Source organism: Schistocerca americana, chromosome 6 (genome assembly GCF_021461395.2).
Source record: "Schistocerca americana isolate TAMUIC-IGC-003095 chromosome 6, iqSchAmer2.1, whole genome shotgun sequence".
NCBI classification, from domain to species: domain Eukaryota; kingdom Metazoa; phylum Arthropoda; class Insecta; order Orthoptera; family Acrididae; genus Schistocerca; species Schistocerca americana.
Genome location: NC_060124.1, coordinates 226677581 through 226821759, shown reverse-complemented (window position 1 = coordinate 226821759; position 144179 = coordinate 226677581). Strand labels below are relative to the sequence as shown.

Sequence of the window (144179 nt, the reverse complement as noted above, 5' to 3'; positions counted from 1 at the left end):
AACAATAGTAAAATTTAGTATGTACCAAGCTGAGCTGCAAACACAGGTAAGCTAAAATACAGTAACAAAACTCGCACTCTTAATTTGTGCTTGTGTAATCTAAACATCGTAGCCAGCTATGAATACTTTAACTGAACTTTGAAATTAAAGCAGTGAAATGGACAAATATTACTTTAATGGCATTTGAATTTCAACGACACTCGGGTTCATTCCGGAAAAGGAAGGGACCCTGCTTGGTAATGCATTAGGGACAATGAGCAACAAAGGTTCATGCTACGTTGCTGTAATTTTTTGAGAAAAATTGGAGAATTTTAAAATCTGAGGTATGCCATACAGTTCTAAAACTTTATGTGCTTTCAGTTTTCCTTGTTGGTTGACTGAAGGTTTGAAGTCGTCGATCGAGGAGGTGGCGACAATCACTTATTGTCGGCCGTCGCTGTTGCAGAAGCTGGATGTTGGCGCGCCTTCTTCTCGACACTGTCACCAGGCGAAAGGGGCTCTTGATGTGCACCAGCTAATACTTCCCGTCCGCGACACCGTGTCAGAAACTATCATAGCAAGTTGAGCGCAATTACATGCTGCCAAACCCCGAAAGCGCGGCAACTCGCGGGAGCGTCACACAACACACCTGCTCCACCGCCCTACTCCAGCCAGACCCTGCTCTGCCCGCGCTCCATGCGACAGAGTTAACAGAGTTAACACTACCAAAGATCCTAAGCACTTTGGTTCTCCACACGACCTATCGATGTATTCGTTCGACAGCATAGTTTTCCCTAGGCCAGACCCAGCATAAAAATACAAATAATATTTACAAAACAAACCAATTATACATCGACATAAATGCATATATATATATATATATATATATATATATATATATATATATATATATATATATATATATATATATATACAAATAGTAAAACAATTACAATATATAAAGACACAGAAATGTCATATCTTCAGGTAACAAAATAAGGAAAAAAATTATAGTATAATAGATGGAAATAGGAGGATATGCATTTCCGGCGTTACAAAGTACGTGACATCTAAAGGGCTGTATGAAGATAGCATCAGTTATTTCTTTATTTATTTATTTACACGTCAAGTTCCACAGGACAAAATTGAGGAGCAAATCTCCAAGGTCATGGAACGTGTCAGGTGTTGAAATTACAACATAAAAGTAATAACAGATAAAAATATATGTTCATGAACCTGAAAAAAGTCAGTCCTTAAGTTTAAGTAAACGCTATCAGCGATACAATAAGAATCAGCTTAATTTTTCAAGGAACTCCTCGCCAGAATAGAAGGAGTGACCCATGAGGAAACTCTTCAGTTTCAATTTGAAAGTGCGTGGATTACTGCTAAGATTTTTGAATTCGAGTGGTAGCTTGTTGAAAATGGATGCAGCAATATACTGCATAACTTTTTGCACGAGAGTTAAGAAAGTCCGATTCAAACGCAGGTTTGATTTCTGCCGAGTATTAACCGAGTGAAAGCTGCTTATTCTTAGGACTAACCTAAAATTGGTAACAAGAAACGACAATAAGGAATATACATACTGAGAGGCCAATGTCAAAATACCCAGACAGAGGTCGACAAGAGTTTCTTGAACTCACACTACTTATTGCCCGAACCGCCCGTTTCTGAGCCAAAAATATTTTTGTAGAATGGGAAGAATTACCCCAAAATATAATACCATACGACATAAGTGAATGAAAATAAGTAAAGTAGACTAATTTTCGTGTTGAAGTATCACTCACTTTTGATACCGTTCGAATAGTAAAAATGGCAGTATTAAGTCTTTGAACAAGATCCTGAACGTGGGCTTTCCACGACAGCTTACTATCTATCTGAACACCTAGAAATTTGAACTATTCAGTTTCACTGATCATATGCCCGTTTTGTGAAATTAAAACGTCAGGTTTTGTTGAATTGTGTGTTAGAAACTGTAAAAACTGAGTCTTACTGTGACTGAACGTTAGTTTATTTTCTATAAGCCATGAACTGACGTCATATACTCCACTATTTGAAACCGAGTCAATGTTGCACACAACATCCTTTACTACCAAGCTAGTGTCATCTGCAAACAGAAATGTTTTAGAGTTGCTCGTAATACATGTCCGAATAACAGATACCATTTTCATAGAGTTAAGGCTAACCGGCCGTTGACCTCCTTCTTCTGTGCTGGATGCACACGCATTGCCCGAACTCTTACGGGATTCGGTAAGATTGTCTGTCACGAGTAATGAGTGTAGCGTGCAGGGGCACTACGAATGTAGTGTGTGGACATGAAGTTGGGAATGTGCGTCTCACGGGGAGCGTGCATGGGATAAATCCCTGCAGTCGCACTATCCTCTGTGCCCTCGGTGGCTCAGATGGATAGAGCGTCTGCCATGTAAGCAGGAGATCCCGGGTTCGAATCCCGGTCGGGGCACACGTTTTCAACGGTCCCCGTTGATGTATATCAAGACCCGCCGACAGCTTAGGATCTTGGTTTAGTTATCATTTCATTCTAAAGTGCTGTATGTGCCAGAAGATACAGTAAACAGTCATACACATAGGTTGCTCCACATAGTAATGTTAGCCTCTGGCGAGGTGCAGCTTAGTTATGGACAAACGCCATAGAGCAGGGGTAGGAAGAATTCGGCTCACCAGCCATGCGGTGGCTCGTGTCCCATAGCACTCAACCTTGCCGTACACTGCCCCCCCCCCCCCCCCCACGTCACCCCACCGTCGCGCCATGCTGTCTGAGCAAGAAGAGGGGGAAGAGAGAAAAACTGCGAATGCACTATATTTAAACAGCAATACTGTCGCACTTCTTACTAGTTCCTATCATGTATCAAATTTCTCAACAATGTAGTTCACTATTGAAACACTACTTAATTCAATAATTTTTGCCACGCTGATGACACAGTCTTTGTCTGTTACAAACCGTCGGCATAGGGACGGAGACAAAATTTAACATATTTTCGCACTCAGGTTGCCACGTAAACGTTTCATAATCGAAAAAACATCTTTCACAGGCAGCCGGCCGGGGTGGCCGAGCGGTTCTAGGCGCTACAGTCTGGAACCGCACGACCGCTACGGTCGCAGGTACGAATCCTGCCTCGGGAATGGGTGTGTGTGATGTCCTTAGGTTAGTTAGGTTTAAGTAGTTCTAAGTTCTAGGGGACTGATGACCTCAGAAGTTAAGTCCCATAGTGCTCAGAGCCATTTCAACCAGTTTCACAGGCATGTTGTTGTGTGGTCTTCAATCCGAAGAAGACTGGTTTGGTGCAGCTCTCCACGGTACTCTGTCCTTTGTAGGCTCACTCATCTTCGAATTCCTACTGCAACGGTTTTCACCCCCCCCCCCCGCCCCCCCCCCCCTTTACATACACAGACACACTTCCATCCAGCACTAAACTGATGTGTCCCACGTACCGATCCTTTCTTTTGGTCAAATTGTGCCAAACCTTTCTTGTATCCCCAATTGTATTCAGTACTTCCTCATTAATTCCATGATCTACGTATCTAATTTTCAACATTCTTCTGTAGCACCACATTTCAAAAGTTTCTATTCTCTTTTTGTTAAAAGTGTTTGTCGGCCCTGTTTCACTTCCATAAATGGCTACATTCCGCCGACCGTTGTGGCCGTGTAGGCGCTTCAGTCCGGAACCGCACTGCTGCTACGGTCGCAGGCTCGAATCCTGCCTCGGGCATGGATGTGTGATGTTCTTAGGTTAGTTAGGTTTAAGTAGTTCAATGTCTAGGGGACTGATGGTTCAAATGGCTCTGAGCACTATGGGACTTAACTTTTGAGGTCATCAGTACCCTAGAACTTAGAAGTACTTGAGCCTAACTAACCTAAAGTCATCACACACATCCATGCCCGAGGCAGGAGTCAAAGCTGCGACCGTAGCGGTCGCGCGGTTCCAGACTGTAGCGCCTAGAACCGCTCGGCCACCCCGGCCGGCGGGGACTGATGATCTCATATGTTTATGTCCCATAGTCCTCAGAGCCTTTTCAATTTGAGCTAAACCTTCAGAAGAGACTTCCTTACACATATATCTACGTTCGATGTTAATAAATTTCTCTTCTTCGGAAATGCTTTTCTTGCCATTGACAGCCTAGATTTTCTATCCTCTCTACTTTGGCGATCAATAGTTATTTTGCTCCCTAAATAGCAAAACCCCTTTACTACTTTGTCTCGTTTCCTAATCTGATTTTCTTAGCATCACCTGATTTATTTCGATCTCATTCAGTTATCCTTGTTTTGCTTTTGTTGATTTTCATCTTATACCGTCCTTTCAAGACACTGTCCGTTTCGTTCAAGTGCTCTTCCAAATTCTTTGCTGTCTCTGACAGAGTTACAATGTCATCGGAAAACCTCGAAGTTTTTATTTCTTCTCCCAGAAGTTTAATTCCCACTTCAAATTTTCCTTTGGTTTCCTTTACTGCTTGTTCTGCACGCATATTGAATAACATCGGGTACAGGCTACAACCCTGTCTCACTCCCTTCTCAACCACTGCTTCTCTTTAATGCACCTGGACTCGTATAACTGCCGTCTGCTTTCTGTGCAAATTGTAAATACCCCTTCGCTCCCTGCATTTTACTCCTACTACCTTCAGAGTTTCAAGGAGAGTGTTTCAGTCAACATTGCCAAAAGCTTTCTCCCAAGTCTACAAAAGCTGTAAATGTAGCTTTGCTTTTCCTTAGCCTATCTTCTAACATAAGTCATAGGGTCAGCGTTGCCTCGTGTGTTCCTACATTTCTCCGGAATCCAAACCGATTCTTCACGAGATCAGCCTCTACCAGTTTTTCCAGTCTTCTGTAATGAATTCGTGTTAGTATTTTGCAACCATGTCGTATTAAACTGATAGTTCGGTAATTTTCACACCAATCAGCAACAGCTTTTCTTGGAATTAGTATTAGGACATTCTTCCTGAAGTCTGAGGATGTTTCATCTGCCTCATACATCTTGCACACCAGATGGAAGAGTTTTGTCATGACTGGCTCTTCCAAGGCTACCAGTATTGTGACGGAATATCATTTACTCCCGGGACCTTGTTTCGACTTAGATATTTCAGAGCTCTGTGAAATTTTTCTTTCAGTATGATATCTTCTGTCTCACCTTTATCTTCGTCCATTTCTCTTTTATTATAACATTTCTTTCAAGTTCATCTATCTTGTACAAACAGTCTATGTGCTCCTTCCAGCATTCAGCTTTCCCTTCATTGCTTAGGACTGGTTTTCCATCTCAGCTCTTGATTTCGATATAGCTGCTTCTCTTTTCTCCAAAGGCATTTTTAATTTTCCCATAGGCGATATCTATTATTCTCATAGTGAAATATGGTTCTTTGTTCTTACGTTTGTCGTCTAGCCATTCCAGTTTAGCCATTTTGCACTTCCTGTCAACTAATTTTTTAAACTTTTGTGTTTCCTTCCGCCTGCTTCATTTGCTGCATTTTTAAATTTTCTCCTTTCATCAGTTAAAATCTAAACATCTTGTGTCATCCAAGTATTTGTGGTGGGCCTCGCCTTTTTACCTGTTTGATCGTCTGTAGCCTTCACTACTTTGTCTCTTAAAGCTACCCGTTTGTCTTCCACTGTATTCCTTTTCCTGTCCTAGTCAACTGTGGCCTAACGTTCCCTCTGAAATTCCCAACAACGTTTGGTTCTTTCTGGTTCTTCCACAGACATGTGTAGATTGAAATATTGTAGCAGTTTTGTAACCTCAGTGTGGAGACCTCAGTATGGAGACACTGAAACTCTACGTGAGGAAAACAAGGTAGACTTCCTGAACAGCTTTAGCATACAACTACGTGTCTTCAGAATGGCAAATACGGGGGCGTGGCGAAAAGTGATGCCTCCGATTGTTCTATGTAACAACTCTTAAGGCTTTTTAAATGAAACAAGTGTTATTAACATTCTACATCTTCATAATTTATGTCTACAAATTTGTTTGAGATCATAGTCAACCTGGTGATGAGCACACTTCTCCCAACGAGAGACCAACGTGCTGAACCCGTCATTGTTGAATGTCTGACTTTGTTGACGGAGCCACAACCTCACATCTGTTTGCGCCGTGTCGTCACTATCAAAGTGTCGCCCTCCAAACTGTCCTTTAAGTTTTGGAAACAGATGAATATCGGATGTGGCCGAGGATGATGATCGATGACAGTGAACCCAAAGTGTCGGATTGTTGCAGACATCGCCGCAATCGTGTGTGGTTTGTCATTGTCATGCTGAAGGAAAGGGTGCCCCATGTGTGGACGAATTCTTCGAATTCGCACTCCATTACAGCACTCTGTTTCTCAGGCACTGACATAGATGCGTTACATACTGCTATATTACACGCTACAATTCGGAGCCCTCTAGTGACTGGGGGCTGTAAATATAGAGACATAAACAATAAAAATGTAGAATGTCAATAGGGTTTGTTTTATTTAAAAAGAGTTTTCATAAAAAATTCGGAGGCATTACTTTTCAGCACGCCCCGTACATTTCAGATCAGTCAGTTACATCAGGACATGGTCACACGTGCTTTCAAATGAGACAGCAAACGGTCTCGAAAACAACTGGAAAACAAATGTTCTCAAAACGTTTAGAAAACTGCCTTTGTAATTCTTTCAAGGGCACAATGAATTTTTCAAACCTCGAGTTTTCTTTAACACCAGTAAACTTTTGAAATGGGATTTTATTTTTAAATTCACCCTCGTCAGATAAGAAATAAATAGTTTCCCACCTTATTGTGGGCAATGTGTTGTCAAGTCCACTTAAAAGGCGGAGTTTGCAGTCGATTCCGGATATTCTAATTTTCGTTCCTGCACTCCTTTCTCCTTCATAAATTCCACAACAGTAGGTTTTAATTCGAAAAATTGTTCCAGGCGTGTCCCTTGGCTTAAGCAACGTACTTGAAGTCATATACAAGGTGCTCTCAAATTGCTCTTACATACTTCTAGGGTTTGTAGACGGGGCTGAGTAGACAATATTATCAAGATAGTTATCAGAAACGTCCGACACCATCGCATACTCTTTTCGCCACTATTACATAAAGAGTTCGAAAGAAAGGGTAATTTCACTGTAAACGGACTGAGGGGCTCCAAGGAGACGCTGCTCACCCGAGTTGGAAGCGGCTGTACTGCATCACTTTGAAGAGAACCCGTGAAGTAGTAAACGAGCAATTGCGCTTGCAATGTATGTTGCTTCCAGCCTCATCTGGTTTGTTCTGCATGACCAATAACTCCACCCATTTCAGCTCCATGGATAGTCACGCTTTTCAAATGGCTGAATCACAGAAACGGCATGTTTTCCGAACATGGGTTCCAATTCAAATATTATCTATTCAGTCCCATCCACAAGCCCTAATAGTTTTGTAAGGGGAGTTTTAGAGCACCCTGTATTAAGTCTCCATGCTCTTCGCTCAGTACCATCTAAAACCGTTGCAACTCACAATGGAATAATGTATGTATCTTCAAAAATGTTGCTATTCGTACCAGCAAAGTCTTCACGTGCTCCATGCCTGTATGTTTAGCACAAGGTGATTCTTGATGAACAGAACAACAAATCCCGTCTGCCAGTCGTTATAATTTATTTTTCTTTTGTTGACAGCTAGATGTTTAAAGACTTCCTGCATGATATTGTAATGTCATTTCACAGCAAATTTGCACCACCTGTTCATTATGCGACTTCATAATAGGTATTGGGAATTCTGATCGTTCTCTGTCATTCCCATTAACTTTCAAATTCTTGTGACGGTAGATCGCTTGACTGCATATTAATGTGCACACAGCCACTGGACCTGTGAACGTCGTTTATACTATGAACTAATAGTGAAGGGTAAACAGCGCTGACAATAAGATTCTGATCAACTGAAGAGAGTCTGAAGCTTCGTGGCAGATTAAAACTGTGTGCCGGACGGAGACAAGAACTCGGGACCCGAGTTCGAGTCTCGGCCCGGCACACAGTTTTAATCTGCCAGGAAGTTTCATATCAGCGCACACTCCGCTGCAGAGTGAAAATCTCATTCTGGTAGAGAGTCGTGTCGGCCAAAAATTGCCGCACTACAACACTAAATGAAATCTAGCAGCGCTCTGGGTACTTTGTAACGCCGGAAATGCATATCCTCCTATTTCCATCTATTGCACTGCAAATTTTTTTCCTTATTTTGTTATCTGAACATATAACATTTCTGTGTCTTTATATATTGTAATTGTTTTACTATTTGTCTATATATATTTATGCATTTATGTCGATGTATAATTGTTTTTTTTGTAAATATGATTTGTATTTTTACGCTGGGTCTTGCCTAGGGAAAACTATGCTGTCGAACGAATACATCGATAGGTCGTGTGGACAACCAAAGTGTTTAGGATCTTTAGTAGTGTGAACTCGGTCGCGTGGAGCGCGGGCAGAGCGGATTCTGGCTGGAGTAGTGCAGTGGAGCAGGTGTGTTGTGTGACGCTCCCGCGAGTTGCCGCGCTTTCGGGGTTTGGCAGCTTGTAATTGCGCTCGAATTGCTATGATAGTTTCTGACACGGTGTCGCGGACGGGAAGCATTAGCTGGCGCACATCAAGAGCCCGTTTCGCCTGGTGACCGAGTCGAGAAGGAGGCGCGCCAACATCCAGCTTCTGCCGACAATGAGTGACTGTCGCCACCTCCTCGATCGACGGCTTCAATCCTTCAATCAACCAACAAGGAAGACTGGAAGCACGTAAAGTTTTAGAACTGTATGGCAGACCTCAGCTTTTCAAACTGCTCCATTTTCGCAACTATAATTACAGCAACTTAGCATGAACATTGGTTGCTCATTGTCCCAATTGCATTACGAAGCAGGGTCCCTTCCTTTTCCGGAATGAACCCGAGTGTCGTTGAAATTCAAACGCCATTAAAGTAATATTTGTCCATTTCACTGCTTTAATTTCAAAGTTCAGTTAAAGTATTCATAGCTGGCTACGATGTTTAGATTACACAAGCACAAATTAAGAGTGCGAGTTTTTGTTCCCATATTTTAGCTTACCTGTGACTGCAGCTCAGCTTGGTACGTACTAAATTTTACTATTGTTAATTGTTCAGAATCAATTAATTCAAGTTCAAAGTTAAATCTCTTATTTCTAAATTGCGTAGGTTCAAGTAGCTTTTGAAATGATTGTTGAGGTAGCCCAAGACAAGAATTTCGATGTGCTTCAGAAACGAAGCTCACTATTAATTTCAGTCACTAAATTAACTTTCAGTTTTCCGGTTTTATTAATTCTTTTGCTAAATTAAGTCAGAGTGTAGCGAAATTTATTACTTCTGACGAACTTTCAGTTTTCACACTACACGTGTCAACCTTCAGTTGCCACGCTTCTAGTGCTAATTATATGTGTAATAACCTTTCTTTTTCAGTTACTATAGTAATTGTTCATAGGACTGGCGACCTTAATTTCCCCCAAATCTCAAATATCTAATTACCGCTAGTTAATTGTTAACGAAACGGCCGCACATTTACTTTCTTTATTAACTTTAACCCTTTTCAAAATTAATTTTCATCAATTTCTTTTGCATCTTTCCTTTCATTTAGATGTAACCATTTCCTCCCTCTTTACCGTCAGGTTAACTTCGGTGACGATTGCTTTTCCCAAATTTCCATTAGGTACACGCGGTTTAATTTTTCACTATCATTAAGGTCGATAAGTGAGGGGGAGGTTACAACTTCCGAGAAGGACCGAGCAAAGCCTAGACAGGCCGAGGTTCAGACACGTCCTGCACACTGGATGTCAGCTAGGTCGGTGGAGCAGTGCATTACTCTGTGATTTATTCCACGTGACTACCATTATGACTAAGCCGATTGCTGGAATGTGATATAACATGAGTTTCAAACAACACACATCAAAAAAGTTTTGCATCACCGCGGTTCCCAGAACTCCTGAAGATCGACGTTGTCTGTGGATATTGTATCACAGACACAGTCCCTTCAACTGTTCAGAGGCGTCAGTAAACACACCCAAAGATGTAAACAACCATGCATGAGCAGCGTCTATTATACGGTGCCCGACAGCCGATCAATTACAGTCATTCCACCAGGAAGGAGGTACACGACTCGTGTTGTCTGCAGTTCAACCATACCTAGACGGCCAATACCGCTGTTCGATCCCGTCCCCCTTGTTACTTTGTGCCAGGAAGGGCTCTCAACAAGTGAACTGTCCAGGCGTCTCCGAGTGAACCAAAGCAATGTTGTTCGGGCATGGAGGAAATACAGAGAAACAGGAACTGTCGATCACATGCCGCGCTCAGGCCGCCCGAGCACTACTACTTCAGTGGATGACCGCTACCTACGGATTATGGTTCGGACGAACTCTGACAGGAATGCAAACATGCTGAATAATGCTCTTCGTGCAGCCACAGGACGCTGTGTTACTACTCAAACTGTACGCAATAGGCCGCTTTATGCGCAACTTCACTCTCGACGTCCATGGCGATGTCCGTCTTTGCAACCACATCATCATGTAGCGCTATACAGATGGGCCCACCAACATGCCGAATGGACCGCTCAGGATTGACATTATTCTCTTCACCGATGAGTGTCGCATATGCCTTCAACTAGACAATAATCGGAGACGTGTTTGGAGGCAACCCGGTCAGGCTGAACGCCTTAGACGCACTGTCCAGAAAGTGCAGCAAGGCAGAGGTTCTGCGGTTTTTGGGTGGCACTATGTGGGGCTGACGTACGCCGCTGGTGGTCATGGAAGGCGCCGTAACGGCTTTACGATACGTGAATGCCATCCTCCGACCGATAGTGCAACCACATCAGCAACATATAGGCGAGGCATTTGTCCTCATGGACCGCAATTCGCGCCCCCATCGTGCACATCTTGTGAATTACTTCCTTCAGAATAACGACATCGCTCGACTAGAGTGGCCAGCATGTTCTCCAGACACCAACCCTATCGGACATGCCTGGGATGGACTGAAAAGGGCTATTTATGGACGACCTGACCCACCAACCGCTCTGGGAGATCTACTCCGAATCGCCGTTGAGGAATGGGATAATCTGGACCAACAGTGCCTTGCTGAACTTATGGATAGTACGCCACGACGAAGACAGGCATGTATCAACACAAGAGGACGTGCAGCTGGGTATTAAAAGTTCCGGTACAGCAGTTTGGACCACCTCCTTTGAAGGTCTCGCTGTACTGAGGTACAACATGCAATATGTGGTTTTCGTTAGCGACAAAAAGGGCGGAAATGATGTTTATGTTGATGTCTATTCCAATTTTCTGTACAGGTTCCGGAACTCTCCGTACCGAAGTGATGCAAAACTTTTTTATGTGTGTAGATATTATGACCATCTTTTACATATTATTACTGAAATTTACGAAGATAATAATGTACAGATTGAAAGAACCTATTAATGTCATAAAAGGGCTGCGACAAGGTTGCCGTATGTCACCCATCTTGTTCAGTTTGTATGTAAAAGGGGCTCACCGAAGCTGAAAGAACATCTGTGGAAGAGTGGGAATTATTATTAAGATGTGCAGCTGTTTTCGTAAAGTTTTGCTGATAATCAAGCTGTTCTAGCACAAGATGAGTACGATCTTGAGTTCATGTTACGGTGTTGGTATCAGGAATGTGACAAATGGTGACTGAAAATGAATCTGACAAAAACTGGGTGTCTTGTAGTGAATAGTGACACTACATTTTATGGTAGAAAAATTTAAATATCTAGGGGCATATATTGACAAAAATGGACTGGGTACGACAGAAATAAAATTCATAATACAACAAAGCAGAAAAGTAATGAGGTGTATGAATACTTTTTGGTGAAACAAAAACAATTCTAATAACAGTAAGAAAAGAGTGGGTAGGCTAATGGTTGAATCTGTTCTATGCTATGGGTCAGAATTATGGATTTTAAATGCTGACCTGAAAGGAGAATAACAGCTTTGGAAATGGGTTATTTACAACAATTTGCAGGAATACCAAGAATCGAAAAGAAAACTAATGACGAAGTGAGAGCTCGAACGAAGCACTGATAGAACTGAAAGAAAACCTCTAAAATGGTGTGACATCTATTGAGAATGCCAGATCATCGATGGCCAAGAAAAAAAGTTTTGAATGGAAACCACATGGCAGACGTAAAGGTGTGAGAGCACGACATTCTTGGAATGACCACATCAACGGAATAATGGAGCATCGCGGGGTACGCAAGGAGGGATACCAATTCGATTCTACACAGAGTACGCGAAAGAAGTGGCCCCCCTTCTAAAAGCCGTGTACCTCAAGTGTCTAGAGGAACGGAAGGTTCCAAATGATTGGAAACGAGCACAGGTGGTTCCAGTTTCCAAGAAGCGTCGTCGAGCAGATGCGCCAAAATATAGGCATATATCTCTGACGTCGATCTGTTGTAAAATTTTAGAACTTGTTTTTCGCTCGCGTATCATGTCATTTCTGGAAACCCAGAATCTACTCTGTAGAAATCAACATCGATTCCGGAAACAGCGATCGTGTGAGACCCAACTCGCTTTATTTGTTCATGAGCCCCAGAAAATATTAGATACAGGCTCCCAGGTAGATGCTATTTTCCTTGACTTCCGGAAGGCGTGCGATACAGTTCCGCACTGTCGCCTGATAAACAAAGTAAGAACCTACGGAATATCAAACCAGTTGTGTGGCTGGATTGAAGAGTTTTTAGCAAACAGAACGCAGCATGTTGTTCTCAATGGAGAGACGTCTACAGACGTTAAAGTAACCTCTGGCGTGCCACAGGGGAATGTTATGGGACCATTTCTTTTCACAATATATATAAATGACCTAGTAGATAGTGTTCGAAGTTCCATGCGGCTTTTCGCGGATGATGCTGTAGTATACACAGAAGTTGCAGCATTGTAAAATTGCAGCGAAATGCAGGAAGATTTGCAGCGGATAGGCACTTTGTGCAGGGAGTGGCAACTGACCCTTAACATAGACAAATGTAATGTATTGCGAATACATAGAAACAAGGCTCCTTTATTGTATGATTATACGATAGCGGAACAAACACTGGTAGCAGTTACTTCTGTAAAATATCTGGCAGTATGCGTGCGGAACGATTGGAAGTGGAATGATCATATAAAATTAATTGTTGGTAAAGCGGGTGCCAGGCTGAGATTCATTTGGAGAGTCCTTAGAAAATGTAGTCCATTAACAAACGATGTGCGTACAAAACACTCGTTCGACCTGTACTTGAGTATTGCTCATCAGTGTGGAATCCGTACCAGGTCGGGTTGACAGGGAAGATAGAGAAGATCCAAAGAAGAGCGGCGCGTTTCGACACAGGGTTATTTGGTAAGTGTGATAGCGTTACTGAGATGTTTAGCAAACTCAAGTGGCAGACTCTGCAAGAGAGGCGCTCTGCATCGCGCTGTAGCTTGCTGTCCAGGTTTCAGAGGGTGCGTTTCTGGATGACGTATCGATTATGTTGCTTCCCCCTACTTATATCTCCCGAGGAGACCACGAATGTAAAATTAGAGTGATTCGATCGCGCACGGAGGCTTTCTGGCAGTCGTTCTTCCCGCGAACCACACGCGACTGGAACAGGAACGGGAGGTAATGACAGTGGCACGTAAAGTGCCCTCCCCATACACCGTTGGGTGGCTTGCGGAGTATAAATGTAGATGTAGTTGTAGAGGCTGCTCTGAATAGAGAGGCTTGGAGGAAGATAGCACGAATACAACAAAATGTTGTTATTAATTGAGCTGTGTGTGAATTAATCCTGTAATAATAATAATAATAATATTGTTTGTAAACAGAAAAGGAGGAGACAAAAGGAAAAAAAAAACACGAAACACAGTAAGAACAGCTTTTGCTTGATTGCAGCGAGGACAGTAATTTTGTAACTTCTTTTTATAGGACAGATCACATTTACAAAAGGTGTTCGAAAACAGATTAGCGTAGCGGAGCGATGTGCTCCACTGCCGCCTACCGGCGAACCGGCGAGGGTAGGATCGACTAGCCTAATCGATTCACGTACGGCGAGCTGCATTATATGGTGGTAACGTTACTTGTTCAACATTTATCGTTCACTTCTAGTACATTCCCAACATTTACGTCTCCGTGGATCTCATATCAAATTACTAGTTTTAGCATCATCTACGACGCTTCTGGGGGTTTTTCAAGGTTAGTAAGAATCACCCTGTGCTAAATGCTCTTCACGTCACTGGTATGTTTGTTAAGTTTGGTCGCATACACTACGTACGATGGGCTATTGAACAGTTTGCTGCTAGCTGCTCATTGCATATTTTTCTTTTTTTGCGGAGTGTGATTATTTGTTTATTCTAAAGAAAGGTACGTTGTGGTTCTCAAGCATAGCTTATTTTACAGTTGTTTTAGCACACCTGTTATACTTCCGCTTTCAGTTTTTTGTACATTTGTTTTTAACGACATTATTTCATATTTGTAGCTTCTACAAATTTTTCGTAGAACACTATCATTCGACTCTTATTTTGACATTGCCTCCACTGGTATACATCCAACAAGTAATTGAGGACGCTGATAGGAGGTTGCCACAAGAACAAGTACATTTGGCGTGTCGCATCGAAGCAGTTAGACAACTGAAAAAAAGTTCGAATCTTATAACTCCCACCAAGATGGTCTTGCTCTCTCATTATATCAGCTTTCAGTTAGTAAGTCACAGGTGAACTAAATCTGGTTGAAGTTGTTCCAGACATTCCAGAGATGTTCGACGTAGACACATTCATATTAACATACAAACTGTTTAATATAACTTTTCGTCTTCTTTGGTACTTGCAGCATTTCCTTCATGGAAACTTTCTCCTGCTGCTGCTGAGTAGGACGGTGATAGGAAATTACCAAGTGAAGTAACTCCTACATTAATTACCAACTACTTAATCTTACACAAGATTAGAAATTTTATAATAATGTCTAATAAATTGAAGTCTGGACACAAATCCAAATTCTATAATCTCTGGCAATTTCTAGCAATACGGGGTTGCACGCCATCGGTCTAAAATACGTATGTTTTGGACGACACTTATGAAATGCGCAAATTTCCATTTGTGCCTTTATTTGGCAATGAAAGAAGATTGAATAAAGCCGTACTGTTTTTCTGACTTAATATAAACAGGGTTTCAAATACGTCACAAAACTTTTTTTCCAATTAAACCGACGTTCTGCCGTCAGGACGACACATTACAGCAAACAGTTCTTCTCCTATCTCTGCAGGACGCTGTGATCGTCAAATGAACGGGAAAAATTTAGACAAAAGATTAAAGTTCTCGGTTTCGTTTTTTGAGGTTCCTGCCTGCCCTGCAATAGCAGTTTTGTTTACGCGCGGAGAGAGTTCCCAACTGCGAACATTTGCTCGTTAGGATCGGGATTCATTTGCGTCGCGTTATTTTTTCGAGTACGTTGTAGCGAAGCTGCGCAGCATTAAAAGCTAGCGCTAACAGGGTAGCGGCCCACACACACACACACACACACACACACACACACGTCAGAGTACAACACAAAAAAGTGGCATCCATCGGAATGAAAGGTTGCACTTTTCAGGGCTTTTTGGCCGCTGTTCGGTGACTGTGTCAACAGAACAGTACGCTGTAGTACGACCGCCGGCCGGCAGAGGCGCTGTTGCTGGGCCCACCTCGCCTGCAGACGCGCGCAGCGGGACGTCGAATGCTGCACGGTTTAATATCGGCCGGATCACCTCTTCGCGAATTGTCCTCGGCTACAACAGCAGCAGCAGCAGCCTCATAAATCCCTGAACCTGAAAGCCTCTTTGCAACGCGGACTGCAATTAAAATCGGCTTTCGGCTGCTATGGATGCGGTGTTCGGACGCGGAGGAAGGGCAGCCTGGGCTCCGACCTAGCCAATAACTGGAATTTTCATTCAGTAATAGATGCCTGTATTACGGAAGGGCAGGAGTGGGCGGCTGTTTGATACCACAGAAATAATCGCTGTGACGCAACAACCGAATGGTAATGTTATTCTGCCGCTATTGATCACATTAGATGTTCCAGGGTCTTCCTTCCAATACTTCATGCTACGCATGTGACAGGAAATGGAGGATAATGCTCGGGTGAATCATTAACCCTTTACCTAACATCGGGCCTGAGAGCCGTGTCTGTGATTTGTATTATCTTCTCTGTTAGTAACTATACGTTTTATTTTAATGAAATTTTAGGAGGTTTCCTAATTGTCTTGTGAGCCATAATATTCCAAAATTATAAAATGATAAAAATCTATGGATTTGTGTGAAAGTGTTTGTTCACGTATTCTCCCATACGAGACTCCCAAGTCCGTACAGTTAAACACAGTTTTATAATCAACCATAGGTCCGTCTGAGCAGCCTCTGTTACGTGAAGCCGGCCGGTGTGGCCGTGCGGTTAAAGGCGCTTCAGTCTGGAACCGCGTGACCGCTGCTGTCGCAGGTTCGAATCCTGCCTCGGGCATGGATGTATGTGATGTCCTTAGGTTAGTTAGGTTTAATTAGTTCTAAGTTCTAGGCGACTAATGACCTCAGAAGTTAAGTCGCGTAGTGCTCAGAGCCATTTTGTTACGTTATTTGCTATTGTTCAGTCGCTTTGTTATTCTTTAGTGTTCAACTATCCTCCTTGTGATAATCTTATGTTTATTTTGGCCATTATTCCATAACAGTTATCTGTTCTACAAACTTAAAATGTTGCGGAGAAGAGATCTATCAGACGAGGAGATAACTGGATTGTTGGAGCAATCTCCTGATTCTGAAAACCCATCTAGTGATTCCAGAATGAGATTTTCACTCTGCAGCGGAATGTGCGCTGATATGAAACTACCTGGCAGATTAAAACTGTGTGCCCGACCGAGACTCGAACTCGGGACCTTTGCCTTCCGCGGGCAAGTGCTCTACCATCTGAGCTACTGAAGCACGACTTACGGCCGGTTCTTACAGCTAGGCAAAGGTCCCGAGTTCGAGTCTCGGTCGGGCACACAATTTTAATCTGCCAGGTAGTTTCATATCAGCGCACACTCCGCTGCAGAGTGAAAATCTCATTCTGGAGACATCCCCCAGGCTGTGGCTAAGCCATGTCTCCGCAATATCCTTTCTTTCAGGAGTGCTAGTTCTGCAAGGTTCGCAGGAGAGCTTCTGTAAAGTTTGGAAGGTAGGAGACGAGATACTGGCAGAAGTAAAGCTGTGAGGACCGGCCGTGAGTCGTGCTTCGGTAGCTCAGATGGTAGAGCACTTGCCCGCGAAAGGCAAAGGTCCCGAGTTCGAGTCTCGGTCGGGCACACAGTTTTAATCTGCCAGGAAGTTTCACCCATCTAGTGAGTTTGAATTTTCCAGTGATAATGGTAATGAGATGGACAACACTGAAAACTTAGAACAACACTAGTATGACTGTGGTCGTGATGAATCCCTTTACGAAGGAGGACAAAAACAACTTGGCGCAAATACTGTTGAGTGTGACTCACTGTTTTCTCGTAATGGGAATGAAATATGAACTACAACACCTCGGAGAGGGATTTTTGGTAGACGAAGAAAAGAGAATGTACTGAAAGAAAGCCAGAGAACTACAAGGTATTCGATTAGGAACTGTGATAATGAAGGGTCTGGTTTTATGTTGTCTTTTCGTGTACCCCGCATTGAGAAAGTGTGTATGTGGACCAAAAAGCTACGTTGAATGGTATAGATTTGCATGAAATGAAAATGTTTCTTGATGTTCTGATGCTGACTAATGTTTACAAGCCAAGAAATTAAAATATCAGTCAGCTTAGGAGTGATGAGAATGGCCGCCCACGCTAATCTGAGGATGTTGCGCTTTGGTAATGCAGCAGTTAGACGTGAACGTACGTCAAGAGACAAATTGGAACCAATCACAGAATTTTTTGGGATGTGGGAAGTTAGCCTTACGGATGCAAACATTCCAGATGGTTACATTTCAAGATCGCTCTTCATGTCGTCAATACACGCCGTGGTAGATACGGAATAAAGTTGTGGGCAGTTTGCGGCAGTGCCACAAGCTACTGCTGGAAGATGAAAGTATATTTGTGTAAGGAGAGAATGTTGTAAAAACTCTGGTGATCGAACTTGAAAAGTCTGTATGTAATATCACCTGTGATAATTTTTTTTACATCTCTAGATTTAGCTCATTATTTGCTGTCAAAAGACCTGACACTAGTCATTACTATCCAAAAAGAAAATAAAAGTGAACTGCCTGCCGATTTTATCACACATAAAGGGCGTGAAGTACACTCTACGTTACTTGGTTTCCAACCAGATGTGATGATAGCCTCTTATGAACCTAAGAAGAGCAAAGTTGTACCGAACTTTGCTCTCGTCACGACCAACCAACGGTATCAGCATCAGAAGCAAAGAAGCCCTTAATGCCCCAAAAGGTAGAGTTAACACCATGGGCCAGAAGACGCGATGCTACAACGTGAAGAGGAAAACAAGGCGCTGTCCTTTAGTGGTTTTCTTTAACATGATTGCTGCAAGTTTAGTGAATGCATACATAATGTGGTTGATACTGGCAAACAATAAAAGAATTAGATATTAGACTTTCATTATAAATTTGGGAACACAACTATTAGGGGTAAAGAAGCCGATGCACCAAGCCTGGATCCTGGACAAATTTGCGATAAGTGTTTTATAAAAACACTTGGTGTAGAATAAGAATATACTATATGTCCTTAAAAAGCCACCAGTAAAAGTATAAAAATTGTGTTTTTCAAAATGTAATTTTAAATGCTTAAAATTATTTCAAAACTATTTATATCTCAAAGGTAGTTCACGTCATTAGTAGGCAACATAGTGTCAATTTAAAAAACACAGGCCCGAGATGCCCGACTGGTAGGCAATGTTATACAGATTTTCTGGCAAGCTTACAGTTAATCAAGTAATTAACTAATGTGGAGATTGTGAACGATGCAACTACAATACCACAGAGATAAGGCAGAATAAAACCGTTGCAATTGTAAACACTCGAAAGAACCAATGCTTACGAATACTTGGCACCTGTATCAAGACCGCGGGTTAATTATCTGTTTGACTGTGCAACCTTCGCTCAGTCTTAGTGTGTGCAGTATGCATTAACCAAAAAATATTAATCACTGTCTTTCCTACATTCCACACCGCTTCCCAGTTCCACCAACATAGATTTCGCCATATTCGCATCGCGATTGGCAGATGCCTACAGTTTGGAGAGGACCTGTGGCATCGTTAATGGGCCCAAAAGATCTCAGATCTAGCGTCCTCTCTGGAATACCGGTTTAATCCTCCGCAATGCAGCGACGTGCCACGTAGGCGCTGACACCTCTCACGTGCGGTAACTGAGCATCAGGTTGTCTGGAGCTCGTTCAGTTCATGCCGATGGTTTGTCAGCTTCGTTAATCCGGTGAGCGTGGTCTGTCGAGAACAACAAAGATATTTCTTCTGGTAAACCTTCCGGGATGTAAGGTCGTGGTCCATGAAACTCTTCAGCTCCTAACGTTTCGTCCAGAGCTGCGCTGGACATCTTCAGAGCGGTGTTTCTCCTCCGGTGAGTCTTGCCGACTCGAGTCACCGGAGGAGAAACACCCCTCTGAAGATGTACAGCGCAGCTCTGGACGAAACGTTAGGAGCTGAAGCGTTTCATGGACCACGACCTTACATCCCGGAAGGTTTACCAGATGATATATCATCCGGTCGTGAAAGCTTTCATACTATGAACAAAGATATTGATATTTTACAAAGAATGCACTAAAGTGTGTGAGGCTACAAGAGTTATGTCAGATATGGTGATTATAATTAAAGTTAAAATTTCAAAACGCTATAGAAATAAAGCCACTGGTCAGAAGCCCGCATCTCGTGGTCGTGCGGTAGCGTTCTCGCTTCCCACGCCCGGGTTCCCGGGTTCGATTCCCGGCGGGGTCAGGGATTTTCTCTGCCTCGTGATGGCTGGGTGTTGTGTGCTGTCCTTAGGTTAGTTAGGTTAAGTAGTTCTAAGTTCTAGGGGCTGACGACCATAGCTGTTAAGTCCCATAGTGCTCAGAGCCATTTGAACCATTTGAACTGGTCAGAATGAGGTGAAATTGCAAAGGAATATTAGAATATTATCGGAGGAGGGGGAAAACATATGGCAGAAGAAAAAAAATAGTCTGAGAATTGATCAATACATGGCGATGTATGTGTCAGAAACGCAAACACCTGTCATATACACGACTCATTGAAGTTGGTATAAACACGCTGGGTACACGGCTTTTCCTCCTTTCGCGTCTGGGACGTTCGCCATGACTGCCTCAACGCAGGATCGCGCTTTCCTTGTAAAGCTATATTACAAGAATGATGACTGTGCAGGCGTCGCTCTGCAGAAGTTCCGGACACTGAAGGATTCGATGACTGCTGTGGGTCTGGAGAAAATGTTTCGGAAATTCGAAAAGACAGGTTCTTTTGGTTTACAACCTGGTATAGGGAGGAAACGAATTGATTTGACATCAGTGGAAGCTGTGGCACAGGAATGCAGGAGGAAACGAATGGTGGTGTGCAAACGTGAAGTGCAGGGAGAATTGCCCCAACATTGGATATACCCTTGAGCACGGTGCGTAAAATCCAACGAAACATCCTTATTTCGTATCCATTCAAAATTACCCATGTTCACGAGTTGCTTCCTGTTGACCTGACAGCCTGCTTTAAAATTTCTTGCTCGCCTTTAAGTGGAAAATGATTGGCTGTGGAAGATTTTGTGGACAGACGAGTCCCACTTTCATCTGACTGGATATCTCAATACACAGAATTGTCGAATATGGGCAACGGAAAAACCACACATAAATCCTGAAAAGGTCACTGTGTGGTGCGGGTTTCCGGCGTCATTTGTCACAGGGCCATATATCTTCGAAGAGACAGGTGCTTCCGGTCCTGTTACTCGTACCGTCACTGGTAAGCGCTATGAGTGTCTCTTGCACAACCACGTCATTCCAGCTCTCCAACAGCGTGGATGCGCGGATGGGATCATTTTTATGCACGATGGCGCACCTCCGCACATACTAAATCCAGTAAAGCAGCTGCTGAAGCGCCATTTCGGAAATGCTAGAATTATCATCCGCCATTTCCCTACAGCCCGGCCGTCCCGATCACCTGATCTTAATCCGTGAGACTTCTGGCTGTGGGGCTATCTGAAAGATGATGTGTTCAGTGTTCCGATTGCAAACTTAGCTGCATTGAAGGAACGCAGTTTGCAACACATTCTGAACGTGACCCTGGAAACACTTCGATCAGTTGTGGAACATGCTGTTTCTCGATTTCAACTTGCAGAGAACGGTGGACGGAATATTGAATACGTTTTGCGCCAGACACACGGACATCAATAATCTGATTTGGTTTTGATTCATGCTTTTAATGCGGTTTTTGGCCTCAGGACAATTAAAAATCGGTTCTTCCCATTCGATGTGATATGACCTTGCCGTGGTGGACGGGCTTACGTAACTAACAGTATCACACTTCTACACCCATGCACACTGGTTAGTACAGTTTGTTTAACGTCAAACGTACACCTTAGGCAATGTTGTATGATTCATTTGTCGACCACTATTAAATTGTGATACTCACAGAGCCATCTATTACTAAATTTTATTTTTTATGCCATACGCTTTCTCCTTCTCCGATAATATACCATTGCTATGTGACGTCATTATGACCAGTGGTGATACTACTACAGCGGTCTGGAAATTGAAATCTAATTATAATCACCCTGTATGCAAAAAAAAAATCATGAAAACGAAGACCGAGTTGAGTGTCGTGTTGCTTGCGAGTTGCAGCACAGCAGCAGAATTAGGCAGGTGAGGTGTATTGTGTGCTGCTGAACTGCAAGTCCCTGTGCGATAGCAAGCTGAAAATCCCATCTTGTATCCCGTACCACCGCTGCTAGTGAGCAACGAACTAACATGGCCAATATTATACCACACTAATATGTTTGAAATCTCAAATATCCATGAAAAATACTGAAATTACTTCCATTCAAGCTACAAGGAACCGGAGTACGGCACTTTGATTGTAAGAAAGAGATGATTCCAATAAATTTAATGTCACATTTTTGCAACAAGTATTAAGAAAGTTATTAGTATTTACGTATAAAATAGTTTATAACAACATCAACGAAAGTTACAGACATACTAACTCGAACATGACACCGAGCCATACATGCGCTTATATCGATTCTGGCCACACGTCGAACTTTTATGATCTTCATTTCTTAGCGACGACTTCCCTAATGTCTCTCAAGGGGGCAGCTATGCGGATCTTTGGAAGAATTTAATTGCATGCGCAACTCTCGGTGTTGTCTTGTCTTGCTGACTGTTCGGAATGCGAACAGGAGTCGCTCGCCGAAGACCGTGGACGGCCTCCGTGTTGACGATATTTAACGGGAGAGAGTGGCGAAGCCATTTAAAGAATGACTTCGTTCTTCCAGGCTGCATCATCTCAGTTGGCAGACTTCCCAGTTCTGCTGCCTTGGTCGGTGTATGTGGTCCTCTTAACAATCCTTATTCACCAAGGCCCTGGTTGGCAATAAATAATGAGCACCTTGTCTTCGTGTCATGAAGTGTTAAATGCGATTTGCGAAAACTTCCATCCTTTTACTGAATCTTGCCTCTGAAATTTGGTATAGGTTCCTTCCTATATCACCGTGTAGCTTTGGCTAGCGGCCGTTGTTGCTGGTAATCAGAAGATGCCTGAGTTATTCTTTCATTTTGCCTAGTTTTGATTCCATTTCTACCTTATTACACATAGAGATTATCTGAGGCACTGAGAACCATAAGAGCCTAAAGCACAGACAAAAAGTTTTGGGAAACGTAGATGTCTGTTAAAATTAGACTTGAAAAAAAAAAAAAAACCCACCAGTCTTACAGGTCTGACTTGTTTCTTAACAAAGTCTCTAGATCCTATATTTCCTGTGAAAAATAATGTACATACTTTTTTATTAAATATTAATTAATATTTAGTATTATATTTATAAATAACGTGTATAGATTAATGACAATAATGTCTTTTGACATTTGTAAAGTTTATAATTAATGTGAAACTAGAATCAGAATATAAAGAACAAATACTAAATGCACCAAACACACGCACAATTATGACCTATTACAAAACTTCATGGTCCTCGTTACCTTAATTTTCATGAAGTATATTCTGTGACTTGTGGTTCAGAAACATGATCTAGATGCTAAATTACGTTGCCAACATTACTTAGCAGTTGAGCAGTTCAGAGAATTAATATTATGGTTTCTGCTCCGAGCCCATGTGTAAAAGAATATCCGATAAACTGATGGGACAGTGCTTCATGATTGTTCATGTATACAGTGTGGGTCTGTAGATACAGATATAGCTGGCTCACCATAATGTCAACACACGTTAGGAGCTGCCACAGTTTCAAAATTGATAAAGTTGTGCTTTAGGCTCTTATGGTTCTCAGAGCCTCGGTCCTTCAAAATGTTATCTGTATCGCATTTTGAATGTCCAGGTGTTTAAACAGCTATAAAAACATCGGTATTTCCAGTTGTGTACTATCTTTAAAGCATTTGTGCGTTGTTTCTTTAAAAATGTACGTGCATTTTATTCTGAGTACTCAGGTGCTCAAACTGTTGTAAATTATGTATATATCCAACTGTCTAGACTAAAGCACTTGTGGGTACAATGGACAGTTTTTATTGCTCTGAGTTTATTAAGCGAAGGCCAAAGTCTCGAGTGTGATCTCTTATTTACTTCTGTTATATAATTTTAATGTGCATCTTATTTGTGTTTGAGAGTCTGAGCTGAACCAAGCAATTGTGTGATCCATGGGCTGACCTCAACCCGGTAATTCATTACCAGCTCCCTTTTAATTTAGCTCTAAATCTGTTAATCAGACACTTTACTCTTTTAAAACTAATTTAATTCTCTAACATTCATTGTCTTTCTCAACTTAAAAGATTGCCTGAATTAAATATTTTTAGAATTTTAAAAATGTTCTTAAATGTTTAACGTATAACCGAAATGGTGGTTATTCTAACGCTTGTTTTGCAGGTAGGCAAAATAAATGTTAATAGTTTCTGCGTATCTATGGGGGAACTCTTAAATGTTTATTAGATTTAAGAATCTGCCAAAAAATTGAATTGTTATTAAAGATATTTGGTCTATTTAATTCCTGCATTCGTTTATTATTTTTATATTATTTAATGTTTCTGAGGCAAAATAAAGTCGTTAAAAGTTCGTATTTTTGTATACTCAGAATCTTACTTATCCCATATACGTTAGGATACAACATCTGATAGCTACTGAAGTCAGACATAAAATGAGCATACTTAACATACCGAAAAAGAAACCAATTATTTGTTGTAAATGAGTTACTAATTGATTGTTTACTAAGTGCCAAAACAAAGAGTCCTCCACAGTTACACTAAACGGTAGGATCCAGCATTATTACATTGTTTACAATTGTTTACGTTGTTTAATAAGAAAAGCTGTGAATCAATATTTGCAAGACAGTCACTTGAATAACAAAGTCCGAAACAACAAGAGAATAAAGTTTCACACTTAACTGCAGTTGACGTTTCGATTGTGTGATGTATAAAAATATAAGCTGAGATTAATTATTTGCCAATGTTATATATGAAATGATATTCGACTGCAATAGTTCAAACACGTATGATGTATATATTTGGAATATTTAACACGTTTAAGAACTTATGTCTAAGGGAATGATGGTGAGGCTTACAAATGTGCACTTAATCAGAGTAATCGGTCACATAATAGAATTATCTAATAAGCGAGCTGAGCGATAGTCGTATGCTGTCCCTGTTTAGCGTTCGTTTCTAGTTGCGTAAGCTTGGTTGGCTTTGCACGGCTTGCGAGCTATGGGTGCTTAGGTGATAGCGTAATGTGCAACGCTTTAGGTGATTGCAACAGTCTGCAAGTTAGAGAGTGTATTATTGATGAATGCTGGTATAGTTTTGCCTTTGAACTTTGGTTTGGTGTATTAGTCAATACATGTAGACTTGAGTGAACTGATAGAAATATCAGGAATTGGTACAGATTAGTGATTTTGGTGCACTGCACAATGCTTTTGGCACACTTTCGTAGTTGCATGCATACACTCTTCTTTCTCTGTTGTGTCAGTTATTGCATATTATGTGTTCCACTGTATATAAAATTGGCCTGTGCAAGGCCACCAATCAATCTCATTTGTCTTTCAGTTAAATAAGTAACTGAGAGTGAACCTAACACTGTGGTCGGGTGCAACTTTGACCTGAGGCACTGTTCGTACGTCTGTTTTATTTAATAATTCTCATTTATTCTGTGTTGCGTAAAAATGAAATGTCCTGACTGACTGACTGACTGACTGACTCACCATCGGCCAACCCAAACCGCTACGAGTAGAAATTTCAAATTTAGTGACGAAATGAATCTCATACTGAAGGCACATTTTTCGAAATTCCACTTCTAAGGGGATGAAAGGTAGTCACAAAATGTCGCCATTAAGGCAATTTAGAAGGTAGAACTACGAAAATTGGTACTTGGTTTATTCGTCAGAAATAATGAAACGTGTTTGAGCATTTTTGGAAATTTTACGACTATTGGAGTGAAAGCTGGATGGAGTCTTTATTACAAAAATCATTATTAATAATTTTAAAGCTGCATTTATGAAAATCGATATTCGACTTCTCGGTTAAAAATGCAAAACGCGTGTTTCACTGCTTCTGTAGCTTCAATCTCTAAGCAAGTCAAAGTAGGGGATGAATGTTTCTATGAAAATATTTCATTATGAAATCATTTTTGAAACCAAGTCCCTAAAAATATGCAGTTGATTTTTCTCTAGGAAATAAAAAAATACCGGTGTGTTTTGGAAATTCTGCCCTAAGGTGGTTAAATAGGGGTTGAATATTTTTAGGAAAATATTTCGTTGTATTAAATTCGTGTTTGAAGTTATCTGCTTTAGGGGTTGATGTTTCTATGGAAACATCACTCAAAGGGTAGAATCAACTATCAGAGTCGCTTTTCGGTCAGAAGTACATTCGAAAAAGACCATGCTTCTATGGCCTTATTCACCAATTGTTCGTTTTACTGGGCTTATGTTATTTAAAGGATTTCATAAGGGAACTATGCAGCATTAAGCAACTGAACACCTTTTTAGCAGACGAGCCACTAAATTAATTTAAGGGTGTGTACTCGGCCGCTGGTGGAAAGGGAACAACAGACTGATTTCATTTGACGATTAATCTCACAGTAATTATCTGTTAACATAACACATTCGGTTTACTGGGAGAGGGAGTATCAGCCTTTACGACGCGTCAGTGTCTGGCAAACTAACGGCTGTGAGCAGACTCCACAGAGCTGTGGCGGTTAGGTTGGCAGTGAAATGTAGAACCTCTCTGGACAGCTGATTGTATTCTTTGAGTGACGAGATTTCAAATAGCATTCAAAGACAGCGGTCGGTCTCATGTTGCCTGTCTGATCTTCTACAGCCAACATGCATTTATCCCGGTTAGTTTAGTCTCGAGGACCTGTGGGTCTACAGCTCAGGTGCCATGTTGCAGTACTTACAGAAGTTCAGGAAAATGTAAGCTACATGTAATGTCGCTGATATCGATAGCGACGCCAGCGCCGTTAGTGTTGCTTTTGTTTAGGTGCACAAACAGTGACGGCTAGAGCGTGGAGTAAAGACAGAAGAAAATCATTATTAGCATGCGTCGCTGGCTGGCTCGCGCTTTTTTGGAATGGAATGGGACGCATAAAAGGGTTAAATATTGTGTATAAAGGTAATTGTTGACGTGCGTTTTAGCTGATGAGTCACGTAATAGTTTCGACGGTTCGTGGAATGCAAAATCGTTTAACACCGGTTCACAGCTACGAATGTCTGCCGCGCCATATGGTCGATATCAGTAAGATTGTGATTATGCTTAAGAACAGACAATCAGTAGAAAGGAATGAAGTGTAAAATGTAGTGAAAGTTTCAGTAGAACAAATACACATTTTTCGTAGCTTGGCATCCATTATTTCCCTCCGTATTGAACTATCTGTTAAGTGAATATTTCAGCTTAGTTGCAGTGAAGGTGTTACGGGTGAAGCATTCTCGTGCTGAAGCTGGCAGGAGAATACTCGCCCCACACGTATTATTATTATTATTTACCAGCCGGGAGGGTAATTTCCAGGAATGACTGCATATTGAAAACGCGGAGTCCGAAACACATTTTTAAACTACACTCCTGGAAATTGAAATAAGAACACCGTGAATTCATTGTCCCAGGAAGGGGAAACTTTATTGACACATTCCTGGGGTCAGATACATCACATGATCACACTGACAGAACCACAGGCACATAGACACAGGCAACAGACCATGCACAATGTCGGCACTAGTACAGTGTATATCCACCTTTCGCAGCAATGCAGGCTGCTATTCTCCCATGGAGACGATCGTAGAGATGCTGGATGTAGTCCTGTGGAACGGCTTGCAATGCCATTTCCACCTGGCGCCTCAGTTGGACCAGCGTTCGTGCTGGACGTGCAGACCGCGTGAGACGACGCTTCATCCAGTCCCAAACATGCTGAATGGGGGACAGATCCGGAGATCTTGCTGGCCAGGGTAGTTGACTTACACCTTCTAGAGCACGTTGGGTGGCACGGGATACATGCGGACGTGCATTGTCCTGTTGGAACAGCAAGTTCCCTTGCCAGTCTAGGAATGGTAGAACGATGGGTTCGATGACGGTTTGGATGTACCGTGCACTATTCAGTGTCCCCTCGACGATCACCAGTGGTGTACGGCCAGTGTAGGAGATCGCTCCCCACACCATGATGCCGGGTGTTGGCCCTGTGTGCCTCGGTCGTATGCAGTCCTGATTGTGGCGCTCACCTGCACGGCGCCAAACACGCATACGACCATCATTGGCACCAAGGCAGAAGCGACTCTCATCACTGAAGACGACACGTTTCCATTCGTCCCTCCATTCACGCCTGTCGCGACACCACTGGAGGCGGGCTGCACGATGTTGGGGCGTGAGCGGAAGACGGCCTAACGGTGTGCGGGACCGTAGCCCAGCTTCATGGAGACGGTTGCGAATGGTCCTCGCCGATACCCCAGGAGCAACAGTGTCCCTAATTTGCTGGGAAGTGGCGGTGCGGTCCCCTACGGCACTGCGTAGGATCCTACGGTCTTGGCGTGCATCCGTGCGTCGCTGCGGTCCGGTCCCAGGTCGACGGGCACGTGCACCTTCCGCCGACCACTGGCGACAACATCGATGTACTGTGGAGACCTCACGCCCCACGTGTTGAGCAATTCGGCGGTACGTCCACCCGGCCTCCCGCATGCCCACTACACGCCCTCGCTCAAAGTCCGTCAACTGCACATACGGTTCACGTCCACGCTGTCGCGGCATGCTACCAGTGTTAAAGACTGCGATGGAGCTCCGTATGCCACGGCAAACTGGCTGACACTGACGGCGGCGGTGCACAAATGCTGCGCAGCTAGCGCCATTCGACGGCCAACACCGCGGTTCCTGGTGTGTCCGCTGTGCCGTGCGTGTGATCATTGCTTGTACAGCCCTCTCGCAGTGTCCGGAGCAAGTATGGTGGGTCTGACACACCGGTGTCAATGTGTTCTTTTTTCCATTTCCAGGAGTGTATATGTGACTTAATGACGACAACGCAACTGTGGTGGCGCGAGTTATGGATAATGTTTACAGTTTTCACTAGAGCAATGACAAAAGACGAGTATACTAAATTACAATTAGTTACAAATGAAAGTATAAACTTTAATTACTTTGTTCGTTAACCACGTCTTCTTCATGCACTATTCAACGTGTTTTACAAGCCGCCGGCAGCAAGTCTATTTTCCCATACCCGGTTACACTCTTGCTATGCAAGTCTCAAATATCAGAAGGCTCAGTTTTCCACGCAGACTCAAGTAGTAGAAATATAGGTATTGGAAGAGGTAGAGTTCGTTCCTATCTCCTGGGCGCCTCTCTTTTTATCGACGATCTGACAGATCTCCACAAGCGTTCGATATTCTGTGTGTTGACAGATGGAATGCAGCATAGTGGTTCATAAATACATAGTGAAATCCTTTCTTAACGTGTTTTATGACTTAAAGCCGTTTGCTATAACTTCTGTGCCAGTCAGTATAAAGTACTTTATCAGGGATGCGAAAGCTTTCTCCCCCATTCACTAAAATGTAATTATAATGGAGTTGCAGAATTTTCTTTTAATGGCGCCAAATACACAAATGTGTTCAACTTCATTTTTCAACGGTCGTCATCTCTGATATTTCCTGGTAGCAAAATGCTATTCTTCAATTTCGGCTACCTTGTTTTGTCCACCGATTGGAAAACCCTCGTTCGTGATTACGACATAACATAATTGCCTGCAGAAACCGTAGCAGTCGCACACGGTGTTCTAGGACAATTGTGTTTCAGAAGCTGCATTGTCTCTTATTCAACAATAAACTAAAATGATGGTGTTCGCTATGGATAACCTGAAAATGTCAAACCATGTGTTATTCCTTATAGAAATTCTCTTGTGACATTGGGCGCAGTACTGTAGCAAATGAAAATCTGCATCTGCACCTTTGTTGCGAGATTTCATGGAGTTCATGAGTTTCTACACAGTTCCTGCAATCCTGATTTGGAAGTAATCCGAAGTTCCAATGAAATTTCAAACAATTTTTCACACAACATAGCTGAGGAATTGCACTTCGCCGTGTAAGACTTTTGGCGCTCGAAAATGCAACACTTTCACTCATAGTGCTAAATCTACAGAGGAAGAACCAACACGTTTAGCCAACTTATTTATTACGGGAACTACAATAAACCACCAACAGTAACACACTCTTCAAAACCAACAAAACAATAAGGATCCCTTCTGCGAATCAAGCAATTAACAACTATTTCCTTCACTCAACAGTTCCCTTCGACTCTATACCCCTATAATTGTTCCACTTCGAAGTCGGCGGTTAGCAGCTGGCAGATAGCGTAACCCGACGAAAGCGACATATCCCAATCGTTGCGGAAGAGAGGATGGTAGAGGTGCCATACCGATGGACCAGCCGATCTTCTCCGCAGTCGGCGAGTCGAGAACTGCTCGGTGAACGGCTGGCCGCCGGCTTATCTAGCCCCTGGCGGAAGGATATTTCCAGGACTATTTGCACACACGTGATCGCCACGAAATAGTTCGTTGATCGTCGCGCCCCCTTTCTCTGCTGCTGGTTGTTACCCTCTGATGGGCGTTAGCCTCACATACGTGTTTGTTGTCAACTGTGGCACTTGTTTCTAAATACTCTTGCGTCGGCCAGACTTCGCGGCGGAGTCGACGACCCGCATCACTGGTCTGTCTACTGTGTTGCCGCAAAAGTAGGCGTCTGTGGTAACTGCAGCATATAGCTATTCACAACCGAATACGATAAACTATATTCCCCTGGCAACGCACTAACATTTAACATAATTCACGCCACCAAAGTCGTGCGGTCGACATCGAGTCGCACGTTCGATTTATATCGTTAGGGGCTCGCCCGTTCGACAGGCAATTATTCTTGGAAACTACCGCCGGATCGTTTGTTACTGATTTTGTCGAAAAAAAAAAGAACTTACAATCTTGTTGTTCGGTAGTCACAAAAATTAGACACAACGGATTTACGACGCCCACTCGCAATAACCACCGCATCCGCGGACGTCTCTATGCCGCAGCTAAGGTAATCTTCAGCGTTGTACTGCTGCGTGCATCTCTAGACAGAATCTCTCTCGCTCGTTGTCAGTTTTTCGTGTTTGTTTTCCACTTTCGTATAAGCTCCATGGTTTCTTGTCATCTGGTTTCTCCTTATCGACTGAGCGCTGTCTGCCGATACGTTAACAAATGACCATCTAGAGTATCATCAATTTCGCCAATCACTTCAGTACTTTCTAAATCATTAAATATGTGAACGTCCTTGCATGTGTATTTACGGATTTCTGTGAATCAATATACCTGTTTAATCGAGTTTTTAGTCGACTCTTATTTAAGTACAGCTCTGTCTCCTCTGTCCATTATTTTAATTGTGTTGGGCCACAATGATTGTGTGAAAGCGTGAGGCAAGGAGAATTAAGCGAACAGCAGAAAACGATTTTGATGCTTTAGACAACGGCGACGACAGCTAGCTGGGGCAATGGGGCGCTTCTGTTAAGTCACGATAGTGGAGACGTACTTGCTTTCGGAACTCGAAATACTGGGCAATAGCAAACCAGGATGCAACAACTTATTTTCGATCTTGGCTTCCACAGGCACCTCATTTAAATATTTTCCAGGTATTTATGTGAAGGATTCATTAAAGAATTTAACAAGAGCTCAGGAATAAACTACAAGCTCCAAAAAGCACGACGACCAATTTGAAACTTCGATATTACTTTATTATATACAGCCTCACAAAAAAGTAACGCACCCAGAAGACATTCTGTAGTTGGTTGTCAGCGTAGCTTTGTACACGTAAAAGCACGCCATCGGAGGGTATGTAAATGGTTAGAGCATGGATTCTCTGTGACAAGTAGAACGGACACCACAGCGCCAGAGTGTTGTTCGTGTTTAGTGGTGTTACCAGGATTGGTTGCGTAGGCGCCTGTCTTCTGAGAACAAGTATGGACTCCTTGAAACATTCTGCTTCGTCCCTCACAATTTTCTGTAGATTAGCAGCACCTGCAGGCTGGAATCACAGTCCCATCTGTAAGCTGCAGTTCCTCAACACAAACGGTTGAGTTTAAAATGATATCGTGGTCGGGAAACATGGAACACAAACGGTTGAGAGTAGAATGATATCGTGACCGGGAAACATGGACTGCTGAAAGTGCGGGAGGGAGGGGGGAATCACAAAGGGAGTCCCCATAGGTTTCAGTTTTGGATCCATACCCATTCCTTATTTACGTAAATGATCTTCCACTTAATAGTCAACAAGCAAAATAAGTACTTTCTACAGACGTTACTAGTGTGACAATAAATCCCCTCACAGAGAAAACGACAGAAGAGTTGATAAATGATATTTTCCAAAGAATTATCAGGCTTTTCTCTGAAAATGGATTATATCAAAATTCTGAAGAAAAACCAGCACTACATCCAGTTCTGTGCAACAAATACGACTAGAATCGTATCAATAACTGATGTAACACATGAGAACTACACAATATAGAATGTACAATTCTCCACATTTTTGGGTGTTTATATTGATTAAAACTTGAACTGAACTTCTCAACAATTAAGTCCAATTTTTTTTTCTCTTCGTATAGTTACTAATCTTGGAAACCGATGTATGAACCTCGTGACATATTCTGCGTAATTCCGCTCAATAATGTCTTACGGAATAATTTTCTGAGATAACTCATCACCGAGGAAGAACGTATTGACTGCACAAAAGCGAACAGTAAGAATAATATGTGCTGTTCACCGATGGAGGTCATGTAGGTAAAAGGAGCTAGGCATTTTCAAAAAAATGGCTCAAATGGCTCTGAGCACTATGGGACTCAACTTCTGAGGTCATTAGTCCCCTATAACTTAGAACTAATTAAACCTAACTAACCTAAGGACATCACAAACATCCGTGATGCCCGAGGCGGGATTCGAACCTGCGACCGTAGCGGTCTTGCGGTTCCAGACTGCAGCGCCTTTAACCGCACGGCCATTTCGGCCGGCCGCTAGGCATTTTAACTGCGCCTTCACAGTACATATATTCACTAATGAAACTCGGTATAAATAACCCATAACAATTTGAGAAGAGCAGTGATGGCCCATTGTTGAAGCTGTCTGTGTCTCAAGAAGGGGTTCAATAAGTATACAGCAACAACAGTTTTTCATCATTTGCCCAATAACATAAAACGTATGATAGGCAGCGAAGCAAGTTTCAAATCTAATTTAAAATCATTTCTCCTGCATAATTCGTTATATTCGACTGACGAATTTGTGAATTTCTTCTTAAATACTCGTAGCCAGTAAAAAAAGTGTAGTTGGATGCGTGGGACTAAAAGAATCGTTTCGATGATTTGTGGAACGTGTAACAAACTAAATACTAACTGATTAATGGGGTCGCACTGTATTCTGCACTACCGTGGGTGCCGTTCGTCGGCCAGTGTGGTGGTGATTTGGGAGATGTCCTACTCTTCTAAAGTTTTGGGAGAGGCACAGCGGTGTTAGTGCAGGCGCCACTCTGAACTCTGAATGCGCAACATTCCGTCACGGGCATCTTGTGTCCTTATATGTTACCTGTGATGCGACAGTATCACTGTGCTATTTTTCAACAGGAAAACGCTCATTCACACATGGCACGTATCTCTAAGAACTGTCTACGTGATGCTGAGGTACTCCTGTGGCCAGAGCCACAGAGCATTTGTGGGTCCAGCTAGGATGCCAACATCCATTTCATGCCAGTATCGAGGATAACAAAGACCAGTTACAACAGCTGTGAGCCAGCATACATTCCTTCACTAAAGAAGAAGAAGTAAATATTTCAGAATTCGAATCAAGAACAGCTGCCAACACGAGTGACTCAGAATTAGATAACCTCGGAGTAGTGAAGCAACTTAAATCACTTAAAAGCAAGTCTTCCGCTCCAGGCTGTATACCATGATGTTTATGTCAGAGTATGCTGATGCAATAGCACCACAACAATTGCTCGACGAAAGTTTCGTACCCAGATACTGGAAAGTTGCACAGGTCACACCAAAATTCAAGAAAGGCAATAGGAGTAATCCGCTGAATTATGGACCCATGATGACGTCGCTTTGCTGTAGGACTTTGGATCACACACTTTGTTCGAACGTTATGAACCACCTGGAAGGAAACGATTTATTAACAGACAGTCAGCACATGTTGAGAAAATATCGTTCTTTCGAAACACAACTAGCTCTTTGCTCACACGAAGTGTTGAGTGCTGTTGAGAAGCGATTTCAAATTGATTCCGTGTTTCTAGATTTCCAGAAGGCTTTTCACACTGTACCACACAAGCGACTTGTAAGCAGTTTGCCTGCTTACGGAATATCGTCTCAATTATGCGACTTGTTTCGTAATTTCCTGTCAGAGAGATCATAGTTCACAGAAATTGAAGGAAAGTCATAGAGTAAATCAGAATGATTTTTGACGCTCCCCAGAATAGTCATAGGCCCTATCTATATCTATATAAACGATTTAGGAGACAATCTGAGCAGCCGTCTTAGTTTGTTAGCAGATGGTGCTGTCGTTTACCGTGTAGTAAAGACATCAGAAGATCAAAACAAATTGCAAAACGATTTAGAAAAGATATCTCTATGGTGCTAAAATTGGCGATTGACCCCAAATAATGAAAAATATTAGCTCATCCACATGAGTGCTAAAAGGAATCCGTTATAACTTCGGATACACGATAAATCTGTCTAAAGGCCCAAATTCAATTAAATACCTAGGAGTTACAATTAAGAACAACGTAAAAGGGATAGAATGCATAGAAAATTTTGTGGGGAAGATGAACCACATACCGTTTCTTATTGGCAGAACACTTAGGGGATGCAACTGATCTACTAAAGAGACTGTCTACACTACGCTTGTCAGTCCCCTTTTGGACTTCAAATGGTTCAAATGGCTATGAGTACTATGCGACTTAACTTCTGAGGTCATCAGTCCCCTAGAACTTAGAACTAATTAAACCTAACTAACCTAAGGACATCACACACATCCATGCCCGAGGCAAGATTCGAACCTGCGACCGTAGCGGTCGCTCGGCTCCAGGCTGTAGCGCCTAGAACCGCACGGCCACTCCGGCCGGCCCTTTTGGAGTACTACTGCGCGGTGTGCGATCCTTACCACATTGGATTAATGGAGTACTTCGAGAAAGTTGAAAGAGAAGCAGCACGTTTTGTATTACCGAGAAATAGGAGACACAGTGTCACGGACATGATACAGGATACGGGTTGGACATCTTTACAACAAAGACTTTTTTTATTGCGGCGGGATCTTTTCACGAAATTTCAATCACCATCTTTCTCCTCCGAGTGCGACAATATTTTGTTGACACGGACCTAAGTAGGGAGAAGCGATCATCCTAATAAAATAAGAGAAATCAGAGATCGCACGGAAAAATTTAGTTGTTCGTTTTTTGTTCGACGGTGGAACAATAGAGAATTATTGTGAAGGTGGTTCGATTTACCCTCTGCAAGAGACGTAAGTGATATTTGCAGAGTATCCATGTAGATGTAGATTTAGATGTACACGATACTCTTTTCAATCGTATCAGTGAATGATCCAGACCAGAGCATGTCTAACGTCGTGGTTCAAAAATATTCAAATGTCTGTGAAATCTTATGGGACTTAACTGCTAAGGTCATCAGTCCCTAAATTATCCTAACGACAAACACACACACCCATGCCCGAGGGAGGACTCGAATCTCCGCCGGGACCAGCCGCACAGAAAGTCGTTGTATAACTGAGCTTATACTGCCAGGTTCTATGTAAGTTTGACTCGATACCGTAATCACTGAGATAAAATTGCACAACTCCTCAACCCGTAACGTTTCATTTCGTACCCTCCTCCCCTTCCAGGTGTTTCACTTTTTTTATCAGGCCGTATATTTGAACATGAAAATGTATTTAAAATTATTTTTCATATTGTCGGAACTGGAATGACTTCTGAAATATTGCACATTATTTTGGATCTAAATATATAATGCTATTTTTCGGGAGAGACACCACGCTAAAACTACATTTCAGAATATTTTAAGAAAAAATTGTGCTATGCTACGAAGTCGGAGTTTTTTTTCTGATTACGCACATTAGTTGTGAAGCTTATGTAACAGTAACCAACGAGGCTTCTGCAAGTGATCCGTTAAATAATGAGGCAGCTTCGGGCGCGAGAGTATATAAGCCACAGAGCCACCAGAGCCGCATGCACACAGTATGTAATCCAATTGTAGAGGATTTGGCGATATTTCTATAATAATGAGACGTAATCTCCCAATGACTGATCTTCCAGGAAGTAAGTGGGATCAGCCCCAGCCGCCCATGATTATTCCCATAAGCGTCCCGCAAAGCCCAAAAGCGTACATATGTATCAACATTCAGAGATCTCGCAACGAGACTTCGATTTTAACTGCCGAGTCTGTTAATTGTGTGACCACTGCGTATTTTGCTGTAATATCTATCTCAGGTGAAAGGTAGATTAGCGTTTATCATCCCATAGACTACAAGGTCATTACACTGTGAGTACAATCTGGGATATAACAGTGATAGGGTGAGGCGTAGCGCCGTATAACGATCCTGCCTTGGAGGTGGTTAAGTGGGAGACGTGTCTCAGAGCTGGATAGTGACAGATGGTGACACGAGACTGGACGCGCACGTAGTTTATGTATCAGCCGATAGAGGACAATATTGGATAGGGGGACTGTGATTTTAGTTTCGATTGTGCCCACCAGAGTGCACTAGAGTAATAGAATATTTTTCATAAACTGTTCTAGGATTTTCATAAAGTGTTATTATGTCTTTTTGTGTATGTAAAATGTTATAAATGTGTTTTAGCAGTATGAATGATGCGTGAGTGTGGTTTAAGGTTAATATGAAGATAATTGTTTAACGAGTTGTGTAGTAGGATTTAGTGTGGGAACATTTCGAAAAAGTATGGATATGGACAAAGGGGATTTTTGTAGAATAGATTTGTAAAGTAAGTTTATGGCAAAGGGAAAATTAATTCAGGTATAAATAACAATAGTAAATAACTTTATGCATAAGCAAAACTTCAGCATGTCAGATAATTACGTCGGTAAAAAGTGCAGTCGTTAGGTTTACCATTTTGCGATTGGTTATTGATGAAAAGCGCGGACTGACGCGGGAGAATTTTGTTTTGCTACTGGCTGTTGAGTAAACCGACCAATGGTAGAGCAATATTCTTCACGCGCCTTTCTCTGCTGGTAGAGAAGACTTAGAGTATACTAGGGAAGAGTCGAAGCCTAGCCATGAAACAGTGCGGACGTGTGTAGTAGCAGTTCCGATGGAAACGATAAGTTGCCGGATCTAGCAGTGTTTCATACATCAAAAGTGTTGTAAAGTGACGGCATAATTATTCTGATGATTGTGTAGAAAGTTCGGTATTTTTAAGTGAATTTTGTGAAGAGAAAAGACATAAATTCCACGAGGCGTATTGAGCAGGTCGGTGGCTAAAAAACTATGACTGCATTTGGTACCGATAGACTTAATACTTGGCGAGCATTCTCAATCAAAAACAATCAGCATTTTTGTAGCTATTACGTTTTCGGGAAATGAAACGCCATAAACTTGCTAACGTGAGTGAAAGGGGTTGTGAGTGATTGTGTTAAGACTAGCACGGGCTTGGCAGTGATACTTGTTCACCTAAGTTTCAGAATATATTAATTGAGGACAAAATTTCCAATCTATCATTTCGTGTTTCTCCCGAAACGTAGATTAGTGACTTTAATTGCAGCCTGGTTCACGTCGAAATACAGTAGCGTTCGCTCGGCTTCCCTACTGATGATATGCTGATAAAATGTTCACAGGTAGGTGCAGGTTCGTCGTAAAAGGGGCGGAAGGAACCGCGCCACCGCAAGGGCAGAAAACTGTTCACGTCTTTTCCAAGGAATTATCCCAGTATTCGCCTTAATTGATTTAGGAAAGAACGAGCAACCAGAATCTTGGTGGCTGTGTGGGTATTTCAACCGTAATCGTAGTTTTTACCACGAGGTCCGTTCAAAAAATTCCGGAACTTGGTCCAGAAATTTTTTCTGCGCTTCCCTTTTTCTTATTGCGCATGGTCTCTTTCGAAATACTCTCTTCCACAATTGACACACCGCTCCTAACGCCGGTCCCACTTCCGGAAGCAGTCTTGGTACGCCTCTTGTTAGATCGCGTAAAGCGCCGCTGCGAATTTTCTTTTATCTCGTCTGTCGTTGCAAATCTTCGTCCCTTCAACTGGATTTTCAACCTTGGAAAAAAAAGAAAGTCCCCAGGGGCCAGGTCTGGGGAGTACGGAGGATGAGGCAGCATAGCGATTTCGTATTTTCATCAGTAGTCAAGAACCAACAGGGATGAATGTGAGGGTGCGTTATCATGATGCAAGATCCATGAACTGTCTCGCTACATTTCAGGGCGCTTCCTTCTCACATTTTCTCGCAGACTTCGCAACACGTCGTGATGGTACCATCCATTAACAGTTTCTCCCTGTAGCATGAACGCGTGATGAACTAATCCTTCAAAGTCAAAGAAAACTGTCAGCATGGCTTTGACATTTGGCGTGACCTGATGAGCTTTCTTTGGTCTTGGAGAACCTTTCCCAACCCACTGTGAAGAATGAATCTTGGTCTCAGTATTTCAAACGTAGACTCACGTCTCATCACCAGTTATGATTGTCTTAAGGAACATCTCGTTCTCATTTTTGCGATCCAAAAGCTCTTCACAGATTGCGAGGCGACGATCTTTCTGGTCTTCACTCATGAGCCGCGGGAAGAACTCGGCGGCAACACGATGCATTCCAAGACGGAGTGTTAGGATTTCGTGACATGATCCAACTGAAATGTTACTTTCTTCTGCAATCTCTCGGGCAGTCAGTCTTCGAATGGCACGCACAATTTCGTTGACGTTACTGACAAGGCGTCATCGATAGATATCCAAGGGCGTCCTGAACGATAGGATCTTTAATTTTTAACATTTTTAAACCTTGTGAATTATTCGTAACACCGAGTACGGCTTAAGCACTCATCACCGTATGCTTCCTGCATCATTTGGTGTGTGTCTGTGAAGGTTTTCTTGAGTTTCACGCAAAATTTAATGGAGACGAGTTGCTGCTCTAATTTTGCCATCACTAAATTCGCAAACTGTGCGACACATCTTTCTGATCAATACAGCAGTGAGAAATGAGTGACAGACATACAACAATGTAACTTCAGGCAATTGCACATTAAACACAGGTGTGTGCGGAGATGCCAACCGCATTTCGCTCCAACGCAGCATTGACTGGAAATTACAACAGTTCTGGAATTTTTTAAAGAGATCTCGTACATCACGTCATTCAGTCACATACCCCGACGAGGGTGTGATCTTCGTTAGCTTTTTGTTGTAGCTAAATAATAAAGTACCATTTGTTGAACTGTGTGTTTCGTACCCAGTTCCAAAATCTTCAATTTTTTGGTCCTGTCCTCCTCAGTTGCGCGTAATACTACGGTATGTTGATGATTTTCACTTATGGACCGTCTGACAGCAACTGAATAAAACACAATTTTAGTGCCATACGCGTTTCGCCTTTATTTTCTGCAAGGCATCATCAGTGGCCTGTAATATGTACATATGTTAGCTATTTTATTTACATTTTTGTCACTGTGCCTATAGGTTATAAACAGTTCTGGTGGTTGGTATTTCCTATTAAGTAGTAATGTTTTGAACTGTACTTACAGGTTGCGTAGACAGTTTCTTACATATTACGCTCCTGTTGCATTTTTGGTCTTGTTCGTCTTCCTATGAGCGCCAATTTGCTGTTTTTTCTGCATTCCACAGCACTATGCTCTGAACGCTTTTTTTAATGCAATGTTTTGGTTTCTGTTGCCGACTGTCAAATGTTTTTGCCAAAGATCGAATATTACTGCCAAACTTATGAGTGTAACTATCGAAGTATCTGTGGTCTGTTCGTGTATGCATTTGTGTGTGCGCTTGTGTATATGTGTGTGTGTGTGTGTGTGTGTGTGTGTGTGTGTGTGTGTGTGTGTGAGTGTTTTTTGGTGTCATATTATTTTATTTTATTTTATTTTATTGTATTTAATTATTTATTTTTGTTTATGTCCTGTGTATGTGTGTGTGTTTTGGTGTGATATATATATATATATATATATATATTTTGTGCTGTGTATGTGTGTCTGACTGTATTTTGGTGTTATGCATTTTTTTTTTTTTTTTTTTTTTTTGGAGGGGGGGGCTGTGTATGTGTGTGTGTGTGTGTGTGTGTGTGTGTGTATTTTGGTGTTATATACTTTTTTTATGTTATCATTTCCTTTATTAAGTGTAGTAAGGAGCCTGTGCTGATGTGTGTTTGTTCATTTATCACATGTTTGTTTTCTGCTATGGCTTTCTGGATGTGGAAGTTTTCTTGCATTTGTATAAGATGTTTGTCATGGTTGCTTATTCTCATAATTTTCATTTCTTGTTCCATGTTTGTAGGATGATGGTTGTAGTGTTTTAAATGCTCTGCAAATGTGGAATGGTTTGTTTCATACTTCCAACATTTGATATGTTCTTTGTATCTTGTTTCAAAATTCCTGCATGTCATGCCTATGTATACTGCATCACAACTTTGACATTCAAGTTTATATATTCCTGATTGTTGGAATTTGTCCCTCTTGGTAGCTGACTGGCTTAGGTGTGATTGAAGGGTTTGCCCAGGCTTATATGCTATTTTGAAGCCCTGTCTCTTTAGGATGTTTGCAACTCTGTGTGTTAGTTTCTGTGTGTAGGTCATGGTGTACCATCTGGTTCTTTTCTGTGTGGTGTTGTCATTGTGTGTGTTTGTTGAGTGTGTTTGTAAGTTTTCAGCTTGTGAGTTCTTTTGTATTGTGGAAATGTTGTGTTTGTTTTTTATTTGTGTTTTTATTTTTTGATTGAGCCTGTGTACCACATGTGTGTCATACCTGTTGTTCCTAGCTATTTGTATGATCGTGTTCATTTCTTGTTCATAGTTTCTCTTACTGAGTGGGATTCTGTTTAATCTATGTAACATGTGTCTTAGTGCTGCAAATTTCTGGCTTTGGGGGTGGTTGGATGTGGAATGTATTATTGTGTCCGTGGCTGTTGGTTTTCTAAAGATGTTAAATGTATGTTTTCCATTTTCTTTTTTAATTGTAATGTCAAGAAAATTTATTTGATTTTCTTTTTCTTTTTCAAGTGTGAATTTTATGTTCTTATGAGCTTTGTTTATTTCTGAATGGAGTTCATCTATTTTTTCACTTGGCTCGTCTACCAAACAAATAATGTCATCCACGTATCTGTACCGATATATGATTTTGAAACTTTCATTTGTGGTTATCTTATCAAATATCTGATTTTCTAGGTGACTGATGAAAATGTTTGCTGGTGTTCCTGATATTGGGGATCCCATGGGCAGTCCATCAGTTTGTAGATAATATTCTTCCTCAAACTGAAAGTAGTTTTGTTCAGTTGTCAGTCTGAGCATATCTGTTATTTGTTTTATTGTGTCTGTTGTGAGGTTGCTGTGGGATGAGAGATTTTGTTCTATGATTTCTATTGTTTCTGTGATAGGGATTGAGGTATACATATTTTCTATATCGAATGAAATCAGTGATGCTGTGTGTGGTACCTGTATGTTCTGTATATTTTCTATTAGGTTTCCTGTGTTTATCACTGTTCTGTTGTTTTCTACTTTATAGTGTTTTGTAACTAACTTTTGGAGGTGTTTGGCTATGCGGTATGTTGGGGCTTTCTTGAAGTTGATAACAGGTCTCATTGGCATTCCGTCTTTATGTACTTTCGGTTGACTGCGGAGTGTTGGTGCTTGTGGGTTTTTCTGTGTTAAGTAGTATTTTTGTTTGTCTGTGAGTGTGTGTTCAATGTTTTTCAGTGTTCGTTTCACATTTGCCTGGAATCGTGTAGTTGGATCTGACTTCAGTTTTTGAATTGCATTGGTGTTTATGTATTCCTTGGTTTTTGTGATGTATTGCTCTTTATCCATGAGTACTGTTACATTTCCCTTGTTTGCTCTTGTTATTAATACGTTGTTGTTTGTTAACTTTTGTTTTAACCTTTTCATAGTAGCTGCTTCTGTTTGGTTGTTCTTATTGTGTGTCTGCTGTGTTTGTTTTATTATGCCTTTTATTTCTTCTTTTACTAGTTCTCTTGTCAGTCCTATGTTTATTTCACAATTATTTTGTTGTTCTTCACGTGTAAGGATGTGTTCGGTTTCTACTATGAGATTTTCTATGTATTGATTGTTCACCTTGCTATTGGTGCAGTGTTTCAAACCTTTTTCCAAGAGCATTTTTTCGTTTTCGTGTAGTTCTGTCTCTGTTAGGTTAACTAAGCGTGGATGGAATGAGTGTTGGTGTTCATGTGGTTTCACATTTAAAATGTAAATGTATTTTTGCGTCTTTTTTACTGTTAGTTTCATTATCTTGTGTTTATGTTTGTTTTGTAAATGTTTCATTGCTATGTATGTGTTGTGCTCAGTTTTTTCTACTAGTGCCATGAAAACTGCGGCGTTTCCTACGTTTTTTACCAATTCTAGATGAGTCTCATAGAGAATCATGTTTAGGTGCTGTTTTTTCGAATAGAGCATCTTAATTTCATGTAGTAACCAATATCGTTCTGCAAATGATTTCGACTTTTGTTCCAAAATATTTTCAATCAGGTGAGAGATACTCCCACAGCCATGAATCAAAGCGATAAGTTTGATAGTCTGTAATTCGGTGCGAAAAACATATTAGATAATATTCTACGAAAGGGAGCACATCATTTTCATTTGTTTTGTAAATAAAAAACACCTCTTGCTGCATTGCATTTTACTTCTCCCAGGCACGTTTCGTCATTTTTCACTTTAAGGCGTTTTCAGTGGAATTTAGAAAGAGAATCTAGAAAGATGCAAGTTTGTTTCGATTATAAAGATTATAAAACAGTTCACTCCTAGTTTTTACGTAAATGAGTGGTTACTTACAATTCTTCGCGTTTTCTTTTGGCATCTGCGTTTCCTCTCATATGGTCACATTCTGCAGGTCGAACTATAGCTCTATTTACGAAACGTGACAATGTTTTTGTGTTTCGAACTTTTTTCTTTCCACTTTTAATCTTTTTTGCTTTTACTGTTCAGATGCACTATGACTCTTCTATCACTAGTTATAGATATTTCATCAAATACTGTGATTTGAGTTCACTACGTGTCTCATCCAGTTTGGTTGACTAGATGAGAGGAAACGCAGACGCCAACTAAAAATGCGGAGAACTATAAGTAAGCACTTATTTACATAAAAACCTAGACGTGAATTGTTTTATAATTTACAAAAATGCACATATCAAAACAAAACTCTATCCTTCTAGATGCAACTGATGGTGGAAAGTTAGACATTAGTGGTAATGTCTTATGGGACCAAACTGCTGAGGTCATCGGTCCCTAAGCCTACACACTACTTAATCTAATTCAAACTAACTTACGATATGGACAAAACACACACCCGTGCCCGAGGAAGGACTCGAACCTCCGACGTGGGGAGCCGCACGGACCGTGACAACACGCCTTAGACCGCGCGGTCCACACTGATGATACCTTAGAGTGAGAAAAGGCGAAACGCGTCAGGGAGAAATAAAATACAGCGCAGCAAGAGAAGGTGTTCTTTATTTACAAAACAAATATTTCTGTGCTTGCTGCGGAGGCTGGACACGCAAATAAACTCATCACACCACTTCCTTACTCTGACTAACAAGAAACAATCAGCAAATATAAGAAACTGGAGCACTATCGCGTACGTCGAGAAATTTCATATAGTCTTGAAAAGAAGTTTTCCTCTCAACTACAGACCTCAGCTGTAGTAAATTGTTATTGAATATTGAAATGAAACCTCCGGTACAAAGAGAGGTGTATAAAATCATCTTCAAGCACTGTGGAGAAATGTATGTTGGTCAGTCAGATAGAGGTGCAGGAATTGCGTTAGCGTATCATGAGAGAATCTGGGAATTCGGAAAGACAGTTTATAGCTTTGCAGAAAAGATTTTGACAGATAACTACCCATACTACGTAGAAGACGACTATTTACTTACTGTCAAGAAATTAAGAAAAGAAAGGTGACACTACTGAAATTGTTTGAAATAGACAAACATATTGAACAGAATGCAGCTCAGTTTTAACTGACCAACAAAATTTCCTTTCTTCATTCCGTCATGTTAAGTTTCATTTATGTAAATATTATACTGCAATAGTAAACTGAACTTTATTTTTCACTTTGAGTTAAATGTAACGGTTTATAGGTAACTTAAAATACTCTGTTTTTAGTTTTATTGCGTAATGTAACAATTTATGCTCAATATCAAAAAGTAATACTTTTCTGTAATCTGATCTTATTTTGTTTCCTGTTCGCCATTCCTACTGCATATGGCCAAACTTCCCCATGGAAACGTTCTTGAGTTTAAGTTCTTGAGTTTAAGTAATTTCTTTTTCTGTAGCAGTAATGCATGGATAACCTCACGTCATTTTATCTCTGGTTTTGACATTCGGTTGTCACCTGAGGACACACTAAGAAGTCAAAACACGGTTCGTAATCAAATGAATGATATTTCGCAGAACAATTGGAAAGAGTTTCCTGTTTAGCATTTTTGTCATATTCTGTCAAGTACCGATGGGAAATTCAGTTAGTGTTATCAATTTACTTTCTTCGCGGCCACCGAACAACATTTCTCACTTGAGTTGTTCGTCCTAATGATCTTCTCTAGCTGATGCTGAGAAATCTGTATCATCAGTTTCCACTGACAATTATGAATCAGTCGATAATTCCCCTATGGGTTCCATCGGGGCTGGAGCGCCTTCCTTCCGACTTGCGGGAAGCAGGGGCTTTAACGAGCTCGGCTATTTCGGTGAGCAAAGCTTGGCGTAACTCACACTATCAGCACACAGAAACATTTTTTTGTTCAGTAATAACGAAGATTAGGTTTTTTTGTTTTTATGCATTTATACGTATCGCCGCTGGAACCCGTGAAGCTGCTTATCAGGTATTTTTTAAATTCTTTGGTATGTACTACGCTAGACAAAGGGACGCCTTTGGCTGGGCATGGTGATATCAGTGTAAATTTTCTCCACAAAATGTCATTATACCAAACAAAGTGGAGAATCAGTCTTCACCGTGTTAATGGAAGTATTCTTCTATTAAACGGTTGATGAGAATTCGGTGAGAAACTAGATTAGACAGCCAACGGTAATTGGAAACTCACACCTCTGGAACACAAATGTAGCTACGCCATCATGCTTCGTGACAATGAGGGGTAAAAAGGTTAAGTTGTGAAAGCAGAAAATCTGCACTTCAGCTAAAATCAGTCATAAGTCACGAAGATCGGAGTGAAAATAGAAGTCCGCACTGGACACTGTCGCTCGAGAACCTCGAAATTATTGGCTATACGTAGTGGCTACAAACAAATCGTTCGGGGTTTGGAGGGCACCGGTAATCTGGAATGTCGCCCGAGAGCTAGTACCGACACAACACAAATCGCACGTACACGGTTCATACAACAAGCTGAAATTCTTTCGAGAACCAACATGTAAAGACAGACTACTGAAACCGACTACCAGTTAACAATCACAGCAGTTTTCCGGGTGTTGTGAAGGTATAAAACGTGGCACAAATTCTGGTAAGGGCTCCAGTCAACTTTCGTTAAGGGTAAACCTTGTTCATTGTTGTTTTCCCAAAAATTAAAGGCAACAACGCGATTCCCAATTCAGTTTTTTGGTCAAAGCATCGGCACAGCGACGATATTCATCACCACAGAGCTTCATGTAATATGTGTTAAGTTCGTGAGTCTCCTCTGTTTTGATGTCTTTTTTACAATACGATGAAATAAAAATTAGAAAATACATACAGTAGAGTATTGTAATGAATCTCTAACTTTAACGAAGGACCTAATGACGAAGCAGTCGGAGAAGCAGAGGTCCGTAAATTTCAAAAAATATTAGTTAGTATAAGTCCGACCACGTGGGGACTACGCAAAGTCAGTGTTATTATGGGTAGATCGGGATTCGAAATTCACTGTTACGTGACAGCAACAGTAAAGCTGCACAAGCTGCTGCGAATTTGAGATGTCAGACCCGTTCATACACTACTGGCCATTAACATTGCTACACCGAGAAGAAATGCAGATGATAAACGGGTATTCATTGGACCAATATATTATACTATAACTGACATTTGATTGCATTTTCACGCAATTTGGATGCATAGATCCTGAGAAATCGGTACCCAGAACAACCACCTCTGGCCGTAATAACGGCATTGATACGCCGTCAATGCAAACAAGAGGTGATACGCCAGTATGGCGATGACGAATAGACGCTTCCAATGAGCGTTCACCGCGATGTCGCCAAACACGGATGCGACTATCAATATGTTGTAAACAGAACCTGGATTCATCCGAAAAAATGACGTTTTGCCATTCGTGCACCCAGGTTCGTGGTTGAGTACACCATCGCAGGCGCTCCTGTCTGTGATATAGCGTCAAGGGTAACCGCAGCCATGGTCTCCGAGCTGATAGTCCATGCTGCTGCAAACGTTGTCGAACTGTTCGTGCAGATGGTTGTTGTCTTGCAAACGTCCCCATCTGTTGCTCAGGGATCGAGACGTGGCTGCACGATCCTTTACAGCCATGCGGATAAAATGCCTGTTATCTCGACTGCTAGTGATACGAGGCTGTTGGGATCCAGCTCGGCGTTCCGTATTACCCTCCTGAACCCATCGGTTACATATTCTGCTAACAGTCATTCGATCTCGACGAACGCGAGCAGCAATGTCGCGATACGATATACCGCAATCGCGATAGGCTACAATCCGTCCTTTATGAAAGTCGGAAACGTTATAGTACGCATTTCTCCTCCTTACACGAGGCATCACAACAACGTTTCACCAGGCAACGCTGGTCAACTGCTGTTTGTGTATGAGAAATTGGTTGGAAACTCTCCTCATGTGAGCACGTTGTAGGTGTCGCCATCGGCGCCAACCTTGTGTGAATGCTCTGAAAAGCTAATGATTTGCATATCACAGCATCTTCTTCCTGTCGGTTCAATGTCGCGTCTGTAGCGCGTCATCTTCGTGGTGTAGCAAATTCAATGTCCAGTAGTGTATTACAAATACAGAATATTTCATTGCTAAAGTAAAAATTTAACGAAATAAACCGCTTTGTATTAGCATACATTCAAGTGTTTACATGTTTTGCAGCAAAACAGAATTCATTGTGTGTAACTCAACTTTTTTGATGTTCTGTTACGATGCTATTGTTTCTAGAAACTACGCAGCACTGTGCTGTTTCCGAATAAAATGTTATTATGTCTCATCACAAAGACCTTACTGTATGAGAGGGGAACCATAATGAATTTTCATGGCATCTCTGAGTATCAGTTTCAGTATTTATACTAATTACTTGCACAAACATTTTTTGGGTTATTTCAGTTTCTTCTTCTTCTTCTTTCGTTTCAGCCTCTTTTGGGGTACGATGGATCAATCATTTCTTTGCGCATTGTTCTTTTCTTAGGATCTAGTATTTCTTCATTCAGTCTGATCTTCTTTTCCTCTCTTCTTCCGAGATGCAGGGTTTGGACTTTTGTGTAGATTTGTATTGGAACCTTATGTTTTCATCTTTAGTAATTAATTTAGCTGTTCGATCAATAAGTGAGTTTTCTGAGATCTTTAATTCTTCTAGGTCTCTAGTTTCTTTAAATCAGTTGGGTTTCGTTTTGCGGTTACGGAAAAAGTCAAAGATTTGTTTAGTTAATCTGTTGGTATTCGTTCTGAGAAGAGAATAAAAAAATGTATCCTCCTTTTTCGCATGCTACCTGAAAGTGTTTCAATTTTCTTGTAGAGAGTTTCATTTTTGATGTATTTAATCTTATTGTCTTGAAATTTTGGTCCTATGATTTTTCTTAAAATTTTTCTTTCCTTTAGCTCAAGTTTCTCCATTTGGCCTTTGAAATTCATGTCTAGTGTTTCTGCTGCATACAGTGCTTCTGGCTTAATCACTGTCTTGTAATGTGTAATTTTAGGCCCCAATGAAAGGAATTTTTTGTTGTATGTACGTTTGTTAGTTGGAAGGCCAATTGATGTTTATTTTTTTCTGGGTTCCATTGCTTTGCTTTCCCCAGCATTCCAACTCATCCATTCTGCAAGATATCTGAATTCTTTTACTATTTCAATCTTTTGTTCTTGGACTTTGAGGTATTTACATGAATGATTGATGTTTGTCAGTATCTTAGTTTCTTCAAAGGAGATGTGAAAACCTATTTTAACTGCTTGTTTCTTTAGTTCAAGGATTTGCTCCCGTGCTTTTTCCATTGTTTCAGCAAACAGGGCCATATCATCTGCAAAAACAATGCAATCTACTGTAAGGTCCTTGTTGTTGCAGCCCAGTCTTATACCACTCTTAATATTTGTATTCCATTCTCTGAGTACTTTCTCAAGCATGCAGTTGAACAGCAACGGTGAGAGCCCATCCCCCTGTCCCACTCCCGTTTTTATTTCAAAGGGTTCTGATAATTCGCCCATAAATTTAACTTTCGAAAATGTATTTGTAAGGGTCGCTTTTATAATATTAGTTGTTTTCTTATCCAAACCCATTTCTTCCAGGACTGATAATAAAGATTCTCTGTCAATCGAATCATACGCTTTTTTGAAATCAATGAAGGAGATTCACTTTCAGTATAAAGTCATTTATTTTAATCCTTAGCTGCATGAGTGGCTGAACTCGCAAATATGCATGAGAGCGATCTATGCGATCTATAAGACCCCTACATCAGAACAAAACAAAATTCTTTTTATTGAATCAATATTATCAAATTATTACGGATAAATAAGAAAGTATCTTTCACGAGAGTGTGAACTCTGGCGCAGTGTACGATATACAGTATCATAACTTAGGTTATAATTTATCTAAAATTAACAAACTTTCAGTTGTTTTAGACTCATGTCAATAAATTCGCTCATTAAGAAAAACACTGAACAAATATTTATGCTATGTTATTTAAAATTATTTTATGAACATTCTCTGAATGGTGGCCACTTTTTCTGCCTAATCGGCGTGGACACATGAAACATCATCTTTTAGGTGATCTTCCAGTTTCCGGGAATCTCTGGCTGTTCGCGAATAACTCCACAACACAAGGTAGTAGAGAATTCTTTGGAGGCGTGAGTTGTTGATTTTCTTCTCCGTACGACGATGTACGATTTCTTGCCCTAGTTGCTTGATGATGATTTTTTTTTAAAATCAGATCTTCCTTCCCATTAGTGGTAAATTGCCAGGAAAATAAGCACAGGACACTTATGACAGCCAAATCCGTTAGGTTTCCCCTTAAGACAAAAGGCCAGCTTCTTGACTGTCACTCAGCCATACAGATGGCCGTACCATAGGTGCAACCACAATGGAGGGGTACCTGTTGAGATGCCAGATAAACGTGTGGTTCCTGAAGAGGGGCAACATACAACACTCCCGTCTGGTACTACTGTACCATAACCTCAATGCTAGAAACAGGTTGTGACATAAAACTATTTTGTAAAAGCAACTATGGCACAAACCAACAGAGCAGTGTTACCCTCTGAGAGGAATTTTGTTATGTTGACCGTGTTGTACCTAACTGAGGTGGCTTATCGGAAATGAAAGTCAGAATTACGTAAATATTCGAACGGTAACAAACATGATTTTTGCTTATCTGCACTGTTTAACGTATAAAGAAAACGGTCGCCAGCCTAACTAGGGAAGAGAATGATTAACATTCTCGTATAAGAAAGTAGGTATAAGTAACTATAATGGACAAACACAACCTAGACTTGGCCACACGCGAGTGCAACGAACTCTGACACACATAGGTTTTAAGACTGAAGCTAACAACTGGAGCAGCACAAACTATTTGCAAAATTATAAGAGATACCGAAACACCCTATTACTTTCAGGCTTACATAAAGTGAATGGTCTTTGTAACATTACTATTAATATGCACTTCTAATACACAAGATACACAAACACTTAGCAAACATGAGTATATAACGTTTCACAACTGCAGCTTTCTCACTTTTACTACAGCGAAACACAATACTGACCAAATTGCAAGGAACTGACTCACCTTTTAGAATTTACTACAGACAACAATGTGATCATTTGCTTTATAAGCCTCAGTCTTAAGAACTTTTAATTTTGAAGTTAGCAACAGCACTTTAAATAGCAGTTTTAGTAGGAAAATTATTTTCAGCAAATAACATTTACTTTAACTCACTCCTCACTCTCTTGCCACATTAACTTTAACTTTCTTTTTACTAAGTTCAAGAGACATTAATTAGCAAAACTCTAGGCTTTAATTTCTTTTAGTAAGACACTCGGATATCACTTTAATTCAAACGGGGAGGAACCTGAGAGGTGTTACGATAAGGAGAAAAATCAAGGTAGGTACATAAATTCAGATATAAATTACCTTATATTTGAGCACAATAACACATCCATTAATCTGATCCTTCACTGTACATCATTATAGCATTACGATGAAACGATTGCGCAATGTGGTGGCAACTGCACGTTGGTAGGTGGAATTGCAGGTAGAATTGCTGGACTCAGTCATTTCTTGGTGGCGATGATAGATACAAATTCCAGAATAGTTCCAGCTATTTATCCATCCATCCGAGGCATTGGAAAGTAGCAGAAAAATCCTCTCTCGGAACCAGCACAATATGCATCTTTTACATGGCAGTGCACGGTTTGGACTCGTCTCCGACTCGTAGCTCGTCTCCGACAGACTATCAGTTCCACCTGTTCCGCCTAGGCCAACCACAATTTGCGCGCGTTACACAGTTCCGTTCCCGAGGGGAGCCACACTACCTTTTACATACAAACTAACTAAGAATCCTAAGTGAGGATCAGCAGTTTACATAACAGCAACCAAATACATTAAATAAAACAGAACATTTGCACATATTGACGTTTCTACCAAACATTATTCACACAAAATTACAATCATATACAGTAAGTTTTGTTCCCTCCAAATGGGACAAAGAATATAAATTGCAGATACACTACTTTGCATTGAACCAGAACATGACGTCAAAGTTTGTGCAAAGAAAGGAGTATACAATTTTGTGTTATCTATTTAATCAAACACATTTACAGAAGCACAGCAATGTATCATTAAATGAAACAAAAGCAAAATAAATCAGTACAGCATTAGAGCTATGGTGTTACACATGCCCCATGTTTCGTTGAAGTTCCCGTAAGGGACACATCATGGAAACATCTATAACACCTAAGTGGTGTTGGCTACAGAAAAAAAATTATACCATCCAACTTCAGTTGGGACAAAAAAAAAAGTACACATATTACAAATATACAGTATATACACTAATGAGATTCATACACTTCTTCCAAAAACATTTTCAAAGTAAAGCATTTACAGTAATTTTCATCCACAGACTGGTTTAAGGAAATTAATTTTCATCATTACACAGGATACCTTTAAGCATGTTCATTTCACACACATACAGTTCAAATAAAACACAAATAGTACACAAAATAATCTACATATTAGTAGAATATGGTATAGCTTTCAAAAAAAAATAAAAAAATAAAAGAAGAAACACATATACAATAGCACAGAACATTTTAGCATAACAAAGCAGAAATTTGTCTTTCAATATTTTTAAAGGAATGTAAATATTCAGACACACAAGCATGTTAATGATCATAGTACTTTTCGCAAGGTTCAGTAGTTAATGTAATGTTCAAAATTTCAGTATGCATCCACATATGCACAAATATTTACACAAACAGCTATGAGAACCTTTTCCAAATGATTCTTTAAATACAAAAGTAACTTTTCAAGGTTTTCTCAAAACAATCAACTTTAAAGCGGCTCTTCATAAATGGCAGTCCAAAACGTTTGTTGCACATAAACACATTAACCTATTCAGACCCTACCTTTAATCATCACTGCTGTATTTTTAAAACAAGGCAGTCCAAAACAAACATCTACATCCATTTGAATAAGAATCCATATATATTTTATAATAACTTTTCACTGACTCCATTAAGAATAGTCAGTTCACAACCACTGATCAAAAACCTAACTTACTTCACTGCTTGCCTCAGCACTAGCAGTCCATGTTACACATTCTGCCCATTATTGGTTTGGCAGTCTTTATCTATAAACATTTAGACATAAAAACACAATTTAGATTAAGAACACTAAAATACACATTTTTAAATTAATACACTGCCCCATCCTCTAGATTTGGCAGTTCATGACCACTTATCAGCTCCTTGCCCCATAATGGCAAGTCCTTTGGCTACTGCTCACATAGCATATATGGTAGTCCTCAACTTCAGGACCACAGCATTTTTATTGTTTTGTATTGTTTTGCTGCCCAACAACATATCTTTGAGCAGTTTATTGTCATCATCTCCAGGTTTTTTCATCTTTATGTTAAATCTTTGGTAATTTTTGCTTTAATGGTACATAACATAAAACCTGCAACTTTGAAACAGTAATTAGACACTGGCAACAAAACCATTTCTTTTCAAATGACAACATCAGGAAGCATATACATTAATCAAGAAAATTTTAAATGACATTTTTGGCATAATGACAATGTTCAGGGGTTAATTGATAGTCCCAGATTTGTTTTTTTTCTCTCCCCATTTTCTTACTCAGTAATATTTCTTTTAAAGTCAGTATTTAGTTTAATTATTTTTTCACACATTTAGGTCATCAAATATGTCAATATCAGAACAATAACTTTAAACCCTATTGCAAGTGATTTCTGCTCACTTTTGGTGTCACTAGACACATACCTCTCACATTTATTTCGCATACATTAGTCAAGTTTATCTCCTCAGTTTTTAAACACACATACAGTTTTTCAACACCATATTTGCCCCCTTTTATTTTTCAAAAACATTTACATTTAGTCATATTATAGTATTCATTTACCTTGTTTTCAGTATTCTTACCTCTTCTCATCCATATTTCTCTTTCCAATTACTTTTCCATTACATTTTTCCTTTAAAATACCCACTATTTACCTTATGTTTGAGCACAATAACACATCCATTAATCTGATCCTTCACTGTACATCATTATAGCATTATGATGCAATGATTGTGCAATGTGGTGGCAACTGCACGTTGGTAGGTGGAATTGCAGGTAGAATTGCTGGACTCAGTCATTTCTTGGTGGCGATGATAGATACAAATTCCAGAATAGTTCCAGCTATTTATCCATCCATCCGAGGCATTGGAGAGTAGCAGAAAAATCCTCTCTCGGAACCGGCACAATATGCATCTTTTACATGGCAGTGCATGGTTTGGACTCGTCTCCGACTCGTAGCTCGTCTCCGACTCGTAGCTTGTCCCCGACTGACTATCAGTTCCACCTTTTCTACATAGGCCAACCACAATTTGCGCGCGCTATACAGATCCGTTCCCGAGGGGAACCACTACACCTTTTACATACAAACTAACTAAGAACCCTAAGCGAGGATCAGCAGTTTACATAACAGCAACCAAATGCATTAAATAAAACAAAACATTTGCACATATCGACATTTCTACCAAAAATTATTCACACAAAATTACAATCATATACAGTAAGTTTTGTTCCCTCCAAATGGGTCAAAGCTTTTAAACGTGAGATATACTACATCGCATAGAATCAGACCATGACTCAAAGTTTTTACAAAGAAAGGAGTATACAGTTGTGTTTTATCTGTTCAAACAAGCACATTTACAGAAGCACAGCAATGTAACATTAAATGAAACAAAAGCAAAGTAAATCAGTACAGTATTAGAGCTATGGTGTTACAAACAGCCTTTTCAGTAGTTGCAGGGGCAACAGTCTGGACGATTGACTGATCTGGCCTTGTGATACTAACCAAAACGGCCTTGCTGTGCTGGTACTGCGAACGGCTGAAAGCAAGGGGAAACTACAGCCATAATTTTTTCCGAGGGTATCCAGCTTTACCGTATGGTTAAATGATGATGGCTTCCTCTTGGGTAAAATATTCCGGAGGTAAATAGTCCCCCGTTCAGATCTCCGGGCGGGGACTACTCAAGAGGACGTCGTTATCAGGAGACAGAAAACTGGCGTTCTACGGATCGGAGTGTGGAATCTCAGATCCATTAATTGGGCAGTTAGGTTAGAAAATTTAAAAAGGGAAATGGATAGGTTAAAGTCAGATATAGTGGGAATTAGTGAAGTTCGGTGGCAGGAGGAACAAGACTTTTGGTCAGGTGAATACAGGGTTATAAATACAAAATCAAATAGGGGTAATGCAGGAGGAGGGTTTAATAATGAATAGGAAAATAGAAATGTGGGTAAACTACTACAAACAGCATAGTGAACGCTTTATTGTGGCCAAGATAGACACGAAGCCCATGCCTACTATAGTAGAACAAGTTTATATGCCAACTATCTCCGCAGATGATGAAGAAATTGATGAAATGTATGAGATCAACGAAATTATTCAGGTAGTGAAGGGAGACGAAAATTTAATAGTTATGCGTGACTGGAATCCGATAGTAGGAAAAGGGAGAGAAGGAAACATAGTAGGTGAATATGGGTTGGGGGAAAGAAATGAAAGAGGAAGCCGCCTGGTAGAATTTTGCGCAGAGCATAATTTAACCATAGCTAACACTTGGTTCAAGTATCATAATAGAAGGTTGTATACATGGAAGAATCCAGGAGATACAAGACGGTATCATATAGATTATATAATGGTAAGACAGAGATTTAGGAACCAGGTTTTAAATTGTAAGACATTTCCAGGGGCAGATGTGGACTCCGACCACAAATTATTAGTTATGAACTGTAGATTAAAACTGAAGAAACTGCAAGAAGGTGGGAATTTAAGGAGATGGGACCTGGATAAACTGACTATACCAGAGGTTGTACAGAGTTTCAGGGAGGGCATAAGGCAACAATTGACAGGAATGGGGGAAAGAAATACAGTAGAAGAAGAATGGGTAGCTTTGAGGGATGAAGTAGTGAAGGCAGCAGAGGATCAAGTATACAAAAAGACGAGGGCTAGTAGAAATCCTTGGGTAACAGAAGAAATATTGTATTTAATTCATGAAAGGAGAAAATATAAAAACGCAGTAAATGAAGCAGGCGAAAAGGAATACAAACGTCTCAAAATGAGATCGACAGGAAGTGCAAAATGACTAAGCAGGAATGGCTAGAGGACAAATGTAAGGATGTAGAGGCTTATCTCATGAGGGGTAAGATAGGTACTGCCTACAGGAAAATTAAAGAGACCTTTGGAGAAAAGACAGCCACTTGTATGAATATCAAGAGCTCAGATGGAAACCCAGTTCTAAGCAAACAAGGTAAAGCAGAAAGGTGGAAGGAGTATATAGAGGGTCTATACAAGGGCGATGTACTTGAGGACAATATTATGGCAATGGAAGAGGATGTAGATTACGATGAAATGGGAGATACGATACTGCGTGAAGAATTTGACAGAGCACTGAAAGACCTGAGTCGAGACAAGGCCCCGGGAGTAGACAACATTCCATTAGAACGACTGACGGCCTTGGGAGAGCCAGTCCTGACAAAACTCTACCATCTGGTAAGCATGATGTATGAGACAGACGAAATACCCTCAGACTTCAAGAAGAACATAATAATTCCAATCCCAAAGAAAGCAGGTGTTGACAGATGTGAAAATTACCGAACAATCAGTTTAACAAGCCACAGCTGCAAAATAATAACGCGAATTCTTTACAGACGAATGGAAAAGATGGTAGCTGCCGACCTTTGGGAAGATCAGTTTGGATTCCGTAGAAATGTTGGAAAACGTGAGGCGATATTGACCCAAGGACTTATCTTAGAAAATAGATTAAGGAAAGTAAACCAACGTTTCTAGCATTTTTAGACTTGGAGAAAGCCTTTGACAATGTTGACTGGAATACTCTCTTTCAAATTCTTAAGGTGGCAGGGGTAAAATACAGGGAGTGAAAGGCTATTTACAATTAGTACAGAAACCAGATGGCAGTTATAAGAGTCAAGGAGCATGAAAGGGAAGCAACGGATGGGGAGGGAGTGAGACAGGTTTGTAGCCTCTCCCCGATGTTATTCAATCCGTATATTGAGGAAGCAGTAAGGGAAACAAAAGAAAAATTCGGAGTAGGTATTAAAATCCAGGGAGAAGAAATAAAAACTTTGAGGTTCGCCGATGACATTTTAATTCTATCAGAGACAGCAAAGGACTTGGAAGAGCAGTTGAACGGAATGGACAGTGTGTTGAAAGGAGGATATAAGATGAACATCAACAAAAGCAAAACGAGTATAACGGAATGTAGTCGAATTAAATCGGGTGATGCTGAGGGAATTAGATTAGGAAATGAGACTCTTAAAGTAGTAAAGGAGTTATGCTATTGGGGGAGCAAAATAACTGATGATGGTCGAAGTAGAGAGGATATAAAACGTAGATTGGCAATGGCAAGGAAAGCGTTTCTGAAGAAGGGAAATTTGTTAACATCGATTATAGATTTATGTGTCAGGAAGTCGTTTCTGAAAGTATTTGTATGGAGTGTAGCCATGTATGGAAGTGAAACGTGGACGATAAATAGTTTGGACAAGAAGAGAATAGAAGCTTTCGAAATGTGGTGCTACCGAAGAATGCTGAAGATTAGATGGGTAGATCACATAACTAATGAGGGGGTATTGAATAGAATTGGGGAGAAGAGGAGTTTGTGGCACAACTTGACAAGAAGAAGGGACCGGTTGGTAAGACATGTTCCGAGGCATCAAGTGATCAAAAATTTAGCATTTCAGGGCAGCTTGGAGGGTAAAAATCGTAGAGGGAGACGAAGAGATGAATACACTAAGCAGATTCAGAAGGGTGGGGGATGCAGTAAGTACTGGTAGATGAAGAGGCTTGCACAGCATAGAGTAGCATGTAAAGCTGCATCAAACCAGCCTCAGGACTGAAGACCACAACAAAAACAACAGCGTAAGAATGAGAAAAGATTTAGAATCATAGTTGCGTGCTGCAACAGAAATTATAACTAGGATATTTTATTAGTTAAAATGGATTTTTACATTTATTATTAAGATAAGTATTTGAGAGTGGCATTTTATTTAGAGTAAGAATGATACAAACGTTTTTTTCCGTTCTTGGAGCTGAAATGACACTAAGTTTTGTACAGGATGTTGATATAGAACTTTCAGTTATGTATGCAAGTTCAGAATCTTTCAGAGTATTATAAAACTGTTTAAATGATCACTTTCTCTAGAGACTAAAGAGTAAGCCATTGTATAAGAAAGAGACTTATATAAATAATACTTATGCATAATAGACTATTGGTAACAGGAGACTGTTTGTAGCCCTATTTGTAGAGGTATAATGTTACAATGATTTCCGTGTTACTGTTTGACCACAAAGGAACGGTTGGAATAGGTGAGATTTGATCGCAAGAGCTGACTAAGTTGAGTTGTTTCACGCAAAGGTAGTTAAACTTGTACGGGGTTAGCCAAGAGTGATAAGTGAAAAGTGTTTTGTGTGATTTCGTGTGTCAAAATGGTATATGCGAACTTTGAATACAAGTCGCTGTGAGCATTCACTTTCTCTTGAACTTGTACTTCGTAAAAAACGAATAGAGATACTGTGACGAGAAGTCTAGTGCGAACTTATAAATTTAACAAAACCTAAAACAAAGTATCCTTTGATAAATTCACATGAATAAACACTGTACGGGTGAACCACCAGGATATAATAAGTGTTTTGTGTTGTATGTAATCTGGTATATTACCTTTCCGGTGGACCGCTAGCATCCTCACGTCGCGCCAACCACCACCGATGAAGAAAGCAGAACTGACGGGGGCGCACACGTTCGCGGTCATCCATCGAAGAAGAGGATCGCTGTTTCCCGCTCCTTGCAGTACCAGCCGATGGACAAATCCGGGACTTCGAGCAGCCTGTCTACCTACCGCTGCTCATGTTTAAGAAAAGGCCATCAACGGGAAGACGTAACTGACCGCTGACCGGTCGTTTCAAATGACTAACCTTCTCCGCAAGATGTCGGCATCAGAAAAAATGTTGGGTAGCACAACTTTAAACTCAAAAGTCTTTATACGAAGAAAATGTCATCATGTAAGAATCTGATTAGAAGAAAGACAGATCCGGTGACAATTCGTCCAGATCAAGAACGATACGGTCAGTATACAAATACATCACATTGAAGCAATCATTTATGTAACCAACAGAAAAAAAAGAAAAAAATTCTAACACAATCATTCATGGAAGAAGAAGAATCAAAGCTGCAGTCAACAACAATGCTCGATGCCTCTACGTCAGGCCGACAATTACACAAGATGGGCGCGCGTCAGAGACTAACAGATATCGGCTACATTAACAATCAGCCAGCAACGAACAAGACACCTCAACTTCCGCTGCACGCCAATACAGAGGCGACAGATTGATCAAAGACGCCCAATCCTTTTACTAGCCTATTCAAGAGGTAGCAGATGAGAAGATTACACGTCGCCTGGGGTTCCTGTTGCCTAGTCATCCGAGAGGCAGCAGAGGTTGCAGATGACAGACTGTGATCCTAGCGTGCACAGTCCGGTCAGAAAAAGAAACGAAAAATAAAGATTGTACATATTTCGTAATATTATTGATATGCTGTACTGTGATTGATTTAGCAATGAAATTTATAGACATGGCAGTTAAACTAGGCCAGTCTTACATTATTTAATCACAAAGGAAATATTTAAACCTTGAGTTACTTAGTGAGCACTTTCTTAGGCTCGAAATACTTTAATATTAGAATAATTAAGACGTGAAATTTTTAAACAGGCAAATTTCTTAGGCCTTCATAGTATTAACCATGAAATACTTCTAAAGATGTGAAATTCTTAGACGGGCAATATTGTTAGGCTCATAGTTTAAAATTATTGACAGATACCATTGTATTATAATGAAGTTTGTACCATGCAATAAGGAAGTACCAATGACAGTCCGAAAATCATCGCACCCCACTGTAGAAACAAAGCGGCCTGCGCTGATTATCGTCCGGGGGCGGATGTAACGCCACTTCCTTTGGACGAAAAATAAAGAATATAAAAATAGCACCCCAAAGCCCGAAAGTCCCAAAAATCAAGTTCCAAATTTCATAAAAAAAGAAGAAAAACAAAGTCCCTTTTGGAATATTGTTGCTTGAATAGTAGCACGTAGATAGAAAAGAAGCTCAGTACCAAATAGTTAGTGTTTTTTTTAAAAAAAGATAAATCCCATTAGTTTCAAAATAAAATAATAGTAGATCGCGTAGTACCGTAATTAGAAATCACGGAGTAGGATGAACCGGAGCAAGTCGTACCTCAGCGTGTGCTCGTAGACGTGGGCGCGACGAGATTGTTTTTTGAACGCTAAAGATTTGCGATCTACTACGACGCACTGAACATGTAAGAAGTAAATCAGTAACTTCAAATAGGATATCACGTAGAATCCAGATAGTGAAAGATTCGAAATTGTCTTGAATTGAATATTTTCAATAAAAGACTGGACATTAACCAAAGTTAGAAACTATTAATGATGGGCCGATTTAGAGACTAAACTTTGAAACCGAATTATGAGATAAGAATTAACTTTCGTAAAATCAGTTAATGGACTCTGGAACTTGCATAATGTCTTGGACTGAAGTATACGTCATTAATTCCATCCAGATAGGAAAAGCTACTTCCTTACGGCAATGTTAGGATGTGAAAATAGTGCAATAAACCAGCATTCAGTGTTATTACTGCTTTAATAGCTTCTTTCAATCCATTCAGTATAAATTATAGGAAGGTTGGTTGTAATTATGACACTAGCAGAATTGGGCGCAAGAGGATAGTGTGGAAAATAGAAAGAAGAGCCTGATAACACATAGTTCATAAACATAAAATGAAAGGAAGTGGACGGCACTAATACAGAAAGGAAATGAGAAAAAAAGCAAAAATGGGAGAAGCGAAAACTGACCTGAACATAACGTAACAAAAGATACTACCCTTCAAAGAGCAATCTGAAAAGTTATTTTTTTTTCAATTTTCTGCCGACAAGTTGGTTTGTAAAATTGCCGATAGGGGCGCCACCGACCGTAGTGGTTAGGAAGGGCGACAAACGAGACAGAGAAAGCATTCCGTGTGTGGGAATTTGGAGTTGCTAATCGTGGATGAATGAGCGAGGAGGTTTCCATGGCAAGTTTCTTAAGACACCACGAGTTTACAACGTCATAGGTAGGTGGAACAACAAATTCGAGGAGGATGGTTGTTCGTGCGATGGAAAATTTTCTGGTCGACTGGGCGTATCAGAACAGGCAGTGGAGCGTGTACGGGACGTGATGTTGCGAAGTCTCATAAAGTCTATCTGTCGAGCTAATGCATATTTGAATATCCCTCAGCCAACACTGTGGTGAATCCTTGGTACACGGTTAAGAATGAAATCGTACAAACTGCAACCGTTACTCATAAGCCGCGGCGACAAATTGCGCCGTCTGAAATTCTACACTGATGTAGAGAATCATCTTAAAAACAACTACTTCGCAATAAACTTAATTTTCAGTGACGAATCGACTCTCCGTCTTTCGGGAAAGAGAAACGTCTGTACAGTTCAAATGGCTCTGAGCACTATGGGACTCAACTGCTGAGGTCATTAGTCCCCTAGAACTTAGAACTAGTTAAACCTAACTAACCTAAGGACATCACAAACATCCATGCCCGAGGCAGGATTCGAACCTGCGACCGTAGCGGTCTTGCGGTTCCAGACTGCAGCGCCTTTAACCGCACGGCCACTTCGGCCGGCGTCTGTACAGTGAACACGCTCTTATATGGTACAGAAAATCCACACGCAGCTGTCGAACACGTCCGAGATTCCGAGAAAGTCAACGTTGTGTGCACCGTGTCGAATAAGACCATCCTTAGACTAATTATTCGCTGACAGAACTCTCGATGGTATCACGTATCTCGACTGCTGCAGTTATGGCTCTTGCTATAAACTGAAATTGATAACAGGGATTATATCTTTTAGCAAGATGGTGTCCTCGATATTTCGTGGCAGATTAAATTTGTGTGCTGGACTGAGACTCGAACTCGGGACGTTTGCCTTTCGCGAGCATTGGCTTTACCGACTGAACTACCCAATATACGACTCAGGACTCGTCCTCACAGCTTTAATTCAGCCAGTACCTCGTCTCCTACCTTCCAAACCTCAGAGAAATTCTCCTGCGAAATTTGCAAAATTAGGACTCCTGGAAGGAAGGATATTACGGAGACATGGCTTTGCTACAGCCTGGTGGATGTTTCCAGAATGAAATTTTTACTCTGTAGTGGGGTGTGCTCTGACACGGAACTTCTTGGCTGATTAAAGCTGTGTGCCGGACCGGAACTCGAACTCGGGACGTCTGCCTTTCGCGGGCAAATGCTCTACCGGCTGAGCTATACAACCACAACGTTGCCAGATCCCTGGATAGTACTATCCTGGTGCTACTCGTGTGGTCATCAAGGTCAACGAACCTTACGCACTTCACATTTTTCTTGTGGACGTACATCGAGGATTACATAGAGGATTACGTTCGAGTGCCTTCTCTACCACAAAGCCTCGGGCACTTGAGCAGTGGCATCGCAGTAGATGTTCTTGCCGTCAATCCTGATGTGACGGGCGGAGTGTTGGCAAAATCGGACTAACGATTACGTGTGTGCTGTGCGACGAAAGGCGGATACACACAAAATTGCATATAAAAAAATGAAAATTATTCTTTCACAAACTGTATCATTAGCTACGTTTTTATTAGTCATTTATCCGTACCGGTATCTTCATATGTTTCATGAACCTTTTAATTACCCTGAAGTATAAGGAGGCAACAATAGCATGAATATCAAAACTCGAGAATATTCTAACGTGAACGTCCTTACCAATATCCTAAATAATTTCATAGCACAGATGTAATGTCACATGTAACGGTACCCTCCAAGAGATGTTTCCCAATTTATAGTCTGAACAGTCTGTAAAGTGATACCATGTCCTCTGGTAGGATCCTCAATCAGTTTGACGCAGATGTTCATCAAGCAATGCTGTTGATAATGACTGGTCTGTAGAAAGTGGTATAGTCACTAAACAAAGCGTGTAAGCCTTCACTGGCCCGCCCGGTTAGCCGATCGGTCTAACGCACGGCTTTCCGTTGAGGGAAGGAGCGCCTGATCCCTGCACGAATTGTGTCGAGGTCCGGTGAGCCAGCCAGTCTGTGTTAATGGTTTTTAGGCGTTTTCCATCTGCCTCAGCGAATGCATACTGGTTTCCCTTATTCCGCCTCAGCTACACTATGTCGACGATTGCTGTGCAAACAAATTCTCCACGTATGCTATCACCACCATTACTCTACCATGCAAACAGAGGGGTTCCACTCGTCTGGTGCGAGACGTTCCCTGGGGGTCCACCGGGGGCCGAATTGCACAATAACTATGCGTTCAGTGTGGGGCGGCGGTGGGGTAAAGTGGACTGCGGTAGTCGTCGTGGGGTTGTGGACCACTGCGGCTGCGGCGGGGACGGAGCCTCTCCGTCGCTTCTAGTTCCCCGGTTAACATGCAACATACAAGCCTTCACAGAATTGAACTTTATAGTGACAGGTAAAGTTCTCGCTCATACACTCCGTCAATGACATCGAAAATTTAACGAATCATCTACTTCTCATTTACAAGATTTTACACTTATAAATGATTGTACAGGGTGGTTATAATTAAACTTTCGCTACTAGAGAAGGCCCACACGAAAAAAACGAGTTATCTTTACATTTGTAAGGAGATGTGGAAGAGAAATAACGTATAAACCATTTAAAAACACGTTTCTGTGTCTACGTGACAAGGTAACATTTTTAAACTGTGTACCGTGTTTACGCTACAGGTTACAAACGTTGCCCTGTGTAACGACCATTAGATCCACTACTGCCTGGAACAGCCCTAGAGGCACCATTTCACAACTGTCGTGACACAACTTGTGCACTGCTTGACGATCGCACATTGCGTCGGCCTCTACAAGGCACAGTTCCCACATAGCATGTGAATTCGAACTTTCGAATCATGTTCCTTAACACCAGTGTGGAACGAGGACCTCTCTGTATTCCTTTAATGCATCGACACTCGCGTAGGGCATGAACACTGTTCCTGTTGCTTTGATGAACAGTTTTACGAGTAAAGCCCTGCTCAATCTCCTCCAGACCAATGTTGACTGTCTGCAGCTGTAATGCAGATTGAAGCTTGTGTTTCAACCATACGTCACTGTACCAGTGACGGCGCCTAATGGCACTCATGACTTATCATCATCATCGTCACATCATCATCATCATCATCATTTTCTTCGGGCCTTTGCCCCACTTCAACGTGGGGTCGGCCTTGTTACTATCGACTTGGCAGTGTTAGCATCAGAGCGTGACCAGATGCTCTTCCTGTCGCCACCCCACGTCACCAGGGACGGAAATTAGTGTACCCCAGCCGTCTGCATCTAGCGTAAGCCATGAAATAGTGCGAACGTTTTCAGATGTCTGCGCCCCGCGGGATTAGCCAAGCGGTCTAGGGCGCTGCAGTCATGGACTGTGCGGCTGGTCCCGGCGGAGGTTCGAGTCCTCCCTAGGGCATGGGTGTATGTGTTTGTCCATAGGATAATTTAGGTTAAGTAGTGTGTAGGCTTAGGGACTGATGACCTTAGCAGTTAAGTCCCATAAGATTTCACACACACATCTGTCGATTACTGGCATCGGTTAACGTACCACTGAACACCATGCCTGCAACTCCCCTCGTGAAATAGCAGACATTCATTGTGCTGTTGACAGTACAGTTTGTTCACACGGCATAGGATCACTAATTCTGCTGGGAAGCATAAAATCAACTGATTGATATAGCATATCTTCACACTGCCATAACTCGTATCATTGCCATCATTAGAGTTCTGCATAAAACAACCAGACAGACATATGCAACGAACTGCAAAATTAGGATGTCATACACCACCGAATACTACGCTACTCGTCACATTTACACTGTTCAGTCACATTACAGCACAGGCTGTAATACCGCGCCGATAGAGGACAATATTGGAGAGGGGACTGATTTAGTTTTGACTGTGCCCACTAGAGTGCACTAAAGTAATAGAATGTTTTTCATAAACTGTTCTAGTATTTTCATAAAGTGCTATTATGTCTTTTTGTGTATGTAAAATGTTACAAATGTGTTTTAGTGTTATGATTGATGCGTGAATGTGGTTTAAGGTTAATATGAAGATAATTGTTTAACGAGTTATGTAGTAGGATTTAGTGTGTGGACATTTCGAAGAAGTATGGATACGGACAAAGGGGATTTTTGTAGAATAAATTTGTAAAGTAACTTTGTGGTAAAGAGAAAGTTAATTCAGGTATAAATAACAATAGTAAATAACTTTATGCATAAACAAAACTTCACCATGTCAGATAATTACGTCGGTAAAAAGTGCAGTCGTTAGGTTTACTATTTTGCGGTTGGTTATTGATGAAAAGCGTGGATTGACGCGGGAGAATGTTGTTTTGCTATTGGCTGTTGAGTAAACTGACCAATGGTAAAGCAATATTCTTCGCGCGCCTTTCTCTGCTGGTAGAGAAGACTTACAGTATTCTAGGGAAGAGTCGAAGCCTAGCCATGAAACAGATCGGACGAGTGTAGTAGTAGTTCCGATGGAAATGATAAGTTGCCGGATCTAGTAGTGTTTCATACATCAAAAGTGTTGGAAAGTGACGGCATAATTATTCCGATAGGCGTGTAGAAATTTCGGTAATTTTAAGTGAATTTTGTGACGAAAAAAGGCCTATATTCCGCGTGGAGCATTGAGCAGGTCGGTGGCTAAAAACTGTGACTGCATTAGGTACCGATAGACTTAATATTTGGCGAGCATTCTGAATCAAAAACAATCCGTATTTTTGTAACTATTACGTTTTCGGGAAATGCAACACCATAAACCTGCTAACGTGAGTGAAAGGGGTTATGAGTGACTGTGTTAAGACTAGCATGGGCTTGACAGTGATACTTGTTCACCTAAGTTTCAGAATATATTAATTGAGGACAAAATTTCCAACCTTTCATTTGTGTGAAAACTTTCTCCCGAAACGTAGATTAGTGACTTAAATTGCAGCCTGGTTCAGGTCGAAGTACAGTAGGTTTCACTCGGCTTTCCTGCTGGTGATCTGTTGAGACAATGTTCACAGGTAGGTGCAGGTCCGTCGTAAAGGGACAGAAAGAACCGCGCCACCGCAGTGGGAGTATGATGAACTCACCTTGGTGCTCTTAGAACCATGCATGTAAACTGCGAGCTTTGTGACGCGTTGCATTGTCCTGCAGGTAAATACCATCGTGCCGATGTAAATCAAACTGTTTGTACGGCTTGACATGGTCCCCAAGGACAGATGCATACTTGTGTTAATCCATTGTCACTTCGAGAATGACGAGACCACCCAAGGAATGACCTGACAATTGTTGCTGAGTCTTTCAGACGTTCCACGCAAGGCAACGACAATCTGTCTGATGTAGCATAAAACGTGATTAATCTGAAAGTGGATATTCAGTCGCAGTATTGATGTGCAAAATTCCAACCTTCGTTGCCGATGAAAATCCGTCAGCATGGATGGATGAACAAGACGCCTATGAGGAGAACCATACGTAGCAATGTTCGCTGAACGGTCATTGAGGAGATACTGTTGGTTCATCTGGGAGGTCAGTTGCTCAACAGTTATACGTCTATTCACCCCTAAACATCCCCGCAGCAGTCGTTTATCCCTCCGTTGTGCGCCCTGTGATGCACATCATTTATGTCGACGTCAGTCTCGGATAGCGCCATTTTGCCATGCATAGCCCTCGTATAAGTTAAAAAAAAAAAAAAAAAAAAAAAAAAAAAAAAAAAAAAAAAAAAAAAACTGTTTCAGAAACGCTTCCACCCTCGGCCGGAAAGCCAATGACCATGTCCTCGTGAATAAATCGCTCCGTTTCCACACTACAACAAAGACTGCACTATTTTTCGCGTCCCCCGGCTGCTAGTGTTGCCACCTTCCGTCTGCGAGTGGTTATTGCACGTTGACGTCGAGCATAGGCGGTGGCCTCGTTAATGTGATTGGACCATGTAAGGCCGTCCATATCTCAGAACGTGTTGGTTTCCGCATATATAGAAACTTTTTTTTCTAGTTTCGACCAATACTACCTCCTGAAGGGATGTGTGACACCTTCTTTAAACACCCTATATACACGTATCAGATTCACGTCTAAAGTGCTGCAGCGTCCAAGGGTGACTTGGGAGACAAATATGAACACTATTTAGACAAACGTAGCACTAAGATTTGCAGTCGACATTGCCTTATAGATGGTAGGGAGGAAGACTTAGACCGGCTTAGTGAAACAGACATGCAGCAAAGAATTAAACTTAGTGGTACACGAGAACAAAAGCGAGTGAAGGTAGTGGAATGAGAATACTAACTTGCTTCAAATGAAACTCGTGGGGCGAGACGGTAAGAAAGGGAATGAATTATAAGCACAAGTCAAGATTGCACAAACAAGGAATTGGAAGGATATTGGCCAGCGTTAAGGAACATTGTGTAGCAAAGACGATCTGTTTACTGAAGATAATAACACATAAGTGAAAAATACGTTTCTGAAACATTACATCTAAGGCCTAAAGTTACGGTACATTGAAGTAAAATCTGAGTTAGGCGGAACAGGAGAAGGAGAAACTGAAAGCACACTAAATATATTATTCTAGGAGGCAGTCAACTGAATCGGGAGTAGAAATAAGATGTGAAAAAGTCAGCATGATGGAAACATTTTTTTTTACTAAGAATCAGCAGAAGTTCTGACATGTGCTATGGCTTTTAGGAACAGTTAAGAATAGTTGGCGTTTGGGAGAGGAGTGGTAGGCAAAAATTGCAAGGAAATACCAATGTTTGTACACTAGATTACGAAGGCAGATTACGAAGAAATTCGATTGAATCGTACATACATGTAAGTTGTTGAGGTTTGGTACAAACAAATGTAAATGCAGTACAAGGCACTTTGTGGCATGAGCATAATAACTGTTCACTAACGGAGAGTAGTTTCTTAATGTTCCTTCTCTTTAAGAGTGTAAAACGTCCGTACCGTTGCTGATTAAAAATCTAGGGTTGCACAGAAAGTGATGCACCGCATTTTTTCCTTCAACAATACTTTATTGAACATAATGAGAATTACACACATGAAAAATGGTGTTTTATCTACTCACTTCATCTACACACTCTATTTTTCGACGTAATCTCCATCCCATTTTATGGCCTTCCTCCAGCGCGAAACAAGGGCGTGTATGCCCTGTCGATACCAATCTTTGTCCTGGTGGCGGAGCCATTGCTTCACTGTGTGAATCACCTCCTTATCGTTCTCAAAGTGTCTTCCTCGAATGGCATCCTGTATTTGTCCAAACAAGTGGAAGGCCGAGGAGGCTAGGTCAGGGATGTCGGTTGTGACAACCGTGGATGCCCTCGCCGACCGCTGCAAATCGCGGAGATCCGCCGAACAGCCTTCTGATGACCTCACCCTCCGTTCCAAGCGACTATCTATACTTCTGTCAACAGCAGATGCTCCGTGGACTCTGCACAAGTGTTTGTGAATATTCCCCAAAGTTTCCTTCTGTGTGGTAAGAAATTCTATGACGGTAAGTTGCTTGTAACGTGCATCACCTATAGACGCCATTTTCAAACAGTTCTGCAGCTGCGCTATCTGTCGGAAGCGACGGAAACTTGGCGCGCTCACTCAGGAGACTTCAGATAATACATACGTAACGTTTTACATTCGTAGCATTGTTTCCGGCTAAGAAAAAAAAAATGCGGTGCATTATTTTCTGGGCAACCCTCGTGTATCTTACTTCTAATTCCATGGGAAGTAAATTTGATAGTGGGGTGATTGTTAGGAGTCTAATGTTAGGAGTCTAATGACAACTTTGTTGCCGGCCGGTGTGGCCGTGCTGTTCTAGGCGCTTCAGTCTGGAACCGCGTGACCGCTACGGTCGCAGGTTCGAATCCTGCCTCGGGCATAGATGTGTTTGATGTCCTTAGGTTAGTTCGGTTTAAGTAGTTCTAAGTTCTAGGGGACTGATGACCACAGATGTTAAGTCCCATAGGGCTCAGAGCCATTTGAACCATTTTTGAACAACTTTGTTTTTGAAACTTACTGGAAGATTAAAGCTGTGTATCGGACCGAGACTGAAACTCGGGACCTCTGCCTTTCGCAGGCATGTGCTCTACCAACTGAGCTACCCAAGCATGACTCACGCCCCGTCCTCACAGCTTTACTTCTGCCAGTACCTCGTCTCCTACCTTCCAAACTTTGCAGAAGCTCTTCCGCGAACCTTGCAGAACTAGCACTCCTGAAAGAAAGGATATTGCGTATACATGGCTTAGCCACAGCCTTGGGGATGTTTCCAGAATGAGATTTTCACTCTGCAGCGGAGTGTGCGCTGATATGAAACTTGCTGGCAGATTAAAACTGTGTGCCGGACCGAGAATCGACTCGGAACCTTTGCCTTTCGCGGGCAAGTGCTCTGCCAACTGAGCAAGAGTGCTAGTTCTGCAAGGTTCGCAGGAGAGCTTCTGCAAAGTTTGGAAGGTAGGAGACAAGGTACTGGCAGAAGTAAAGCTGTGAGGACGAGTGGTGAGTCGTGCTTGGTAGCTCAGTTGGTAGAGCACTTTCCCGTGAAAGGCGAAGGTCCGTAGTTCGAGTCTCGGTCCGGCACACTGTTTTAATCTGCCAGGTAGTTTCATATCAGCGCACACTCCGTTGCAGAGTGAAAATCTCATTCTGGGAACTTTGTTTTTGGTTTGGTATTTTGGTTGTTACTGAAAAAAATATTGCAGTAGGAGCTCTGAAAATTATTCTGCATCTGGTCAGGTGACTTCTACGACACTCTTACGCTACGGTTTTAGCAGTGTGATATTATCTTAACTTTCGTAATTCTGGCGTATTCACGTAACGCCAACCTGAGAGTACAAAATTAGCAGATTCAATGGCTGCACAAAGCTTTTCGAACCACGGGAGAAGTGGAAAGCGAACTGAAAAACGTGCGTCTCTCGAAGCGCCACCTAATGACGTGACGAGCGGAAGCCGGCATCAAAAGTGTGCGGCTACGACGCGGCGCCTGCTGCACCCTTAATGCAATCCCTGCTCACGGCGCTGCGGAGACGGCCTCCCGGTAGAGCGGCAGGTAACAGCCAAACCGTACTTTGTTAACAGGCACGGGGGGCTGCTCTCTAATGCCAAAATTCCAATAAATAAATGAGAACTACAAAAGGTGCGGGAATCCTCTGTCTTTATTGTTCAGTCACGAGGTATGAAGTATATCCTGGGCATAGTCAACAAAATGATTGTGAGTCTGTGACCGCACTGTCAGTGTGTAACACTTATGACGTTTCGGCCACTATTGCAAGTGGCCTTCACAGGAAGTTTCTTTTGCTAACATCTGAACGAGAAATGGTTCGGTTCTTATGTAATGGTGGAAGAGACTGTTATCGTACTCTTATAGGCTATTGAGGATGAGGAGGAGGGTTGTTGACGTATTTTATTTGGGTTTTCATTATTTCTTTCATTGGTGGAAAATTTCATTCTTTATTGGTGTTTGCTTTATTGCTTTGCACTTGCGGAAATAGGCAAATGGGAAACGGGTGGCGGTTCTGAAGTAACGCTGTTTACTTGCTGCGTAGTGCTGTCAGAGGTATGCCAGTACTCGGTATATTCGAATCGACAACAGCTGCCAACATGAGTAACGCAGAAGTAAATGTCCACGGAGTAGTGAAGCATCACTTAGTAAAAGCAAGTCTTCTGGTCCAGACTGTATACCAACTAGGTTCCTTTCCGAGCATGCTGCTGCATTAGCTCCATACTTAACAATCATATACAACCGTTCGCTCGACTAAAGATCCATACCCAAAGACTGGAAAGTTGCACAGGTCACACCAATATTCAAGAAAGGTAGTAGGAGTAATCCACTAAATTACAGGCCCATATCGTAGACGTCGATATGCAACAGCATTTTACAACATATATTGTGTTCGAACATTATGAGTTACCTCGAAGGAAACGGTCTATTGACACACAGTCAACATGGGTTTAGAAAACATCATTCCTGTGAAACACAACTAGCTCTTTATTCACATGAAGTGCTGAGTACTATTGACAAGGGACTTCAGATCGATTCCGTATTCCTGGATTTCCGGAAGGCTTTTGACACTGTAACACACAAGCGGTTCGTTGTGAAATTGCGTGCTTATGGAATATTGTCTCAGTTATGTGACTGGATTTGCGATTTCCTGTCAGAGAGGTCACAGTTCGTAGTAATTGACGGAAAGTCATCGAGTAAAACAGAAGTGATTTCAGACGTTCCCCAAGGTAGTGTTATAGGCCCTTTGCTGTTCCTTATCTATATAAACGATTTGGGAGACAATCTGAGCAGCCGTCTTCGGTTGTTTCCAGGTGACGCTGTCGTTTATCGACTAATAAAGTAATCAGAAGATAAAAAAACTGCAAAAAGATTGAGAATAAATATCTGAATGGTGCGAAAAGTGGCAGTTGACCCTAAATAACGAAAAGAGTGAGGTCATCCACAAGAGTGCTGAAAGGAACTCGTTAAACTTCGGTTACAATATAAATCAGTCTAATATAATAGCCATAATTCAACTAAATACCTAGGTAATACAATTACGAACAACTTAAATTGGAAAGAACACATAGAAAATGTTGTGGGGAAGGCTCACCAAAGACTGCGTTTTATTGGCAGGACACTTAGAAAAAGTAACAGACTTACTAAGGAGACTGCCTACACTACGCTTCTCCGTCCTATTTTAGAATATTGCTGCGCGGCGTGGGATTCTTATCAGATAGGACTGACGGAGTACATCGAAAAAGTTCAAAGAAAGGCAGCACGTTTTGTGTTATCGCGAAATATGGGAGAGAGAGTCACAGAAATGGTACAGGATTTGGGATGGAAATCATTAAATGGAAGGCGTTTCTCGTTGCGACGGAACCTTCTCACGAAATTCCATTCACCAACCTTCTCCTCCGAATGCGAAAATATTTTTTAATACCGACCTACATAGGGAGGAACAATCGCCACTATAAAATAAGGGAAATCAGAGCTCGTACGGAAACATATAGGTATTCATTGTTTCCGCGCGCTATACGAGATTGGAATAATAGAGAATTGTGAAGGTGGTTCGATGAACCCTCTGCCAGGCACTTAAATGTGATTTGCAGAGTATCCATGTAGATGTACCTGCAGCCCATAACAGACTCTTCCACAGGCATATACGAACAAAACCTTTCCGCATTCAGCAGTTAGCGAAAGAGACACACGGGGGAAGGCCACTTGCAATAGTGGCCCAAACGTCGGAAGTTTTACACAGATAATGCTGTTACTGGAAACTGGAATGTACTACTGAAGAACTATAGGCTAAAAAGGAACGCATACTTCCGACTCAGGGTATCGGGAAGGATATAACACGAAACTGGCGTTGATTGAGCCCCACAAGAAAAAAAATCAAAGGGCGTTAAATCAGGCATATCCCTGGGCATAGAGTACAATCACCACGACCTATCCACCGTTCGCGGTACACATTGTTGAGATCTTCCCTAACTCGTTTACAATGACGGAGTGGTGCACCATTTTGCAGAAACCAATGCCTCAGAATTAACTAAAGTGGGATGCCTCCTACAGGATGTCCAAGATTCATCTCATTCTGTAGGATATGCAACAGCCGATATGTTAGTCTGGTAGCCAAATAAACTGGTCCCATGATGTGGTGTCCTGGAATTCCGCGCCATACGTTAACACACCACTGTGCTTGCATGTGATTTGGTCGTAACCAGTGAGGATTTGCAGGAGTAGTGCTGGAAGAAACCGACACCATGAATCCTGCAAGGCTGTCCATAAATCGGAGGTGTGCTAGGGGGTGGAAACCTCTACTGAACAGCACGTTGCAAGGCATCCCAGATGTGCTCAGTAATGTTCATTTCTGAGGAGTCTGGTGGCCACCGGAAGTGTTTAAACTCAGTAGAGTATTCCTGGAGCAATTGTGGACGTGTGGGGTGCCTTATTGTCCTGCTGGAATTGCTCAAGTCCGTCGGAATACACAATGGACATGAATGGATGCTGGTGATAAGATAGGATGTTTACGAACGTGTCACTTGTCAGAGTAGTATCCCGACATATCCGCTCTATACAATTAGAAACTAGACTCGTCGAGCTAAGCAATATGTTTCCAGTCATCAACAGTCCAACGTCGGTGTTGACGGGCCCAGGCGAGGCGTAAGGCTTTGTGTCGCGCTTTCATGAAGGGTGCACGAGCGGGTCTTCGGCTCTGAAAGCCCATATCGAAAATATTTCGTTGAACGGTTCGCACGATGCCACTTGTTGATGGCTCAGCATTGAAATCTGCAGCAATGTGAGGCAGGGGTTGCCCTTCTGTCACGCTGAACGATTGTCTTGAAACGTAGTTGGTCCCGTTCTTGCAGAATCTTTTTTCGGACACAGCGACGTCGGAGATTTGATGTTTTACCGCATTCCTGATATTCACGATGGTTGTTGTTGTCTTCAGTCCTGAGACTGGTTTGATGCAGCTCTTCATGCTACTCTATCCTGTGCAAGCTTCTTCATCTCCCAGTACTTACTGTAACCTACATCCTTCTGAATCTGCTTAGTGTATTCATCTCTTGGTCTTCCTCTACGATTTTTTCCCTCCACGCTGCCCTCCAATGCTAAATTTGTGATCCCTTGATGCCTCAGAACATGTCCTACCAACCGGTCCCTTCTTCTTGTCAAGTTGTGCCACAAACTCCTCTTCTCCCCAAATCTATTCAAAACCTCCTCATTAGTTATGTGATCTACCCATCTAATCTTCAGCTTTCTTCTGCAGCACCACATTTCAAAAGCTTCGACGCTCTTCTTGTCCAAACTATTTATCGTCCATGTTTCACTTCCATACATGGCTACACTCCATACAAATACTTTCAGAAACGACTTCCTGACACTTAAATCTATACTCGCTGTAAACAAATTTCTCTTCTTCTGAAACGCTTTCTTTGCCATAGCCAGTCTACTTTTTATATCCTCTCTACTTCGACCATCATCAGTTATTTTGCGCCCCAAATATCAATACTCCTTTACTACTTTAAGTGTCTCATTTCCTAATCTAATTCCCTCAGCATCACCCGACTTACTCGGGTACATTCCATTATCCTCGTTTTGCTTTTGTTGATGTACATCTTACACCTTCCTTTCAAGACACTGTCCATTCCGTTCAACTGCTCTTCCAAGTCCTTTGCTGTCTCTGACAGAATTACAATGTCATCGGCGAACCGCAAAGTTTTTATTTCTTATCTATGGATTTTAATACCTACTCCGAACTTTTCTTTTCTTTCCATTACTGCTTGCTCAATATACAGATTGAATAGCATCGGGGAGAGCCTATAACCCTGTCTCACTCCTTTCCCAACCACTGCTTCCCGTTCATGTCCCTCGACCCTTATAACTGCCATCTGAGTTCTGTACAAATTGTAAATAGCCTTTCGCTACCTTTATTTTACCCCTGCCACCTTCAGAATATGTATATATACTAGATGTGTTGTACTCCATTCTCTAACTCAGCCACGGGAAGTAATAGAGGGGGGAGCCCTGTTCACTAAAATGATGTTTCAGCCAAGTAAGGAAAATACATCTGGGGAAGAAAATTGCTAGCGTCAGATTCACGTTCTTATGGGGCGAGTTATGAAGCACTCAAGCGTTAATTTGCTGTCTTATTACAAAAGAACTGACGAGTATACCCTGTCAACTGGATTGGCGATAAAAGTCATGAGTAATATTTCATCAGACAGCCCTTTCACCGATCACCCGCAGGCCGTACGGTCAACGCCATCCACGGAGAAGATATACAGGGAAGGTCCCCAGACAGATATGAAGTCGACTTCATTCTACACTAGTGGCCATTAAAATTGCTACACCAAGAAGAAATGCAGACGATAAACGGGTATTCATTGGATAAATATATTATACTAGAACTGACATGTGATTACATTTTCACGCAATTTGGGTGCATTGATCCTGAGAAATCAGTACCCAGAACAACCGCCTCTGGCCGAAATAACGGCCTTGATACGCCTGGACATTGAGTCAAACAGAGCTTAGGTGGTGTGTAGAGGCACAGCTGCCCATGCAGCTTCAACACTATACAACAGTTCATCAAGAGTAGCGACTGGAGTATTGTGACGAGCCAGTTGCTCGCCCACCATTGAGCAGAGGTTTTCAGTTGTTGAGAGACCTGGAGAATGTGCTGGCCAGGGCAGCAGTGGAACATTTTCTATATCCATAAAGGCCCGTACAGGACCTGCAACATCCGGTCGTGCATTATCTTGCTGAAATGTAGGGCTTCGAAGGGATCGAATGAAGGGCCGTAACACATCTGAAATGTAACGTCCACTGTTCAAAGTGCCGACAGTGCTAACAAGAGGTGACCGAGACGTGTAACCAATGGCACCCCATACCATCACGCTGGGTGATACGCCAGTATGGCGATGATGACTATACGCTTCCAATACGCGTTCACCGCGATGTCGCCAAACACGGATGTGACCATCATTATGCTGTAAACACAACCTGGATTCATCCGAAAAAAAGACTTTTTGCCATTCGTGCACTCAGGTTCGTCGTTGAGTACACCATTGCTGGCGCTCCTATCTGTGATGCAGCGTCAAGGGTAACCGCAGCCATGGTCTCCGAGCTGATAGTCCATGCTGCTGCATCGAAATGTTCGTGCAGATGATTGTTGTCTTGCAAACGTCCCCGTCTGTTGACTCAGGGATCGAGACACGGCTGCACGGTCCGTTACAGCCAAGCGGATAAGATGCCTGTCATCTCGACTGCTAGTTATTCGAGGCCGTTGGAATCCAGCTCGGCGTTCCGTATTACCCTCCTGAACCCACCGATCCCATATTCTGCTAACAGTCATTGGATCTCGACCAACGCGACCAGCAATGTCGCGATACGATAAAGCGCAATCCAGATATGCTACAATCCGACATTTATGAAAGTCGGAAATGTGATGGTACGCAATTCTCCTCCTTACACGAGGCATGACAATTACGTTTCACCAGGCAACGCCGGTCAACTGCTGTTTGTGTATGAGAAATCGGTTGGAAACTTTCCTCATGTCAGCACGTTGTAGGTGTCGCCAACGGCGCCAAACTTGTGTGAATGCTCTGAAAAGCTAATGATTTGCATATCACTGCATCTTCTTCTTATCGGCTAAATTTCGCTTCTGTAACACGTCTTCGTCATGTTGTAGCAATTTTAATGATCAGTAGTGTAGTTAGACAAATGTTCCGGAATCAAATTCGAGAGTGTAGTAGCTACCCTGACCGAGACCTTGATAGCGATCATAACACATGATAGGAAAATGTGATCTGAAATTCAAAAAAAAATTAAAGAAATGTTGAGGACTCGGATTTGAGACGAGTAAAGGATAATATGGTCTGGTCGACATAGAAGAAACAAACAAACAAACATGGCCACAGTTATGATTAACACCAGAAACGTTTGTCCATGATTGACCTGCAAACCATCTACCACTGATTACTAGTTGCTGTTCGATGTAGTTAGAGTCCCCGTCTTGCAGCATATGGGATCAAACGGCGTAATTTAAAAAAGTAATATCGGCAACACAATATAAAATATGTAATAAACATGTATTAAAATTATACCGACTTTCACAGAAATGTTGCTATTTAATATAAAGTGAGAAAAAGACTCAACTGCAGCTGGAAGGGGAGTTATGAATTACTTTTTCAAAGATCCAACCAACACTGGATCTCATTTGTCCACCAAATCAAGTACAGAAATCACACTAAATGTGCAAATGTCAGAACGTTCACACATTTTGAAATGCTTGCATTTTTACACTTCTTTATTTTCTTGTTTGGATTATTAGCTTGAATACAACAGTTTTTAAATTGTTATTTAAGTGTTAACTATTGTTCTTTTGTCATTTGTGCACCGTGATCTTTGAAACATTATAACATTCTTAATGAATTAATAGTAATGTAGATGGAAACAGTTAAATAATCTGTGAAAAATCCACAGTGAAATACACGTATTTGCTCAATTCCAATAATTGTACACATTACCATGGTTATTTATAAACTAGCCGTATAATACAACCGTACGTCAAATTAAAAAAACATGTCTGACTCTTGTGCGTTTGAAGTACATTACTATTATTATTATTATCTTCATTATTATTGTAACTTATAGTTCCTATAATTAGAAGCAAATAGTTAACGCGGGCCGTTTTTGTGCCAAGTCTGAGAAGTTATGACGAAGAGTAGAAAAATAGGAACCAGGGGGGGGGGGGGGTTGGAGTGGGCGAATTAATCTGTTTCAGAAGGGGGACGTGATGAAAAAAGTTTGAGGACGCTTGCTCCAGCTAACCTAACCCACTGAAAGCTAACTATTTAGTTCACACAGTTCTGTTCATTGCTGCCAATGACAAGTGTTAGATTCAGTCTTAGAATTTGAATTTCACTATACACACAGTGTACAACTGTCCGATTCCTATTTTTTTGGGGCAATCAGTCTTCTGACTGGAATAATGCGGCCCGCCACGAATTGCTCTCCTGCTCTAACCTCTTCATTTCAGGGTAGTAACACTTGCAACATACGTCCTCTATTATTTGCTGGATGTATTCCAATCTCTGTCTTCCCCTACAGTTTTGCCCTCTAGTACTATGGAAGTCATTTCCTCATATCTTAACAGATATCGTATCATCCTGTCCCTCCTCCTTATCAGTGTTTTCCACGTATTCCTTTCCTCTCCGATTCTGCGCAGAACTTCCTCATTCCATATCTTATCAGTCCACCTAATTTTCAACATTCGTCTGTAGCACTACTTGTCAAATGCTTAGATTCTCTTCTGTTCCGGTTATCCCACAATCCATGTTTCACTACCATTCAATGCTGTACTCCAGACGTACATTCTCAGAAATTTCTTCCTCGAATTAAGGCCGATATTTGATATTAGTAGACTTCACGTGACCAGGAATGCCCTTTATGCCATTGCTAGTATCCTTTTGATGTCCTCCTTAATCCTTCCGTCATTGGTTACATTACTGCCTAGGCAGCAGAATTCCTTAACTTCATCTACTTCGTGACCATGAATCCTGATGTTAAGTTTCTTGTTGATCTCATTTATACCACTTCGCATTACATTCGTCTTTTTTCGATTTACTCTCAACCCATACTCTGTACTCATTAGATTGTTCATTCCGTTCAGAAGAAGATGTAATTCTTCTTCGCTTTCACTCAGGATAGCAATATCATCAGCGAATCGTATCATTGATATCCTTTCATCTTGAATTTTAATTTCACTCCTTAGCCTATATTTCTAGCACTGCTTCCTCGATGTACAGATTGAACAGTAGGGGCGAAAGACTAAATCCTTGTCCACCACCATTTTTAATACGGGCACTTCGTTCTTGGTCGTCCACTGTTATTATTCCCTCTTGGCTGCTGTACGTATTGTATATGACCCGTCTCCCATATAGCTTACCCCTAATTTTCTCAGAATTTCTAACATCTTCCACCATTCTACATTCCCGAACGCTGTTGCCAGGTCTACAAAAACCTATGAACGTGTCTTTATTTCTCTTTAGTCTTGCTTCCATTACTATTCGCAACGTCAGAATTGCCTTTACTTTCCGTAAAGCCAAACTGATAGTCATCTAGCGCATCCTCAATTTTCTTTTCCATTATTCTGTATATTATTCTTGTAAGCAACTTGAATGCATGAGCAGTTACGCTGATGGTGTGATAATTCTGGCACTTGTCAGCTCTTGACGTCTTCGGAATTGTGTGGATGATGTTTTCCCGAACGTCAGATGGTATGTCGCCAGACTCATACATTCTACACACCAACGTGAATAGTCGTTTTCTTACCAATTCCCCCTACGATTTTAGACATTCTGATGGAATGTTATCTATCCCTTCTGCCTTATTTGATCTTAAGTCCTCCAAAGCTCTTTTAAATTCTGATTCTGATACCAGGTCCAGTATCTCTTCTAAATCGACTCTCTTCTTCTATCACATCAGACAAATCTTCCCCCTCATAGAGGCTTTCATTTTATTTTTTCCATCTATCCACTTGTCTGCATTCAATAGTGGAATTCCCGATCAACTCTTGATGTTATCACCCTTGCTTTTAATGTCACCGAACGTTGTTTTGACTTTCCTGTATGCTGAGTCAATGCTACTTACATTCATTTCCTTTTCGATTTGTTCATATCTTTCCTGCAGTCATTTAGTCTTAGCTTCCGTGCACTTCCTATTTATTTCATTCCTCAGCGACTTGTACTTCTGTATTCCTGACTGTCCCGGAACATTTTTGTACTTCCTTCGTTCATCGATCAATTGAATTATTTCTTCTGTTACCCATGGTTTCTTCGCAGTTAACTTCTGTGTACCTATGTTTTCCTTTCCAACTTTGGTGACTACCCTTGTTAGAAATGACCACTCCTCTTCAACTGTACTGCACACTGAGCTACTCCGTATTGCTGTATCTGTAGCCTTAGAGAATTTCAAGCGTATTTCGCCATTCCTTAGTACTTCCGTATCCCACTTCTTTGAGTATTGATTCTTCCTGACTAAAGTCTTAAACTTCAGCCTACTTTTCATCGCTACTATGTTGTGATCTGAGTCTATACCTGCTCCTGGGTATGCCTTACAATCCAGTATCTGATTTTGGAATCACTGTCTGACCATGATGCAATCTAACTGAAATCTTTCGAATCACCCGGCCTTTTCGAAGTATATCTCTTCTTGTTGTGATTCTTGAACAGAGTATTCGCTACTACTAGCTGTAATTTATTACAGAACTCAATTAGTCTTTCTCCTCTCTCATTCCTTGTCCCAAGACCATATTCTCCTGTAACCTTTTGACCGAGCGGGGTGGCGCAGTGGTTAGACACTGGACTCGCATTCGGGAGGACGACGGTTCAATCCCGCGTCCGGCCATCCTGATTTAGGTTTTCCGTGATTTCCCTAAATCACTCCAGGCAAATGCCGGGATGGTTCCTCTGAAAGGGCACGGCTGACTTCCTTCCCAATCCTTCCCTAATCCGATGAGACCGATGACCACGCTGTCTGGTCTCCTTCCCCAAACCAACCAACCAACCAACCTGTAACCTTTTCTTCTACTCCTTCCCCTACAACTATATTCCAATCCCCCATGACTATTAGATTTTCATCCCTGTTTACATACTATATTACCCTTTCACTATCCTCATACACTCTGTCTATCTCTTCATCTTCAGCTTACGACGTCGGCATGTATACCTGAACTATCGTTGTCGGTATTGGTTTGCTGTCGATTCTGATAAGAATAACCCTCTCACTGAACTGCTCATAGTAACACACTTTCTGCCCTATCTTCCTATCGATAACGATTCAAAATGTTCGAATGTGTGTGAATTCCTATGGGACCAAACTGTTGAGGTCATCGGTCCCTGGACTTACACACTACTTAAACTAACTTACGCTAAAGACAACACACACACCCATGCCCGAGGGAGGACTCGAACCTCCGGCGGGAGTGGCCGCCCGATTCGTGACATGGCGCCTCTAACCATGCGGCCACTCCACGTGGCCATAGTCCTACTCCCGTTATACCATTTTCTGCTGCTGTTGATATACCCTATACTCATCTGATCCCCTACCGGAGATCCGAATGGAGGACTATTTCGGAATATTTTGCTAAAGGAGAGATCATCATGACACTTCTTCAATTACAGGCAACATGTCCTGTGGCACGTTACGCGTCTTTAATGCAGTGGTTTCCGTTGCCTTCTGCATCCTCAGGCTGTTGATCTTTGTCGATTCTTCGACCTTCAGGGGCAGTTTCCCACCCCTACGACAAGAGAGTGCCGTGAACCTCAGTCCGCTCCTCCGCTCTCTTTGACAAGACCGTTGGCAGAATGAGGGTGACTTCTTGTGCCCGATGTCTTCGGCGGCCAATGCAGATTGTTAATCAGAATTTAAGCAGCGGCGGGACTCGAACGCAGGACCGAAAACAAAACGTTTGGAGTATGAATCAAAGACGCTACCCCAAAACTACGGCTGCAACACTGTCCGATTAACAGTCGTAAATAGTGGCAGTCTATTATGGCGGCAAGTGATAATTTAGTGTCGGCTGGAAACGTAGACTAGGACTGCAGCTCGGAACAGCTGCAGAAACTGAAACTAGATCCGTACTGGCTGAACGCGGCAGTGCATCCACATTTACCCGCGACCGGCGGAATAATCTTGCATCTGCGGTCTCTTTGGCGGAAGCAGAAAAGTATTTCCTGGTTTCATCACTCTCTACGGCAGCTACGAGTGGCATGTAGTAAATCACCTGAAGGATTTGTGGTTCGCCGCTGTGGCCGAGCGGTTCTAGGCGCTTCAGTCTGGAACCGCGTGACCGCTACGGTCGTAGGTTCGAATCCTGCCTCGGGCATGGATGTATGTGATGTCCTTAGGTTAGTTAGTTTTAAGTAGTTCTAAGTTCTAGGGGACTGACGACCTCAGAAGTTAAGTCTCATAGTGCTCAGAGCCATTTGAACCATTTTCATTTGTGGTTCGAATCCTGCCTCTGTCGTGGATGTGTGTGATATCCTTAGGTTAGTTAGGTCTAAGAAGTTCTAGGGGGCTCGTAATCTCCCCACGGAAAATTACCCTCTACCACGCAATAATTAATAATGGTCAAGCAAATCATCCACATTTATTCACTTTTGAAAAGTATCTGATCGGATTTTCTAGTAATATATGCGCCGACAGCTCGTCGACGCCATGGTATTTTTCTAGGACGTTTATTCTTTGGAATAACAGAGATACATATATGTATTCTCCATGGTTATTATAGACGGATAACTAGGACAGCTTCGGAAGTATCTGTTGGAAGATTGTCGGGTTGCTAAAAGAGACATATTTGCTCTTCTTCTCGCTAAAGCGAGCTATTAACGTTTGTGCCACTAGCGGGTTATTTGCAGAGAGAGAGAAAAATTGTAAACGCAAATTAAGTAAGACTGGGAATCAACAGAAAACGGAACATGTAATGGAGATGGATTGAATATATAATTTTCCTCAGAAATAAGGTTTGTGACCCTTTTATTCTAGAGTGAATGACGAATGAGTTCTCTGTCTGAATCATTGATGATTGTCTTGGCCCTGTAATTAGTGCGGAAGTTTCAGTTGTGACGAAGAGAGCCTGCAATCACCGAGATTTTATAAAATCGTCCAAAAAGGCTTCGGACACATCTGAAATTCTAAATCTGTCGTAAAATGAACGAATTGTTCAAACGATCGATTTTCCCAACTGAATGCAGCGCTTAACAATAATAATAGATATAAAGATCTTTTACAGCAAGCCAGCCGCTGAATATTATGACGAAGGGCTCCACCAGAGATTCTATTGGGCTGAGTTCACGTAATGAAATATTATATTTAAAACTATATATAGATAAAGGACAGAGAGAGAGAGAGAGAGAGAGAGAGAGAGAGAGAGCGAATGAAATTAGAGAAAATACGCAGAATCCTCCATTAGTATAATTGTTTGCCTGTCTTATCACGGATCAGCCTAAAGATAAAACAGGAGGCCCTTACTTTACTGTACAGGTTTATGTGTGAGAGACATTACACCAAGTTAGCGGCAAGCTGCATTCACATACTTTCATCATTTACAGTATAATCCATTATAGGCTGATGACCTCAGATGTTACGTTCCGTAGTGCTTAGAGCCATTTGAACCATTTGGATTTGCGGTGGAAGCCTAAATTGGTCCCAGTTTGACTGTTCTATATTGTGAGACAGAGCCTGCTTGTTGGTGCCCTCTCGTGATATTCCCTTTGTGGAGCACTTCACTTAGGAAAATTTTAGAAAAACTTTTGAGATGTTATCAAATATCTAATTACAAGGACCTCTCCATCAAAGTGTAGTTTCGTGCAGTCCTAATATTGAGCTTCCATAATAATGGTTCAAATGGCTCTGAGCACTATGGGACTTAACAGCTGTGGTCATCAGTCCCCTAGAACTTAGAACTACTTAAACCTAACTAACCTAAGGACAGCACACACATCCATGCCCGAGGCAGGATTCGAACCTGCGACCGTAGCAGTCGCGCGGTTCCGGACTGCGCGCCTAGAACCGCGAGACCACAGCGGCCGGCTCCAGAATAATGGCACATGTTCTTTCACAGTGGTCTCTCTCCCATTCCTGATATTTTGTATGTGATAAATAATATAAAAAATATCTTTAACGTCTGGTATTACAGCAGTTTCAATGATTTTTCTTTTGATTACATTCCCAATACCTTGGAATGACTCCTTAACGTCAGGCAACTCGTAAATCTCGGGTTTATTCTCAGACCAAGCGCACAATTTCAGCCTTAAGTAATTTTTAAGTATACCTGTTACATGTTATTAAAAATACAACAATGATATTGTTCATCGGTTATACGCCACATACTAATTAAAAATAATGTATAAACAAGTACAAAGCATGTCAGGTGAATAAATTACTAGATGCAGACTGTAATTACGTAGTCATCAAAACTACGATGGCAAATGTTACAACAATGGCCTCTTGCCACTACTGATTGATGATTCTGCATTCACAATTTGCATCTAGTAATTTATTACACCCAATGCAGTTTCAACTTGGCTCTTCATTATTTCCTACTGAAAACTGAAAATTTGACTGATGAACTAAAGTAGTATTTATAAAAGACAAGTTGTTGAAAATGACTTGATGCTGAACTCGAGGATTTGGGCTGAGAAAATTCCAGCAAGTTAACAGGCGGCTGCCGTTTCGGAGTTATTTCAAAAAAAGTAAATGTATCTTCCGTTGATCTATGTTCAAAGAAAATTAGTGGATAGATCCCCAGCCAAGAACGGGGCAGAGTATTATATTATCAGCCCCACAATTGGTGTAATTACTGTTAGAGTTAGCACGTTTAAGTGACACTGTGAACATATTTTTACTACATTATTTAAATGGCAACGGTGGAGAACAGCAAGACTTTTACTTGGGAGTGGCCAGTAGCGAGCTGACAGACATCTGATTCACGTTGTCTACCGCCATTGTTAACGTATTGCTGGCTAACCGCATCTAGCGCGAGACATCTCAATTGCAAATGTAGCTTCTTCAATTAGGTACCTTTGTGAGGGTATCATATCAATTCCGCAGAAAGCATGTGAGGTCACCTCTGATACATCTCGACGTATACGAGAATTAGGTGCAAAAGTGCGCTGTTACACAGCTTTGGGTTCAACAACGAGTTTTACTGTGTCCTGGTTTTCATCGCGCGCAGTCGTTAAAGAGGAGTTAAAGGATGTGGTCGGTTGCGAAAATTCGGTCTCATGAAGTATTTGAAAGGACGTCAAGTAGTGTACGGAATTTTACGATCGTGTCTCGGAACTATATTGAACAGTAATTCACAAGTGGGGAATGTCGTCCAAGAGTGAAGCGATAATGGGAGTTGAAGTTTTATTCGAATCTCGTGGCATGAATTTGTTGCTACAATTCAAAAGTGTCATTCGACGAAGCAGAGCTTCTCGGAATCAACAACGCAAACTACTACTTGCTCCCAAATTTCCTTGCCTCACTTGACAAAATCGTAACCAAATATTGCTTTATAAAATAGATAGAATATCTTACGCTAAATACCTCTGGGTGACAATTTGATAAACACAATGAATGTTGCCACACAGTAAAAATGAGTACAGAGAGTAAACGAGTAATCCTATTAAAATTAATAAACAACTGTAAGTAACTGTAATTAAAAATGGGCAGCTGTGTCTAACCTCAAGGGACGGGACGTTAAACACTAACCACCACCACCTAACCTCAAGAATACTGTTTCTAAACTACAGCAACAATAACAGAGAAATCCCCCACAGCTTAAATTAATTCTGCTGTCCATATTGAACTTGGCTACGAAGAAATTTCAAGCAGGTGAGACAACGCCCACACATAGCTGGAATATGAGGATAACAAAAGGATACAGTAGCTGCACGAACACCACATCACTGAGTAAATATAAGAAATCATATCACCTAACGAAAGCTTAAAAATGATAAAATGGCACTGCTATGGGTGTTGTATGGCTAGAGAAGGCCGAAATGCACGCTATAAGCTCACGCAGGATGGCGTGAGGTATCGTTCTTGATGAGATATGCTTCATACGATAACTATCAATTGCTATGGCGCCTTGCTAGGTCGTAGCCATTGACTTAGCTGAAGGCTATTCTAACTATCTTCTCTGCAAATAAACGAGGCTTCGTCAGTGTTGCATCGCTAGCTAAGTCGTCCGTGCAACTGGGGCGAGTGCTAGTAAGTCTCTTGAGACCTGCCGTGTGCTATCACTGACAGTGGCGACACGCAGGTCCGACATGTACTAATGGACCGCGGCCGATTTAAAGCTACCACCTAGCAAGTGTGGTGTCTGGCGGTGACACCACAATGGGTGCTAGTTTAACATACACTATGTGATCAGAAGTATCCGGACACCCCCAAAAACATGTCTTTCATATTAGGTGCATTGTGCTGCCACCTACTGCCAGGTACTCCATATCAGCGACCTCAGTAGTCATTACATATTGTGAAAGAGCAGAATGGAGCGCACAGCGGAAGTCACGGACTTCGAACGTGGTCATGTGATTGGGGTGTCACACGCCTGTAAGTGATATTTTCACACTCCTAAAAGTCCCTAGGTCTGCTGTTTCCGATGTGATAGTGAAGTGGAAACGTGAAGCGACACGTACAATACAAAAGCGTACAGGCCGACCTCATCTTTTGACTGACAGAGACCGCCGACAGTGGAAGAGGGTCGTAATGAGCAACAGGCAGACATCTACCCAGACCATCACACAGGAATTCCAAACTGCATCAGGATCCACTGCAAGTACTATGACAGTTAGACGGGAGGTGAGAGCCGGCCGCGGTGGTCTAGCGGTTCTAGGCGCGCAGCCCGGAACCGCGCGACTGCTACGGTCGCAGGTTCGAATCCTGCCTCGGGCATGTATGTGTGTGATGTCCTTAGGTTAGTTAGGTTTAAGTAGTTCTAAGTTCTAGGGGACTGATGACCACAGTAGTTAAGTCCCATAGTGCTCAGAGCCATTTGAACCATTTTGAACCGGGAGGTGAGAAAACTTGGATTTAATGGTCGAGCGGCTGCTTATAAGCCACACATCACCCCGGTAACGCCAAACGACGTCTCGTTTGGTGTAACGAGCGTAAACATTGGACGATTGAACAGTGGAAAAAGTTGAGTGGACTGACGAATCACGGTACACAATGTGACGATCCGACGGCAGGATGTGGGTATGGCGAATGCCCTGTGAACGTCATCTGCCAGTGTGTGTAGTGCCAACAGTAAAATTCGGAGGCTGTGGTGTTATGGTGTGGTAGTGCTTTTTATGGAGGGGGCTTGCACCCCTTATTGGTTTGCGTAACATTATCGTAGCACAGACCTACATTAATGTTTTAAGCACCTTCTCGCTTCCCAATATTGAAGAGTAATTCGGAGAAATGGTGATTGCATTTTTCAACACGATCGAGTACCTGTTCATAATGCACAGCCTATGGTGGATTGGTTATACGACAGTAACATCCTTATAATGGACTGGCCTGCACAGAGTCATCACCTGAATACAACAGAACACCTTTGGGATGCTTTGGAACGTCGACTTCGTGCCAGGTCTCACCGGCCGACATCGATACCTCTACTCAGTGCAGCACTCCGTAAAGAATTGGCTGCCATTCCCCAAGAAAACTTCCAGCGCCGGACTGAACGTATGCCTGCGAGAGTGGAAGCTGTAATCAAGGTTAAGGTTGGGCCAACACCACACTGAATTCCAGCATTACCGATGGAGGGCGCCACGAACATGAAAGTAATTTTCAGCCAGATGTACGGATACTTTTGATTACTTAGTGTAGAAAATTCCAGGTCAGACGTGTATTTAAAGACAGAGGAAATTGTAATTGCTGTGCACTGCCTGTAAGACACGTACACGTAACAACCATGAGTAGCACGCTTGCTGAGACATTAAAGACTACCACAGACCGACCTGACAAGCGATGTTCGCATTGAACAGCACTGGGGCGACTCTCTCTCTCTTTCTCTCTCTCTCTCTCTCTCTCTCTCTCTCTCTCTCTCTCTCTCTTTCTCTCTGTTTGCCGCCGAGGAGGTACGCACAGCACGGGTAGAGCACACTTGTGTACAGGCAGTCCAGTCTTCCCACCCAGGGACGACGACGCAAGGTACAGTGCACCTGGTAGGCTCGGGAACCCATGCCGGCGCGCTGGTGACACGTTGCCGCCTGTCATTAACTCAGGCACGGCTACCACACGGCCGGCCATGATTACGGGACATGCGACATCAGAAAGAGCCCCTGCTGTCCGCATGACAACTACGGGCAGCCACCCCTTGCCGCTACTGGAATGAAGTCCACTGCGCGTAGCCGCTCGCCGTCAGAGCCCAGACAGCCCTGTCCGGCTCGCCCTCTAGCAAGCCCAAGAGCAGATTGGCATATGTGCTCCTCAGCGCAAGACTCTGGCTGGTGTGGTGGTGAACCCAAGAGCCCTTCGCCAACCAGGACGCGCCGAGCTCGACCTGTGGCTGTTCTGTCCACAGATCGCAATGATCTAACCATCATCTATAGGTGACCAAGGCTGGAACATCTCACTCAGCATGACCGGCAAGGTGGCGGGAATTTGAATCACCCCTATTACAGTTTCACACATTCATTCTGGTATTTTAACAGAAATCTTTCTTTACTTAATAGACGTTTTTGTAATTTTAGTATAAGATACTCTCTTGTTAACCCCATAGCATCCCTTCCACTATCCTTCCTCCCCCCCTTCCCCCGCCACTCTTGCTTTATTTTCCCCCCTCTCAATGCCCTCTAACTCCATTTCATAATTTTATTTTACGCCATTTACGTTTGACATACTCATTGTTCTACACTATTAGTGTTGCAATGAGAATGTTTACTTAATTATACATTCTATTATTTTAGTAATATTAGTAATAATAGTTTTCATTAAACTCATGACATTCGCACCTCCCTCGCTCTGCTTCTTTTCCCCTCCCGGTATCAGCCTCTCTCCATGTCGCCTCCCTTCTTCCCTCCTCCCCCTTACGTCCAATGTATGCCTATTTAAAACATTGATTGCAGTTACAAAACGCAGTCCTCTGATATGTGTTTGTGAGTAGACAAGAAGGGTTGATGACGCAAATACCTAGGTAAATTCTACATTTACGTGCGGGTCTTTATTGTTCTACGTATTTTAGAATATTAGGTATACATGTCTAGTTTCACTTTATTTTAAATCCAGAGTGATCGAAACATGTAATCTAATTAAAAATGAGCAACTGCGATTGAACAGTTGTGAGTAGGCTGTTGAGGTTTTTATGTTGGTAACGCCACATAGCGCTCTGTATGAAAATCACTGACTGTGCTATGTGCAGTCTGTGGCTGGTTTGCATTGCTGGAATATTTGCTATTTTAGTGCTGAGCAGTTGGATGTGAACAGCGCGTAGCGTTGCGCAGTTGGAGGTGAGCCGCCAGCAGTGGTGGACGTGGGAAGAGAGATGGCAGAATTTTGAGAGCGGACTATCTGGACTTGGGTCCGTCAGAAAAACGAAATTTGTAAGACTGGATATTCATGAACTGATATGGCTGCCTGTGTCTGGATATGTGTGTGTGTGCGAGTGTATACCTGTCCTTTTTTCCCCCTAAGGTAAGTCTTTCCGCTCCTGGGATTGGAATGACTCCTTACCCTCTCCCTTAAATCCCACATCCTTTCGTCTTTCCCTCTCCTTCCCTCTTTCCTGATGAAGCAACTTTCGGTTGCAAAAGCTTGAAATTTGTGTGTGCTTATTGTCTCTATCAACATACCAACGCTTTCGTTTCGTAAGTTACAGCATCTTTGTTTTTTGATATATTTTTCTCACTTGGAATGTTTCCCTATATATATATATATATAATGACTTTTAACACTGTTAAGTTAAATACAACGTTTGTTCTCTATCAAAATCTTTCATTTGCTAACTATGGCTGTCAGTAGTTAGTGGTTCAAGTGGTTCAAATGGCTCGGAGCACTATGCGACTTAACTTCTGGGGTCATCAGTCGCCTAGAACTTAGAACTAATTAAACCTAACTAACCTAAGGACATCACACACATCCATGCCCGAGGCAGGATTCGAACTTGCGACCGTAGCAGTAGCCCGCAGCAGTTAGTGCCTTCAGTAGTTAGAATCTTTCATTTAGCTGGCAGTATTGGCGCTCGCTGTATTCCAGTACTTCGAGTAACGGAAATTTTTGTGAGGTAAGTGATTCATGAAAGGTATAGGTTATTGTTAGTCAGGGTCATTCTATTGTAGGGATTATTGAAAGTCAGAATGCGTTGCACTATTTTTTTAAAAAAAAGTGTCAGTTTACTGTTGATCAGAATAAGTAAAGTGAGAAATGTCTGAGTACATTCATTTTTGCTCAGCAATTTGAAAATCAAATAACGTTGAGGTTTACCAGCACATTCATTCTTAATTTTCTAAGTGGATGTTTCACAATAAATGAGTATTAAATATCAGTACAGTTGCTGAATCGCTTAAGACAATTATGACAGCTACAGTGATAATTACGTGACTTAACTTTTTTGAGGTGACAATACATTTTGGCTAACCTTCATGATGAAGCAAGTAGCAGGGGAAGAGCGATAAAATAATGTAACAGAGTTTTTTCCACCCATAATTTTTGTGGGTAAACGCCGCCTGCCAGAATCACCAGAAATATACTGTGTGTTACACGTGAGGAGTTGCAAAGAAGCTCACAAAGAAAACGGGCTCTAGAACGACGCCCTGAGGAACACCAGTCCCACGCGGTGCTACTCGCTCCACTGGCACGCACACCTCGCGGCTATAAAAACCACACAACAGCGACCGAGCGAACCGACTGGCAACGGCGGCAGCTGTGGGGCAAGATATGTGGCGGGCACGCACAGCGAGAAGCTTTCTTTTATGCTCGCGTTCAGTTTGGTTTTATAGGCAGGCGCGACGGGCGAATGGACGGCCGCGGAGGCGCGCTGCCGATATGGAGAGCGCGAGGCGGCTGTCACAGAATGCGGCGCGGCTCGGCGCGGTTCGGGCACGCGCTCTCGCGGAAGGGGATCGCGCCTCGGTGCTTCCTGTCATCGCGACGACGGCCGCCGCGGTAGGTGATAGCAGGGGGGGGGGGGGGGATGGGGCGGGGGGATGGAGTCGGCCTGCGGAGGCCAGAAGCGCCTGCGACACCTCTCAGGGTGGGTGATAACCGGCGCGGTGCCAAGGCAGGGGAACAAACGTAGTAGGGATGGGGAAAAAACCGATAGTAAAAATAACGAGCAGTAAACAAAAAAATGGTTCAATTGGCTCTGAGCACTATGGGACTTAACATTTATGGTCATCAGTCCCCTAGAACTTAGAACTACTTAAACCTAACTTACCTAAGGACATCACACAACACCCAGTCATCATGAAGCAATAAAGACGTGGCACAGGAAATGGTACAACATTGCTGAGACAATAACGTCCGTGTTGCCGTGTGTCATGGCTTAGGGTATGCCCGTACTTGCAGCGTACAAGACTTGCCCCCACCTGGTCTATCCGCTAGTTTCTCGCTGGCGTCACCGGACATCCATTGTGTTGCACAGTCACTCCAAATATATATACGAATTGATGTAATAATAATGTACAATGCTACATTTACGTATAAGATTAAAGGCTTGTCTGCCACTTCTATGAAATAATAAGTGGTGGTGGTTAGTATTTAACGTCCCGTCGACAACGAGGTCATTAGAGACGGAGCGCAAGCTCGGGTTAGGGAAGGATTGGGAAGGAAATCAGCCGTGCCCTTTCAATGGAACCATCCCGGCATTTGCCTGAAACGATTTAGGGAAATCACGGAAAACCTAAATCAGGATGGCTGGAGACGGGATTGAACCGTCGTCCTCCGGAATGCGAGTCCACTGTGGTAATATGAAATAATAAGAAAGGAAGGTAATTATAATGACAGTAATAAATTAAAAACTTCAGAACAGTTTATTCATAGAACACGTTAAAAATGGTAAGTACCTGTGTCTACATAATATGCCTTTATCTGCTTGTAGCCATGAAAAGAGACAAATTAACACTAAACATGTTCTCCAACCTCAGTTCTCACCCTTTAGCACCGACTGTCTGTAATGCCCAAACAGTGTTATGATCCCCATTTACAACGTGATTTTTGAGCAGAGTTTCAAAAATTGGAATCAATAGAGTACTGGTGATTTTTTGTAGTATTCAACCACTTACCACTTTCGGGAAAAGCAGTGAATGGTGGACCGATTAAGTTTTCTTTGATGTTCCTACACTGGTGTCCAAAATTAAAGCAACAAACCGCTATTCCCCCGTCCTGCGTCCAATTCAGTAATTAATCAAAGAAAATGTCAACAGATGTGCGTACGATCGTGTTCTGCACGGAAGATGACATTCCGGTCACGGGACAGCAGTGCTAACGATGACGTCAGGGAACCTGTCAAAGGCGGTGGTGTGTGCCGGTAGTCCCACAGTCGCTGGATGCACAGCCACAGACGGTTCGGTTTGGCTCAGAGAAGACGCCTACTAAACTCTCTACAGTACAGGTTCGTTGGGAGAATGGAAGTAGGACGTGGCAACCTGATGTCGCCCGATGTCTTAATGTGAATCGTTCTGTGATATTTCGAATGTGGCGACAGTTTATAGAGACCGAAACTGTATCCCGAAGACCAGGAGAGGACAGACCACGTATGGAATCAGATAAAGAGGACCGTTATTTGCCTGTAAGGGCCCGACGGTACCACCTTAGAACTGAACGGCATCTGGCATCTGATCTCGCACCATCCACTGGTCATGTTGCATCGAGGCAAATGCTGTACAGAGAGCTTCCGCAGAGTGGCCTTTACTGTCGGAAATCTGCTGTACGTGTACCTCTGACGCGTCATCACAGAAGGGAACGGTTAGAGTGGAGTCGACAATATGCCACCTGCAAGTTCGAGCAGTCGGCCAAAGTTCTTTTCACGAATGAGTCCCGATTTGGTCTGGAGAGCAATTCTTGACGGGCTCACATCTGGAGGTAATGTGGAACACGATTGCGGGAGCCAAACGTTGTAGAAAGAGGTTGATCGGGGATCCCTAACGCTGTGGGCAGGGATTATGTTGACCACACGACTGACTCTTCATGAAGTAGTACAGGTGAATCGGTAAGGTGCCAGGTACCGTGACGAGATCTTGTGACTTCACGTGCGGTTATTGCGAGGTGTTGTGGGCCCAGGCTATGTATTGATGGACGATAATGCTCGATCTCACACAGCACGAGTAGTCAATGTTTACTTGGAAACGGAAGACATTGGACGCGTGGCGTGACTTGCTCGCTCTCCCTCTTTGAATCCCGTAGAGTGTGTCTCGGATGACTAGGGATGCGGGTTGCACCACGTCAGCATCCACCAACCACTGTCCAAGACTTGAGAGCAGCTCTGCAGGAAGAACGGGTATTATTGCCTCAACCTGAGACTGATGACATCATTCACAACATGTTCCTTCGTATTGCTGTCAGAGGCGGTCACACCACATACTGAACACATTAACGAGTTGTTGGAATGTGTGTGCAAATCCGTTAAGTGGAAAAAAAACCAAGAACGTTTTTGTCTACAGTCATGCATGTTACAGTTGTTTACGTTCTGCATTTTTTACATAGTTTATACTTTATTATCACACATTTATACTGTTTTGTGGCAAAATAAGTGCCTCCTTGCAAAATTTCCGTTTGTTACTTTAATTTTTGACACCAGTGTATTTAATTTAGCGTTTCGATTCTATGTACCCTGAAAATGAGTCAAAATTTTCTATATTTGTTCGATTTTTACGTTTATTACAGGAACAGATGGCGGTGGTATCGTGTACACAAGGTATAAAAGGACAGTGCGTTGGCGAAGCTGTCATTTGTACTCAGGTGATTCACGCGAAAACGTTTCCGACATCACTGTGGCCGCACGATGTCATTTAACAGACTTTCAACGCGGAATCACAGTTGGAGCTACACACATGGGATGTTCCATTTCGGAAATCGTACAGGGAATTGAATATTCCGAAATCCAGAGTGTTAAGAGTGTGCCAAGAATGCGAAATTTCAGGTATTACCTCTCGCCACGGACAACGCAGTGGCCGACGACCTTCACTGAACGACTGTGAGCAGCAGCGTTTGCGTATAGTTGTAAGTGCTAACAGACAAGCAAAATTGCGTGAAATAACCGCATAAATCAATGTGGAACGTACGGCGAACGTATCCGTTAGTATGGTGCGGCGAAATTTGGTGTTAATGGGCTATGGCAGTAGATGACCAAGGCGAGTGCCTTTGCTGACAGCACGACGTCACGTGCGGCGCATCTCCTGGGCTTGTGACCGTATGGATTGGACCCTAGACGACTGGAAAACCATGGCCTGGTCAGATCAGTTCCAATTTCAGTTGGTAAGGTTTGAGTGTGGCATAGACCCCACGAAGCCACGGACCCAAGTTGTCAATAACGCATTGTGCAAGCTAGTGGTGGTTCCATAATAGTATGGGCAGTGTTTACATGGAACGCTCTGGGTCTTCTGGTCCATCTGAACCACGACTGATTTGAAGAACATTCTGAACAATTCGTGCGAATAATTTGGCTACCCAATCGTCCGAGATGAATCCTGTCCAACATTTATGGGACATTCATCAAATTTCGGGCATGCAGCTGCGCAAATAAAATTTCCTCCACTGATATTTCGGCCGCGTGTCGTCCGGCCATCCTCAGAGTGAGTCAAAAGACTGACGATAAGATATTTTTTTCTTTATTTTTATATGACACCTTACAATAAGGTGGGCTGGCAGCAGCACATTACGCTGCTCTTCAGCCACAAGTTTTACAGAGAAAATACAATGGAGACACAAAGAACAAAGTGAGGGGCAAAAAACAGTAGACACAGAAACAAATAACACGGAGCCATTCACACACGAAGACACCTAAAGAAACGGTTGGCACTGCACACGGACACTGATGACGGAGACGACACGTGAACGATGGAGCCTGGGAGGCGAAAAACACGGAGGCACAAACACGACGGCACACACATTAAAACGATGGCGATGATCCCCGGCGCACGAATGTCCACTTTACGTGTGCGAGTCTGGGAACCTGCCAAGGGGAAGAAGGTGGTGGGGGGGGGGGGGAAAGGGGAGAGCAAAGGTGCCAAGGGTAGAGGAGATGGGGGGAGGAATGAAGGTATGGTGGTAGGGGAAGCCCGGGGGAGGAGGAGGAAGAGAGGGCTGAGGGAGGGAAGGGGGAAAGAAGGGACAGAGGGCATCCATAGGAACAAACACAGGAAGAGGGAGGGAGTATCAAAGTTGGTAGGAGGGGTGGATGGAGGGGAGGAGGGCATCATCAGGGAGGGGGAGCTGGCGGAATCCACGTTGGAAGAGACGATAAGTTGCCAAGCGCTGCCTTATATGCTCCACCGCGGCGGTACTGCCCATGCGGGTCACAGATACTGGCGAAGGCGTACAGACATTCGATTCGCTTATCGATGTATGATCGGCGGCGGTGACACGATGATGACTTCTCTGCAGTTTAATTACTCCAAGAGTCAAATTCCATGCTTTGTCCAAATTAAAACCATTATCTCTATTTATTAGATTGTTAGCTAATCTAATTTCTACAGCTTCCTTGAAGACAGAATCCCAAAAGGAAGAGGTGGATGTTAAAATCTTCACATCACTGTAATTCATGGAATGCCCTATATCAATACATTGTTCAGCCACAGCTGACTTGTCTGGTTGTAATAAGTGTGTGTATCTTCGATGCTCCACACACCTCTCATGAATGGTGCGTGTAGTTTGACCAATGTATTGAAACGTCCCCTTTAAACAATTATAAAAGACTGTGCTTAACCTGACATACAATATTTTTAGCGCAACGCAATCTGACTTTCAAAAATCCCTACAAAAAAATGGCCCTGACTAACATTAACCTATGCGTTTCACAAATTGCTTACCTCACAAAAATCTTGGTTACTCGAACTACTGCAATACAGCAAGCGCCACTACTGCCAGCAAAATAAAATATTCAAACTACGGAAGGCACTAACTACTTATAGGGATAGTTAGCAAATGAAAGATATTAATAGAGAACAAACAATGTATTTACCTTAATAGTCATAATATATAAAGCAGTTCATGAGAAATTACAAAACTCCGCCATCTCTCTCTCCACATCCACCACTGCTGGCGGCTCACCTCCAACTGCGCAACGCTACGCGCTGGTCACATCCAGCTGCCGCTGCCCAACATTACAATGGCAGACAACAATGCAAGCTAGACACAGACTGCACACAGCACAGCCAGTGATTTCTATACAGAGATGGCGTTACCAATAAAAAAACCTAAACAGCCTACTTACATAGCCCCCATGCTCCCCACAAAAAATTTTACCTATTGTTTTGGGCAGTGGCCTATACAGATTTGAAAAAAATTTTCATAATTACAGTAAAAAAGATATCAAATGCACACACTTATTAATACAATGTTGGTCAAAAGCTAAAATTTTCTCACAGTCCATGAAGACAGTCCTGATCATTCATCACAGTGAAACTGCCGTTTCTTTTCTCAAAGTCTGAGCAGTGAAAGACAATGCACACGGAAGTAGTGGATTTCCATGCAGTCTTGAAGAAGTAGTGTTGTCCTTCCAACGGAAAGACAGTGCTGACTCTTGACATGCTGACAGGTAATGGGCCACAACAGAGCAAACCCACAGCAGAGTCATTCGACGTTTTGAAGAATATTGGTAGGTAGGTCATCACAGAGCAGACGCACTCTAGTCTTGGCAGAGAGTATGGTATTGGTGGGCCACCAGACGTGCAGACCCACTGCAGACCTTGTAGAAATAATGGTACTGGTGAGTCAGCAAAGGTGTAGACCCACTGTAGTCCTTGTAGAAATGGCCAGCAGCCATCTGTTGCGACTGTGCAGATGCACAATCACCATTGAAGAGTCTTGCGGAGAATAGAGCAAGTCCATAAACCACCACTTGTCCACTCACAAAAAATTTGTTTGAAATGTCCTTAGAACCAGCAATGCTGTTATCCAGTCCCTTGCTGAATTATTAACACACGTGCAAACACTATCAGTCCCTACTTCTCACATATTGTCCGTATACTATGACCAACAGAAACGTGTGCAGTGAAATGTAACTTAATTTGAAGAACTGGTGTCTATACAATTATAACATAAGAACACAATAACAAAGGTACAAAACACATCATTAAAAACATAATAATACAGATAACATTTGTAGTAATAGGGGCTTTACAAAAGAATAGAAATAAACATGTACATCAGTGTTACAGGAATTATGACATAAGTAAATACATAAAAGATCAGAATAAGTTTTGAAACATCAACTTCACACATGAGCATCAAAACAGAACAGAATTAATATTGTCTAACATCTTTACAAAGTAAGTAGCATATTATCACAGAATTCTACAATGTAAATCTTATAAGCTAGACACATAAAGACAGGAAAAAGACAAATACACAAGGGTACACAAACACATAGTGGGATAACACAAGGAAAGGACAGGGTTTGTTTTACTGCAGTATTTTGCAAACAAAACTTTCTTTACTTCTTGGAGATCTCCCTTCATTCATCATTATTCCCAAAAAGTCCTATCTATACCTCCTTCCTGTATTCTATTCATATTTCTTTCAAAATAATTTTTTCTCAGTGCATAATACTCATTTTTGCCAAATCTGTTTCTTATAGATTCTCAATGCATTTCTTCCAATTCATCACAACTCGTTCTCTTATATAGCCTACCCCATTTTAAGCTAACTTAAATCTACTGAGCTCAGATGCTAAACTAAGGAACGAGGCAATGCAGCAGCACAAAACAATTAACACAAACAGCAATGATAAAAAATACAAAAGGCAAAGCAAGCAGCATAAATTACAACTAATATAAGGCAATGAGCAGCAAACAAGAAAAATAAATCAGTAGTAAACTGGCTTAACAGAGTAATGCAAACAGCAGCAGCCTGGCAAACAGCAGCAGCATCTAAACATGACAAAGCTCAAGCAGAAAAAAATATTACACTAAAAATGGCCATGTCTAATACCTATGTCACATCTTAACACTAGAGTGATGCATCACAAAAACTTACTCTGCAAGAAAGTTACCAAGTCAATAAAAAAATTATTTATGCAATTCCTGTGAAAGGAAATGTCTATTTGTGCTCTCTTTTCTAAGAAAGTATATCATAAACGTATTCTTTACTGGGTCAGTAGACAGAAAATAGTGATATTAGTACATATATTAAATTTTATAATAACCAATGCTGCAGTGCAGCTAGGAACTAAATATTAAACAAAATAGGCAAAGCAAGGCGTCAAACGTCTTTCACTAGCCATATGGCATTTCATAATGCAGTAAACAATCTTTCAACTAGCAAGACAATAGACATAAAATGTTTCTCATCATTTCATTTCAGTAAATGTCATAAATTAAGAACTCTACAGTGTAATCATGTTTTCAAGTTTGAGGGTGTCGTATTTACGATGCTTTCTACAAAGGAACGTCAATAGCGAAGATAATGGCCTCCCTTTTTTTTTTCACCTGTGCCTCTGGAAGGCACACGCTAATGGCTTTTTTTCAAGGCGACTGTCGCCCAGCTGGGTGCCCATGACGCATTAGGTGCAGGTGGTCACTTAACTTTCTTACCGAAATATTTACGACACCAGTTTCCGCTACAGTGACAGTCTCATATGAAAATTTCACAGGTCGAAAATTTACGTTACAAATGTGTAGAAACAAAATCCTATGAATATAACAGTGTGCAAAAAATTTTCGCCTGTATTGTGATACATTCACGCATTTACACACATTTCATAACTCTTAAAGTACGATTCTTGGTTTCCAACAACCTTTTTCACAAATCAGAGTCCCTAACCACTACTCGTTATTCCTTACCTCATTGTACATATACATATTCATCGACACTTCTTCAATATTTCATCATGAGAAATACATAGCATAATAAACATTCCTCAACAACATAATACACATTGTCGTCGTAAAAATAACATCATAACACCTCAGTCAAATCTCAAAACCGTCGTAGCTTTCTGCGATAATTTCAAAACCTAAAAAAAATTCTCTGCTCACTTCAATAGTGTCATCTACCTCAAACGTACTTTAAAAAACATGATCCCATAAGAAATACGACATTCAAAGCTCTCATAGTATCACAATGGTTCCGAAAAAATATGAACAGTTCACAAAGTACAGACAAAATACAATTTCATAAGTGTGTAGTTATCCAACTGTGTAATTACGTAAACATGTGTCACTGATGTAGTAAAAAAAGTTTCTTTCTCTGTTAAATGATCAGATAGCTGTGTAGTTCTGTGTTAGAGAAATATGGTACCGATGTGTAAAGTTGTATAAGCAAATACCATATTAGCTAGGGCTCCTTGTGCTTGCCAAACACATGGTACACAAAGTAGGCGTGTACCCCCCTGAGGATTAATGTAATTATACCCTCAGGTGTTACAGATTACAGCAATGAAATGAAATGTATCACTGAAAACCTTTGTATCATTGTACTTCAAATATATTTAAAAATAAATGTTTTAAGTACAAAATTAATCACTCAAATGCGTGTCCTGTAGCGCTAAATGTGCGTCTTGCTGTAAGATAATTCTGTGGAAGTGTCGTACTTATCGTCCTCCGAAAGCTAAGTTCTGCAGAAGTCAATGTACTTACCTCATGATAAACAAAAGTGAAATGCCTTATGTATAGATATCTTAGTTATTACGCTTATTGCCATGATTAAGAAAGTACTGTGCTGTAATGTATTGTTGTGCTACGGAAAAGGCAGTCTCATTGTAGCTATACCACAAAAGTTACTACTAAAACATGTTTTACTTTCCAGAATAAAACAGAAAACTGTGCAGATATAAAACAGAAACACTGCAAAAGCAACATTGTAAATTGTCACTCATTAGTAGCGTCGTGATAAAATCGTGTAGCTGTCACATAAACTAACCACTGTGTCATCTGGTATCTCACTGAAAGTATTTTAAATCCAGAATATATTTTCAAGTAAACCAAAATGTTGCATTAAAATCTCATTAGCAGTACTGGTAAATGTTCTAAGTATGTAAGCCTTATAGTCGTTACATAATCATGCAACTAACAAGCAAGAATGTACACACACAATAACACTGTGACGTCTGTTCACTATAACAATGAATTCGTAATTTCTGTTTAAATAAGTTCTCTTGGTTCTTGATTGGATATTTAACTTCAAACATTGTTGTATGTTAACAGATTCTAAGTCTGACAAAGCATACTAGCAATGTAAAGTGAAAAGTTATATGGCAAAGACAAAGTTAAAAAGCAGACTATCTTTCAATAAACGGTTTTACATGTGAAATGTCGTGTAACCCTTTGCTCTTCCTAGTACACAGAGTTTCAACTTTAACGCAATTATCATGTGGTATACGTCAGTAAAGAAAACTGGAATTTTTCTCAAGGTTAGCGTCTATGTTATTTTTCCCTCAGCCAGCGGCCGCACGTGGTTGCCTGCGGTGCGAGTCATTGTCTGTTTCTTTGTTGGCGGCGTCGTTACTGGGATTAGGAGACCTAAATTCTACAAATTCTACAAATTGAGTATTAATTTGATTCTGATTTTGTTTGAATTTCTTAATTTGTTCATACTCTCCTGTGTCAGTCATTGCTACAGGCCTTGTGTCATTCAGATCATCGTCTACCTTCGTAGATAAATTAGTGAATTGATCCGAAAGTTCGGCTACTTTCTCCGATAGTGTACTTATTTCCCCAGTGTGTTTTTCTGAACCACGTTTCAGAGTATCTACCGTGTCCCTTAAGTTTTCCTGAGTTTTTGCAAGTTGCGTAACCGAATCGGTAGATGCAACTGAGTCAAATATAGCTTGCAAGGTCTCATGATTTTCATGAACAATAGTTTGCAGTTCTTTTATGGCTGCTTCTTGATTCTGTAATGCATTTTCATGCCGCGAAAAAATAGGTTGAAAATGCTCACAAATTTGTGTTTTTACGTCATTACAGACTTTTTGACAATTCGATTCAATGTTATGTAACTCAGTAGTTAAATCTTCACGTGTTTGTTCAAGAGTTTGTTCCAATGAGTCTAACTGATGAAGATTTTGTTCCGTTGCGTCTAACTTTTTAAGATTTTGTTCCACTGTGTCTAACTTTTTGAGATTTCGTTCCACTGTGTCTAACTTTTTGAGATTTTGTTCCACTGTGTCTAACTGTTGCTGTGTTTGTCTCTGGTGTTGTTCCATTGTGTGTAACTTTTCAAGCTTTTGTCCCATTTGTTGCATTAATTGTAATAACAATGCACTGGTGTCTGAAACATGTTCCTCAGTGCTTTTCGGTAGTGAAGTTGCACCAGTAACATTCACATTTTGACAAGCAGAAAATGTTTCTTGACTCATTTGAGAAAACGGTGAGAACCCAAAACCTGAGTCTACAGTATTTGCAATATTGTGTTCTGCCATTCCCTATTCCTGAGGCCAGCTGTTGCCGATCGATCGATCGATAATGCTTCCCTGTTCACTAATTGTTTCACTGCCTACGCCATTGTTTGCCGCCCGCTCCATTTCCCTATGCGCAATTACCAAATTACTACTTTGAACATTAGTTAATTCATTACTCTGCGGCGCTAACACACTGCTTTCGTCTTCACTGTCATTTCTCAGTTTACTTTGGAGCCTAGTATTACGTTTTTCACACGCCATTATTGTCACAATATTTCACACGACAACACAGAAAAACACAATTTGAAGAGCAAAAATAGGGGAACACATTAACATAGCACTGAAAATAATATGTAGTTAATTGCAAGCGCAGCAGCAAAATACTTGGTACAAATCTACATGCATGCCACAACTATTTTACTGTACAACAATGAAAGGCTGCAACTATAAAGGAGATTCTCTCTACAATTACACGCTAGCAATAAACAAAATCTACACTAATTACACAAACTTCAAAAAACAATCAGAAGATTCCAGTGAGGTATCCTCGGCTAAGGGTCGACATATGAAACGTCCCCTTTGAACAAATATACAAGACTGTGCTTAACCTGACATCAAAAATGGCCCTGACTAACATTAACCTATGCGTTTCACAAATCGCTTACCTCACAGAAATCTTGGTTACACGAACTACTGCAATTCAGCAAGCGCCACTACTGCCAGCTAAATAAAAGATTCAAACTACGGAAGGTACTAACTACTGATAGGGATAGTTAGCAAATGAAAGATATTAATAGAGAACAAACAATGTATTTACCTTAATAGTCATAATATATAAAGCAGTTCATGAGAAATTACAAAACTCCGCCATCTCTCTCCCAACATCCACCACTGCTGGCGGCTCACCTCCAACTGCACAACGCTACGCGCTGGTCACATCCAGCTGCAGCTGCCCAACACTACAATGGCAGACAACAATGCAAACTAGACACAGACTGCACACATCACAGCCAGTGATTTTTATACAGAGGTGGCGTTACCAATAAAAAAACCTAAACAGCCTACTTACAGTATGACTTCTCACAATCTCCGCCAGGAATCTGATACACACCCGCTTTACGAAGCTGTAAATCGTCCATCACAGAGCCTAGTAAAGCTGCAATCTTCGTGGGGGCCGGAAGATCACCTTAACACAGTGTTTCTCAAGAATACGGCCTATCTTCGAGGAAAGAGCACCTACATAGGGCAAAAACGCACTAGATCTGAAGGAATTACTAACTTCTTCCCCATCACATACCTGCTTTTTAGGTTTTGCATCGAATGCTCTACGAATTTGTTGCGGAGAGAATCCATTCGATTTAAAAATGCTCTCGAGGAATGTGAGCTCTTCTTGCAAATTGCCTTTATCGGATATGCAGTGCGCCAGATGCACTAAGGTCTTAGGGACACCTATGGTCTGTGAAGGGTGATGACAGCTACTGGCATGAACATACAGATTTGTGTGCGTTGGTTTCCGATATACGGCATGTCCTAATGTGCCATCACTTTTACGGCGAACGACAACATCCAAAGTTGAAATTGTACATTTATGGGACATAATCGAGAGGTTAGTTCGTGAACAAAATCATGTACCGGCAGCACTTTCGCAATTATGGACGGCTATAGAAGCAGTGAAGCTCAATATTTCTGCAGGAGACTCCAACGACTTCTTGAGTCCATGTCACGTGGAACTGCTGCAGTACTCCGGCCCAAAGGAGGTATGAACGATATTAGGAGGTATTTCATGACTTTTGCAACCTCTGTGCAATTTTAGATTTGAATCTTCATATTCTCATGGCCTGTTACTTGATCCATAAATCTGTCGGAGTTCTGGCGTAACCAAACTTCGTCCTCTGCTAATATTTCGGCCACAAACTGTTCAGCAATCTCCAAAACGATTCGTCAAGACTCTTTACTTCTTCCTCGCAACTTTACTCACTATAATCGTAATTTCTATTCGATAATTCTTATTTGTACAACATCACATCATGTGTGAAAAGCATGAGGTTGCAGCAAATAATATCCACTAATTGATTAGCATTTAACATGAACTTTGCTGTTCGCATCACTCTTGCTTGGGACACATTAGGAATTTCATGTTTTTGTGTCTGGGTCTCTGTTTAGAACTGCCCACTGCGTTCTGCCTGCCTGAAGTTTTTCAGTTGTTTGACAAACCTGGTTGATATGTAGCACTAAATCGAAGATTTTCAAGTGTCAAGAAACACCGAATTACATCTTACACATGATCCTCGAGGCATCAATGTCAAGGGCATGACTTGAAATTCGTATGGTCAATTATTTTTTTGTATCAGTGCTCGTTGTCATAGTAAGATTCTACAACAAGTTGATAAAGAGCAGCGTGTGACTGCGTGTGAGATCGCTCTCTAAGTTTTCATATATTTTTAGGTTTCAGATACATATTTTAACGGTTTTTGTGATAATATTTACTATATAAGTGTCTTATTAGTGGTTTCTTCATTCACCTCCGCCTTTCTTGTGTTGTGACCTGATATTTGTGAGTGTTTCGTATCGAGCAACTTAACCTCTTACCTGTGTTTACATTCCGCGCTGACCAATCGCAGCTGTAGCGGCTTTTCGAAAGCTAAGTACTAATTAATTGTTTGTATATAGTGGTTTATTTAGGAACTTTAGTAGTCTTCAACCGGTGTTCTTGGTGTTTTCTGGTGAAACAATTTCAGAAGAAATTTTTGGAAACTGTTTTCAGTTTCGTTACTGTGTCATTAGACGTTTGATTTTCTTTCTGTGTTAGTCTTTTGTTATATTCTCATTTGCTGTTGATTAATACTGTTAATAATAGTAGTTACTTCCCTTGTAGAGTAAGTTTGTGATTATTGTAGTCAGTTTTTTAACATCTTCTTATTGTACTAGTGGAACTTAGATAAAGTAGTTTTCTTGTTTCAATAACTGTAAAATTTTACCATGAGTTAGAAGTGTGGGCTTTGCCGTAGGTTCGTGAGTAGTGGATAGCGGTGTGAGACTTGTTCGAAGTATTTTCACTGGGGGGAATGCATTGGGGAAGCCAGTGGGCATTCTGGTGAGATCCTCTCCTGGAACTGCAGGTTATATAGCAAGAGTAAGTTGATAGAGGAGCAGGAGCGTCAGATCTGTGCCCTTCAGGTGCAGTTGGCTAGAGAAGGAGATTTTCAGATAGTTTTATTATTGGTGTTTGCAATAGATATGACCAACTGTCAGAGTCTAGTGGAGAGGAATCTCTAGTAGCTGTAGATGTAGGAAGTATGCAGCAGGCCTCAGCAGTTATGGTGGCTAGGACAGTTGCAAAGTCTAAGAGAAAGAAGAAGGTTCTGCTGTTAGGTAGTTCTCATGGTAGAGGTGTAGGCCAGCATTTGCAGGAAGTGTTGGGGAGTCAGTACCAGGTCACCAGCATTGTGAAGCCTAACGCAGGATTGGCTCAGGTGACTGTTAACATAGGGGGGTTATGTGGGGATTTTAATAAAGAGGATCAGGTAGTGATTGGGGGTCGGGCTGGTAATAGTATTGATAGGGATGGGGAGTATGACATAGATGGTGACCTGAAAAAGATAGCCACTCAGACTGGCAACACGAATGTGCATTTCGTGGAACTGTTTCAGCGTCACGATCGGTCTCATCTTAATACAGCTGTCGAGCGTAATAACATGAGACTTGGGGGTGCGCTGATGACAGAAGGCATGAGCAACATTTCAATGGTGTCGGTGCAGTCTATCAGCAGGACGGGTCTCACTAGACATGGCCTGCACCTGAACAGGTATGGAAAGGGGAGGCTGGCAAAGCTTATAGGTGACAGCATGGGTGGGGGTGGTGGGATCACTCATGGGAAAATTCCTGTACTAGTGGGTGTTAGAGCTACACCTTTTTTAGATTGAAGTCAGCTGATAGGTGTTCCTGCTTAAGGAAAGCTTCTCTAACAAAGAAACCACTTTCCTCAAAGCTTAGGCATCCGAGTAATGAGCGAATTAGTATATTTCATCAAAATATACAAGGTATTATAGATAAAGTTAGTGAACTGCTTATAGATGTTGACTCTGAAATTATTGGTATATCTGAACACTTCTTAAATAATGAGATAATTCAGAGGCTTCCTTTACCAGGATACAGGTTGGCTGGCAGCTTTTCTAGGAGCTCTTTGCGGTGTGGGGGAGTAGCCATGTATGTGAATACCGGCATAGCATTTGAGTCAATTGATGTTTCAAAGTACTGCACTGGAAAGGTGTTTGAATGTTGTGTAAGTGTGGTTAAATTTAGTGGAGTTAAACTTCTAACTGTTGTCATTTATAGATCCCCAGACTCCGATTTCACAACATTTTGCTAAATCTAGAGAAGGTTCTTGGTTCACTTTATAGGAAATACAAAAAGTTAGTTATATGTGGTGACTTCAATATTAATTGTATAAGTGATTGTGCAAGGAACAGGATGCTGGTAGACCTCCTTAATTCATATAATCTTATGCAAACCGTATTCTTTCCAACGAGAGTGCAAAGGAACAGTAGAACAACCATGGACAACATTTTTGTTCATTCCCCATTTCTAGAAGGGCATTCTGTTAGCAAAAAAGGGAATGGTCTTTCAGATCATGATGCACAAGTTTTAACTCTAAGAGAGTTTTGTGCTGCTACACATGTTAAATATAGTTATCAACTTTTTAGGAAAGCTGATCCAGTTGCTGTAGAGACCTTTGTAAACCTTATCAAGGAACGAGAGTGGCAAGATGTTTATAGTGCTGATACGTTAGACGACAATTGCAATGCTTTCCTCAAGACTTTTCTCGTACTCTATGAAAGTTGCTTTCCGTTAGAACGTTCAAAGCAGGGTACTAGCACAAACAGGCAGCCTGGGTGGCTGACTAGGGGGATAAGAATATCCTGTAGAACAAAGTGGCAATTATATCAAAACGTTAGAAACAGTCAAAATCTAAATGCAGTAGCCCATTACAAACAGTATTGTAAGGTGCTTAAAAAAGTTATTAGGAAGGCAAAAAGTATGTGGTATGCAGATAGAATAGCTAAGTCTCAGGATAAAATTAAAACCATATGGTCAGTCGTAAAGAAAGTGGCTGGTCTGCAGAGACAGGTCGAGGATATAGAATCAGTAAGTAGTGGGAATGTCCATGTTACTGATAAGTCGCATATATGTACAGTATTCAATAATCACTTTCTGAATATAGCAGGTGAACTAAATAGAAACCTAGTCCCAACAGGGAATCAAATAGCGCTCGTAGAAAAAAGTGTTCCGAGCCTGTTACATGAAATGCTCCTCCATGATACTGACAAGAGGGAGATTGAGTTAATAATTAAATCACTAAAGACCAAGAACTCTCATGGATATGATGGGATATCTAGCAGAATACTGAAGTATTGTTCTATGTATGATAGCCCAGTACTTATCCATATCTGTAACTTTTCCTTTAGGAGTGATCAGTTTCCTAACCGATTAAAGTACTCGGTAGTGAAGCCACTTTATAAAAAGGGAGACATGGATAATGTTGACAATTAAAGACCTATTTCTATGCCATCGGTGTTTGCTAAAGTTATCGAGAAGGTTGTATATACAAGGTTACTGGAGAATTTAAATTCACATAATTTGCTGTCAAATGTACAGTTTGGTTTTAGAATTGGTTTAACAACTGAAAATGCTATTTTCTGTTTTCTCTGTGAGGTTTTGGACGGACTAAATAAAAGGTTGCGAACGCTAGGTGTTTTCTTTGACTTAACGAAGGCTTTTGACTGTGTTGACCACAAAATACTACTGCAGAAGTTCGACCATTATGGAGTAAGGGGAGTAGCTTACAATTGGTTCGCCTCTTACTTTGAGAACAGAAAGCAGGAGGTAATTCTCCGCAATACTGAGAGTGGCAGTGATGTTCAGTTCCAATGGGGCAGTGTTAAGTGGGGCGTTCCCCAAGGGTCGGTGCTGGGGTCACTGCTGTTTCTTATTTATATAAATGATATGCCTTCTAGTATCACACGTGATTCAAAAATATTTCTGTTTGCTGATGACACCAGCTTGGTAGTGAAGGATCTTGTGTGTAATATTGAAACATTATCAAATTATGTAGTTCATGAAATAAGTTCGTGACTTGTGGAAAATAATTTGATGCTAAATCACAGTAAGACTCAGTTTTTACAGTTTCTAACTCACAATTCAACAAGAAATGATATTTAGATCAGACAGAATGGGCATATTATAAGCGAGACGGAACAGTTCAAGTTCCTAGGCGTTTGGATAGATAGTAAGCTGTTGTGGAAAGCCCATGTTCAGGATCTTGTTCAGAAACTAAATGCTGCTTTATTTACCATTAGAACAGTATCTGAAATAAGTGACAGATCAACACGAAAAGTAGTCTACTTCGCATATTTTCATACGCTTATGTCATATGGTATTATTTTTTGGGGTAATTCTTCTGATTAAAAAAGGGTATTTTTGGCTCAAAAACGGACTGTTCGCGCTATATGTGGTGTAAGTTCGAGAACCTCTTGTCAACCCCTATTCAATAATCTGGGAATTCTGACATTGCCCTCACAGTATATATTTTCTTTAACGTCGTTTGTTGTTAGCAATATTAGCTTATTCCCAAGAGTTAGCAGCTTTCACTCAGTTAATACTAGGCAGAAATCAAATCTGCATGTGGAATGCACTTCCTTAACTTTTGTGCAGAGAGGAGTGCACTATTCTGCTGCATCCATTTTCAATAAGCTACCACAAGAACTCAAAAATCTTAGCAGTAGCCCAAACACATTTAAGTGTAAACTGCAGAGTTTTGTCATGGCTCACTCCTATTCTGTCGAGGAGCTCCTGGAAGAGCTGAAAAATTGAGCAATTTCCAGTGTTACATTGTTGATTTTCTTTATTTAAACTAACGAATTCTCGCCTGAATACGTTTCTTGTATTTCATTTTATCTGTTTCTTCTATCGTGTTATAATTTCATGTATTGACTCGTTCCATGACCTTGGAGACTTCTCCTTAATTTGGTCCCACGGAACAATAAATAAAAAAATAAAAAATATGGAGCTCTTAATCGTCTACCGGCGCCATTAATTGCATGCTGCTATTTGTGTGACGGAAGAGCATTTGAAACGTTTGCCTATAAGCGTAGGCCATCCGACGCTTTCCTACACGTAGCAGATTGCGTCTCTGGCGTCCAGTAGAAAGGGTGGGAAAGGTCGTCTTGGAACACATCTCGTCGTAAATATTCTTTCAATAATCTACTTTGTACGCAGTTCTCGCCGTCAAATTTAACACTTTAATTCCTGGCACCATATTCGTCACTGTCACATGGCGGTCTGCCTGCTCACATAAGTTCAGACGGATCCGTTTGAGGACGAGTTAAGGAACTTCTTAGTTCAAAACCAATGCTTTCCTAGAACTGAATTCTCTGTCACTACTTAACAGCTCTTCTGACTCCCACAGTACAGTTTACAAATCACTGCGCAAAAGAAAAATAGTAGTCGTAGACATGTTTTAGTAAAAACGGACACAATAACCCCAGATTTGGAGTAGCCATAGAAAGCCGATACAACATAGATCTGACATTTAAAAACACAGTATTACAGCAAGATGTGACACTAAGAAACACGGTAGTACCTAGGACAGAGCAGCTAGTGAAAACTTTTGAATTTTTATAGGCTATTGACACAGGAATTCTGATAATACATGAATTAAGACAGTCATAATGCGATTGCTTAGAAGCAGAATGGAGGTACACAGAGAAGGTACAGACAATCCGTGGGATGTTGAAACTATGGAATGGCAAAAGAAGCAGTCGACACGCCTAGATTGAACACAACTTGAGAAAGGAGTCTCCTGCATACAACTGTAGAAAGTTCAGTGAAAGTGCAGCATTAAAAATGTGTCAATCACACATATAGAGGTACGAGTCACATCACATTTGTGAAGGTAAAATGACTAGATAAATTTCATGTGATCTTCCCATATCATGGGCAACAAGTAACTAATCCGTCAGGTTAAAAAAAACCGAGAATATCTATTACGAAGCAAATTTCTGTGTGGCAAACAAATGATGTCAAGTGACGTACAGGATTCTGAAATTTTATGACGATGTCTGCAGGAAACTTTTTCTGTGACATATCGTTGATTGTTACATTATCAGATTCGGAGGATTGCAAAACATGCAAAGTAAGGCATAACTTCGTTTTCCACGACGTGTAAATCTGTAAGTATTTTCACTTTAACAGTTCATGGGAAGGCTGATGACAGGCTTAGTGTCGAAACGAGGTAATACTTGCGTATCTCAAAGTAGGACATAATTTTTTTAGTAGAATTTATGACACAACCACATCCTAAGTAACTGATCAGACTCAACGTGTGATCATAAGTTCCGAAATAAGCCATCAGACTCGAAACGCGGCATAAACGTCGTCGGCAAATGACAGTTTCCTTTCTCTAATAGACAGTTTTAAGTACAAAAATAAATTAAACATTTGGTAAAATGTAATGCAAATCACTGTCAGTCTGAAACGACAGAAGCCATCATTATTGACTGCAAAAGAAAACATTTAGAATAATTAGTCCAAAACAATATGGTCGCTAGTCCTCAACAGACAATTCCACAGTACAAATAATTAGTTATTCTGACACTGATCTTAATAATTTAGACATACATTGTAAGACGTCGTGGTCTCCTGACCTTAATTGGTTACATATTCCACACTCAAAATCATATTCTGCACATCAAGACGCTTCATTCGAACCAGAACTCTATAAGATAAAGTCAATGTTGTATGAATTCATATAAATGATATGCAAATAATAAGTGCGCACCGGGATTGAAATAGTCGAGGCTAGTGTACACTCATACATTCCAGACACGATGGCCACAGGAGCTTTTAGTTCGAGAGAGGCAGACCACACACCAGGAGTCCAGTCCCTTCAGAGGACGAGTCAACCTAGGCCGCCCGTGGAGCAGACAGCGTGTGCCTGAGTGAATGGGGGAACGACCCCGTGTTTGGCTTAAAAGCAAATTCCGCTACATTGTGTGGGTGCATCCAACCTACACATTCTTTACACATAGCACGCAGTTTCAGAGATTTTCAAAGGGAGATAGCAGACGCCAAACGCCGATACTACAGGTTTCCAGATTGGTCGTCTTAAACGAAACGTCGTTCTCCCGTTTTACAAGAGCAATGCTGATTGGCAGATGATATTTCTGACGCCTTGAGCTGAAGGAGTAATGGAAGAGACTGAAAGATATAGCCGTTCACGTCTGGCTTGGAGAGGCGTCGTTCCGTTGTCGCTCTTGGAACGAGGAACAAGTCTCTCCTCAGTACTTCACTGGGAGAGCACCTCTGTCGAGAGCGAATCGAAGTGCGACTCTCTATATTGAGTACTTGCAATTAAGCGATGTTCACTGTGTTGGCCGACACACTTATTGTGAGGTGTGAACGGACAGAGTTATAGTTAAACGCCTGCGAGCGAATTTTTGAGTGGCATCACGGTGGACTGGTTATCTGACCAGTGTACCACGCCAATAGTTAGACTAGGGGCGAATAGGAATCCTCTACTTCATCAAGGCGTAGGGAGAGTTTGACTGGCGAAGGTCAATCCAGATAGAATGAGAGATCTTATTTGTCAGCAGCGAGCAGTGCAGACAGCAGTCGTCGCAGCTTACAGTATTGTGTGCTACAGCTATTGCGAGCCCCATATTTCCTCCACAACAGTACCCTTCACTGCATTTCACACACGACAGCCTCAACCGTACCTAGCAACATTCTAATGGATAATTATTCTAGTTGTGTAGGTGCGGCTCTCAGCCATTCTGCCAAGTCAATAACAATCTTAAACTTGGTATAGAAATGTCATTAGCGAATCCTATCCTTGAGAGGTAACTTCACATTCCAAAAAGAAACTGGATATAACTTGTTCAATTCATAACTAAAAGTGCCATTGTGATTTCTCAGAATTTTTGCAAAATAAATAATATTTTTCGTTAGTTTCATGTTTTTCTTCAGTACCCAAGTATCCCACTAGCAATGTAAGAAATTTTGTGAATTTTTGTGTGATTTCCTTACAGCAGACGACTCCAGAAGATATTTATCGCTGAAAGTTTTTCAGGTATTTCTCTTTAGAACGTTAGGAGCGTCTGTCTGACTTCTGTAGTAGTGTGGGGGTGGAAATTGCATCTTGCAGGAGCCACAGGGTAAAGGGTACATCTCAGATTAATCTGTTGCGCAGAATAACAGAATAGCAGATCAACCCAACGCCCACAACATGTGCGTTAGTTATTACAATAGTTTGTCGTTAGTAAAAATCGAAAATTTTCCTGGTCGACTGGAAACAAATTACCTTGGATTAAGGAAACACTCACCCTACCAAATACTGAAAAAATAGTGACTACTATTTGGAATACAGTTGTTGAGGCTCATATAATACATATACTCATCTTATAAAAGTAACTCTGATAGGCGCAAGTTTCTGCTGACAAATCTAACCAAATCCAGCAAAATAACTTTTTTTGAGAACACAGCGTTTTTGTAGAACACAGGGAACAATATTGCACTCAGAATTACGCTTCGATACACCAAAATACTGCAAGTGAAACCCCAACAAGATTGAGTCAGTGCGTCAGAGATACGCGAAATTCGTAAATAATGAAAACAAATTTGCGAGAATAATGATTAGGTACGAAATTAGTACTAGTGTTGCAATGGCACTAATACTTCCCGATTTTATGATCGTAGATTTTAAATATTGAGACAAATTAATGAGCAAGAATGTTTGTTATTAAATTACTGTTACAAACAAATTTAATGGCTCTGTTTAGTTAGAGGTATACAGGTCATTCCATTAAAACAATGACACACCATTATAGATGGTCAGTGATACTAGATATTATCCTGGCTAATAATGACATGAGAATAATGACGGACACACGTTGTGAAAATAAAATTACAATTGCAAAACTCTATCATTATTATTTAACCAGCACTAAGACTGCCTGTTTCATGCTAATCAGTCTAAACGGTTCCTTCAATGTGCTAGCGTTTTCGTTTGCGAAAGCGTCGGATGATGATTATTTTCAACAATCCATCGTACTCACGGATACATCTTTCTGATTTTGCACACCTGCCGGCTTTTGCTAGACATCAGCTGGTTCGCTGTCGCTTTTTCTTGAAGACTTCTTATGACACGAATACTGAATGATTTGCAATTATTTCAGCGCGCCTCGCACTCAGTTGGTGAGCGGTACGTGTTTGCAGACCACTACCTTACATTCTACAACGGAAAAGCATAGGAGTATGTCTTCCACAGCCTACTTGTTTTGTTTCCGGGGAACAATAGAACACCATTTAATTCTCACAATATTACTTCGTAATTCAATCAGACAAACACAATTTACACACATATACACATATTTACACATTTTAGGTATTCAGAATTTAGAGTAAATTACGTAAGCAGCTTTACAACGTTTCTATTGTTGTTATTCTCTTCTTCTACCTCAAATATTAGACTAGTTGGCCCGTTTCGACTTCTTGACCCATCCACCTTCTCGTAGATCTGCCAATGTCCCTAATTCGTTTAGAGATTTACTGTAGCAGATATTTTGGAATATGTTCATCTACAATTCTTTCTATGTATTCTTTCTGTATTCTTTAATCATGTCATTTCGGCTGTAAATTCCGGTTGCTCTCATCTTTTTTAATCTGTCTTTTTTCCTTACCTCACAGACTGTTCGCAGAAATCTCATCTCGGCTGCTTGGTGTCTACTATGTGTTGTAATGTATATAGTTCAGTTTTCCACAGGAAACTGCTCCAACCTTATAAAATTTTAGCATTGTGTCATTTCGTACTTTTCCGTTGAGTGTTCTTTTGGTGGTGACACATTATAATGTATCTCTCAACATTTTTCAGTATCAACTTTCCCGACATATATGGCATAGCCCGAGAATCTGAAAGTATTAACTTGCTCAATTTTTTTGTTTCCCCTATATTCATTTACGTGTTGAAGATTTTGAAGCTTGTAATGCAATAGACTTGTTTCATTCGTCTATATACTTAAAAAATGCTTTGATACTTTATATGGTTTTGAGCCGTAATTCCCACCGATATCACTGGTTAGCGCTTGTTTATCTGCAAGAATATAGAAATCTGCTGGCAGCCGCTGCAGTTGGTTGGCGGCATCTTAAAGAGAGGGCGGAGGCAATCGGTATCGAACATTCCCCAGTGAGTGGCACGGCAGTTAGTTTGACAGCACGGCTCTTTGGGACAACGTGTCGTGGCGTCTTCTGAATACGGAACTGATATTTGGCTCGAGGTGTGAGGCATACCTGGTTGCTGCCGAGGGTTGTCGGTGTTTGTCTGCGCCCGCCGAAGCCGGTCTGGGGAAGAGTCGGAGTTGCTACCTTGCTGCACTGCTCGATTTGATATTATGGATACTAGGTACTTTTCCGACTCAGTACTATGTAAAAATCAACACCTATTTCTTTCAGGCACTGTTTATAGTTTATATGTTTTACAGATTTTTTTTGATATCAGGTAATGCAGTACACTTTCTAAACAAAAGTTGTTGTTGTGGTCTTAAGTCTAGAGACTCGTTTGATGCAGCTCTCCATGCTACTCTATCCTGTGCAAGCTGCTTCGTCTCCCAGTACCTACTGCAACCTACATTATTCTGAATCTGTTTAGTGTATTCATCTCTTGGTCTACCTCTACGATTTTTACCCTCCACGCTGCCCTCCAATACTAAATTGGTGATCAATTGATGCCTCAGAATATGCCCCACCAACCGATCCCTTCTTCTAGTCACGTTGTGCCACAAACTTCTCTTCTCTCCAATTCTATTCAATACCTCCTCATTAGTTATGTGATCTACCCACGTAATCTTCAGCATACTTCTGTAGCACCACATTTCAAAAGCTTCTATTCTCTTCTTGTCCAAACTATTTGTCGTCCACGTTTCACTTCCATGCATGGCTACACTCCATAGAAATACTTTCAGAAACGACTTCCTGACACTTAAATCTATGCTCGATGTTAACAAATTTCTCTTCTTCAGAAACGCTTTCCTTGCCATTGCCAGTCTATATTTTATATCCTCTCTATTATTAGTTATTTTGGTCCCCAAATAGCAAAACTCATTTACTACTTTAAGCCACTCATTTCCTAATCTAATTCCCGCAGCATCACCCGATTTAATTCGACTACATTCAATTATCTTCGTTTTGCTTCTGTTGATGTTCATCTTATATCCTCCTTTCAAGACACAGTCCATTCCGTTCAGCTGCTCTTCCAGGTCCTTTGCTGTCTCTGACAGAATTACGGTGTTATCGGCGAACCTCAAAGTTTTTATTTCTTCTCCACACATTTTCATTCCAAATCCGAATTTTTCTTTTGTTTCCTTTACTGCTCGCTCAATATACAGATTGAATAACGTCGGGGATAGGCTATAACCCTCTCTCACTCCCTTCCCAACCGCTGCTTCCCTTTCATGCCCCTCAACTATTATAACTGCCATCTGGTTTCTGTACAAATTGTAAATAGCCTTTCGCTCCCTGTATTTTTCCTCTGCCACCTTAAGAATTTGAAAGAGAGTATTCCAATCAACATTGTCAAAAGCTTTCTCTAAGTCTACAAATGCTAGAAACGTAGGTTTGCCTTTCCTTAATCTATTTACTAAGATAAGTCGTAGGGTCAGTATTGCCTCACGTGTTTCAACATTTCTACGGAATCCAAACTGATCTTCCCCGAGGTCAGCGTCTACCAGTTTTTCCATTCGTCTGTAAAGAATTCGTGTTAGTATTTTGCAGCCGTGACTTATTAAACTGATAGTTCGGAAATTTTCGCATCTGTCAACACCTGCTTTCTTTGGGATTGGAATTATTATATTCTTCTTGAAGTCTGAGGGTATATCGCCTATCTCATACATCTTGCTCACTAGATAGTAGAGTTTTGTCAGGCCTGGCTCTCCCAAGGCTGTCTTGAGTTCTAATGGGACGTTGACTACTCCTGGTGCCTTGTTTCGACTTAGATCTTTCAGTGCTCTGTCAAACTCTTCACGCAGTATCATATCTCCTATTTCATCTTCATCTACATTCTCTTCCATTTCTACAATATTGTCATCAAGAACAACTCCCTTGTATAGACCCTCTATATACTCCTTCCACCTTTCTGCTTTCCCTTCTTTGCTTAGAACTGGGTTTCCATCTGAGCTCTTGATATTCATGCAAGTCGTTCTCTTTTCTCCAAAGATCTCTTTAATTTTCCTGTAGGCAGTATCTATCTTACCTCTAGAGATATATGCCTCCACATCCTTACATTTGTTGTGTAGCCATTCCTGCTTAGCCATTTTGCACTTCCTGTCGATCTCATTTTTGAGACGTTTGTATTCCTTTTTGTCTGCTTCATTTACTGCATTTTTATATTTTCTCCTTTCATCAATTAAATTCAATGTATCTTCTGTTACCCAAGTATTTCTACTAGCCCTCGTCTTTTTACCTACTTGAACCTCTGCTGCCTTCACTATTTCATCTCTCAAAGCTACCCATTCTTCTTCTACTGTATTTCTTGTCAATCGTGCCATAATGCTCTCTCGGAAACTCTGTACAACCTCTGGTTCTGTCAGTTTATCCAAGTCCCATTTCCTTAAAATCCCACCTTTGCAGTTTCTTCAGTTTTAATCTACAATTCATAACCAATAAATTGTGGTCAGAGTCCACATTGGCCCTGGAAGTGTCTTACAATTTAAAACCTGGTTCCTGAATCTCTGTCTTACCATTGTATAATCTATTTTAGACCTTCCAGTATCCCCAGGCTTCTTCCATGTATACAACCTTCTTTCATGATTCTTGAACCAACTGTTAACTATGATTAAGTTATGCTCTGTGCAAAATTCTACCAGGTCGGCTTCCTCTTTCATTCCTTACTCCCATTCCATATTCACCTACTTCGTTTCCTTCTCCTCGTTTTCCTTATGTCGAGTTCCAGTCACCCATGACTATTAAATTTTCGTCTCGCTTCACTATCTGAATAATTTCTTTTATCTCATCATACATTTCATCAATCTCTTCGTCATCTGCGGAGCTAGTTGGCATATAATCTTGTACTACTGTGGTAGGCGTGGGCTTCGTATCTATTTTTGGCACAATAATGCGTTCACTATGCTGTTTGTAATAGCTTACACGCGTTCGTATTTTCCTATTTATTATTAAGCCTACTTCTGCATTACCCCTATTTGATATTGTATTTATAACTCTGTATTCACCTGACCAAAAGTCTTGTTCCTCATTCCACCTAACTTCACTAATTCCCAGTGTATCTAAATTTAACCTATCCATTTCCCTTTTTAAATTTTCTAACCTACCTGCCCGATTAAGGGATCTGACATTCCACGCTCCGATCTGTAGAACTCCAGTTTTCTTTATCCTGATAACAACGTCCTCCTGAGTAGTCCCTGCCCGGAGATCCGAATGGGGGACTATTTTACCTTCGGAATATTTTACCCAAGAAGACGCCATCATCATTTAACCATACAGTAAAACTGCATGCTCTCGGGAAAAATTACGGCTGTAGTTTCCCCTTCCTTTCAGCCTTCTCAGTACCAGCACAGCAAGCCCGTTTTGGTTAGTGTTACAAGGCCAGATCAGTCAATCATCCAGACTGTTGCCCTGCAACTACTGAAAAGGCTGCTGCCCCTCTTCAGGAACCACACGGTTGTCGGCCTCTCAACAGATACCCCTCCGATGTGGTTGCACCTACGGTACGGCAATCTGTATCGCTGAGGCACGCAAGCCTCCCCACCAACGGCAAGGTCCATGGTTCATGGGGGTATTTTGAATATTTTTGACCTGCTTAAGGTTATTAAAAAATTTCTTTTTCTCAAAATGCTTCCTCAAATTCAGGTACCATTTAAACCAATGGTATGCACTCGAAGGAGACCAAATGTTTGCCAGGTATGCATGACATGATGGCTGAGGTACTCTCTCTCTCTCTCTCTCTCCCTATTCGTTTAGTCGGTTCCGTCTCTTCGTGACCCCATGAACCAAATCACGCCACTTTTTCCTGTCTTGGACTTTCTCCCGTAGACCTTCCAGGTTGGAACACATTGCTTCTGTGATGCCATCGATCCATCTCATCCTCTGACGTCCTCTTCTTCTAGTTCCTTCAATCTTCCCCAGCATTAATGTTTTTTTCCAGCGAGGCATGCATTCGCATTGTATGTCCAAAGTAGGTCAGCTTTTGTTTTAACATTAGACCTTCCAGGGAGAAATCTGGTTTTATTTGCTCCAATATTGATCTGTTGGTTCTCTTTGCAGTCCATGGAACTCTAAGAAGTTTCCTCCAACACCACAATTCGAAGGAGTCAGTTCTTCGCCGTTCAGCCTTTCTAATGGTCCAGGTCTCACATCCATACATCACAGCTGGAAAGACCATAGCCCTCACAATACGGATCTTTGTTGCTAGTGTTATATCTCTGGACCTTATAAACTTGTCAAGGTCTGACAAGGTACTAGGTACTGAAGTACTAGACCTATTAAATTCTACTTATTATGTATATTACAAGGATAAAAAATAACACATCTTACATTTTATTTTTTATAATTTTTCCTAATAAAAATGTTATTTTTTCTATAACTTAGTTGATTCTGCAATAAGTAAATAAGTTACAGAAAAAATTAGAACAATGCTTTATATCTTTAGGAGATATTTGAACGTGAATTCTGAAAAATACAACTTGCTGGAAATTGCGAATGAAGATATGAGTCCAATTAAACTGAGCCTCAGAACATTCCTGAAGCGTAGTCTTCATCCTGCAGCATTCCTCTTGGAATTCCTTTTAGTACTTCTTGCTTCTTTGGTAACTTCTACAGCGAATCTTTCATCTTCATGCATGCGTTGTCTTTGACATGCAAGTAATTGATCGTCCATGTCAGAGCCACATTTTATGACTAAATTTCTCAGGACTTCCAACCTTCCTATCACTCCATCACTGAAAAATATCACTGCATCTAGTACGCCAACTTTTAATGTATTTAGTTTTACAAAAACGTTCTTGGGTAATCTTTCACATATGCAATGGTTGAAAGTTTCGTTTGTATTCTGGGTGCCCCGATGAAGATATTTACTAAGCAAAACAGGGTCACTCAGGTTTCTAAAAATTGGTTTTATTTTATTCATAACAGGCTCAGGAACGGAATGCTTATGATGGTATATTTGAACACTTTCTTTTGCATTTTGGTAACCACACCAAGAATCTGCTCCTTTAGGGAAAAGTCCGTGAACAGTGGGGGCATCTGTGGACAACTTATGAAAGAAGGTGGCCCATACAGCTTTTCTCATTGCTGTAACATCATTCAGAAGTGCAATTCGTCTAATGGCCAGTCCATAATAACTCTGAAGAAAGTCTATTTCAGTTTCTGTCAATCTGCCTCGGTCAGACAGAGATTTTCCATCAGATAGAAACTTTCCTTTCATTTCTCTTCGTAGCTTCCTCAATCTAACACCCGTCCTCTTTTGCACATGTCCGCAACACACCAGTTTTGTTGCCGAGGTATCACCATAAACACTGAAATCATTAATTTTATTGAAAGCGTTAGAGTCCCCATCTGCTAGGTACTTCGTATATCTCCACTGTGACCATCATAATTCTTAGGACACTGATGTTCAACATGTCCTTCAGTGTTACCATGGCAGGTGTGGCAGTACTTAGACGAGCACTCATCATCAACAACTTTTCCATTCTCCAGAGAAGTAGCTCTTACAACACCATTCAAGGAACGATGTCCTCGATGTTGCCATGTCCCATCACGTACAACGGCAATGTCACTGGCTCCACTAATATTTACAGTTTTTTCTACTGCACGTTTCATAGATGCTTTAGACACAACCATCAAGACACTTAAAAATATTTTTATGTACTTGCGGAACCTAATGGGAGGAAGAGGAAGGTCCATCAAACCACAAAACGTTTGAGCAGCCTTTTTTCCTTTTCCTACTGCACGCACTGCATACACCAACTTCAAATTCACATCATATGAATTATGCACAATGTTCGAAGTCATATTCGAGGTAGATTTATTGCAGGATCTAAAAAGAAAAACTAATTTTGACGCTAAACCCTTCCAGCTACTTTGTTGTTCAGTTAGTTCCAGATAGCCTACACCACCACATCGTTTACATTTCGCCACTTCCTTTATCAAAGAAGATAAGATGCCCACATCAACAACAACGAATCCACTACAAACAGCGTCATTGTTAATAAAAAATTAGAATCACCAGGAGGCGTGTCATGTGGGAGTTTCTTCCACGAAAAACTTATATACAGGTTACTCTCAACAGTGTGGCTTGCTTTGTTCATGAACTGGTTACCACGGAATTTCCTTTTATTTAATTTCTTGATGCGTGGCATAGTTCGTATTTGTTACACACTAAAGGATTTGTAATTCCACAAATAAATGTAGCATTTGGGCAACAAACATTCAGTAACAAGTGAAAAAAACTGCTTCAGCGAGACAAAAGTAAATACTAGCAAAGATAATCATTTACTGACACTAGGAATCTGCACTGTTACCAACATATAGAATGTATCATACGTATAATGGCTGGAAACGGAAAGTTCACAGCTATTATCGAAATAATAAAGAGGGCGTGGTGGCATACATGACTTAACTTTAAAATTTGTTATATATAGGTCATTTTTCATTTGAAACCCTGTAATGTATATATAAATGTAGTCAGGAAAGAGTATAGAATTTAATAAAGACATTAACAATTTCGATTTTTCCACCATTTATAAGTACCCTGTATCCTTAAAAGTGAGCCGTCTTCACTGCTCCACATCTGACTGTCTAGTGGGTTTGTGCTCGGCAGTTAACGCCGTTCCGTCCAGCACTAATAGTTGCATCGATTTTCAGCCTTGTCCGAGCTCGTTGTTTGGTTCTGACTGTGCCCTGGCTGTTCTGAACGTAGCATTAATGATATAGAAATGAAACTACTGTGATTTCTTGTTGTGCTAAAACCACGTACTTCTTTCTGTGTGATCTCTGTTGAGAGTTGTAAAAAAATTTTGTTTGTTTGTTTTTACTGTGGGACTGTCCCAGCTAACTTGTTAAACAACAGCTGTTGAAGGGAAGTTCAAAACATTTTGGTGGCTCAGAATTTCTAGTCATTGTTTACGCTATGTAAAAAAGGTGTTGTTATGAGAATAGCATAATTGAAAAATACAGGTGCTAAACTTTTATTCGTTGCCACGTTTAAGGACCGTGCTTCTCTGTTCCTTTTGAAAAATGATTTGGAATACGGGCACTAGCTATAACTGTGCAGACAGTTTAACCACATGCCCTTGTTCACGACAGTGCCCACGCTTGCAAATTGCCTAGTGCCTGATGAAGCAAAGTTTAGATATTGAAGCAGCTTCTGTGTGTTAATTATGTTTTCTTATGTTTTAGATCTAGCTGCTCGTAGTCCACGTGTCCTGCCTAGAGCGCAGTGTTCGGTAGGCTAGCGGCTTGTGGTGCCGTTACTGGCCACGCGCAACGATCCTGTGTCTCTTGTTTTCTTTTTTTTCTTTCTGTGTTTAAAGGGGGGGACGTTGATGAAATTGACCAAAAATGTCAACTTTCGATTTATTTTTTATTTGTTAGTACAACTCATGAACAATAAGTTCCCAAAGTTTCAATGTTGAAATCGCATCCGAAGTGACTGAAAATTAATTAAAAGTGTGACACGGCCTCCCTGCCACGCCCATGTTTTGAAGCAGCACTTCAATACCAGCTCAGTAAACAACGATTCTGTGTATTACTTTCAACCAAACGTGTGCGTGATACATCTAGAAGGCCGTGATATATAGTCTTTCGTTTTATAGATCATCTTTGGCCCATCCTGCACTTCTCAAAAAGTGTGTTCATGGCAAAACCCAAAATCCAAATGAGTCTCTAAATTCACTCAAATGGAGACGAAGCTCTAGAAACACATCTGTATCTGCTACAGTTGTCAGAATTGCAACTTATGATGCCGTTGTTGTATTTAATGATGGCAACATCGGGAGGATGAAGGTATTAGAATGAATGGGCTTCAAGAATAATAGATTTACAGCGCATCTCTGCAGCTGTAAAGTCAGTTGAAGACCTGGTAAAGGAAAGAAGACAGACAACAAGAAACAAGAAGAGAAGCCTCGAAGGGAAAGACGACCCAGAGTACAAATGTGGTGCCTTCTGAAATAGTGACATAAGGAAAAAAGTTAGGTTGAACTTTAAATTGCTTTTCCTGAAAAGTTTGTTTTTTTAAAGTTTATGTACCTTTTCCTCAGATTCTATGAATGATAGAATTTTGAAATTTTGTACACGTATATCTGTAAACCTAATAAACGTTTGTCTAAAGAGCAAATTTTGAAATTCTGATTGCAAACTGAGATATGGGGCAAAGTGGTTGGAATTTTGCATGAATTTAAAATTGTACTTGTGGAATTATAATTAAAAAATTATGAAAATTCTCCTATTTGACCTATTACAAAAACTTCATGAGAGAAGCTTACAGCATATAAAGAGATGAAACTGAGAAATTTTTGTAGAAATCTCTTGGATATTTTCTGAGGAAAAGGAACATAGATTATTTTTTGAAAAATAAAACTTTAAATTTCATTCCAAAAAAGTTTGATATATATAATCAAAGTATTTTATATGTAGGTGTATTACTTTCATATAAAACGTAGTACAAAATTCCATTGTCATATCTCCAAAATTGTGGATTTGGTCTGTTGTTGAAATAGTGTGTGTTTTCAATCAAACGTCCCCCCTTAAGGAAAGTTTATTGCTCTTGCTAATAGTACTATAAATGTAGTTTGTACATGAGATGAAAATCTGTAAAAGGAGAAAGGGTCTTATTGCTTTTAATTAACAACAAGTGGTGAGTGTCAAGCTGTAACTTGTGTTATGCTGGTTTGTTTATCATATGGAACCAGAAAGATTTTGAGAAGGAAGTTTTCACCTGGTTGAGTAAAATGATTCCTTTTAAGCTTCTTAATTTAGCCTTATTGAGATTGACATCACAGCCAGGCAATGTTTTTTTTTGAGGATTTTTCTTAATTATTAGTTGTCACGCACAAATCATTCAGAAAGGTCGGTTCGTTAAATTGGATGATCAATATAATATTTGCTGTTGTTTCCTGATAATTTAGAGCTAATAGTTGTCTGAATCTATTTTTATAAAATTTGGAGACAACTGTATCTAGCTAAATGCTATTGGAGCAAAGAGAAGTAAGAAACAATTGCGGCCTCTTGTAAGGTTGTTGTCTTGCCGCTTTATTTAATGCTGATTTAACTGTAACAATTTCATCAGGTTGGCTGTTAGTCAGTCAATGTTTACACTAATGCCAGTGAAGCTTGCTTTATATCTTTCGAAGTAAATTATAGATTAAAACTTTTATCTCCTATTGGTTTCAGTATTTCTGTTTCAACAGCCCCTGTGCCCTGCTTTCCTGTCCACCAATGGTAGCAGAGAGCGCGGTTGCGTTTCATGGGAGTGATGATACAAATTGTACACTGGTACTAAAATAATGTTCGTGTAGCTGTTATTGTATATTACATTTGTTCTTCTCTTGTCGAGATCCGGTTCTGTTGTTTTATGTCTCGGTATGGATACTGTTGGTTTAAGCAAAGTCCTGTCTCCAGTATGAGCTGCGTATACGTAAACAGGATGAGGGAGACAGCGTTGGTGAACTCTGTCAACGTTTGCGAACTGCCTTGACCTCATCAGTAAACATTTCGGCTCGAAACAGTGGTTTAGGCGAGTAAGGCGACTCAGTTTTTTAAAAAATTGTTACAGGATCTTTAGGATGAGACATCAGCATTCGTAGCCTCCCCGTCTCGTAAGCAAATTTACCGAGTACAAGCCCTCCTTGACAATCTGGCTATGAAAGTCCGTGATGTTCATACTATCAGTAAAGACCTCTCGGTATTAACTAAAACTCAAAAACTGCAGTATGAAATTTTCTCCCTGCGACAATGTTATCCTTAAGTTGACATGATGAGGAACCGAAAGCTGGTACTAATTCAAGTGAGGGTAAAAGTCAATTGAATCTTGAGAGTCCATTCGGGAGGTTATCTAATCCACTAATGGCTACTCTCAAAGGAGTGATGAGTTTATCTGTTGATACAACGGACCAATTAATGGAACTCTCGTGGTTATTGGTTAAGTTGCATGAAAAGGCGATCAACAGGTAGATCATAGCACGGCGTTGCAATTTGTTTATTCGTTAACCGTGGGTCGTTTGGTCGTGTTTATTGCAGTGGTGTTACAGAATGAAGAAACGTTGTGAGATTTCAGGAAGTCACTTTTCGATAAACGTCTTGGGAGTATCGAGAAGAATGAGTTAATAAGTAAATACGAGGGTTGGAACTTAAATAGTGGTAACTATTTATTCACAACGGATACAAAAGGGTTAGATGTTTGCACCTGTTGCCGTCATTCAAAGTAGTCACAAGCGTTGTGTAGAACCCGTTACCGGCGATGTGGAAGGCGTAGTATACCTTTAGCAGAGCCTGTTATGTTGATGGTGCTAATTGAGCGGTCTACTGCCTGTCGAATCTCTGGAACAGTTCTAAAACGAATGTCACGAAGCGGTTCATTCATCTTCGGAATCAAATCAGAGTCACTAGGGCTTAAATCCGGGGAGTATGGTGAATGGTACAGTACTTCCCAGTCCCATCGACCGAACAGAGCAGCCACAGCTAGCGCTGTATGCGCCCGCGCATTGTCGTGCAAAATGATGGGTGGGTTGCGCAGAAAGTGTCGCCGCTTTTTTCGCAAAGATGGTCGCAGGTGATGCTCCAAAAACGAACAGTTGTACTGTGCATTGATGGTCTGCCGTGGAGGAACGTAATACGTTAGGATAACACCATCACAGTCGTGTATGAGAATCACCATAACTTAGACCGCTCCATTCGCACCATCAACAGAACAAGTTCCGCTAACGGTATACTACGCCTTCCACATTGCTGGCAACGGGTTCCACACAGCGCTGGTGACTACTTTGAAGGACAGTAACAGGTGCAAACATGTAACTCTTTTGTATCGGTTGTGAATAAATTGTTACCCCTATTTAAGTACCAACCCTCGTATGTGTATCGAGTGCAAGGCAAAAATGAACCCTTAGCTCAGTATATTAATGAAGTACGTTTCGCCATCTTAGCTTTGTGTGTAGAAATTTCTGGGGGCGGTGGCTAATAAGCTAGAGGGATGAGGCCGGAAGACAAATCAAGGGGTCTGTTATGTGACAAGCTGTTGTGATTCACTGACTTAGCAAATTAATGGTTAGCGTTGAAAATACTCGTTACGATGACAGTAAGCGGGGAGAATTACATGTTGGTTATTGCCAGGACAGGGTGAATAATATTAATGTTCTACCTGGTCGGTCCTCCGCGGCTGCTAGATGGGTGTGTTACCATTGCAGAAAACCGCGGCATTTTATTAGGGAGTGTTCTGTCCCCAAGAATAGGCGTGCAAACAGCCGACAGCAAAAAAAAGAGGGGTGTCTTCGGCTCTGGACGGTTGTCGTAGGGTACGAGCGGTAAAGTGAGGGAGGCTACCATACGTGTCTACCTTACAGGGTACGAAACCTGTCTGAGCCCTGTTTGATTCCGGCAGTAGTGTATCTTTTCTTAATTATGCCTGGTATAAAAACTATAGGCGTATCACCATGTTGCCGGAGATAAACTTGGAGAATCAATTGTGTGTCGCTGCCGATGGTCAGCCTCTGTAGGTAGTAGGTCAGGCTCGTTTCAAGCTGAGAATTCAGGGTTTTACAGGGCTTCTGAAGTGCTGGGTTGTCAAGAGGTCATCGGCTAAAATTATTCTACGTTGTGACCTTTTGCAGTTGACTAAGTGTTTGGTGGAGTAAGCTGGTGGTCAGTTTTCCTGTAAAGTTCAGGCGTGAGGAAAGTTTTAAAATGTGTTCCCATGGGGCAGGAATCAAAGTGTGTAAAGTGCAAGGAAAAGATATGAATGCTACAGTAGGACATCGGCGAATTAAGGATCTAATTGGAATGAATGGAGAAGTAGCAATTAATTAGAATGGGAAGACGTTAGCAAAGATTGTGAACTTCGATTCACTGCGAACAGAAAATGCTCTTTTTACACAGTCACAAATGTACCTCAGCGTCCGGCGGATGTAGATCAATAACATGATGTTTAGTAGTAAATTAAAAGATGAGAATTTTTTCCAGAACTTAAGAATGATGAGAGTAATGGATGTAACCTTTGATAATTTGCTAGTGACAAGGAAAGAGAAATTTAATACTAAATAGACATGATGTAAGAGGTCCATGATTAACGAATTTGTTGCTTGCGCACTCCAGCGGAAGTAATTTCGATGAATTGCTCACGCGCTGCCTGCGATATGTAAGCTGTAAGAGAATCTGAGACCAGAGAGCAGTGTTGTCAGCAGTAGGAACTGTGTGTCAGTAGAAGTAGTTGCTAGCGAGCTGTCGTGTGTATCGAGTTGGCTGGGCCGGTCGTGTGGAGAGCGATGGCGGTGCCTGAGCGTTGCAGTATAAGGTAAAAGCAGCCTCGCGCATATGTAGATTGTTATATCAAGTCCCATGCAAATGCTTTTAAAAAGAAATCTCTTAATAATAATCTTTCTCATAAAAAGTAACTTTTGACAATCATTCGTTTCAATTTAAAGAATTTACTAATTTCTTAAATCCTTGGTCATCCCTATTATTGAAAAGAAAAATCTGTTATTTCTTTTTATACATAACAAATCTGTCGGCCAGCATTGCACTCGGCTGTGCCAGAAAAATTTCTTATAGGAGCAGATATATATGCGTTATTCGGCGACCTTATTGAGGCAAGAATTTTCAATTTATTCAGAATGATCTTTCAGGGTTATGACGCAGCACTGTTGACGTCCAAAATTTACCAGTTTAAATACACAGTCAATTATTGAAAAGTTATAAGTGAGCTACAATTTTTTATTAAGAGATTAGTCACATTTTATTATTGATAGGTTACGAAATTTATTTATTGGGAGGTTACGCTAAATGTCAATGTTATAGTTATATTTTTTATTGTTGGGAGGTTTCGGAACTTTTCTGTTGGTAGGTTACACTAAATGTGAATATTATTTATATTATTTTATCTGTGGGGAGATTACAATGAATAACATACAAAAAGAAAACTGCAATATTAGTATAAAGTATTGTTTACGTAGAGCACATACTATAACAAAAATGCGTCGATTACTTACAAATTCACTGAAATAAAAAGCCCTCTTCATGAATGCAGCGGCTCTGTATAGAGAACTTCGCACATTTTGTGTCACCTGCGGACTCACCGTTTTGAAGCAGAGCCGGATGATGGTCCCCGCTGTACAGCCGCAAGCGGCAGTATTGGGAAGCTGTGCTTCTACATCACGCAACTCGCGCGATGTCGGAGCGTGCCCCGCTGTTAGCGTTGACTAATGGCCGCATATTTACAGAGTACGTCACGGCGCGCGGGTGACAATGGATAATGGATGCAACGGCCAACAGTTAACGGTGCGCGCCGCCCCGTAAAGTACCGAATTTAACATCATACGCGCGCCAACCTCGCCCCCCACCTTTTTTTTTTTACCCCTCTTTGTAAGCGGTGCGCAGCTTCAATATGAGTCGCCATCCATCTCCGGGGGAGGCCGTTGCGTTTTATGACTTAACGGCGACCGGGCTGGCGAGCGGAAAATGGCCGCCGGGCAAAGCCAATCTAAAAGTATTAAAGCGCGCCACGCTCCATCGATCACAATCAATAAGCCGAGCAGACGCGATCCGACGCGACGCCAAGGGCACAGCGGGTCTCTGGGCCGGGTCCAGCCGATACGGAAGGGCAGCGGATCGGTGATAGTGTGTGTGTGTGTTTGGGAGGGGGGGGGGGGGGGAGGATAGGCCCAGCCCGTAGGGAAGCGGCCCACAGGTCGCCCCTGTGCAGGAATGCCTTTCCCCATCGAGCCTGTTAGCGTCCTGCTATGTCCTCGTCGTTATGAGGACACTGTTTTGCCCCAGGCCACAAATTTTCTTTTAAGAAATAATTTTTAGTACGTCAGTCACCTTTTAATCGTATTTAACAACACTACGCATTGAGGCAACATGCCGCCATCATCAGGTGCATTGCAGTTACATGTGCATTAGTCCGAAGCGTGACGCGGATTATTTACTGAGTGGGCCAGTGCTGTTGTGTGCGTAAAATTAACCCATTAGTACTATCCACACATAATGGATAAATTTAAGTTCAAGTAAACTTTTTTTTCTTTTCCTCCTGAGCTCCCCTCTGTTCTCCTTTTTTAATTGTTTTTAAGGGGGGTAGGACGTCAAACGGGCCGACTTGGAGCAGGAGAGTCACCACAGGACATTTTAATTTCTACTGTCTATGCTTTTACAAATAAATTCATAAAACTTTGTCACCATGACCAGGAAGGATTGAGGACTCACACTCCTTGCAGTGGAAGTTCAAAAACGTAGCAAAATACCTTTTTTTTAATGTGAAATTTCATCATTTTTTCACTTATTACTGGCTGCATTTGTTGCTATAGGTACACTTTTCTTCCTAAGTAAGAGAGATTCTTCGATGAATTTTTCATAGCATACAAACAGTAGTTACAGGTGTATGAAACTCTAGAATTTTCCAAATTTATTGAAAAAATGTGGAAAAAATTGAGATAATTAACTATAAAACTTGAATTTTTTCTAAACATGAATTTTAAAATGTAACAGTTCATTCATTTTTTCATAAATTAAATAACTTCTAGAGTTTATACACCTGTAACTATGATTTGTATGCTGTGCAAAAGGAACCGAAGAATCTCTCTTACTTAGGAACAAAAGTGTACCTATAGCAACAAATGCAGCCAGTAATAAGTGAAAAAACGATTAAATTTCACATGTAAAAAAATGGGTTTTGTTACGTTTTTGAGCTTCCACTGCTATGAGTATGAATCCTGAATCCTTCTTGGTCATGCTTTTAAGTTTTATGAATTTATTTGTAAAAGTATAGACAGTGGAAATTAAAATGTCCTGTGGTGCCTCTCCTGCTCCAAGTCGGCCCGTTTGATATCCTACGCCCCTTAAAGTGGTAGAAGTTTCCGAAGAGACTATTAGATCGGCTTGCATTTTATTTTGTACTATATTTTGCTTTCGTCTCGATATGTCAAAGAAAGAAGAGCACAAAAATAACCATCATTAAAAATTTTAAAAATCTTAGGATGAAGTGGCAACCAAACTATTAATCAAGTCAGCATGCAGAATGTCTGAGACTGGAGACGTGCCATCGGAATTTCGGAAGAATGCTGTCTACACAGTACAGGACATAAAATAAATGAGTAAGAGAACTAACGCACAATTGTTCTCATACAGACAACTCATTCAACCAAGATTTTGACAAAAATAATGTACAGAAGGACGCTAAAGAAAATTATCTATCCGATGACAATCATATCGCCGTTAGTAAAGGTAAAAGCTCCAGACAGCCATTTATTGACAATGTGCTTGATAGTAAAAGCAAGACGGCAGAAAATGAAGATAAAATGATGGTCAACCTAGAAAAATCGCTAGACAATGTTAAATGGTGTAAGATGTTTCAAGATGTGTAAGAATCGAGAGGGAGCAATAAGAATGAAAGGACAAGAGAGAAGTGATCCAAAGGGTGCAAGGCAGGGATGAAGCATTTCTTCCCTACTGCTCAACTTGTACATAGCAGAAGCAATAGCGGAAGTAAAATTAAGGGATTAAAATTCAGAATGTAAAGATAACAGAGAAACTAAGGTTGCATTACAAAAACTGGTGAATGGACTGAACAGTCTAATGAACACAAAATATGAGTGGAGAGTAAACCGAAGAAAGACTAAAGTATTGAGGAGTTGCAGAAATGGGATTAGCGATAAATATAGAATAAAAACGGGAGACCAAGGAGTAGACGAAGTGACTGATTTGATGTGGCGCAGCATACCTCAATGGAATCTCAGTATCGCAGAGTGGTGCGGCACCCAACGTCCTCAGTTATTTGTTGGACACATATTCACTCTTTTAAGATACTTAGAGCGAGAAAACAAAGAAAGACATTGTATTTTGGTAACATATCGGCACTACCTTTGTTTTTGTGCTTACGTCAGTCGAACATAACTACTGGATGTGCATGAAAAGAATCGAAAAAATATACACTGCCTGACAAAAATGGCTCTGAGCACTATGGGACTTAACTTCTGAGGTCATCAGTCTCCTAGAACTTAGAACTACTTAAACCTAACTAACCTATGGACATCACACACATCCATGCCTGAGGCAGGATTCGAACCTGCGACCATCGCGGTCGCGCGGTTCCAGACTGTAGCGCCTTGAACCGCTCAGCCACCCCGGCCAGTGGAAAAAAAAGAAAAGAGAGAGAAAAAAAAAGAAAAAAACCGTGAAGCACCCAGAAGGCATGGTCAGTTGTCAGTGTAACTACATACACATGCACACCATCGGTGGATAGGTAAAGACATGTTCTTTGTCACAGGTACAAGAGCCACCTATTTGCTGTATCATTGTTCGTGTTTAGTGTTGTTTCCAGGCCTGGTGGCGTATACAAATGGCGTGAACAGCGTCGGTTGTTGAGTGAAGGACACGAAGACACTGTGTACTGGTGTGACATACTGTTATCACCACATCGCAGGGTTCGAGTGGATCTTCATTTGGCTGGATGGTCGAACTGTCGATATGCAGATTTGTGGAGCATTCTGATGTAACAGTGGCCTGACGTTGGGCTGCATGTGAGCTTGAGAGAAGGTACACCCGTAGTCCAGGTTCCAATCAATCACGTTTGGTCAGTCGTGGGAGAATCGCCGTATTGTGCAGCAAGCACCTTGTAATCCCTTCACATCAGCTCCTGCCACCTAAGAACATGTAATGGGCTCCCTGCGACAAGCTATGTCATCCTATGCCGTTTTCCGGAGATTATCAACAGCCAGACTAGGGCATTACCGTCCAATGCGTAGGCTACCATTAACATTGACCCCACAACACAAACGGCTGATTCTGGAAATGTGCTGTGACTGAGAAAGGTCGACTGCTGATAAGCGTCGTCACATTTGAGTTCAGTGACGCATCGCTGTTCTGAAGTACCCCACATGACCAACGTCAGCGAGAATGATGGCGATCTGCGCAGACACCTCATTCTTCCAATGTTTTGGAGAGCCCCAGAGGTGTTACTTCTAACATAATGGTGTGTAGAGCAATGGAGTGTGACCTCAGTTCACAGATAATAGTGATTCAGGGGGCACTGCTGGTACAATGCTACATGACAGACATCACGAATGTTCATATGTTACCACCAACGTGACATCACGTTACATAACGAATTTTCATGTGCTACTTGACAGTATCATTGTACCATTTCGCAACAGGAAACTGCTCATCCACACACGACAAGTTTGTCTCTAGACTGCCTGCACGATGTTGAGGTACTCCTATGGCCAGAAAGATCCCCAGATCGGTCAACATGGAACGTGTTTGAGAGCAGCTGAGACATTAATTTCATCCTACTGACAGTATCCAGGATACCAAGTACGAGCTACAACAGTTCGTAACGCTTATATTAATTAGAAGTAGGTTTATTTCATATAACTGTGTATCTACAACTGTGAAGTGTGTATTCTGTGTTGTTCAAACTCCTTGATATATGGCGAGAAAATTAGAGTTTTGTAACGTATATGTGAAAAAAGCAAAAGAATAGCTTAAAATGATAAATTATTATAAGTTGAGTATGTTCATAAAAAGAAAATGTTTATTAAAAGGTGGTTCATGCTTATGGAAATTGTATTTTAACAGGTAAAAGCTGCTGGGAAGTCCCCCCACAACGGAAGTAGCATGGCGCGGTGTAAAATCTGGCTATTATTTGGTATTCACAACATAACTGAATTTCTATAATATCTACATCTACATCTACATCCATACTCCGCAAGCCACCTGACGGTGTGTGGCGGAGGGTACCCTGAGTACCTCTATCGGTTCTCCCTTCTATTCCAGTCTCGTATTGTTCGTGGAAAAAACGATTGTCGGTATGCTTCTGTGTGGGCTCTAATCTCTCTGATTTTATCCTCATGGTCTCTTCGCTAGATATACGTAGGAGGGAGCAATTTACTGGTTGACTCTTCGGTGAAGGTATGTTCTCGAAACTTTATCAAAAGCCCGTGCCGAGCTACTGAGCGTCTCTCCTGCAGAGTGTTCCACTGGAGTTTATCTATCATCTCCGTAACGCTTTCGCGATCACTAAATGATCCTGTAACGAAGCGCGCTGCTCTCCATTGGATCTTCTCTATCTCTTCTACCAACCCTATCTGGTACGGATCCCACACTGCTGAGCAGTATTCTAGCAGTGGGCGAACATGCGTACTGTAACCTACTTCCTTTTGTTTTCAGATTGCATTTCCTTAGGATTCTTCCAATGAATCTGAGTCTGGCATCTGCTTTACCGACGATCAACTTTATATGATCACTCCTAATGGGTACTCCCAGATAATTTATGGAATTAACTGCTTCCAGTTGCTGACCTGCTATTTTGTAGCTAAATGATGAGGGATATTTCTTTCTATGTATATGTTGAAAATCCGATGCCAGGAAGAGTTTTATAGAGCATTCGTACATAAAGAGCCGTGAGCACAGTTAGCCTCCATGTCGCCTGCCACTAATCTTCGCCACTGCTTCACAAACTTCATACATTCAGTTAAGTAATGTATATGGGCATTGACCAGTTTATTTGTGTGTTGTTTCAGTAATAACCATATAAAACCTAAATTCGTGTCTGGAACCATATTTTCAATCCTGATCACGAACCTATGCAGGGTCCTCACCTAAGTGCTACTAAAACCAAGTATACTGATTTCAATGAGCAGTTCTTGAATTCATGTGTGTAAAGTGATTGTTTATCTAAAGTAAAAGGAGTGGTAAGACTTAAAGCTAAAATCACAAAAGTGAATCTGGATAGGCTTTTGCTGAAGTATCATTAGTTTATTATAAAATATAGTTTTGTAGGATTACAGTGCAGGTTTTGTAAATATTATTGTCACGAATACATGCTTCACAGGTGATTAAAGGACAAATACATACAAATCTTTAATCAACAGATTTACTATAGTAATGTTAGAAGTGAAGTTATGCTCATTTTCAAAAATAGTGTGGTTTTCGTTTCTATCGAGGATGGTTCCCTCTTTGAAGTTACTTAAACCCAATGTTGTATTTTATTTTCTTGCAGAGTAATTTATGAACTACTCCAGGTGAAGGGAATGATTAGCAATATTGAAATATCTTTATTACTGTAATAACCAAAGAGCGTTGACTATTGAAACTATACTAGTTTATGGGTCCCAATCATATTTTCCATCTATTAAGAAAAAACTGAACCATTACTGTTGTTAGCCGGCCGCGGTGGTCTCGCGGTTCTAGGCGCTCAGTCCGGAGCCGCGCAACTGCTGCGGTCGCAGGTTCGAATCCTGCCTCGGGCATGGATGTGTGTGGTTCCCTTAGGTTAGTTAGGTTTAAGTAGTTCTAAGTTCTAGGGGACTGATGACCACAGATGTTAAGTCCCATAGTGCTCAGAGCCATTTGAACCATTTTGAACGATTACTGTTGTTAAGGAAAACTGATATTTGTAGAGGAGCTTAAACAGTATGTTTATGATGTTATTCATCTTTATTTGTGTTTTTCATGTCCAAATTTAGTTCTGCACTTCATGCAGTGACATTTCAGTATTTGTTTAAGTAGTGCCCTTGAGTGTGGCTGTCATTAGTGTGAGCTTGGTGCAAATCTACTCCCCATAATTTACTGGTGTATGAATTATTCGTAACTGCTGCTATACACAATACAGAGAACACTGTGTCAGTTTGTATCCTGTTTGCTGTTCAAAGGGAAATCTCAACAAAAACAATTTCAATAACCAGTAGCCAATTTTCTTAAAATATGCATTTCCAAATTAATGTTCCTAATTGATCTGGCGACTGTTCATTTTTTTCATTCATTTATGATTTACCACTTTTGTGGACTCCCAAAATTAAAGCCCATTTTCATTTTTCTGTTAATTTCACCAAATTCGAGATTATAGTCCGATACCTTACCTTAGTCCATTGGACAAACGCGCGATCAAACTTTTAAGTCCTCTCAGAGGGTAACATTAGCGTGTTTCACAGCACGTTAGTGTGATATATGTTAGAGTGTTATATGTGCCTTTTCCGTGACAGGACTAAAGGTTCGGTTATTAGGGAAGAGTGAAATACGTTAGTGTTATAAGTTGTAGGCCTACGTGCCTCAGTAGAGGATACAAATGGTTTATGACATCTTCCCAAGTGAATGAGTGCATATGTCAAGACCGGAAGAGGTGCAGCACCATACTGGTATATAAACTCTTATTGCTATTTTCGTTGTAAGTTTGACTCGATCTTATAATCGCTGAAATAAAATCTTATACTCTCTCACTAGTTATGCTATATACGTCCTGACCCATCTAGAATGTCCATAGCCCTGCTACGTGCCATGTCACCAGTGAGATCATCAGTGACACCATCATCCTTCTTAGTGGGAAGCCACATCCCTCCCACTCCCCCTCCCCAATCCTCTCCCCACTTATCTTCGACAAATCAGAGTACAATACTAAAAATGGAAGAGCCAATCAAGAAATTCAAAGTGGTGGAACTAACCCAACTAAGTTAATCAGAAACAAAAAACCATTTACCCTACTACCACTATCTCCAGACAATCACAGTGCAGTTTTAATAACGGAACAACCAAAAATGGGAAATAAATACTCCCCATACCTCCTTACTTCCAGCCAGTCATAGCGCAATATTAAAAAATGAAACAAACAGTAGGGGCAATCTGCACTTTATATCTCCATGCCCTCCTCTTTCCAACCAATAAGAATGTAGTATTAAAAATGGTGTCAGATATGAAGCAGAAAAATTATTTAACTTCCACTTGAAAGTAAACTAAAGAGTCATTATTTCCTGGAAAGTCAAAGATTTTCATTATTTACAACATAAAGAAGGTGTCAAGCTACGTTACCTATGTACAGACCAAATGGGTGCTTTAAAACTGCTCCTCTCCTCTTTCCAACGAGTCAGTGTATAATATCAAAGCGGCGTATAAAAATGCCGCCAAGAGTGCATATTTACGTGAAATTGCGTAGAGATACATTGTGTAGTATGCCACCTCCTCAAAGAGTAGTACTTTATTTGTTTGGTCATCAGTCTACTGACTGGTTTGATGCGGCCCGCCGCGAATTCGTCTCCTGTGCCAACCTCTCCATCTCAGAGTAGCACTTGCAACCTACGTCTTCAGTTATTTGCTGGATGTATACCAAACTGCGTCTTCCTCTACAGTTTTTGCCCTCTACAGCTCCCTCTGGTACCATGGAAATCATTCCCTCATGTCTTAGCAGATGACCTATCATCCTGTCCCTTCTCCTTATCAGTGTTTTCCACATTTTCCTTTCCTCCCCTCTTCTGATCAGAACCTACTCATTCCTTACCTTATTGGTCCACCTAATTTTCAACAATCGCCTGTAGCACCACATCTCAAATGCTTCGATTCTCTTCTGTACCGATTTTCCCACAGTCCATGTTTAACTACCATACAATGCTGTGCACCAGATGTACATTCTCAGAAATTTCTTCCTCAAATTAAGGCCCACGTTTGATACTGCTAGACTTTTCTTGCCAGTAATGCCCTTTTTGCCATGGCTAGTTTGCTTTTGATGCCCTCTTTGTTCCGTCCGTCAATGGTTATTTTGCTGCCTAGGTAACTGAATTCCTTAACTTCATCTACTTCGTGACCATCAATCCTGATGTTAAGTTTCTCGCCGTTGACATTTCTGCTACATCTCTTTACTTCAGTCTTTCTTCGATTTACTCTCAGTCCACATTCTATACTCATTAGATTGTTCACTCCATTCAGCAGATCATGTAATTTTTCTTCGCTTTCACTCAGGATAGAAAAGTCATCAGCGAATGATACCATTGATATCCATTCACCTACACCCAATGTCCTCATTTATTTGCTGAATGAATATCAATCTCTGTCTTCGTCTACAGTTTTTGCCTCCTACAGCTTCGTCTAGTACCACTGAAATTATTCCCTGATGCCTTAAATGATGTTCTGTTATCCTACCTCATCTTCTTGTCAGTGTTTTGCATGTATTCTTTCCGTCACCAATTCGACAGAGAACCTCATTTCTTTGTCTTATCAGTGCACCTAACTTTCAACATTTTTCTGCAACACCATATCTTAAATGCTTCGATTCTTTTCTTTCCCCATAGTCTATGTTTCAGTACCATACAATGCTGTACTCCAATATACATTCTCGGAATTTCTTCCACAAATTAAGGCAAATGTTTGATACTAGTAGACTTCACTTGGCCAGAAACTCCCCCATTTCCAGTGCTAATCCGCTCCGTCCACTATGGGTTATTTCGCTGCCTAAGTAACGGAATTTCTTAACTTGGTCTACTTCATGATCGTCAATTCTGGTGTGAAGTTTCTCACTGTTCTCATTTCTGCTACTTTTCATTACCTTCGTCTTTTTTCGATGTACTATCGATTTGTATTCTGCACTCATTAGACTTCATTCCACGCAGCTCATCTTTCATTGGTAAAAAACGTAAGAAATTCGATGTATGTAGTACGAGTTGCTTACTGTCACCAACAGATGTCTGCAATGGAAAAAAATGTTAAAATTCCGATGTATGGACCACAGTTGGTATAAGACACAACAGAGCCTTAAATTATTTGCCACATGTATGATGCTTCTCGAATGTCACAGTATTCTAACATATCTCCAAAATACATCGGCAACAGAAAGAGAGCATGTTTGTGTCGATTATCACAATGTTTACAACAACTTCAGTTATCGTATTTTCCACACATATCTGTAGAACTCTAAAGTATGTCTCTTGGGAAAGGAGAGTGGTGGTAATGTATCACTAGAAAAGTATAATCGATGACAATTTTGCATATGACTGGTACCTAGTTGATATTAAATACAAGATGTTATATGATAGTGCAACGTTAAAATTAAATATTTAACCTCATCTACGGTGCTTATTAAATGTGACTTCGTGGAGTGGAGAATATCAAATGGATACTGTTTACTGTATGCCAACAGCCTTGCTGCAGTGGTAACACAGTTCCCAACAGATCACTGAAGTTAAGTGCTGTCAGGCTTGGCTAGGACTTGGAAGGGCCTCCATCTGGGTCTGCCGAGTGCTGTTGGGAAGCGGAGTGCAGTCAGCCCTTGTGAGGACAATTGAGGAGCTACTTGATTGAGCATCACTGGTCACTAAAACTTACAATGGCTGGGGGAGTGGTGTGCTGACCACATGCCTCTCGGTATCCGCATCCTAAGGGCTGAGGATGACACTGCGTGTGGTCGGTAATGTTGGGCCTCCAAAGCCTGTTTGTTTGTTTTGTGTACTATGTACTGTGTGTGTGTGTGTGTGTGTGTGTGTGTGTGTGTGTGTGTGTGTGTGTGTGCGCGCGCGTGTGTGTGTGTGTGTGTGTGTGTGTGTGTGTGAAAATGAGAGACAGACATCTTATGTTGGAAATCCTATGAACAGGATAATTAAAGTCAATGCGTAGATTTTTTGTACAATACAGATAAACGTTTGGCCGCTTTCGGCTTAAAATTCAGGGAACGTCTGATATACAGCTGAGGGTGCATGTAGTTTGTTTTTATAGGTCTTGTTGGACAGGATATTTCAAAATAACCGTTTGTGCCGACTTCACAACCTTTATTGAGGTGAATAAGCTAGCTGCTAGTTAAATATTGCTGCCAGGGATGGAATACATTCCGGGAAGAGATGGGCAACATATTACTACCGCCCACATATATCTCGCGTAATGATCACAACGAAAAGATCCGAGAAATTAGAGCAAATACGGAGACTTACAAGCAGTCGTTCTTCCCACGCACAATTCGTGGATGGAACAGGGAAGGGGGGATCAGATAGTGGTACAATAAGTACCCTCCGCCACACACCGTAAGGTGGCTCGCGGAGTATAGATGTAGATGTAGATGTAGAAACAGTATGGTGCATATGGTGCAAGACACTGGTCCACCACAGTGGTGAGCTGAGTTTCCTCATGCTGCACTGTCTTGGTCCCCTACATGACCGAAGGAGGGGTACTGTTAGTTTCAGCACTACATTAGTGTCATCTTCAGACCCCTATGCAAACTGAATGGCGCGCGCACACCTCGCGTAAATAGAAATGAGACCAGTGAATACACATAGTACCTGTCCTAATGCACCTAGGGTTGGATATCACAGTTCGGTTTGAATAGGAACCTGAGGAAGACACTAATGTAGGGTCGAAACTGACCGTCTAGTTAACATATTTTATGAAAAGTACGGCTGTTGGTATTCCTTATTACTACATGTTAGTTTTGGATGTCTCACACATCCGAACTTTCCGAATACAGATGTGGCAGAGTGCACCAAATTGATGATGTATCGACCTGTATTTGCTTCCTTCATGCTCTAAAGTTGAGAAACGTGGACGCTGTACTGACGTGGTCTTAAGAGGCTCCGTGCACTTCCCGGCCGTTGCGTTTCCGACCCTTTCTTAGGTGCCCTAGATACCGTGGCACATCAGACAAACAAGTTTACCACCGTGGTATTTCCGACCAGCTCCTCCCCTATTGTTGTGACTCCTGTGACGTGACAAAGGAGGGGTGTAATGTCATTGCAGCTCGTATCACTCACAGAGATTATTAATTCCCTTTAATCAGACCAAAAAATTGCAAAAAACTAAACATGCCTAGGCACATTTTGCGTAACCTGTATAAAATGCGAAAGGATGCTCTTAATCCAAAACAGGCAGAGAAGCTGTGGACAACACCAACCAGTTTCGTTCCGTTGTAATTCTGACCAGAGCCTCCCTAACAGCTGCAGTTTCCTTTGAGGGTTGGAAAAGCGAAGCCTAAAATAGTTGTTGTCGGAAGCACTACGTCGACGTCACAGTCGCGCGTCACTCTTTACATGCTACGAACAAAATGGCTCTGAGCACTATGGGACTTAACTTCTGAGGTCATCAGTCCCCTAGAACTTAAAACTACTTAAACGTAACTAACCTAAGGACATCACAAACATCCATGCCCGAGGCAGGATTCGAACCTGCGACCGTAGCGGTCGCGCGGTTCCAGACTATAGCGCCTAGAACCGCTCGTCCACCTCGGCCGGCTGCTATGAACACTTATGTATTTTATGTGATCTCACTACTAAGATCAAGAGAGGTAGAAGCCTACGGAAGATCTTATTTCGAAAAATAATCTCTGGTACGTTACATCTTCATTACTTGTGGTGCAGTCTACTCCAAAATCAGTCAGAATTGAAGTCTCAGGTTATCTTTTATTAAGAATCCGAAAATTATCAAATTAAATCAAAATTATTTATTACTATTAACAGGAGGATAGGGTTCGTCCCATTTTTAGAGGAAATAAAGTCCTGCACTTCCTTGATACGCTACCAGAGATATTAATTGTAAAATAGCCAAAATTAACCATTGTTATTTGAAGTTGCTTAAATATTTGACATAGAGGGATTGTACGGTTGCACTGAAATAACAGTAAATGAAATATTTAATACACATATTTTAAAGTAATCCTTCTACAAATGCCCATCAACCATCTCAGACAGTGGCAAAGACAGAATAGAAGTAAAAAAAATGAAGAGCACCAAAGACAATTTTTATTGTCTCTCTAAGATAATATCCATTGTATATAGCCGGCCGGGTTGACCGAGTGGTTCTAGGCGCTACAGTCTGGAACCGCGCGACCGCCACGGTCGCAGGTTCGAATCCTGCCTCAGGCAGGAATATATGAGGTTTATGAAGCAGTGGCGAAGATTGGTGGCAGGCGACGTGGAGCCTAACTGTACTCACGGCTCTTGATGTACGAAAGCTCTATAAATCTCTTATTGGCGTCGGATTTTCAACATATTAGAGCCACTCCTTTATGCCGTGAATACCAAATAATCGCCAGATCGACATTCGAGGCAAATCCTTTATAATCCAACTTCCAATTGCCTCTCTTAGCACCGTCTAAGTGTACCGTGCTAAGGCTAGACACATACTGCGTGCTGTTCACACAAATGTCCTCAGGTTAGTTAGGTTTAAGTAGTTCTAAGTTCTAGGGGACTGATGGCCTCAGATGTTAAGTCCCATAGTACTCAGAGCCATTTGAACCATTGTATATAAAATGTTGCTTCTCCTTGCACAAATAAAATGTCTTTGCACAGTGACATATTAACAACTTTTCCACACTTTTTCTTGTAAGCTCACAGAAAACGTCAGAGTATATTTTATTTCTACGGGGCTTTAGTCTATATTTATGTTATTCGCTGTTTTAACATACAAGTGACGCTACAGTAAGTTCACGATACATCCCAAGAAAATTGAATACTTCGATGCATTATGATCAAATGGGATGGTTTCATATCAAACACAACTGCTTTTCAGAAGGCGAGCATGTAAAGTACAGAACCACAGTCATTGACCACCAGCGCATGAGAAGCGACAGACATCCTCAAATGTTCAAATGTGTGTGAAATCTTATGGGACTTAACTGTTAAGGTCATCAGTCCCTAAGCTTACACACTACTTAACCTAAATTATCCTAAGGACAAACACACACATCCATGCCCGAGGGAGGACTCGAACCTCCACCAGGACCAGCAGCACAGTCCATGAATGCAGCGCCTTTGGCCGCTCGGCTAATCCCGCGCGGCATCCTCAACATATTTTGCACAGCGAAGTCAACACAGATAAAAGGACCCAAGCCCCTCAGCTGAAGTGTTAAGAAGATAAGAAAAAAATGATTCAAATGGCTCTCAGCACTATGGGACTTTACTTCTGATACGACTTATAGGTGCACCATAGGAGAATATCATACTGTGTAATGAGTAGTCGTATGCAGTCATAAATCCTTTCAAAATACCCTGTACTTACTAGTATTTGTAGACTCTGTGCATAGTCTGCATATAGTTCCTAAATTAGACAAGAAGGCAGCAAAAATGTGTCTGAGGCATCAGAATGAGGAAAATTCAAACTGACGTCGGCACGCAATGGTAGAGCGGATGCCGGAGATGAGCTGAGTGGTGGGCAGCGGGGTAGCGGCGTCCGGCCATTTGCTCGCCCGGGGCGCTGGATTTGCGAATGGCTGAGCAGGACGAGGGAGGGCAGGGGGAGGAAACGAAGGAAATGTTTCCGAGGCGAGGCGATGGAAGCGCGCGCGTCCATCTGCAGCGAGGCGCGGTGCGGCACGCACAATGGCCAGCGCCGCTTTTGTAGGCCGGCGGAACAAAAGGCGCGGATTGGCGCAGGTGGCGCGCGCTGTCCTGAGGAGGAGGGCGGATTAGGGGGCCGAAACGAAGCGAGCGCCGACGCGCGATAATGCAGCTGCCTCTTTGTTCAGAGGCTGTAGAGCACACGCACGGCAGGAATAATTTTATATCGACTTGGGAATGACAGGGATGCAATATTTCTCTCCTGAAGTTCAGCTTGTACATCGAAGAAGTTGTTGTTGTTGTGGTCTTCAGTCTGAAGACCGGTATGATGCAGCTTCCATGCATGCTACTGGATCCTGTGCAAGGATCACCAAATAACTGCTACAACCTACATCCTTCTGAGTATGTTTGCTGTACTCAAGAAAGGTCTCCATCTATGATTGCTACCCCACACTTCCCTCCAGTACTAAACTGATGGTCAGTTGATGTCTAACAATCTGTTCCATCAACCAATCCCTTCTGGTATTCAGGTTGTGCCACAAAGTTTTGGTCTCCCCAATACTATTGAATATCCCCTCATCAGTTATGTCATCTACCCATGTATTCTTCAGCATTCTTCTGTGACACTGTCCACATTTCAGTTCCATACATGGCTACACTCCAGACAAATACCTCCAGACATAGCTTCCTAACACTTAAACCTGTATTTGACATTAGCAAACTTCTTCAGGAACGCTTTTCTTGCTACTTGCAGTCTACATTTTATATACTCTCTACTTCGGCCATCATCAGCTATTTTGCTGCCCAAAAAGCAATACTCATCTACTGCTTTAAGTATCTCTTTTTCTAATCTAATTCCCTCGGTATTACCATTTTATTATCCTTGTCTTGCTTTTGTTTATATTCACCTTCTATCCTCCTTTCAACACAATGTCCATTCTGTTTGACTGCTCTTCGAAGTCATTTTCCATCTCTGACAGAATTACGATGCCATCGGCAAACCTTAAATTTTTTATTTCTTCTTCCTGAACTTTCTTCTCCCTGAACTTTAACTCCTACTCCAAATTTTTCTTTAGATTCCTTTACTGATTGTTCAATGTACGGACTCTCAACCACTGCTATGCCCCTCGACTCTTATAACTGCCATCTGTTTCCTGTACAAGTTGTAAATAGCCAATCGCGCACTGTGTTTCACTCCTGCTATCTTCAGAATTTCAAAGACAGTATTCTATCCAACGTTGTCAAGAGCTTTCTCTAAGTTTACAAATGGTAAAAACATAGGTTTGACCTTCCGTAAACGTATCCTCTAAAGTAAGTCGTAGGGTCAGTATTGCCTCGTGTGATCCTACATTTCTCCGAAAAAGAAGATATAATAACCAGAAAAGATTTACGCATAAACTTAATTACGTACATAGGCAGTTCACCCATGCCGCGAACCTATGATTTTTGCCTATTAACGATATTGATAGTTGCAAGACTTTCCCGAAAGGTTTAATTTTAAGTTTGTAGTCGGAAATGTTTTTTTTCATGTTATGCAATTACAAATTAACATCTTCCGGATTTATCTCTTTACTTGTATTGTTAAACTTTGATTCTTGCCAAATTTCGTGATTCTAGGTCAACGGCAAGTACTCTTTAGGTGTTGATGAGGGAGTTTGCAAGTACTGATTATGAAAAATATGTGTCGCAAATGACCGTATATTTTCTTGCACTGTCTTGTAATTGTAGACCTCAGAATGTGACATAAACTTCAGCTTGATAGGTATAAACGATCCTGAGAAAAAGGGCTGTTAACAGATAAAGGGACAATCTGACAGTCGGATAAGACATATTTTTTCATATGATATAGTTACAAATTCAAAATTTTCGGATTTTTTCCTTTAGCCTTCTTGCTAAAATCATGATTATAGATCAACGGGAATGCCCTGTAGGCTTTTTTGAGTGACTTTGCGGGTATCAAAATATGTGACATAAATGGCTTATAAGCTTACGTTTTCTACGTCGTCAAGGATCATATATCTTTGAATTTGACATAAATTTCAATTTCTCACGTCTACATGTTCCTGAGAAAAATGTGTTTTAGCAGTGGGGCAGACAACCACTCAGAAAACGAATGATAAAAAGCTTTTTTCGTGTTATGTAGTTAAAAAGTATTACTTTCCCAATTTTTTCCATAACATGTACTGTTGAACCTTTATTCTTGGCAAAATTCATGATTCTAGATCAACGGCCCGTATATATTGATTACATTGTCTCATAAGCGTACATTTAGTACATCGCCAAGGGACCAATGACCTTAGTATGTGATACAGATTTCAAATTGATAAGTCTGTCCATCCCAGAGAAGAAGGGTTTTTAACAGTCGGATGGACAGACAGACAGACAAACAGACCGAAAATAAAGTGCTCCTGTGAGGCTTTCGTTTTCATCGATTGAGGTATTGAATGCTGAAAAGAAAGATACACCACTGGGATTAAAATTCAGAGCTGTCGTCAGTGAAAGCGAGAGAGAATTACAGGACCCGATGAATCGAATGAACAGGCTAATGACGATAGATGTTGAGTGAAATACCCAAGAATGATAATTTGAGTGAGAAGTTCTCTAGTCTCTAGATAATATGATAGCGAATGTCACAGTAGGCATTTCAGCTGAAGAATAATGGACGTCCCTCAAAAAGAGCTCTCATGGAAGTTGGATTAATAAATGTAGACAGAAACACGTATATTAATTGGCGAAATTATTCAGGAAAAAACAAGAGTTCAGAAAAGCCCTAAGGAATGCAGTCAGTAAGAAGTGTAGTGAAGCCTAAACGAAAAATAACTGCAGAAAAATGTAAGGAAATTGAAAGGTAAATCATCGTCTTAACGGCAGGTGAAACTCATAGAAAAGTTAAAACAAGCTTCGCTGAAGTGAAAATCAAAGGCGTCAGAGTGCGACACCACTGTTCATCGTAGAGGCGAGAACTAATAGGTGCAAAGAGAGCAATAAAGACCTCTAAGAAGGGGAGGAACTCTCTGTTGACGTGATAAGAAAAATCGGAATCATCCTGTATTAGAATTGGAGGTTGAGAAGGCTTACGAAGTCCTGTGATTCGATAAGGCAGAAGGTATAAGTATCATTCCTTTGCAATTTTTAAAATCAGTGTGGGAAGTGGGAAACATAGAACTATTGACGTTTGTTTGTAGCATCTAGAAGACTGGAGACATACCACCAAATTTACGTAAATTGTCATCCAAAGAAGGCCGAAGGTAGCAAGTACAGATAACGCAATAACTATTGTACTATCAGCTGAACAGCTCATTCATCAAAACTGCTAAGGTGAATAACAGTAGCAAAAAAAGAAAGGAAAGCTGATGATCTGTTAGTTGACGATCTTACCAGCTTGGCTTTAAGGGTGAGAAGTCACCAGAGACAGTTCTGACTTTGCCCTTGATGACACAAGCAACATTTAAAGAAATCAGGAGACACAGAATTTGTCGAGATACAAAAAGAGTTCGATAACGTTATGTGGTTCAAGATATTTCAAATTCTCGGGAAATTCGGTTCAAGTTACAAAGAACGACGGGCAAAATTGATCAAGTAAAAGAGTCAAGAGGGAGCAAGAAGAACGAAAGATCAAGAAAGAAGTGTTCCGATTTAAAAGGATGAAAGACAGGGGTACAGTCGTTCTCCGCTATTGTTCAATCGGCACGTCGAAGTAATGACGAGCGTAAGTGAAAGGTTCAGGCGTTGGATTAATGACATCAGTGATAAGATTCATTGTTGACATTGCTTTCCTCAGTGACTGTGGGGAAGAATTATAGGAGACAATAAATGGAATGAACAGTCTATTCACTGGATTAAGAGTAAACCAGAGAACGATAAAGTAATAATGAGATTGGTTATGAACTTAACATTAAAACTGATGCCCGTGAAGTAATATAAGAAGCAGGCTCCCACAGGCACTGAGGCAATCACTCGCTATTAGGAGTCTGTTGGCTTTAATTTAAGAATGTGCGTTTGGAGTGGAGGCTTGTGTGGTAGCGAATTGTGGAACGGAAAGACAGGGAACCGGTTCGTTTGAGCTATGCCAGGTATCAAAGGGACTCTGTAGATTGCGATCTATGAAAGGGGAAATGGAAGTTGGAAGGTAGCACTGGACGGATGCGCCATGGGCAAATAGGGCTACCCGCACAGTCTCTGAACTTTTATTCGTAGGTGACAGTACAAAAGGGGGTGTACCGTCATAAACCACATAGCCAGAACACACTTTGATACACAAAAAATTACAATGGACAGTGAGAAGAGGGTATTTGTCATTTTGTCATGTCGTTATACGAGGGCTTCCGAAGATAGTGGGTAAAATTATTCTTGTCAGTGCTAGAAGCAATAGCATGTGGGAGTGAAATTATATCAAATATTTTCAACATTTCGCGGCATAAAATTGCTACACGAAGAAGAAATGCAGGCGATAAACGGGTAATCATTGGACAAATATATTATACTAGAACTGACATGTGATTAAATTTTCACGCAATTTGGGTGCATAGATCCTGTGAAATCAGTACCCAGAGCAACCACCTCTGGTCGTAATAACGGCATTGATACGCCTGGGCATTGAGTCAAACAGAGCTTGGATGGCGTGTACAGGTACATCTGCCCATGCAGCTTCAACACGATGCTATAGTTCATCAAGAGTAGTGACTGGCGTATTGTGACAAGGCAGTTGCTCGACCACCACTGACCAGACGTTTCCAATTGGTGAGAGATCTGGAGAATGTGCTGTATCCAGAAAGGCCCTTACAGGACCTGCAACATGCGGTCGTGCATTATCCTGCTGAAATGTAGGGTTTCACAGGGATCAAATGAAGGGTAGAGCGGCAGGTCGTAACACATCTGAAATGTAATGTCCACTGTTCAAAGTGCCGCCAATGCGGACAAGAAGTGACCGAGACGTGTAACCAATGGCACCCGATACCATCACGCTGGGTGATACGCCAGTATGGCAATGACGAATACACACTTCCAATGTGAGTTCACCGCGATGTCGCCAAACACGAATGCGACCATCATGATGCTGTAAACAGAACCTGGATTCATCCGAAAAAAATGACGTTTTGCCATTCGTGCACCAAGGTTCGTCGTTGAGTACACCATCGCAGGCGCTCCTGACTGTGATGCAGCATCAAGGGTAACCGCAGCCATGGTCTCCGAGCTGATAGTCCATGCTGCTACAAACGTCGTCGAACTGTTCGTGCAGATGGTTATTGTCTTGCAAACGTCCCCATCTGTTGACTCAGGGATCGAGACGTGGCTGCACGATCCGTTACAGCCATGCGGATAAGATGCCTGTCATCTCGACTGCTACTGATACGAGGCCCTTGGGATCCAGCACGGCGTTCGTACTGCCCTCCTGAACCCACCGATTCCATATTCTGCTAACAGTCATTGGATCTCGACCAACGCGAGCAGCAATGTCACGATACGTTAAACCGCAATCGCGATAGGCTACGATCCGACCTTTATCAAAGTCGGAAACGTGATGGTGCGCATTTCTCCTCCTTAGACGAGGCATCACAACAACATTTCACCAAGCGACG

At 41.4% G+C, this 144179-nt stretch overlaps 1 non-coding gene across 1 annotated transcript; it reads left to right on the top strand.

Moving 5' to 3' along the window:
* The first annotated feature begins 2362 nt into the window (after positions 1-2362).
* Trnat-ugu lies at positions 2363-2437 on the top strand. Its single transcript has one exon. It is a non-coding gene; the product is annotated as a tRNA-Thr (tRNA).
* Positions 2438-144179: the final 141742 nt, after the last annotated feature.